General features: G+C 36.7%; 3 protein-coding genes across 7 annotated transcripts; 2 read left to right on the forward strand and 1 right to left on the reverse strand.

The window, feature by feature from the left end:
- The first annotated feature begins 17671 nt into the window (after positions 1 to 17671).
- LOC127803318 (UPF0481 protein At3g47200-like) lies at positions 17672 to 20733 on the forward strand. The gene is made up of 2 exons (XM_052339444.1): positions 17672 to 17900; positions 18252 to 20733. The coding sequence occupies exon 2, from the start codon at positions 18282 to 18284 to the stop codon at positions 19578 to 19580; it is 1299 nt and encodes a 432-aa protein (XP_052195404.1). The 5' UTR covers positions 17672 to 17900; positions 18252 to 18281; the 3' UTR covers positions 19581 to 20733.
- A 40618-nt stretch (positions 20734 to 61351) lies between these two features.
- On the reverse strand, positions 61352 to 121284 carry LOC127803337 (UPF0481 protein At3g47200-like). Of its 5 annotated transcripts, XR_008023499.1 has the most exons (6): positions 120950 to 121284; positions 119883 to 119978; positions 119605 to 119679; positions 119180 to 119248; positions 110335 to 110408; positions 106820 to 107672 (listed from the first exon to the last, which is right to left on the reverse strand). XR_008023499.1 is itself a non-coding variant. In XM_052339488.1 (5 exons), exon 5 carries the CDS (start codon positions 63030 to 63032, stop codon positions 61575 to 61577), a length of 1458 nt encoding a protein of 485 aa, XP_052195448.1. In that variant the 5' UTR covers positions 63033 to 63070; positions 119180 to 119231; positions 119605 to 119679; positions 119883 to 119978; positions 120950 to 121284; the 3' UTR covers positions 61352 to 61574. The 5 variants fall into 5 exon arrangements, 4 of the variants coding, with proteins under 4 accessions (XP_052195448.1, XP_052195447.1, XP_052195450.1 ...); XM_052339488.1 differs by lacking the exons at positions 106820 to 107672; positions 110335 to 110408 and adding an exon at positions 61352 to 63070 and having other exon boundaries at positions 119180 to 119231; XM_052339487.1 differs by lacking the exons at positions 106820 to 107672; positions 110335 to 110408 and adding an exon at positions 61352 to 63070.
- A 12462-nt stretch (positions 121285 to 133746) lies between these two features.
- On the forward strand, positions 133747 to 136142 carry LOC127803017 (uncharacterized). The gene is made up of 2 exons (XM_052339002.1): positions 133747 to 133953; positions 135676 to 136142. Exons 1-2 carry the CDS (start codon positions 133938 to 133940, stop codon positions 136005 to 136007), a joined length of 348 nt encoding a protein of 115 aa, XP_052194962.1. The 5' UTR covers positions 133747 to 133937; the 3' UTR covers positions 136008 to 136142.
- Positions 136143 to 144179: the final 8037 nt, after the last annotated feature.

The following is a 144179-nucleotide window of genomic DNA, read 5'->3' on the forward strand; positions in this document are numbered from 1 at the left end:
TATAAGAAGCTCTTGCCTCAAGGGAAGGCCAAGGTCAATTCCAATGTAGGGGACTACAGGTCCGAATGGTTCTACAATTCCTACTCTTCCCTCCAAGACCTTAATAATTCCAGCTTCATTCTTGTATCGAGTAAGTAGTTTTTCAGCTCGCACTTGCAGTAAAAATTTATTTGTTATCATTTCTTATTTATGAGTGTCTTTTCAATTTCGCAGACGTCCCTGGTGGGAAGCCTGAGCTAACCATCTCCGAGGCGCAAGATCTTCAAAAAGCTTCAGAAGTGAAGATTGACAAAGACGACTGCGAGTTCTGCGATTCCCTGCTTCGCGACTACCAGCTTGCTCCCCCTCTCGACATCAAGGATATCAGGAAGGAGGATATTGGAGTTCGAGGCCAAAGGGAGATAAGGTCGACCTTTGATGAGGTTGACTTTAACGGGAGTCCAGTCAGGGAGAGTAGTGCTCGCAGAGAAGTCATGGTCAAGGCCTTGCCAACGTCATTGGAAGCGATAAAGCTCTAACTCGAAAGACTCGGCACTTCTACGATCTTGAGCTTACCTGAGACCATCCGCCCATCCTCTTCTCTTACCAAAGTCCAAAGGGCGGGAACTCACACTAAGGCATCCAGCAAGAGTCGCGACATTGTCACTCTGCCTGGTCCTGACCCCACATCGACTGCCACGGCTTCTTCAGATCATGTTCCCACATGCGCCTCCTCGCAGCGTGTGGTGGCCACAGTAGCAACGAGTCGCGGTAAGTCCATGGTTCGTGAAGAGGCTCCTGGTGCTAGGAGCAAAAGAAAAGCTCCCCCAACTTCACAGGCCATTCAGCAGGCTCAGGAAAATAGAAGGAAGAAGACAAACACTTCTGAAGAACTGAGCGCTTTTGAGGTCGCGGCTGGTGGGACATACTTTGCCCCCCTTCTCGACAGCTTGGATAGGGTCCTTGATAACTATACCAAGGCTCTAGACAGGAAGGACGTATCGAGTGATGCGCTTTGCGATTATGTCGCTCACCAATCTCTTTGCAAGGTTCTTCACTCACTTTCGTACTTCTTGTCTTATCCCTTTCAGATGCACTGACCTTTCAAAGCCTATAGGCTTCCTTGGGCGTCTTCAAGTAGAAAGAAGAAAGATCTCAAGCCGTCAAGGAAAAAGGGTAGCTCGAGGCTGTAGTCAAGGTGCTAGCAAGGACAAGAAAAACACTGAAGGAGAATCTGGCTTTCGTGACAAGTGAGTCCAAGAACACTACAAAAAAATTGATTTTTTGCGGCAATTTTGAAACCGTCGCAAAAAAAGTTTTTGTGGTCGTTTTTTTTAAATTTTGCGGCAGTTTCGTAAAACCGCTGCAAAATTTAGTAAAACATGTTTTCTGAGGCAATTTTCAAAAAATCGTCGCTAAATTTAAAAAATAATTAAATAATAAAAAATTAAATTCTGTTTCATAGCAATTTTTTAGAAACCGCAGCTAAATTCAAAAAAAATAATTTAAAATTAAAACTAAATTAACATTTGCGGCGATTTTCAAAAACCGTTACAAAATTAAAAAAAATATATATTTAGCGACGGTTGCTAAATTCTAAAAAAATTAAATAATTTATAATTAAAATTAAATTAACATTTGCGACAGTTTTTGAAAACCGCCTCAAAATTTAAAAAAAATTAAATTTAGCGGCGGTTTTTGGAAAACCGTCGCTAAATTTAAAAAAAATTAAATAATTCAAAATTAAAAATAAAATAATATTTATGACAGTTTTCAAAAACCACCGCAAAATTCATTAAAAAATTAAATTTAGCGGCGGTTTTTGAAAATCGTCGCTAAATTAAAAAAAAATAATTAAAAATTAAAATTAAATAAAAATCTTAAATATTAAAATTGATTATTTTCATTAAAAAAATTAAATTTTGCTTAAGAAAATAATTAAAAATTAAATAAATATAAAATCTTAAAAATAAATTTAAAATTGCATTTAAATTAATAGAAAAATTCATTAAAAATATAATTTAAAAAATAAAAATAAATTTAACAAAATTTTAATATATAAAATTTTAAAATTTTTTAAAAAATATGTAAAATCTCTTTTTTATTTTTAATCAATTAATTTATTTAATTTAACTCAATTAATTTATTCTATTATTCTTTTAAAAAATAATCAATTAATAAATATTTTTAATATATATTAAAAAATATAAAATATAATTCTAAAAATTAGTTATTAGATTAGTATATAATATATATATATATATGTGCATATATGTTAAGGGGTTCTTCTCAGATCAGGCGATTCACGTGCATGCGTGCGCACAAGGGGTCTTGGGTTCGAAACTTGGGGAGAACACGCTGGTATTTAATTTCCAGCATCGCCACGTGGCGTGCGCACAAGCGGCCACGTGGCGCGCAAGGGCTGGGCAGCTAGGGCGGGCCGGGCTGGCTTGTGCGGGCAAAAAAAAAAAAAAAATTTACTTTTAGCGACGGTTTCAAAACCGTCACTAAAATTAACAATTTAATTTTTTGTATTAATTTTACCGGAAGTTTTGAAACCGCTACTAAAATTGAATTTTTTTTAAAAAAAAAATTTAGCGGCGGTTTCAAAACCGTTGTTAAATATTATAGAAACTGCCGCTAAATCACTTATTTAACGACAGTTTTTAAAACCGCCACAAAATTTAAAATTAGCGGCAATTATTCCAGCAGTTGCTGAAAACCGTCGCTAAATGCTGATTTTTTTGTAGTGGAAGTACCAGAACATGGTTGAGGGCTTAGAACACCGAGTAAGAGAGGCCGAGAGAGCTAAGAAGGAGGTCAAAGATGAGTTGTCCCATAAGAAGCGAATATATGATTCGGCCTTCTCCCAAGTGACTTCGAAGTTGAATAAAGCCGAGGCGAAGCTGGCTACAATGCGAGGTGATTTGGAGTAGGCCCGGCAGTGAGCTGAAGCGACAGAAAAGGAGGTCGAGTAGTTGAAGGTCGACGTCGAGGTTCGGGTCGCGAAGGAACGCGAGGAGGTCGAGTCTGACATCTGCAGTGTGTTTGTTTTCAATTTGTGGAAAACACATCTAGATCTTGACTTTTCCTGCTTTGGCGAGGAAGCGGTGGAGGCGATGAAGAAATTTGTTGCTAATGCTGCGAGCTCCAGAGTCACTGCCACCTCGTCCGAGCCCTATCAGATCGTAGTCGACCTTTCTACTGAGGATACTGACAATCCTGCTCCCCAAGATTCAGTAGCTCTAAGCTCAATTTCTCTAGGCCATTAGACTTTCTTCTTTTTCTTGCTTTATTCTTGTACTTGGATTTTGGAAGCAATACACTTCTCTCATTCAATCGAATTTTTGTTTCTTTGTCATTTGCTGCAAACTAAAAGCCAAACACAAAGATCGCGCATAAGCCTAACTCTAGTTAATTCAAGGACACTTTTAGCTCGCAAGTGATAAATCTCAAAACTTAAACAACTTTGGATAATACATTAAGTAATATTTCATTAGTTCGAGCTGTATGTCCAGTAGGTTATGATCATGAGATCAAATCTAAGCTAACATACGATAGTTAAATTAGATCGCATTTCGCCATCAAGCTATACGTCTAGGTAAATCGTAATTTGATCCTAGCTAACGTACCATGACTTTGGGGGCTTAGCGAGGTCAAGATGAACACCCAGGTAGGTCGCAATCCATGACTTCTATCAAGATGAGAGGACCTCAGCTAGTAAACCACGACTCATAAGTTTTTAGCCAAGGTGGTGGCTTAACAGGCGCTAAACCATGACACTGCGACCAAGATGAATGGGCTCTGGTTCACGGACTACGGCCTAGGGTAAAGGTTGAAATGAATGCACAGATAAACCACAAACCATGAAGCGTAGGCCAAGTTAAATGGGCCCCAGCTCGCATATCCTAGCCTTTTTGACCCTGAATTAGAATTACTTCTTGCCACTTAACATTTAATGAAAAGTGGAAATAGTAAGTGTTAACAACAATAAATTCAATTCATTAACAGAGTAATGTCAGCATAAATAGAATATCAGTCAAACATTATGCAAAGAAAAGATGTTGCTTATTGGAATAGCTTCATTCCAAGCTCATGGGAGAATAGCTTCATTCATATCTGTCAGGTGATATGCTCCGTTGCCTAGGTTTTCTTTGATAATATAAAGGCCTTCCCAATTTGGACCTAGTGCCCCGTCGATGGCCTTCCGAGCTCCTGAAAGAATAAGGCGCAGCATGAGGTCATCGACATTATAACACCAAACTCGAACTTTTCGATTGTAATACCTCGTGATCAGCTATTGATAGATAGGCACCCTTATGCGAGCTAATTCGCTTGTTTCATCGAGTAGATCAAGGTTTGCAGCCAGTAACTGCTCATTGTGCTCAAGGTTGAAGGTGGATCTTCATTGATTGATCACCTCATTCTCCGCAGGGATCATTGCCTCAGATCCATAGACCATAGAGAAAGGAGTTTCTCCCATGGTGGTCCGAGCTATCGTTCGGTATACCCAAAGTATTGTTTGTAGTTCGTCCACCCAGGCTCCTTTCCTGTCTTCTAGCTTTTTCTTCAAGTTTTGATTAATTATCTTGTTAACAGTCTCGACTTGACCATTAGCCTGGGGATGATCCACGATTGAGAAACTCTTCTGGATCCCCAAGGATTCGCAGAACTAGACAAACTGCTCGTTGGTGAATTGGGTTCCGTTGTCTGTGACTATCTGTTGGGGAACTCCGAATTTGCAAATGATGTTACTTCAAACGAAATTCTCTACCTTTGTCGTGGATATTAGTGCGAGCTCCTTTGCTTCCGCCCATTTGGTGAAGTAATCGACTACTACTATAGCATGCTTGCATCCACCGCGAGCTGTTGGGAGTGGGCCAATCAAATCCATGCCCCAAATGGCGAAGGGTCACGGGCTGCTCTTCTGCTGCAAATAGGCTGGTGGAGCTCTTAGGATATTCGTGAACCTTTGGCATGTGTCACATCTCTTTACTAGGTTCATAGTATCCTGCTTCATTATAGGCCAATAGAAGCCCTGGCGAAGTGCCTTTTGAGCCAAGGATAGCCCCCTAGCGTGGTTTCCACAGTGACCTGTATGAATTTCTTTAAGTACGATCTGGAAATTAGGGTCATCAAGGCATCTTAACAATGGGGTAGTGAACCCCCTTTTGTAAAGCATATCATCATAAAAGACAGTATCTGGACGCCCGAGCTCGCACATGTCGTGCCTCTATTCTGTCGCCTGGTAATTTTTCCTCCTGTAGATAATTGATTATGGGTTTCATCCATGACCTTGGGGCCATCGTGATCGCTAAAAATTTCCCTCGACCCTCTATGCTTGGTGCTGCTAGAAGTTCCACTGGTATGGTTCCTAAGGAGTCTGCATCTCAAGCTGAAGCTAAGCGAGCTAGAGCGTCGGCGTGAGAATTTTGGTTCCTTGGCACCTGGCTTACCTCGCATGCCTCAAAGATGCGCATTAAATCCTGAACTCTTTGGAGGTAAGCCGCCATCTTCAAGCCTTTTTCCTAATACTCACCTCGTATTTGACATACTACGAGTTGAGAATCATTTAAGACTATTAGCCATTTTGCCTTCATTTCTTTTGCCAGGCACAACCAAGCCAACTGTGCCTCATACTCTATTTCATTATTGGTCACTTTAAACCCAAACCTCAACACAAATGGAATCTTGTGCCCCTCTAGGCTTATCAGGAGCACCCCAGCCCCAGTTTCATGCTCGTTGGAAGATCCGTTCACATATAACTCCCAGATCGGACTCTTTGAAGACTCAGGCTCTTCTTCTGCTGGCCTCGTGAACTCGACAATGAAGTCTACTAGCACCTATCCTTTTATAGCCGACCTCGGTTTATATTCTATGTCGAATTGAGCGAGCTCGATGGCCCACTTGAGTAACTAGCTTGATGAGTTGGGCTTCTACAAGACTTGTTTTAGCAGATATTTTGTCAACACATCAATCCGATGGGCTTGGAAGTAAGGGCGCAGCATCCTCGATGCCACCACTAAGCAGTAGGCGAGCTTTTCCATTGGGGTATATTTGGTTTCTACATTTAACAATCTGTGACTTACATAATATACTGGATATTGTACCCTGTCTTCTTCTCGTACTAGTGTGGCACTGATAGTGTATTGAGACACTCCTAAGTAGGTGATTAGCTTCTCTCTTTCTTTTGGCTTGGACATGAGGGGGGCTCTCCCCATATATTCTTTCAGCTGCTAAAAAGCGACCTCGTATTCTTCCGTCCACTGGAAATTTTTGGCCTGCTTCAACATATTAGAGAATGGAATACATTTATTGAAGGCCTTGGAGACAAACCTGCTGAGGGCGGCGATCTAGCCATTAAGGCTCTGCACCTCTTTTATCTTAGTTGGAGACCTCATGACAAGTAGAGCTTGGATCTTTTTTGCGTTTGCCTCGATCCCCCTCTCGTTCACCATGAAGCCCCAGAACTTCCCAGAAGCTATGCCAAATGTGCACTTGAGTCGATTCAACTTCATCTGATATTTCCTCAAGATCTGAAACATTTCTTCTAGGTCACGAACATGGTCGTCAACTTGCTGGGACTTCACCAGCATATCATCCACATAGACCTCCATGGTCCTCTCAATTAGATCCTTGAACATCATGTTAACCAGGCACTGGTAGGTCGCTCCAGCGTTCTTTAGCCCAAAAGGCATCACCTTTTAGCAGTATAACCCTTGATTGGTGATAAACGAGGTGTGTTCCTCGTCTTTTGGTTTCATAGGAATTTGGTTGTACCCTGAGTAGGCGTCCATGAAACTAAGAAATTGGTGACCAACCATTACATCCACGAGCTGGTCTATTCTAGGTAGAGGAAAACTGTCTTTTGGGCACGCTTTATTCAAATCGATGAAATCCACACAGGTCCTCCACTTCTCGTTCTTCTTTTTTACCATGACCGGATTAGCTACCCAGATAGGGTAATGGGCTTCTCTGATGAACCTGTTCGCCAGCAGTTTGTCTACTTCTTCTTTCAGGGCTGCATAACGTTCTGCAGTCATAGGCCTTCTCTTTTGACGGACTGGCTTATGATCAGAGTCTATGTTGAGTCGGTGTATCATCACATCCAGGTTTATCCCCACCATGTCTTCGTGGTTCCAAGCAAAAACATATAGGTTCGCTTTGAGAAAGTCAGTTAGTTGAGTCTTTACCTCAGGAACAAGGTCCTTACCCAGCTTGAGACATATCTCGGCATCCGTGTTACTAACCACAACATCTTCCAGTTCGCCTACAAGGCCTACGGCTCGGTCACAATTCACCTCGCGTGGATCTAGGTTGTGACTGACTCCTTTCTCACTCACACCTCGCGAGTCACCTTATGAGACAATGTTGACTTTCTTTCCTTTGAATTCCATTTTCAATGCCTCTTCGTAACAACATCTCACGGAATATTACTCACTTCTCATGCATCCAGTCCCGTTCAGAGCTGGGAATTTGGCGGTCAATGCTTTAGTTGAGATGACCAGGTTCAAGTCGTTCATAACGGGTCTCCCCATGATGACGTTATACGCCGAAGGGCAATCGATGATCAAGAAGTTTGTCATCGCAGTAGCTTGGCAGTCTGAGTCCCCAATTATAAGTGAGAGTCACCGCATCTCTAGTAAATCCATCAAGTGGCTCTAGGGATGCCTTTAGTTGGTCCGACCCTAGGCCTATTTGGTCGAAGCATCCTCTATACATTACATTCACCGAGCTGCCCGTGTCAATCATAATCCTCCGTACTTTAACGTTTCCAATTCAAGCTCGGACCACAAGGGCGTCGTTGGAGGGCCAGTGCACATTCCTTGTGTCTTCTTCTGAAAAAAACGATGCCGCTGAGGGTTGTTCTGGCTTTCTTTGACGGCATTCCTTGTTTTCCACCCCCGGCAAGTAGGAGGTGACTGGCCACCCATACATAATGTTCGTGTGACTTGTTAAAGGTTCCTTCAATATGAGGCCCACCATGAATAGTAAAGATAGTTCTTACTGCAGGTTCCTACTCAAGAGCTTGGCGAGGTTCGGGTTGGATCGGATGCTGGGGCTGTTGATCCCTTGGCCGTACCACATAATCACGCAAGCGACCTTTCCTGATCAGTTCTTCAATCGCATCTTTCAATGCCCAACACTCAGAGGTGTTATGTCCTGCCTTGGTGTGGTAAACACAGAACTTGTCTTTGTTCCTGTACCTATTAGGGATTCGTATGGTATTAGGCCTCCCAAAATTTTCCTTTCCCTTCTCGGCAACGAAAATCCTATCTTGCGTGTTAGATAGAACACTATAGTGTTCACAGCGACCTTGGTGTGGAGGTCGCTCACTTTTCTGTTCATTCCTTACTTTTTTAGCGACCTAATGGATTTTAGCCCTGACCTCCTTTATCATGGTCGCCTGTGCCTTGCTTTTTGCTCTGGTTATTGCTCTCATCTCCATCCTTTTGATTGCTAGGCTTCTTTGAGCCAAAGGTTTCCTCCCATCTGATTTCTTTCGCAACTCGCTCATAGAACTCACCTAGGTCCCTTACGGGGGACTTATAGATGCTCTCATAAAGCTTCCATCTTTTCGAAGTCCTGCGGATATCACAGTCAGAATACTCTTGTAATACCTGAGACTTGTGTAAACCATGATTATTTAATAAATAAGGAATGTTTCAAGAAATAGCAAAAATTCGGGGCTAAAACCTCTACTTTAAGGAAAATTGGGTAAAAATGTTGTAACATCCCATATCGAGTGATAGGAAGGACCGGAACAACTTACCCTGATGGGCCTATACGAACTTCCCAGGGGGCTCACCTATCCTTGGATTACCCCAAGTTAAGCACGCTTAACTTGGGAGTTCTTTGCCAACATTCAGCCCAAAAGGTATCCAGCTGGTATTGTTTCCTTTCTTACACTATCCTCGATATATACTAACTTTTCTGGGCTCTCGAGGTATTACAAATGTAATTTCTCCAAATATCATAAAAACGTTTAAAGAGACGTTAAATGGCGAAATGAACCCCTTTTAAGGAGTTCAAGGATTAAAATAAGAGGTTATGCAGACGGTTAAAAGCTCAAAACTTGGGGGGGCAAAGTGCAAAAATACCAAACTTTGGGCCAAAGTGCAAATTGTTGAAAACCTTCAACGAGACTCACCGAAGAAACCAAATAGATTGACCACTGGCTGGAGAAGCCATCATGAACCCTCAAGAATAGGCTTGAGGTGGCATAAGAGCTGGAAGAAAGAGATTGGCCAATTTCTCTTATAAAATCAAGTTCTTGGATAAGGATGAAGAAAACTCAAGAGATTAAGGCATGGCCGAGCAGTTTGAGGGGTAAATCTTGTTCTTAGGAAGGTGAGGAGTATTTTGAAAGTGAGAATGAGTGATTTCACTAAGAAATAAGGGAGAAAAAGGGTGGCCGGAGCTGCAAGAGCCCTCGCCAAAAACTAGGCATAGGTCACTTGAAGCAACAAGGTAAGTCCAATTTTAAGTTATAATCTTGTATAGGATCAAACGGAGAGCAAAACAGAGTTAAAACGATTGAGAAAAATGCAAAAAAATAGAGAGTTGGTTGTTGTCGCGTCGGAGGCTGCCGAAGAAGACGATCGGCACGTGCAACGCACGCACCAGATCTTCTTGCGCGTACAGGCGAGTGAGGGCCTCTTCCGACTGCGCGTGGGGGCACGTGCAAGCTCTATTTTACCTGAAATTTTCCAGAAATGTGTATTAAATTATTTTTTACAATTCCATATAAAAACATTTGACATTTGGTTTTCGAAATTATACCGTTTATGCAGAAAACGCAACAAGTCGTCGTGAATAGCACCCGAACCAGTTTACTGAAGTGAGTGGCTCCTGTTTTATGAACCCCCGCATCCCTTGCATGTCGTATCTACATTTGGGTGGCTAACATATCATTTATTTACCTTTATATTGCATTTTTATTATACTTGGACATACATCACTACATTCATGGCTAGTGGCATTGAAATGGGTTGCATCATGTACGTGGTCTAGGACCACACCCTCCCAAGTCAGGGATGGCTATGGCTTTTGATAACATGATGGACAACGGGGGTGATTACAACGCCTTGGCACCACTACCATCGGGTTACTCCATGACATTTTGGATAATACATTTGCACGCACTATAATAATGAGTTATCTCACTTGGATATTTGTACCTAATTTGTGTGTTTATATCCTTGGAACATTCAACGTTCCAGGTGCAGCAGATGTTTCAGGTACCATCGGCTCAAACAAGGACAAAGGGAAAGCAATAATTTAACGTTATTTTAGTAGTTTTTGTAAAAATGACTATTTTAAATTAAGCTCCTAAATATCGCCTTGTTTTATTATGAACTCCTAGTTGGGTGTTGGTGAAATCAAATCCTTAAGAGAAGAATCAAGAAAAATAAATATGGTAATTTGCAAATAAGTGGTGTATGTGTGATTCATGTTTAATTTTCCAAAAGAAACGTTATTAAATTCCAAATCTCTTTTAAGTCATCTAAAAAATGAATAATAGTAATTTAAACCAAGTAAGAATTTCTTTACCATTTTTATAAAAAATTATTGGCCTTGAGGAAGATCATGTCCATAAAGGTATAAAGGAAATAAGGGGGATTAATTTATGAGTAGAGTCACATATTCCAAATGATTCTTGTGAACATCAAAGACCAATGGCTTATGTTTTGGTACAATGGGTATTCCATGATTAAACTCTAGTTATATATTCATGTGAACTTGAGTTGTCCTCATTATAAAAGAAGATTCTCTATGAAAAATTAATTTGGGTATTTGAACGTATCTTATGGAATCCAAAGTACATAACTATAATGAATTTTGAAAGATTTCCAATTTGAGAATACGAGTGGAGCAAATAATTACTAATTTGAAATAAAAAATGGATTTTTCAAAAAAGAAATTTTAATGCCTGCTTTATTTTAATTTTTCGAACTTTATTCATTAGAATCTCGGGGCGTTACACCTCTCGTCTGAGGGACTCTCGACATTATTGACCTCGCGCCTAAACCTTTCTATGTATTCCTTCAAAGATTCACTAGATCGCTGGAAAATTGTAGTGAGGTGACATGTTGAAGCGAGCTGCTTTCGGAGCAACCTATATTGGTTGATGAACCTTCTCTGGCATTCCTCCCAACTACAGATACTACCGGGTGGGGGGGGGGGGGGGAAGACCCCTTAACCACATCTGATGTAACACCTCGCTTTTCTAAATACACAACAGCGTGAAATATAAGAAGACATCACCTACGGGCATTATGAAAACCCTTACCAATGGAAGCATTGGATCGAACCTGCAAGCTTAACCAAAGCTAAATAAAGAGGTTTCCACTAGATTTCCTTTACAAGCACAAGAAATGCATACGACCTTCAATACTCCATAAAACATAACACATCACAGCAGGTGTAATTGTAGGACACCCTCACACACCCTTTACAACCTTCAGTATCCTAGTTGTTATTTACAATACATCACTTAGGTTACAAAGGTACATAATGAAACCAAAAGTCCTAAGCTAGTCGAGTATTACTTCATCACCCACACTTGAAATGGAACCTGAAACACTTAGCACTTCCAATATACCTGGAATGTGGAACGTTCCAAGGGCATCAACCCAAGTTAGATATTACATCTAAGTGAGTGAATCAGAAAAAGAAAGTACATATGTTCAAATCAATAATGCCATTATGAAATCCACCCCTATGGTAGCAATGCCAAGGTGTTGCAATCACCCTTGCGGTCATCATAGTCACTCATTGACTAACTGTAAGAGCATGAGTTCTTCCATGATGTCCCAACAACTAGCCACAATCACCAACATGTACATGATGTATGACAAAGTAGAAGGAATATGCATAACCAAGGGAAAGTATGACATGTGAGCCAAAAAGGCATGATATGCAAGCCAACATCCACACACAAGTGAAGCAACAAATGCTCAAAGTGTCACAAAACATACAGGAATCACTCACCTTGATTGATTACCTTAGGAAGCATAGTTTACAATGAGCGGGATGGGTTTTCTTGCAGTTTTTCTTACTACTTAGCATAAATTTCAAGAAAGACCCAAAAACTCCATCGAGTCTCATTCTCTCTCGAATTTCGTAGCGTTTCCTCTCTCAAACTCCCTTCATTTTCCTTCTTACTTGATACCCAAAATGAATAACCCCATAGCCCTTATTTATAGGAAACTCCAGCGAACCAAATCGCGCCACGTGTCACGTCATTATGAGATTTCAAATCCTATCTCCTAAGTGGCTAATGAATGCTTGCCACATGTCCTTAGGGATAAGGTTTGGAGACTTTTGCAAATTTGGAGACTAAGTAAGCTTTTCTTGGCCAATCATGCGATGCCACCTCAGGGGGTCATTATGAGCCATCATGTGACCTTATCTTATCTTCCAAGTGGCCAATGGTTGATTACCATGTGTCCTTGAGTATAAGGTTTGAGACTTTGAAGGCTAAGTAATCTTAGAGGCTTAGCAAAAGACTGGGAGAAGACTTGGGGAACACTTTGAGAAGACTTGGACTTGGACTTTAAAACGACCCAAAACTACATTTGATTTGAGTTTGAAATCTAAGATATTTTGAAGAGATATTTTAAGGTTTCAACAAACGACGCTTTAGCCCGAACTTTTCACGTAACTACACTTAGACCTTTTGCAACTTTGTCCCTAGGACATTTTTAATTGTACTTTTTGGTCCCCAAAAAATGGACTCATTACGCCAATACCCCAAGGTTTTTGGTAAATTACACTTTTACCCAAACTTCAATATTTACGATTTTGCCACCGATTCAAAAACTAAATTTTTCCCTCAAGGCTTCCACAATTCCTTGAAATGACCTATTTTCTTAAGTATTTGAACTTGAAAATCTCGAGTACTCTCTCAAATTTGAGTATAAAAATCCGGGTATTACATCTGAGGTATGTCCCCCAGGGTCGCGGGGAATACTCGGCATTTAGCTAGCGAGCTTGAGGTCTGCAAGTCCATTTGGACATTAAAGGCATCCAGATGGTCGTAGGGGTCATTGTCTCCATTATACTGAGAGATGTTCGGGACCTTAAATCTGCGGGGTTGAGGCTCCTGTTCTACTTCTCTTGAGAATGGGGTCCTTTCATCACGGTCTCCCTTCCGATCGTGAGCTCCATGTCGTGCCTCTAATTGTTGAATCCTTTACAATAGCTCATCCATAGTTGGATTTTGGTCCAAAGATCATCCAGTGGGAGACCGGCTTTCCCATCTGCTACCTCAATCTAGCGAATATTGAGCTCTTGGCTGACGTTGTCTCCTATTCCATGGCGAGCAACAATGAGTGGCACAATCTGGGCCGCCCCTGGCTGAGCTCTTCCCTGGGCGTGGATCTCCATGTTGTCAACTTCCTTCATGATCCTCGACACGGCGATCTTCGTAACAATTTGCTCTCATTCTCGAATTTGTGGGGCGTGCCTCCAGCCCTTTTCCCTAATATCTTCGTTCTTCCGATCTCCCGGACCGTGAGTTTGAGAAATATGCAAATCTAGCTCATTGTGAAGTTCTTCTACCTTCTCTTTCATCTGGAACAGGCCTTTCATCTTGAGGCTGTAGGATACCTCTGGGTGGTGCGACCTCCACCCGATTCTGGATGACCTGGATTTGTGCTTGGGCCAACGTCCTTACCGTATCTGCGAGCTGCCTGATTGTATTCTCTAGCGCCTCTTGACGTTACTTTCAGGCCGGAACCTCCTTTGTCGCTAGAACAGGGGTCACAAACTGATAGGGAACTCGTGAGGGGATTCTTGAGGTGGTTTCAACTAATGGGGGAACGAAAGCAATTGCAGCGGTCACGACTGTGCCCCCTATAGGTGGGATTTCTAATAGTCGACTAGTATGATCTTCGGGTTGATTGACCACCACTTCAGAACTTCTCGTGCGTCTCCCCCTTGCCATTAACGTTGATCAGAATGGGCCCTCTTTCTAGCGTTAAAATGTCGACGTTTAGAATTGGTCGATCAAGATTCGTCAGCCCATACTGATCTAACAATCACAAATACGAGGGGAAGAAAATGATAGGACCGTTAACAAACAATACGCAAGAGTTTTTACGTGGTTCGACCAAAATGATGCGTAGTCCACGACTGTTCTTTGATCTGATTTTGGCAGAGTAACAGTATGTATTCTTTTTTTTTATCATGTTTGTAAAATGGCTTTTTATCCCCTATTTTACTCAAAATTCAAAGTTGTGGAGTCACATCGTGAGGGACAATGTGGCCTTATTATCTTCATAAAATAAGAAATATAAGTTCTGCACCATATGGGGTCTGGCTTTCCACGGATTAGAACAGGTAGACATCAGATCCGGTTATTCTGCTTCGTGATCTTCTTTACAATCTGATCAGGTTGACTAGCGAGTTAGAGCCATCGCCAGGAGCTCGTTTGCTATCGTAATCAGAGTTTGCGCTTTAACAATTATGCTACCTCACAGGGATATCTTCGGTCTTGGGTTCATTGGACTCCGAGAGGCTGTCTTATCATTGGACCATTCTTGGCCCAAAGTAGTCCTGTTAATAGCTTAAGGCGGTTCAAGAAATGCCCATAACAACAGTAAATGATCAAATTGAAAAGGTAATGTTTTTTCAAATCATAAGGTCTCTGACCTAATTGGCACACACATGAATAAATAAATAGCATTACTTAATTCATAAATACCTTCCTTCATTATGGTTTTGATGCTAAAGTCATAATTGAAAAGGTAATGTTTTTTTAAAAAAAATATATAAAAGAATTACTTTTTAGTATAAATTATTTTAATAAATATATAATATTAGTAACCAATTTTGAAGAGGACAAAAAAAAAAAAAAAAAGAAGTGGTAGCTTATGAATAAAAATGACTACTATTTTTTTATAATAATTATTTTTTTTTGGGAGAAATTCACACAAATCACTATCATATGCTTCTAAAATAGATAATATTTCATAGCAAACATAGTTAAAATTTTATTAACATCAAATCTCGTAGGTGCATACAACATGCCTTGCCATCAACTACTTAGAAACGAATAATTTATGTCATGCCCGCATTCGAATCTGGACCATCTCGGCCTAATCTCGATCTATCTCTCATGGCCTAATCCAATCTCGGCCTGATCTCGACCCGATCTCATGGTCTATATATAAGAGTGTGTGTATGTGTATACATATATGTGCGGGGAGAGAGAGAGGGGGGAAAAGGAAGGGCATTTTTGAATATTTAAATTTTTTTAGTTAAAGATTGCGTGTGTGATGTTATGGTTGTGTGTGAAAAAAATAAAAAAGGAATAATTTTAATAATTAGGAGGTTGTAAATGCAAATAACCATAAGACGACTGTAAAAAGAAAAAATAAAATATTATACATCACAATGTGTGTGCAAAGTAATTTTTTGGGCTACAAATAGAAACGCTAATCCGACAAGGCATTGGAATTCAAAACGCTTTCAACACGTGTCCCCCATTTAATGAAATGTGATAGACCAACCCCTTCGGGCAAAGGAATGATTGCGCCACCCATACCGCACTCATTAACAGTTGCTTCGATCCGCAAGCCACTCGCCTAACCTCGTCGGTCCAAGTAAAACGACTTTGCCCAACCTAGGGAGTGTACTTGGTCCTTACACCAGTTACACTTGACAGACGCTCGGCATACGCATACCTAGGGGCATGAAGACACTACAACAAATTTTGGATTAAGAGGCATTTAAAAATGCCTTAATAGATAATTCTAACTTACTTCTCTTTCGGCTCGAACCCTGAACCTTTCCTTCTCCTTACACATGCATGACCACCTATTCTGCACATCATCTTATTAATATATGTGCCTATGTTTATTTTATAGTATATCTAAATTTTATTAGAATTATTCTATTGGGGCACTTAAGATTTTTCTATTAGGGCAATTCATCAAAGTGTCTTATTAGAATTATTTTAATGGGGCATTTCAAAAATTCTTCCTTATTAGATTTATCTATTAAGACACTTATATTTGTCTATTAGGGCATTTCATTGTTGTGCCTCATTAAAATTGTTTTATTGGGACACTTTTTTAAATTGTGCCTTAAAATGATATTTTATAGGACATTTAATTATTGTGCCTCATTAAAATTATTGTATTGGAGCACTTTTTAGATTGTGCCTTAAAATGGTATTTTAGAGGACACTTTCTAAAAAATACCCTTAAAAAGATGTCTCAACAAATCATTTTTATTGTAATGAGAAGACTATCAAAATGATAATGACAACAGAGAGAAGACAAGGGGGGAAGAATCGAGCACTTCATTCCGCAAATGATAGGGAAATTACACCAACCTATCCTACTACAAGGTGTGTTTAATTGGAGTGTGTTTTTTTCATGAAATATATTACATTAATAAAAATATTAAATAAATTTTTATTTTTGTTCTCATTGAATTTTATACTTTTGAATGCATGCATGCAAGAGAAGGAAGTAATCCATAGAGGCATAAGGATCTCTATTCAACTTGAGTTTTCAATAATATCTAAACTCAAAACGTTGACAGAATATGATTATTTTATGATTCTCACTCTCTTGGTACTTACTAAACCCACTTAATTTTTTTAGATGATATAGATTCTTAATACTTCTTACATTAAGTGAGCAAACCATCATTTACTTACTGTTGTTGCCTACTATCAGAAGAACAAGACCGCAAACAAGGCTATGCAGAGGTTTGATGAGATGAATGGTCACTTGGGGTCAATCAAAGTACTTAAATTCCTATCACATTTATCATGGGATGCAAATGCAGTAAATAGCATGGGTTGTTTTGTTTTTAAATTTCTTGATTCTTGGGCTTCTTGCCTCATGGTCCAAACCAACCATTAACTGAAAGTAGTATCATCAATGGCGCACCTAAAGAAAAATCCTGTTTCCATTATGGGCTCATCCCTTGAGAAATTTCAAGTGATACTTTATCAGCTTAGCAGTCTCATCAAACTCACTTTTGAAGTGATTCAATACATCTCTAGTTTAACATTGTTATCCGACAAAGAGCATAACAAAGAAGACCTCTTGTCAACTTGTGCACATTGGGCAATTCTTAGTGTTGTAGTTTGCTACATTCAGATCATTTTGCTCATGCACAATAAATAAGTTCTCGTTTCTTTCGATTCTAACTTTTGAAAGTCCCATATATATATATATATATATATAGATATGTTGCATGGGTACGGGTATGGATACAAAATGCCAGTACAATAATTTCTCAAAAATTAAGATACGGGTATAATACGTGTCACACATATATATTAATTTTTAACAAATAAATATGAATTATGAATTTAAAATATAGTATTAGATAAGAAGAAATTTATTTAAAAAATTTAAGTCATATTTAAAAATACAACATTGAAAAAAAAAGAAATTAATTTGAAAATTTTAAGAGAGTAAATCATAAATGAGAGATAAAGAAATTGATTTGAAATTGAAAAGTTTAGAAAATGAGAGGGAGTGGAAGAGACGACGTCGTTCCTCTTAAGGCGCGCCTCAGCGCGGTTCGAACCAAAAGAAACGCGTTTCAGCGCGTTTCGAAATGTCTCAAAAACTTTTCAAAAAAAAAGTGGTTTGCAGTACGCTTTTTCGCGTTTCGGAAACCCCTACGAAACGGGACGGCACCAGTTTTGCAGTTTCGGTGTAACTTGTGAGTGTGTTTCGGTGTAAGTTACCAAGTCAATAACATTTTCCTTTTCTTGCCCTAAGCACGCTCAGGAGCACTACTCCAAGCAGAAATACATAGATCTAGAGCACTTGATATGTCCAAAGCATCGTTACAGAGAGCGGAGCAGAGATCTTCGCGCTGTTTGAACTTTGAAGATCAGTGATTCTGGGTTTTGCTTTGAGTCCTACATCATCCAAACGTTCCAGGTTCCTCTTTTGCTCTATTATCTCTGTATCTCTGCTTTTTTTTCATTACTGTAATCAGGGTGGAATTACGTATAGGGATGGGGTGCCAATTTCCATTACATCCAAAATCTTTTCATTCATATGCAATGTAAATCCCTATTTGCCTCTTAGAATGGATTCTTTATCCCTATTTGCATCGTTACAAAGTTTTTTCATAATGATTAGTGTTAAATTTATTGTAATATTTTCAATAAACCGTCTTTAAGATGTGGGTTAATCATGGATCAAAGAAACGAAAAATCCAAGTGTGGTTATTTTGTTTGGATACTTAGAAGATGTTGTGGATTTTGGTCCTGTTTTGTTTTCCTTCAGGTTGCTTAATTAAGATAGTGAAACAATAAAATGGAGAGACAGAGGAATAATAACTCATTTGAAAACAAAACTGAACAAGAAGATTTGGCACTGTTGATAGAAAGCGCAGAGCTTCCGGAAGAGTCTAGTGTGAAAGAGCATTGTATCTATAGAGTACCTCAGAAAGTTCGGCAAATAAAAGAAGCAGCATATACACCTCGTGTCGTTTCAATTGGTCCCTTTCACCATGGAGAAAAGAGATTGAAATTAATGGAACCACTTAAATTGGGCTACCTTAAGAGCTTTCTCCAAGGGACTGGGCTAACATCACAGTATTGTATTAGCAAACTCAAAGAGTGGGAACTAGGAATTCGGAACTGTTATGCTGAGAGCATTCCACTTGAAAGTGATGTTTTTCTGAAAATGATTCTAATTGATGCTGGCTTCATAATTGAGCTTTTCCTTAGATATTGTGACGTGCGCAATTGGGTAAAAAGAGACCCTTTGTTCTTAAAACCGTGGCTCGCAGAGGATGTTGCCCACGACTTGATCTTGCTTGAGAATCAGCTTCCATTCTTAGTTCTTGAAGGCTTGTTCAACCTTGCTACTGCCAATTTTGTGACTGCTGATTTGCCCACCTTTCTTCAGCTTACTTTAAACTACTTTGCGGACCTCAACCCGCAAAAACTACAACCTGATGGTGTGAGTTTGCGACATTTCACTGATTTGCTGAGGAAATTTTACTTACCACCAAGTGAAGGATTACAAGAAAGATCAGAAGTAGGCAATATATTGGACCATTTATATACTGCAAGTGAGCTAGTGGAGGCAGGATTGAGGTTCAAGGTTGATAAAACAAAAAAATGCTTACTTGAGTTACAATATCATAAGGGTGTCTTGACAATGCCACGCCTTGATGTATCTGATAGAACTGAGTTTCATTTGAGAAATATAGTTGCATTTGAGCAAGCTCATTATTCTTCTGAGACCTACATTACCGATTACTTGAAGGTGTTAGATTTCCTTGTTGATACTGATAAAGATGTGAATGTACTAGTTCACAAGGGAATTATTACTACCTTGTTGGGTGACAGCAATGAAGTGGCTACTATGATTAATCGTCTTTGCTCAAATCTTATCCAGCCAAATATGAACTTGGAATACCTCTTTATCTGTAAGCAGTTAAATGATTTCTATGACAAGCCTGTGAATAAGTGGAAGGCTGGCATGATACGTAACTACTTCGACACTCCTGTGAAAACAGCAACTTCTATTGCTGCAATGGTTTTACTTATACTCACCGCTATCCAAACTGTTTGTACTGTCATTCCACTCGTGAAGTCTAATTAGATGACTTGTACTTTCAACTTTGAATCAATATGAAATGTTAGTATGCTCACCAAAGCATAAAATACTCTTGTGCACTTTTTATTTTTATTTTTGTTAAACTGGGTCTACACACCACTATCTAATTGGATAGGCATATTCAAACTTAAGACAAGCCATTCTTGGTCCAAAACACCCACAACTTCAACCCTTTGTGGAGGAGAGCTTATAAAAGCCTTTTTTGTTCAAGGGGAACATGAAGCTCAAGGGGTTCGCCACTAACTGGTCTACAAACCAGTTGTTGGTTAATTTAATGTTTCGCACTTTTATTATGACCTTAGTGTCATTGCAAAAATTTCAAAAAATTAAGTCACTCGGTATGTGCTAGGACACACAGTTCCTTATAAGATACAAGAACTACACGATATGTATCAACCAAAAAACTATAACTTATCGAATAAATAGAACCTAGCACACTTTCTTATATTGTGTCGTTTTTGTATTCTATAGGAAATTGTGTATCATGATATATAGTGGTTGACTCGATTTTTCGAAATCTTTGCAGTGACACCAAAATTATAATGTAACTTTTCTTAAGTTCCACGTTTAGGGAATACAAAAATAACCTAGGAGTAGCTTAGTCTCCCACTTTATTTATATACTAACATGACTTGATGTGTCAAGAGGAAAGAGATGACAGTAAAGACGCAAACAGTATAGTACTGGATTATTATTATCATCTGTATAGATCAAATTTAAATTGGATGCAATCAATAATCCACATGCAAATGTTGGCAAACATGGTTGGCTAGCAGGGTGTCTCCACACCACAGTGGGTATGAGATTAATCCTTGTTCGGGTATAGAGCTGTAAACGAAAGATCCTTTCAATAAGTGCAACTGCAAGACCTTGGACTTGGGACATTACAACGAGAAAGCCTTTAGGATAAAGAGAATAAGCAAGTGTTGGAAATCTGGGTTATATTATTCACAGTTGTATAGCTCAATATATACAAAGTTATAGCGGCAACAAACTAAAGAATATTATCAGTGTCATCCTACATTCAAAATACAATCATTTAAACTAGGCTAAGGATAAGGATAGGATGTACATAATTCTAGCTGAGGGTAGTTACAGTAAACATATGAGTAACATGTGAGTAATATGTGGATAATACTTCTGTATGTGACATTAATTAGCTACTATTAAGCTAACACTACTTTAGTATAAATTGATTTGTACATGAGAGACAAAAGAGAAGGGCAATAACTTTCCTTCATTAAAATATTCAGAGTTATAATTGTGTGAAAGAACATTTTGAAAACATTTTTTTTTTTTTTTTATCAAAGCAAAACTTTAAACACACGACACATTCCTTGTAAAGATCCTTATGATGCTGCATGCCTACATCATCCTTTAGTCTTTTTTATTATAAAGTTGTATTATAGGGATCATAAATAGATTTTATGGGTGTTAAATTTGTGGTGTTATTGTCAAATTCAGGCATCTAATTATTACATGTTGATTATGTATAGTTATCATGTATTAGTTAGATGTCGTTCCGTTTTTTTTTTTCCCCTTTTTTAAGTGAATTACTATGCTAACCCTCTAAAGTAAAGTGGCAAGGCTACCAACCCCCTCCACACTTTATTTTTTTTTAATGCCTCCCTCAACACTCTTATTTTTGACAAAAAGTAACCTTTATTTTATAATTCATTGTAAATTAAGCTCTTAAAAACTAAAACAGCCTTGTATGTGTCGAAATAGTAACACAACAAGTATGATGTATAAATTGTGCCAAATAAAAAAGTAGGATTATATTTAAACTGTTTTCCTAAGCCTTTGATGTTTGGGAGAGACATTAAAATTTGATATGAAGTGTATGGGTCTAAATGATGCTATAACAAAAGACAGAAATACATGTAAGTCTAGAATTCATGTAACCAACCCCACATAGTGGGATAAAGGCTGGATATGTTGTTATTATTTTTTATGTTTGGTCAAATTTATGACACTTATGCTAGTGGTTTAACTGTTTTAATTCATATTTAGTAACTATAATTCATGATAGCTTTGTAAAGACAAAACTCCATGGGCTACATTGGTCTAAAATGGGAGTTTTGAGAGGTATGATAGCATTACATCCACTCCTTACTTTTGAGAGTTGATAGCATATTAATTGTCTCTTTTTAATACGTCTGATTACTGAAATTAACAAGTGGAGTCAGAACATTCAATTAAAGTAATGTAACATATGTATTACTTATCTATGACATTACCAATGTTTGGCTCTTGTAAATATTTTTTAAAATATTTTCTATTTTTTGTCAAACAAATTTTAAGAGTTAGAAGTTTTGGCATATTTTAATTTAATGATACAAATAATTATTTTCGTATTAAAAAAGTTTTTTGTTCACTCAAACTTTCGTTTAAGCTTATGCTCTGGATCTGTCTATTTATGCTTGGAGTAGTGCTCCTGCTTTATCATATTGAAAGATTTGGTTGCACATTCTAGCAATGACAAACCTAGCACAAAAAAAAAAAAAAAAAAGGAGGGAGACTGCTATTTAAATAAGTGTTATTTCTGTTTTTTTTTTTAATTAAAGGTTATTTTTGTCCTTTTCTTCATTCTAGGGTTGGGATTTGAGACTATTTAAGCTACTTGTATTATTGAGGGTTGGTTGATTGATATTAGAGTTTACATGCAATTGAGAGAGGTTTTTCTCCAATTTTTGTGTTGAATCCATTTCTTTACTTCAATCTGTGCCAGTCTTCAATGGAGACAAGCTTGCATTAAGCCAGCTAGAGCCCACATCAGTTGTAATTATGATTGCCATGGATGATTGTTGATACCAGTAAGTTAGTAAGAAACTGCAACATTATAAAATGCCCCCCCCCCCCCCCCCCCCCCCCCTTCTCTTTAATAAGACTATAATCTGTTATTTATTGCGTATTTAGGTGGAAATTTATGGCAACACACATGCTACAAGAAAGTGCAGGACTATAAGGTCTATCTTTTTGTGTTGTATAAATTTAAGAATGTTGTATGTTTTTTGAGATTGTGGATGCTTTCTAGTTTTGAATAAAATATTAGACATTATTTGGCACATATTGGTATTTATGAACTTGAACAAATGAACTTCAAAATTATGGAAAAACACTACTAGTATAGAAGAAAAACTCATCCTTCATGAAAAGTGATCCGAGCTTCCCTGATGCTGTAAAGAGAGTGAATGAAAGAGTATTACAGAGGAGATCAAAGGATGAACTGAGAAGAGGACCACAAAAGCCTAATGTGCGTAGAGAAAATGATCCTAATTAAAATAATTTAAGAATATGTCTAAAATGTCCTGAACATTATCATATAATAAACTATAATTAATTGAGACAAATAATTAAGATGGCCTAAGCATATATTGATAATATATTTCTTGATTTCATTATTATAATTGTTGGTTTTGCTCAAATTTAGAGTAAGAATGGATGAACTAACATGATGTTGGTTTAGCTGATAAGAGTTGAAGCACTCTTAAGTTTGAATTACACTACAAGTTGTCTCTTTTTTATAAATAGAACTGTAAATTCTCACTAAGACCAGCTTTTGGTATTTATTTTCTCTTTGTAATTTTTTATCTTCAATGATTTGTCTTATTTAGTTTTAATAAATCTTGTTTTGCTTTACAGATCTGAAATCTATCCCTTCCATAATCTTATTTTAATGCTGTAGTTGGTTGTCTCCTCTCATCATGCATTTAAGAAATTTTCCAAAATATGTTTTTTTTTCTAATTTTTTGTTTGTTTGTTTTTTTTATCTTTGCTTATGTGTGGTTAGTTTTTATTTTTGTGGTAATTTTTCAAATATGTCCACAAAAAGCAGCAAATTTATGCCTCGATCAGTTGCCACTTCCTAATTGAAATCCTTAGCTGTAAAATGTAACATAGGCGCAGGTATGTGACAAAGTTTTATCTTATGTTCAAAACAAGAAAGCATCTACATTCTTAAAAAGCATAAAAGGTTCTTGAATTTATACTGATCACAAAAGTTAGTAGGATGTGTTGCACTAAATTTCTACTCAAAACACTAGATAGATACCAACTATAGTGTTATTGTAGCCATTATAGTCTAGCAATTTCTAATTAACTTGCTGGTGTAGATGATCATCCATAGAATCTAATTTCGTGAGATCTCCCTTCTTGTCTTCTTTAACCAATAATTAAAGTTAGAGGTTTTAGCTAATAATATAGGATAATGATGATTCAGCCTCAACCCTTTTAGAAGAAGATCCTTAGGCAATTTGTGGTGTGTCCGCGCTAGTGTATCTCCATCCTTAGGCCATTTGAGTGTCTATGAGCAAAGTATAATTACTATACTTTGAAGGGGTTGTAATTTGTTTTTGCTTTTTAGATACAATGCAATTTTGGGTTGTAATTTGTTGTAGGGGTTGTCCTTTCTTTTTTTCTTTTTTTTATCATTTGCTCTCCATTAGGAAAAATTATTAGATTTTGATTTCTAATTTTTTTAAAGCCTGACCAATTCCATATATAATGAACAGTGAACAAACCTAGATATGTATTCATATGAGAAGGTGACAATTTTGACTTTAGGAACATAATTATAAAGTAATGGCATGTGCAACCAATGACATTTATTTCGGCTGGATATGAAAATGGTACACTTTTCAAAGAGAAAAACAAGTTGGTACAGTATTTAATTTCTCTTATTTATATAGTTATTTATTTTAAGACTAAACACACTCGTGCTTAAGATTATGTATGTGCGTAATTGTGCTTCATTTTAACGTTTCTACGAGCTTAACAAAATAATAGTCATTTGAATTATATTTTTTTGCAAAATAAATTTGATTTTTTTATTATTTTAACTATAGAATGGAAATATATATATATATATATATTTTGATGAGACTTGGTTTATAATGGATATATCATATATGCAATAAAACCATCAGAAGACTTGTGGCAAGCATGACCCCACTGTTTCACATGTAGTTAGAAAGCTGAGTTGCGGCTACTGATTGCTTCAGCCAATAAATGATGGTTGCTTTGAATGTGCATGCCCTTTATTGCAGGCCACAGGATCTGCCTTGATTTCTGGCAAAGTATTCATATTCTTAATTAGCAATGGCCCATGCAAATACATACCCTTTTTCTCATGGAAGGATTATATCAATATTATTATGGGATATGGAAAACTCCAAATAGCATCATTGGTTGCTAGCTAGTGAATTAAGAGGACGCCAAGCCAATGCCATCCGAATTGAACTATTATATATATGGATTGAATCAAATCAATAATATTATTGGGCATGGGATTAAACTATTATTATGGAAATTAAACAGTCTTAGACAAAAGTTTCATCTGAACTATTATATATGGAAGCAAAACCAAACATAGGCACAGGTATGTATGTGATAAAAATGTTGTTACTAACCAAAGTTGATCGCCAAGCGTTTAAGGGGAATGTTTGTGCTCAAAATATAATGCAGTTATGAAATATAGATTGAGGTGTCTATGATCCCACGAGGAAGCTTTCGATGAAGATGGTTAGTCAAATGGAAACAGTAAAGTGATAATGATCAAAATAGAAAAGCAAAGAAAAGGATTGTATGAGAATGATAGATGGAAACAATAATGATAAGACACAATTAAGGTATTGGAATCACTTATATATTTCGCTAATTTATTCCCTATTTTGATTCAAAACTATATATAACTCAATTAACAATTTCACATCCCAAATTTTCAATCAGAAGATATGTACATAAAACACAATTGAACAAATTCATGTATTTGACTTAATTAAATTCTAATAACAAAGACCCACAAGCAACTTTTGTTATTATAGATTATCCTAAAGCGGCAATATATTCTCAGACAATATTATAGTAAACGATCAAATTAAAAAAGTAATGTTTTTTCAAATCATAAGGTCTCTGGCCGGCCTAATTGGCGTACACATGAATAAATAAATAACATTACTTAATCCATAAATACCTTCCTTCATTATGGTTTATGATGCTAAAGTTAGGGGTGTGCATTCGATTATAACCGAATCGAATTGCCCCATTTTACCTAACCGAACCGAACCGACCTTATAGATATAACCGAATCGAATCGAACCGACTTGACACACTAACCGAAATAATCGAAACCGAATTAACCGATTTAAACTTTGAACTAACCGAACCAAAAACTGAACCGAACTGAATACAGTTTGTTCAATGCCCACAAATGCCTTCTTGTTTTTCCCGTTCAATTGATCGATTATTGCTTCTTTTCTCTTAAAATCAGAAAACTTCCTGTTTACTCTGTTCTCAGAATTGAATCAAACACAATTCCCACAGAAAAAGAGAAGAAAGTACACAAGAATTAACATTGTTAGGTTGTCTAGAATTTTTAACATGGCATGATCTCTAAATAAATTGTTAGATTTAGTGGGGCTGTAACAAAGGGCAAAGAATAAAATTACTTAAAGAGGAATTCTACCGAACACGTGATATGCAGAAAAAATGTGCTGCTGAAACTCTAATTCTTTATTTGATGAAGCAGCCTTTATATAGGCATTTTAATGTCATGAGCTTGCAAGTTGCAGCTTCATAGAATTCTAGGACCGGTTTGTCGTAAGCATTTTATCGAACACTTAAGGAGCAACAAAATAGAAGCCAAGCTTATATCATCCAAGTGGACTTAAAACTCCAGAAACTAATAATCTGTCACGGTATGAGCAAATTAACCATTAAACCCAGTAGAAATAGAAGCTGTATTTCAAAAAGTATCCAAATGTAGTCACAAATATTATGTATATAAATTCTGTATAGAATATTGATTTAGTTAATTTAATGTTCTTGCTTATCTGTGCATCAATTTGGTTTCAACATGTTACAGAGCGAGGAAATGAGGTGGTCGACTACATACCTGGACTTCTGCTAACCTGCTTAGCAAATATTCCAGCATTCTTCCACGGCAACAGACAAAAGGTCTTCCATATAGTTATGGAAGCTACGTCACGGGTGCGAAAGGCACAATTTCTCCTCATCACTTCCACCCACGAGATCGAATCCCACACCATCAACGTTTTTAAGGCAGCAATCCCTGTCCCCGTTCACCCCATTGGCGATGGCGATGGATGGTGGAGGGAGAGAGAAGTGATGAAGATATGAGGCAGTCGGCGGCTAGATCTATGAAGACTCCAAGAGAAAAGGGGACAAAATGGCGAGGAAGAGATAGAGCGAGAGAAGGACGAAGAGAAGTACAGACGTGGAGTGCTACGCCAACGTGTGGGCCGGGGGGTTGGGAGGCAGTTGATTCGGTTCACGGGCGCAGGGAGGTTATTTGCAACTCCGGTTCGGTTCGGTTTTTTGGTTACTTTTATTAAAATAACCGAACCGAACCGAACAACCGATTTTTAAGAAAAAAAATAATCGAACCGAACCACTCTTTTTAAAAAATCAAACCGAATTGATAGAATTTATCGGTTCGGTTCGGTCAGTTCGGTTTAACCGAACTTTTGCTCACCCCTAGCTAAAGTCATAATTGAAAAGGTATTTTTTAAAAAATATATATATAAAAGAATTAATTTTTAGTATAAATTATTTTAATAAATATATAATATTAGTAACCAATTATGAAGAGGACAAAAAAAAAATAGTGGTAGCTTACGATTAAAAATGACTATTTTTTTTTGACAATAAATATTATTTTTGGAGAAATTCACACAAATCATTGTCATGCGCTTCAAAAATAGACAATATTTCATAGTCAACATAGTTAAAATTTTATTCACATCAAATCCCATGGGTGCATGTAGCATGCCTTGCCATCGACTACTTAGAATCCTATAAATAAGAAGTGCTGTCTAATCTCACACAAGACCTTCAGCACAAAATAAAATTGTATGATTCAGCTCAAACACTACTTATCAAACACAAATAATATATATAATAAAGAGAATACAGTCCAAAGGCTAAAGACCTTACTTGGATCGGTAATAATATTATAAACATGCTATAAATTGGGATTAGGCTTCCAATTTGGGTTCGTATTGGAGGAGAAACAAAGGATTGGAGGGAAGTGGATGGGAGAGAGAGTGTTCACATGGTGATGATGACTTGGTTAGCTTTCAAGAACTTGGAATTATGGCATCCCACTTTGGATACGCACGGAGAGAAAATCCCAAATGGGAACTGATCATGGGATTGGGGTTGGGCCACTCCATGTCCCATCGTCAAGGTAACATAATAATGAATTTTCTTGAAAATCAATCCCCATTTTCTCACTCATTTGTCATTTACTTTTGTCAAATCACAGTTGTACAGTTTAAATAACGCTTTTCCAGTTATTCTTCCCTTTTTGCCCTCCCATCGCCCAATTTGAATAATAATGATTTTTCTCGGACACCAACCCCTATTTTCTCACCCATTTTTTCATTTGTTTTTGTCAAACTACGACTGTACCGTTTAAACTATACTATTCTAATTATCCTTCCCTTTTTTGTCCTTTTTCTTTCTCTCGTTAGGAATTGATGGCATTGGGCCACTCCATGTCTTATCGCTAAATTAGAATAATAATGAATTTTTCTGAAAATCAACCCCCGTTTTCTCACTCATTTTTCTATTTACTTTTGTCAAACCAAGATTATACCGTTTAAACTACGCTTTTCCAGTTGTCCTTCTCTTTTTGCCTTTTTTCTTTCCTCTTGTCATTCACATCAAAATTATTGCACTTTCACGCTAGCAGTATGCCTCAATGCCATTTCATCTCCCTAAACGAATGGGTTTTTGTTTTGGGATAAATTAATCAACACATTCGTTACAAATTTTAATTTTTTTTAATCTAGATATTTTTAAATTTTAAGATTTATTTAATCAATTTTTATAAATATTTTAAAATTTTCCATGACACCTTTTAGTCACAATATCTCGTCAACTTTGGTTCTTCAAAATTAATAATCACAATATATTCTCTTAAACTTTTCAAAATTAGTTGCTTGTTAAACAAGTCAAAGTGTAAGGAGTGTTGTAACAAACTCAAGAGATGTCTATCTAATTTTGAAAAGCTAAAAATTAAGGTAAATTTTAAAATTCAGAAGGTGTAATATCCCAAGATTTGAAAATATTAATTTATTCGGGTATTTGGAAATTTAAGAAAAAAATATTTATTTATGTTATTTTAGAAATGGTTAGTAATTATTAATTATCGCATTTGTGGTAATTATTGAGTGTTTAGTGTTTAAATAAAATAATTATTTATTTGGGGATTATTTAAGAAAATAATAAAATAAATTAAATTAGTGGAGTTTCTGGAAATTGTGGGGCGAAAGTGAAATAATAAGGAATTGGGGTTTGGGTGTGTGTGTGTAATTCACGGAAACTGTGGGGATTCAAAGGAGATCTGTGAAATTGAACTGGGATGGATTTAAAATTAATATGAGGCATATATATGTTAAAAGCAGCGTGTGGCGCGGTGGTCGCGCGCAAGGAATGCCAGCGGGGAGACGCGGGTTCGAGCCCCGCGAGTGCGCGCGCGCTGTGGAGGAATTTTGGCTAATTTTCAGCCAAAACCCTTGCCCAAAACAGCGTCGTTTTGGGCAAGGCGATGGCAGCCATGCGCAGCTGCTGGGCACGCCACGTGGCGCGCTGTGGGCCGCCCAATTTGCCTTGTGTTAAAGCAGCATTTTTGCTGCGATTTTAAGGCCGATTTCGGCCAAATTCGAAGCAGAACCAGAGGGAGAAAAATGAAAAAGAAGCAGCGCGCGCGAGGGTCAATTTTTAGAGAAAAATTGGAGATTAAACTATGTTTAATCGTGGTTTAATTAATCAGGTAAGTAATTAATTAGGTAATAATTATTCTGTACGGTTGAAATTTCATTTTGGGTCTAATTTTATTAATTTTGGGAGTTATTTTATTTTGCAGCATGTATTAATTTAGTGGTGTTTAAGCGTGGAAACGCTGTAAACAGCTAAATAGAGGCAAGCTCCCTCTACCCTTACGATTTCTTTCCATTTTGTAAACCCCTCGTCTTCCCTTAAATTGTTTCGGTATAGCGTATTAATTATATATAAATTGAGGATTTTATTAGCGTGATTTAATTTAAAATAAATATGAGACTCGTTGAGATTTTAATTGTGGTGCGCTTACATGGGATTTTAGATGGTTAATTACTTATATTACACGGTTAGATTTAATTAATATGAGCCACGGGTTTTATTAATAGTTATTAAACGCTTTACTTTGCAGTGGGAGTGCAAGAAAAAGTGGAAACAGTCGTGTGAAGGCAAGCTTCTAACCCTCTCCTCGTGTTCTTTAATTCCCGCGAGAGACTTCGTAGTTTCTCGTATTTTATCATCTCTCTTACTTTAATTCGGCATCTGGCCTTATTTGTTGAATTATTATTCATTGGGTTTAATTTAAATTAAATCCAGGACTTTTAGAGTTTATTTGTTATGAGTCTACGGGGGTTTGTATCGCCCCCCATTCCTTTGGGAATGATGCTGAACCAGCTTGGGAACTAGGTTCCTAGACGTGCGGGTTTATTTACAGTTTTTCTCGGGTTTATTTATGGTTCGATTAGAGCTATCAAGCAGTAAGGCAAGGGTCGGTTGTTGGTGACCTTGGGGTAGACTATTGTACGGCCTTGAAGTGGACCGTCGGGTGGACACTCCTTGTCACTGGCCGTTGACCGGTGCCGGGCACTGCTGACTAGCTCTACCAGTATGTGATTTTCTGCACGTTTAGATTTATTATATTACTGTCCATGATTTGATATGCACATGGGTACGAGTTGCATATTGGGATATTCATTTATTGATTATGCTTGGACACAGACATGCTAGCTTAGTCTTAATATATTTGCCTGATAGTTGATGCTATATGCAGCTTTTGAGTATTCCCAATGGGACCCGGAGGTCCAGATCTCGATGTACCCCTACCTAATCCAGATGCCCTCCCAACATTGGATTATTTATGGTGTCAGCGGAAACCAGAGTTTGCTTTTGGATGGGGAGACGAGTAAGACGAAAATGAGTACGTAGTGAGTTATATGTATTGGCTTGACGAGTTGTCTCAAGAGACGATCCACGAGATCTTTTGGGGACTATCAGAGACAAGTCTTGTTCGCCCGTGAGCACATGAAGGACATGTGGAGGCGATTGACTAAAGTAGTGATGAATGAGGGGAGCCTTCGTTCCCGTTATGATGTTTTTGCCAGGGTTGTGAGGCAATACGTTGCTATTTGAGGGTCCCTGGTAGGGCCGATACAAGATGTGCTCAAGATTGAAGCACTACCTGACGCCCAGTCAGTTCAAGCCACCATGAGAGTACCGTCACAGCCACCGGAGAGACTTATTGGACCTAGCTCTAGTGTAGCTAGTAATGATGACTTAGCGTACTTGGCAGAGGAAGCTACCTCGGTTGCCAGGGGTGATGAAGGGAGTTTTAGTTAGTATGTTTAATTAAAGGGCTGTAAAGTAAATATGTGGCTGTAAATTATGAGTGTAAGGATGGGAATTGTGTGGGAAACACCAGGTAAAATGTTTGAAGGTATTATGTAATGAGATGTATTAGGTAAATTTGTGAGCCTTGGGATCCTTAAGAATCAAATAGTTATTGCTATTAGCAAAGAGTATCCTAGTGACCTGATGTGAAGAATCGTATGCACCTGGAAAGTCACAGAGTTGACCTGCGATGGACATTTGGGTTGCGGATCGTTTTCGACGGAGTGGACCGGATACCGGATTTGTGGTGGATTTATTAGGTCCCTAACTATTGTCTATTGGCGACAGAAATAGATGTTTGGAGCTTTCCTTGGTCTCGCCAGGCGTTGTCGACGCCCGACAAAAATCTTGCGTCAATCTCATGAGAGATGAGGTCGTGGTAGTATGTGAGTTGGAGGTGTGTGATTGGATTTTACCAGGAGTGGCACGGAGAGGTCCCACCATGTGAGAATGTGCTATAGGAGTCCGATGGTAAATGGTAGACCCGTAGGTATCGAGATGTGTACATGGTGTACTGAGATGGGAAACTGAAGGTTGGGTAATGTGGTAGTTCGTGTGTAATTGATAGTTAAATTGTCTGTACATATTTGGTTGAGAGATGTGTTATGTGATGAGGTATGGCAGTAAATTGAGGTTCTGAGGGGTTTTCATTTTCTTGGAGGTTTAGGGCATCCACCCTAAGTTTAATCAAATCTGGATGGATAACTCGGAACACTAATACAAAGTCCCAAGAGAGATCTGTGATGAGAATTCACTGAAAGATTATTATGGAATTGAGGACTTGGCTTTTACAGCAGTTATGCTGTTTGGAGATTTGGCATTACTACCTGGCTAGGGTGTAGGTGTTTAGTTCTCACAGGTGGAGCGGAGTTCAGGTGACGCCGCGATTGGCGTGGTAAATGTCTAAGGCTGTGAGGTTCTGTAATAAATATGATTAAGCAAATATGGTAATAGACGTTTTGCACTGCCGTAGAACATTGGTGATAAAGTGAATTAGGAATAAGAAAATTCCCTCTAAGATTATTGTTGTGGGAGATACCCAGGTGTATAGCCAAGGCCGAAATTGGATACAGGTTTAAGTAACTGTTGGGTTTTGCTGCAACGATAGTAGTTGCTATGAGTACGCGCGGTGCTAATCACGGACCACATGCCCTAGGGTCAATCATTGATCGAGTAAGGAGATGAGACTCTTTTGGGTGTTAGTCAAGTGGTACATTGACGAAAGCATGAGGTGGCCTGTTATGCCAGTCAAAAGAATGCTTAACTCATATCTTTAAGTCACTTCTCCCCAAAAGCAAGATCTATGAGATGCCTCGTGGACTAGAACAGTTACTGATATGGTGAGGTGCTTTTAGTCGAGTTGACTACGGAGCAGGTAACACCGGTACTAAAGATCGAGTCCTAGCTACCGTATAAAGTCTTGAGGAGGTCACGGTTAATAATTAATAATTAAGACGAGGTACGGCCCAATTAGCTATTGGGAGTTAAGATCAGTAGCAAGGACAAGATTAAGGGTTGATGATTACCGAATGAGTTATAATAGGAACCCCTAATTGGATGTGTCGATTCCTTTAAGGAGGGGAGACTATCAAGTGACATTTTAGACCTCGAGATGTATTGAGTAGAGAACATCTATTTTTGATAGTCCTGGTTAAGTGACTACCTACATTTATTGACAAAACCCCGAGCATAAGCGACAAATGTGGGAGAAAGTACTGCCGAGAAAATGATGTGTATCTGGTTAAGAATCAGTTGAAAAAGTCAGACTAAAGGATATTGATGCTAAATCCTTGATTAAGTATGTTGTATCGTTTCCATGTTCCCATGGAGCGTAAGTACGTGGCAGGTTCCGGTCACGTTATTGAGTATTAGCTTCTCGACATGCAAGGAGATAGCTTTACTCCTGTCACTACCGGTTGTATCCGGAATTAGCTGCATTCGCATTGAGCCTAGTGGTGCGAGTCAGTTTATCATTAGGATTGAATATCGCTGAACTTTAAGCTTGCCTTTAGGTTGATACGTGGTCAAGATAACTTTGAGAAACAGTTGGATTATGATATTGTAATAAGCGAACCTTGTTATTTGTATGTGATATAATTGGTGACATTCCTCCAGCTAGTTAGGGTATTAGCGATTATATCGTGGCCCTAGTGAGGAGTTGGATCGGGAAGATATGCTAATGTATTAAGTCTAGTAGTAGACTCAGACTTGTGGGAACTGGAAAATGATGATATGGAATGTCCTGGAGGTGATGTTGGATAATATCACGAGCGGTGTAAGCGTATCTTGAGGACATGTACTGAGCGTGAATTTCGAGGACGAAATTCTAATAAGGAGGGGAGAATTGTAATATCCCAAGATTTGAAAATATTAATTTATTCGGATATTTGGAGATTTAAGAAAAAAATATTTATTTATGTTATTTTGGAAATGGTTAGTAATTATTAATTATCGCATTTGTGGTAATTATTGAGTGTTTAGTGTTTAAAGAAAATAATTATTTATTTGGGGATTATTTAAGAAAATAATAAAATAAATTAAATTAGTGGAGTTTCTGGAAATTGTGGGGCGAAAGTGAAATAATAAGGAATTGGGGTTTGGGTGTGTGTGTGTAATTCACGGAAACTGTGGGGGTTCAAAGGAGATATGTGAAATTGAACTGGGATGAGTTTAAAATTAATATGAGGCATATATATGTTAAAAGCAGCGTGTGGCGCGGTGGTCGCGCGCGAGGAATGCCAGCGGGGAGACGCGGGTTCGAGCCCCGCGGGTGCGCGCGCGCTGTGGAGGAATTTTGGCTGATTTTCAGCCAAAACCCTTGCCCAAAACAGCGTTGTTTTGGGCAAGGCGGTGGCAGCCATGCGCAGCTGCTGGGCGCGCCACGTGGCGCGCTGTGGGCCGCCCAATTTGCCTTGTGTTAAAGCAGCATTTTTGCTGCGATTTTAAGGCCGATTTCGGCCAAATTCGAAGCAGAACCAGAGGGAGAAAAATGAAGAAGAAGCAACGCGCGCGAGGGTCAATTTTTAGAGAAAAATTGGAGATTAAACTATGTTTAATCGTGGTTTAATTAATCAGGTAAGTAATTAATTAGGTAATAATTATTCTGTACGGTTGAAATTTTATTTTGGGTCTAATTTTATTAATTTTGGGAGTTATTTTATTTTGCAGCATGTATTAATTTAGTGGTGTTTAAGCGTGGAAACGCTGTAAACAGCTAAATAGAGGCAAACTCCCTCTACCCTTACGATTTCTTTCCATTTTGTAAACCACTCGTCTTCCCTTAAATTGTTTCGGTATCGCGTATTAATTATATATAAATTGAGGATTTTGTTAGCGTGATTTAATTTAAAATAAATATGAGACTCGTTGAGATTTTAATTGTGGTGCGCTTACATGGGATTTTAGATGGTTAATTACTTATATTACACGGTTAGATTTAATTAATGTGAGCCATGGGTTTTATTAATAGTTATTAAACGCTTTACTTTGCAGTGGGAGTGCAAGAAAAAGTGGAAACAGTCGTGTGAAGGCAAGCTTCTAACCCTCTCCTCGTGTTCTTTAATTCCCGGGAGAGACTTCGTAGTTTCTCGTATTTTATCATCTCTCTTACTTTAATTCGGCACTTGGCCTTATTTGTTGAATTATTATTCATTGGGTTTAATTTAAATTAAATCCAGGACTTTTAGAGTTTATTTGTTATGAGTCTACGGGGGTTTGTATCGCCTCCCATTCCTTTGGGAATGATGCTGAATCAGCTTGGGAACTAGGTTCCTAGACGTGCGGGTTTATTTACAGTTTTTCTCGGGTTTATTTATGGTTCGGTTAGAGCTATCAAGCAGTAAGGCAGGGGTCGGTTGTTGGTGACCTTGAGGTAGACTATTGTACGGCCTTGAAGTGGACCATCGGGTGGACACTCCTTGTCACTAGCCGTTGACCGGTACTAGGCAATGCTGACTAGCTCTACCAGTATGTGATTTTCTGCACGTTTAGATTTATTATATTACTGTCCATGATTTGATATGCACATGGGTACGGGTTGCATATTGGGATATTTATTTATTGATTATGCTTGGACACAGACATGCTAGCTTGGTTAGGTTGCATCTAGCACGGGCATATGCATCGCATGTAGTTTACTATGTGGGCGGAGCATGGCCTGATGCCTGGATGTATGGGCGCCGGTGTATCACGTTGATGCTCACTACGCCATTGCATTTCTATGTGCATTGCATGGATACTGGTAGTATTTAGTTCTCGAACGGTAGTACCGTTCCGAGGGAGCCTATGGCTAGGTTGTCGGGAGTACCGACGGGGACGGGTGACGGGAGTACCGGCCCGGGATTGTGCACGCAGGTTTGTGGAGATATTTGTTGCCTTTCAGGGCAGCGGCAGGTTGGTATGGGACTTGGGTGCCGTGTGTCTTGTGTGGGCCCCAAGGACCGATATGTGCTTTTATTATGCTCCACTATTGTGTTGTAGCGTCTCATGGCTTGTGTGTACATGGGGGTTTATTTGGGAAGAGTTTTCTTGTTATGTTCAACCTTCAGCCTTTCTTTTCTTCATACTTGCTGAGTCTCTCGACTCACTTTGCTTTCCATCATTCCAAGTAGTGCTAGCATGGGTCCGAGCAAGGGAGTTAGCGGCAGAGTCGGTATGGTGTACAGGCAGTCCCGTCAATCCCTATCAACTCTGATATCTGAGTAGGGTTTACCCTATTATTTTGTACTGTGCCAGGTCTTTTCTCGAGTCTTGTGTATGCCGGCACAGGAGTTTGTGTTTATTTATTTATCTTGTGACCGCTATGTTAGCGGGGTACCCGTAGAGCATGCATGTCTTGAGCTTTGCTTCCGCTGTTCTTATTTTTGTGTATGCATGCCGGGGTGGTTTTTGGTCGCGTGTCTCATTCTTTCTCCTCCCGTAGGCGCTCTCGTTCGGGTAGTCCTGGTGGTTGGGATATCCGAGCGGGGGTGCTTACAAAAGGTGTGAACGCCAAATCACTCAAGTAAGTTCACTAATTTACCTTTTTTAAAATTATAATAATTAAATTTATGTAGATTACAGATTCTTTGATAAAAATTGTACTTTGAGGAGGTGTTTGTTAATCAAACCCATGCAAAACATTACGAACTGGTGCTATGAGGTCGAAAAGTCAAGATATGGGATACATTTCGAACTTCTATCATTTTTAATGTGTTTATTAAGTTTATTTGACAATCTTTGAAAAAAACATTAATGACCTTTTATCTTAATTTTTCAATATATGCTTATCTCTTTTCTCTTTAAGATAATCATATCTTGATCTTTATAGATAAAAAAGAAAAATATTTGTATCTTCTAATATATTTTAAAAAATTTAATAAATAATTTAATAAAAATTTTGAAATATTTTTTATTTTTACTTTATTTTTTTTATATTTTAATTTAAAATATATTTTAATATCCCTTACCTTACCCATTTTAACATATGCGAGTATCCAATTTGCGATTTGAAAGCGTCAAGTGATGGCTGCTGCATTGAATTCAATAGAGGGAGGCTGAGTCATTATTGCAGCAGCCCATGGGATTTCTTTATTTATTGTCAAACTTTAATCATCTCATCACATGCTTTATTTTTTTTGACCTATTTAGCGGCGGTCAGGATTACTTAACACATGCATGGTATAAGTGAGTTTTGCTTTGTTCACACTTCAACTTCAATTGACTTATTTAAAAATTTAAGGATTATTCAAAAATACAACATTGAAAAAAAAAGAAATTAATTTGAAAATTTTAAGAGAGTAAATCATAAAGGAGAGAGAAAGAAATTGATTTGAAATTGAAAACTTTAGAAAATGAGAGGGAGAGGAAGAAATTGAAATTTTGAAAATGAAACAGTCACTAGTGTTAGAACTGGTTGCGGTGTGCGAAAACGCGCAGTACGAAACGCGTTTCACATGCTAAGTCATTTATTTAATTTAAATCTCGTTCAGCAGAATGGCCACAAATAGGGTCATAAACATTTGCCTTTTCTTGCACTAAACACACTCTGGAGCACTACTCCAAGCAGAAATACGCAGATCTAGAGCACTTGATATGTCCAAAGCATCGTTACAGAGAGCGGAGCAGAGATCTGCACGTTGTTCGAACTTAATTTGAAGATCAATACATTTTGGGTTTTGCTTTGAGTCCTACATCATCCAAACCTTCCAGCTAGGTTCCTCTTTTGCTCTTGTATCTCTCCTATTTTTTTGGCTCTATTATCTTTGTACGCGTTTTCGCATTTCCAAAAGGCATGTTCGCCTCACTCATATGCTATGTCATTTATTTAATTTAAGGGCATCAAAAGAATGGATGTCATTCACACAGAAGGAGTTATGGGTTTATTGACTTCAGGGTTGATGGATCCTCTTGAAGTCAGTTATGGAACCAATTATAGACACCGATGGTCAATTAGTTGGACCCTATGCATGTGCTGTCGCTGCTTGACTTTTCTTGTCTGGAAAAATGCTACCTTTTATATATAAAAGAATCTTTTACTAAAGATATATGGTATTAACATTTACTATAATTGACAATGTTGAAGAAATAGGAAAGTTCATATCACAGAAATGGCCATGTTGGAAGTCTATTAGCTTATAATTTGATCTGGACCAAATGGTTAGATAATGCTTCAAATGATCAAATGATCGCAAAAGGCAAAAGCTAAAACTCTGAATGAAGTATATTTTCAAATTTATTGAGAATAAATAGGATAAAAGAACTTAATCTGGTCTGGGTAAAAGAAAAATATCAAAATATTTCTAAAGAAAAGAGAAAGATAATCATTACAAGTATAGTTTGAGAAAGAAACGATCACCAAAACCTATCAATTAAGCCCTGACTCTAAGATAATTTCTATCTATTAAACCCTCAAACTCAAGACAATTTCTAAGATTTAAGAGGCATATAAATTCAAACATAATACGAAGAATCAGGGATAGATATTTTAAGTCTAAACTTTCATAAACTCAAGTCAAGATAAATCATACTCATTTAGTAATAAAATCACACACACAAACACACCTATATATATATATATAAAATTAGTTAATTTATGTACACACCTAATTATATACACACAAACACACCTATATAAAATTACTTAATTTATAATTACTTAAAATGTAGATATTTAAAAAGAATTTATTTATTTGTATTATGTTTTTAATTTTTTATTTTATTTATTATTTATTATAATAAAAAAATTTAATTAAAATAATAAATAAAATAAAAAAACACGTTCTTGCAGTCGGGGAACGCTGGGTTCCTCGACTGCTTGCAATCTGGGAACTCAAGAATCCCCGACGGCCAGTAGTCATGGAACCCAATGTTCCCCGACTGCCGGTAGTCTAGGAGCGCCCATGGCCGCGACCATGAGTTGTGTGTGAAGAGCAATTTATTGGACTACCGATATAATTTCCCTTAATTTAAATCTCCTTCAGCAAAATGGCCACAAATAGGGTTATAAACTGATTTGAGTCCAAACATTATTAATTAGAGTTTTGGATCAATCTTGCTTTGCTTGAGCATCTAAATGGCTAACTGTGAATCATTGGTGAGTTCAAGTTTTGGAGAGCAGTTTCGGTTAGTTGATCTGAAACTTCCCAGATTGAACGACGAGGAAATCAAAATCCAAGTGAAGCAAACCCATGCAAAACATTACGAACTGGTGCTATGTCAACCACTTTTAATGGGGTAAATTAGATATAGTTCTCTCTTCTGTTTTTGATTCCTACTGCTAATATAGTTTTTCTTGGTAGACAATGTTTAAGCATTGTTGTAAATCATTGTTAAAGTCTATGGATGATTTTAATTATTAAAGGAGAAGTGATAAGTGTCTTTTATATACTTATTTTGGTCTATAAACTTAGCATTTATACATTTAATGAGCATGATTTCTACTTGATTTGGTTACATATATGGTTATATAGATGTGGAGCATGTGTTGAAAATAATTGGAGCACAAAGTGATGATGATGTCCCATTTTTGGAGCTAAAATGGCAATAAAGGCAAGGTCAAAAGTCCATTCGGGGTCGAGGATGATGATGTCGCAAAGCACCGGAAGAATGGCATCATTAGTGAAGCGTTGGAAATTAAAGAGAAATGGCTCATGGTGCTGTCACGCAAAGCATTGCGTAGTAGGGTCGTGGTAAGAATTATTTTCTGTGGCTCACGGACTTATCACGAAAAGCATTCCGTGATAAAGCCGTGGTTAAAGAAGTATTATGTGGCTCACGACTTTACCGTGGAAAGTATTATGTGGTAAGCCCGTGACAAGATTTTCATTCTGTGGCTCACGACCTTACCGCGGAAAGCATTTCGTGGTAAGGCCGCGTAAGGCTTTAGGTTTCGCGGAAAGGCCGTTTTGAGCCCGTTTCTTTTCAAATCAAGTGGAGATGGGCTCTCTCAAGGGCAGGACTTTGGAGACCTAAAAAGCACTATATAAGGAAGGATTCTTGAGAGATTTAAGAGCTTTTTGGAGAGGGAGAAGACGGCAAGTCGGGGAAGAAGAATGAGATTTTCTTGAAGAACTTCAGTTTTTGTTGTATTTTTCTGTTCTTTCTTCTCTCCAACATCATGAACTCCGTTTTTATTATTCTTTCATTGGTTGAAACTATGTTAGGTTAAGTACTCTATGGCTAGGGTGATTGATGAAACCTAGTTTAATGATGGGTTAGTTAAAAGTAGTTGGGTTTTATTATATTCTTGTCTTTTGGGTTGATCGTTTGTTATGCACTAATTCCGTTTTGATGCTTGGCTGCCATTAGAACGTGTTTGTGATTTATATTGTTTTCGAGAGATTTAATATAGATTAGCACTTGATAATAAACGACATAAGGTTCAATAATAGGTAGAGATATCGTTATGCCTTGTGAAACCTTATTTTGATGATCATTGTGGATAAATGCAGTTTGCATATTTGCAGATTAATTAGAGATAATTAATCTCATATGTAAGCATAGATTCGATTGACCATTGAGAGATGCTTTTGATTAACTTAGGATCATCGATTTTCAGCTCAAAGCTAGAATTATAAAACCCGATCACTGAAAGATTAAATTAATTAAAGAACTACGGTGGATTCATAAACTCTAGTGTATTGGATTTCTACATTTAAAACCTAAAGAATTATTTTGTGTTTTTCATTTAGTGAGTTGGTTTTAGTTAATATAAAACTTCCATTGAGTATTCTTCTAATTGTGTGTGACTTATTAAAGTTAATAGTGGTTAAAGTAGGGATCGAAAGCTAATTCTCATGGGAACGATACTTTATTCATCATTATATTACTTGTTACGATTCTGTTCACTTGTGAGAAAGAATATGCGAACAAGAAGTATTAATATTAATTCCATTATAGTTACAAAATATTATAAAAACCTTTTTAAATGTGTAAATTAGAGCTAGTTCTCACAAATACTTTCAATAGATGAGTACCAATTCATTTTGGTCAGTTCACAGCTGCTATTTTGCCACTCAATAAAAGGAAAACGGTTCATACACAACCACCTCAATGAAGTATTGGGCTTCAATTTCTCTCTTTTTTGGGCAAAAGCTTACACAATCAAATAACTTGTAGTTTGTAAAACTCTCTCTCTCTCTCTCTCTCACAGACACTCGGATACACATTTTTTTCACTTTCAATGAACTTTTCTAACTTAGAAAATTCTGACTTTCAAATGCATTCATGCAGAACAAAGTATTCGAAAATGGGACTGAGTGAGAGACCAATAATCTTTTAGAGCTTAACTCAACATTTTCAGAGCTGGATACATTGGTAGGTGGTCGATGTTTCAGCACCTGCACTATAATATCTCGATAATTTGGGAATAATTAACGATTATTAATTTAATCTGGAGCAGCTGATAATGATTAATTGAAATTGGGAGCGGTTGGTAATTAATAATTATTGTATTTGTGGTGACTATCGATTATTTGAGAGTTTAAAGAAATTATTAAATTATTTAGAATTTGGGAAAGAGGCAATTAATTATTAAAAATCTTGGGAGTATTTATGGAAATAGTAAAATAAATTAATTTAGTGGCTTTTCGAAAATTTGGGTATAAGTAGGATTCCCAGAAGTTTCGGGGTATTAGTGTAATTAAAGTGTGTGCAAGTGTCAATTCTCGGAAGTTCAGGGGTACTGGTGCAAAATCTGGAAAGTGGCTGGAAGTCACCTTAAATTTAATTAAGGATGCTTAATGGTTGAAGGAGCCAGCCAGCCTAGCTGGTCATGTGCGCGAGGGACCAGCCAGGCGGTCGCAAGTTCGAGCTGAGGGAGGCGCGCACGCTGGAGGGAATTTTAGCTGATTTTTCAGCCAAAACCTTGCCCAAAATGGTGTTGTTTTGGGTAAGGCGGTAGGTGAATTGGGGCTGCCATGCAGTAGCCGCTGGTGGTCCCCTTTCCTTGCCTTTTTAAGCTGCAATTTGCAGCAAAAATTTGAGAGCAATCAGGTATTTTTCAGCCAAAACCTTGCCCAAAATGGCGTTGTTTTGGGTAAGGCGGTAGGTGAATTGGGGCTACCATGCAGTAGCCGCTGGTGGTCCCCTTTCCTTGCCTTTTTAAGCTGCAATTTACAGCAAAAATTGGAGAGCAATCAGGCATTTTTGAGCAGCAGCCAAAGAAGGAAAATAAAAGAAAAGAAGAAGGCGTGCCAGTGGGAAATTTGGGGAAAAATTTGAGATTAAACTTGGTTTAATCTAAGTTTAATTAGCCAGGTAAGTAGAGAAATATGTATTAATCATTCTGTAAGGTTGGAATTTAATTTTGGGCTCGATTTTGTTAATTTTGGGAGTTTATCTTAATTTGCAACATATATTAATTTTGTGGCGTTCAAGCGTAAAAACGCTATAATCTGCTAAAACGAGGCAAGCTCCCTTTTACCTTTGCAATCTCTTTCCATTTTATGAACCCCACACCTTCCCTTAATTCATTTCGGTTTTGTGTATTAATTAGTCGAATCGTGAATTTTATTGGCATGAATTAATTTAAATTAAATATGAGACTCGTTGGGGTTTTATTTGTTGTGTCTACAGGGTATTGTATACCGGCCCTATTCTTTTTCGGAATGATGCTAAACCCAACTTGGGGACTAGGTTCTTAGAGGTACTGGTTTATTTATAGATTTCTCAGGTGTGGGTCAGTCAGAGCTATCGAGCAGTGGGGCAGGGGTCAGTTGTTTGGTGACGTTGGAGTAGACTATTGCACGGCCCTAGGGTGGACCATCAAGTGGACACTTCTAGTCACTAACCATTGACTGGTGCTAGACACTGTTGACTAGCTCTGCCATTATGTGATTTACTGCATGATTCAATATGTTGTATTATTGTTCATGATTTGATATGCACATGGGTACGAGATGCATGTTGGGGTATTCATTTATTAAGTATGCTTGGACACAGACATTCTAACGTGGTTAGTTTGCATCTGGCGCTGACATATGCATCGCGCGTGGTTTACTATGTGGGCGGAGCATGGCTTGATGCCTGGATGTATGGGCGCCGGTGTATCATGTTGATGCTCACTACGCCATTACATTTTTATGTGCATTAATGCATGGTTACTGACAGTTCATTGGTCTCGGACGGGAGGATCGTTCCGAGTGAGCTTACGGCTTGGCTATTCTACAGCTCGGGTGTCGGGAAGATCGACACGAGCATTCGAGTGACGGGAGCACCGACCTGAGATAGTGTGCACAAGTTCATTGGAGATATATGTTGCCTTTCAGGGCAACAGCAGGTTGGTATGGGACTTGGGTGCCATGTGTCTTGTGTGGGCTCCAAGGACGGATAAGTGTTTTTATTTATGCTTTTATACGGTGTTGGGCGTCTCATGGCTTGTGTATGCTTAGGGGTTGGTATTCCGGGGAGAGTTTATTAGATATGTTCAGCCTTCTGCCTTCCTTTCCTTATGCTTACTGAGTCTCTCGACTCACTTTGCTTTCCATCATTTTAGGTAGTGGCAGCGTGGATCAAGGGTAAGAGAGTCAACATCTAGCGGCAGAGTCGGTATGGTGTATAGGCAGTTCCGTCAGTCCCCGTCAACTCTAATGTTTGAGAGGGATTGACTCTCTATTATTTTTGACTGTGCCAGGTCATGTCTCGTGTCTCATGTAGATCGGCACAGGAGTCTGTATTCATTTATTTATTGTTTGACTGCTGTGTTAGTGGAGCACTCGTAATGTATGCATGTGTATAGCTTAGCTTTTGCTGTTTTAATTTTTGTGTATGCATGTCAGGGTAGTTTTTTTCTTGTGTTTCATTCTTTCTCCTTCAGTAAGTGCTCCCGTTCTGGTAGTCCGGGTGGTTGGAATATTCGGGCGGGGGTGCTTACACATACTCTTTTGGTGCGTACTCCAAACAAATTTTTTGCTTTTTATTTTTCCGACAATATTCTATATACATGTGCATTCATTGCTTTATGTATCATAATTATGTTTTTACAAACTTACAATTGCACACTCAGTACAATGACTTTATTTAATTGAATCTACCTGAAGTTTAAATAGAAAATGTATCCATTTAAACTATTTTTATAAGTATCCATATCAGTATTTGTCTATAACATGAGTCATGTGATATTGAATCTAAATTCGACTTTTACATACTTATAAATGTCTACTTATACATGGCACAATGAATTTAATTAATTGAATCTACTCGATGTTTAAATGGAAGATTTATCCACTTATACTATTTTTATGGAGAAATATGCACATCACATTGAAAATTATTTAAAATTTTCTTGTTAGATATGATAATTTAAATAATCTATATTCTCAGGAATATGAGAAGAATATGTTTTGTTAAACTGAGTTAACTTCTAAATTTTTTGGATGATAGCAAGGGATAAATTATAAAATTATGAATTTATATTTGATTCATTGTTGGTGAATTTTAAAGTTTACCAAAGCAGCTTGATTTATACGATTTTTGTAATAAACACTTCATACTAACCATCTTAATGATGATCTAGGTAATATTAAATAGTTTATTTATGATTAACTTCAACAAAACACGATGAAAAATTATCAAATCAGAATTCATATTTAGAATCAATCATGATTTTTCATTTTATATTCTTATAATTTTTGTATGAAAAATGCATTTTGAAATATAAAAACATCTTAAATTAAAATACATAAATAGGTTAAGAATATTGATATCTATAGTTTGGCTTGTTATAAGTACAATCATAAAATTTTATTTGCTTGTGTAAATATTTTACTTTTCACCACCAATATACCAAATAATAATTCATAAATTATATCTACTTCGATTATGTTATTTTATCACTTATAGTTTTAAAAGATGTGTTGCAATTCATTGATAATAGTTCCAGACTTGAAATAATTACACAATCAAATAACTATTTATAGAATGTTATTCATTTATATTGATCGAGCTATTTTATTATAAGATAATATTGTGTTGACATTGCATATCAAACATCAAATTTGACATAAAATTTTATTTTATTTTTCTAGTTTTCATTTAACTTTTATTTTTTTTTTATTTTGAAATGTATATATGCAGGAGAGGGAAGTACCCAATAGAAGGATTGTGTTAAGGGGCTCTAAGCTAGAGGAGTTTTCAACCATATTTGAGCTTAGAACGTTGGCAAGAAATGATTATTTCATGATTCCCACTCTTCAGGTACTTACTAGACCCACTTAACCTTTTTTAGATGATATAGATTCTAAACACTTGCTATAGTGTGCAAACCATCATTTACTTGTGGTTGTTGTTTATTGTCAAATGGACAAGACTACAGACAATGCTGTGTAAAGGTTTGATAAGATTAATCTTCACATGGTGTCAATAGATATACTCGAATATCTAGGGCCCTTATCATTGGATGCAAATGTAATAAATACCATGGCTTGTTTTGTTTTCAAGTTTTTAGAGTCCTTGGGATTCTTGTTGAATGGTCCTAACCAACCAATAACTGAATTAGCCTTATCAATGGAAGCTTTAAAAGAAAACCCTATTTCTCTTATGGGCTCCCCACTTGAAAAATTTCAAGTACCACTTGATCAACTTAACAATATCATTAAGGTCACATCAAAAGTGATTGAATGCATCTCTAAATTAACATTGTTGTTGGACACATAACACAACAAAGAAAACCTCTTATCAACTTTTGCACATTGGGCAATTCTAAGTTTGGTAACTTGCTACATCCAAATCAATTTGCTAATGCACAATGGGTAAGTTCTTGTTTCTTTCAATTCCAACTTTCTAAAGTCCCATATATAAGTGTGTTTAGCATGAAAAAATATAGGATGGTTAAAACAAGCTAATTGGACAGCTTAATCTACTAGTTCCATTGTGATTTCCCCTTTAATATTTTGATTTGAGTGTATTACTTTCTAATCTATTTATTTATTTGTTACCCCATAGAAAAAAAAAATGAAAACTAGAAAAATCACAGAGAATATATAATTAGCAAAGCCAGACATATTATTAGAAGAAGACTTTATTAGTTTGGTGTTTCAGTATCCCTATTCCTTATATATTATATTGTACTAGAATTTCTCATATTCTCTTGCAATCAACTTTATAAAAATCACACATTATTCCCTATGCCTATTTATACTTTTTGTTTCATAATATAATTATTATATACTAATTTTAGGCACTTGAATGTCATATTATTTTTCAACCTTGTATTCAGATATGATATATCTCTCAACTAACTTTCATCTCAAAAAGTAAAACATTTAAGGGTTCGCTCTAATACTAAAACCTTATTTTGATTCCTTAGTAATAGAGATGCTCTTAATTTAGTCTTCAAACCACCTTCATTTGTTATCCTCATTTACCTAAAGCATCCAACGTTTCAGTAAGGGCCAAGACCAACGATAGGTCTTTTGTCAGTGCAAAAACTTTCACGAAAGATGGGGACACAATTCTCCTAATTGCGTGTTAAGGCCCGCTCCCGGATCTCTCGCTAGCATAGGAAATCTAAGAGAAGGTCCATTCAAAATAGATATAGATACACATATCACTCAAAATTTGCCAAAAATTCTTTTCATTCCCATATTTGCTCACTATCAATAGGAGCCAAAATAAATATTATACATCATTCTTTACATTACAAACTCAAGTTTACAACCCATACACTTTCATAATAAAAGGGGCATCAAGACTTTAAGTACAAAATTAACCCTTTAATCATGCCTTCAACTACACCCATGGATCTTTGAGGCCGGAATATCTATGTACACATCTATTCAGAACTCACCCCAAACAAATATCTTCCACTTTCCTAGAATGACAAAAGAAGCAAGGGTGAGCCACAAGGCTCAGCAAACATATAGAAAAAATGAAGCATCAATAGGTCCATAAATGAAGGCATGAACAACTCGGAGCAAAAAAAAAATCATTACCTGACATATAACACTAACTGGGTTCATGCCTTCTACACTTAACAACAATAACCTCACAAAAATATCATTTCGTATTTTTGTTTATCAAAACATATTTTTCCAAGGTGAGCCATAAGACTCGACAAGTGTATCAAAAACATCAAAAAATTGATATGACCAGACTTCCTTGAACATCATTCATATCATGCCATATATGGACACACACTAGTCCCAAAAGCATAGATGACACATAATCCATGCCATGTAGGTATATCACACGTTACCCAGCCATAACATTAATGAATGGTTGCACACATATGGTCCTTGGGGCCTACATAAGAAAATGCACATAATGGCGCTCAATACCCTATATACCAACCTGTTGTAGCCAAGGGTAGGCTACCAAAACAAGAATGTGAGCCCAAGGCTCTCATCTCACATCCATCACCATCGTCCGTCCAGTCGCCCCAGTCCGATACCCCCAGCCTTCGGCTAGTACACGGCCCCCGGTCTAGTACCCTCGGCCCTTGGCTAGTACACGATCCTCGGGTCCAGTACCCCCAGCCCTCGGCTAGTACATGATTCCCGATCCAGTACCCCCAGCCCTTGGCTAGTACACGGTTCCTAGTCTAGTACCCCTAGCCCTCAGCTAATACACGATCCTCGGTCTAGTACCCCCCACATGCAATGCAACACATAAAACAATACAATGGCTCTTGTAGCATTAACGTGATGGTAAGGCCCCACAAGCCAAGTATCAGGCCATGCTATGCTCACATAGGAATTCACACATAATTATTCTAATGCATATGGTTGCCTAACATACACAAGTTAGCACTCACAGGCCAACTGTGTCATGCCAATGATCACGCTTCCATCACATACAAAGCATGACCCCTCAATGAATGCAACCCATGATCCGATATCACAATGTGAGGCAATATAGAAACACAATGTCATGCAACACAACCACAAACAATGCTATGATTAATGGCATTCACACATCCTCACTTTGATTTCCCATTAAAGCTCTTGGCTCTTCCACACAATTCACATTGAATAGGTTTCACCACATCAATTAAGGGCAATTATTCATATAACGATAGCCATGCAACACACGCGTTACCATGGACATGCTAACTAAGAACATTTCTTATTAACTTCCCAAATGATTATCATGCTTCCATATGCAACTCATCTACGCTATTATCACATGAATCCCATGTACATACGTATAGGTTTCTTTAACCACATCCTATCATCTTAGAGGATTGAGGGATATCAAAGGAAGCATTTATAAACAATTTACTTTAACAATCTTACTTGATTTGGTTTAAGAAAAGTCTTAACCAACTCAAATAATAACCAAAATATATGATATTATATATCAAATCGAAGATCTCGAAGTCTAGGTTATGAAGCTTCGAACGGATAGTAATTTTGACTTTTACATCAAAAGTTATAGCCAAAATAGAAAAGCATACATAGTGTAGTCAAGTTGTGGCCAAGTCGACTTGAGGTCAAATCTAAGTCGACTTGGCGCGAGTCGAATCGCCCAAAATTGAATCGACTCAGCCCAAGTCGACTTGTTCAGGAGTTGACTTGACCTCCTGGACAAGTCGACTTAGCCAAAAATGGGGAAAAATGGTAAAAAATGAACACCAAACACCCAAAAACTCCCATTCTAGCTTCCTAACCCACAAATGCCATTCCATGAATAAAATATGGGATGAAATATACCCCATAGAGACTTTCAGAGAGACCCAAAACCATCTCGAATAGAAAACCCACAAGTTAAGAAATTAAAACAACATTTACCATTAAAGGTGAGAAGCCATTTTACCAAATATGATTCCAACTTCATGGAAAAGATAACATTTTGCATCAAATGAAGAAATGAGAGAAAAAGAAACTCGCACAAAATAAAATTTAAGTGCAAGTAAAACTTGCCTTTTGAAACTTAGATCGAAGAGAAGAAACAACCTCTTCCTCCAAGTTGCAAATCCCTTCACCTTTGAAGATTTAATTCATTTAAGCATAATGGAAGAAGAAGAAGATGGAAAAAGAAGAATGAGAAGAGGAAGAAAGTCACGAGAGAGGGAGAGATTAGGAATGAGGAAGGGAGAATTAGACCAGGCATGGAAATGTGAGGGAGAGGGAGTGGTCTGCCAACCATTCTCCCCTTTGCTTTTACCATTTTGCCCTCCACATCACACACACACACACACACACACACAAATATCTCTAGTCCATTATGGTCATTTGTTTCATTTCTATTTCTTTTCTTTTTTCTTTATTTAACCCAATTATGCAAATTTCCTTTTTACCCTCACCTTTATTCATAAAGCATGCCCATTTTTGACAATTGACACAATTGTCATTTTCATTTAATTTAAAACACAATTTACAATTGAGCTCAAGCCCAAATCAATAATTCAACACATACTTGGCCCAATGGGCCAACTTTATAACTTCATTTAATACATCAAAATTTTACATGGGCCTAACAAATTTTCAAAGCCCAATCCATATCATTCCCATTTATTTCATTACTCATTAATACATACCACTTCAAACACATGGGTCAAAGCCCATTTCAATGGTCAAATTCCAAGTGGCCCATTTCCATCCTAGGTCCTAATCAATATCAATCCTAATTAATTAAAACACAACTCACTAATACATAGGCTTAGGCCCAAATGGGTAACCCAATCCATTAATTTAACACATAATTTATTTACACATAAAATATTTCTCACGTTTAATTCAATAGGGGAAAAATTCACAATGCTCATAAATAAAATATTGATAACTTCTAGACCCACCAACGGGTCATTACATTGCGTCACTTGTGAGCTAACTTCTCTCTCATCTAGTTTTTGCTAAAACATGCAGAAAATATTTAAAAAATGTAGTAATAGTTAAAATAGTTTGTAAAGTGAGATGTTATAAGAATTATGTTTGAAAAATACATTATTAAGGTCATTGACCCTAGAAGGGTCTTGGTTTCGTCAGTACTATAGAATTGTTACTTTTATTCAAATTAAGAATAAACATGTATAGAGAGAAAACAAAAGGTTAAGATAAGGTAATTTCATACAAAATCATCGTAATGTAATAAGGCTTCTGATTTCTATTTTCTATTTTTGATTTTTTAACTAACTCAATTTCTCTTAATTTCTTTAAATAAATAATGCTTGTTTTTCTTTACAAGGAAGTTGCAACCACCCAATCATTAGTTTAAATTCAATCGAGTTTTGTCAAATTATATTACATTATATATTCTAAGAATTATTATTAATTGATTTTTGTAGAGGAGATGGAGGGTCATTCGCAACACATTGCATTTTTTGAAGATGTTTTTGGCAAGAAAAAGAAATTATCTGACACTCCTGCTGAGATGTCAAAGTTGATGAAGAGCTTCATATACTCTAAAGATGGTTGTCATTCATTCATTGATGGTTCTACTATGTCCCAAGTAAGAAATTATTTTCTTTTGTACATTAGAAAGCTAAAGACCTAAACACATAGTCACGCACAAGCCCTCAAATATATGCACATACACTCACCACTAACACCTAACCATTGGGGCCAATTCAATGAACAAGCCTCAATCATGCATGCATATTGTGCTTTTAATTGTGCTCGAAATTGGATAGCAACTGTAAATCAATTGGTCACAAAGTTCTTCTTGCAAGAAGAGAGTCTGGTGTTCAAGGCCTCTCATTGACAAATGAGGGTGTCAAAGTGCTCTCCACATAAAACTAAAGTTGTGGGTGCTTTGAGAGCAAGACCCCTGAAACAGGGATGGCTCACCCCAAGTTTGATAAGAAGAGAAAAAGTTAAATGCTCTCCTTCCAGCCTCCAAATCAACATTTATTTAATTTATATGTTTGGCAATAAAAAAATGAAACCTGAAATAAACATCCCATTTTAACCTTGATTCCATAAAAGAATGAATGGGCATTCCCACCTGGCCATTCCATTTCCCTTTGAATGGGCTTTATCTTTTTTGTCCCCAGCCTACAAAAAGTCTCAAGTTATTTTTGTTAAATAAAAGCTAACTCTCCTAAATAAATAAATAAATAATTCTAGTCATGTATTTCTAAATGTGGGGTATTTTAATAATTTACTACTAATTCTAATTAATTCTATTTCAGGCTTCCTTCCTGTACCAAACAATGGAAAGTCATTCCTTCTTAGATCTACCAAATTGTGGAATGACATGACCATACCATTCCATTCCACTTGCACTCGCACTTGCACTCTCGTTCTATGATTTTTATGTTCGTCCCTTTACACACACAATGGCCACTCAAGAGGGGGGGGGGGGTGAATTGAGTGATTAAAATTAATTAAATCAAATTCTTCCCTTTTAAAAATCTTGAGATTTTCTTATAAACAAAATATCCTTGTTATAAATATATATGTTGTTTGAAAATGATAGCAATATAAATACACAAATAACCACAATAATCGACACAAGAAATATAGTGGTTCGGTGTCTCCAACACCTACTCTACTCTCTCAAGGTTAACCCGACACTTGAGGTTCCACTAAAACCACACCTAGGTTTTCAACAAGCTCACCTAGGGAACTTTTACACAACACCGAGGTTTTCCCCTTAACTCACCCCGGAAACTAATACAACAAAACACACCTAGATTACTTGGGTTGTAGGAGGCCACTCACAATCCACAATAAATACAAATAATCAATCCTATGTCCAACACACTTGGACTAAAATGGATACCAATATAAGAACAATATACAAGGCAAATATGCAAATACAATGATACAATTTTTACCAACTTAGAGAGAATATCTTCTTCTCCTTTGCCTTGGGCTCCAATGGATGTATCTTTGAGCTTGAGCATTGGATTGCTTTGAAATGAATGCTTGAGAGCTTTGAAGTGCTTTAGGATGATAGATCTTGATTGTGCATTAGCCTTCTCCAAAAATCTCACCTTGATATTTATACTAGAGCTTCCAACGGATCTGTAACGGCTAGGAAAAATTCGACCGTTGGAGCCGAGAGTCGACTTCTCTAAAACAAGAGTCGACTCCTATTTGAAGTAGGAGTCGACTCTAGTTATACAAGAGTCGACTTCTTTAATGCTAGAGTCGACTCTTCGAAAAACACCATGCTGCTAGGTCGACTCTGCATCAACTGCTCTCGGCTGGGTCGCCTCTTACTTTGCAAGAGTCGACTCCAGCTGAAGGGGAGTCGACTCTAGATATATAAGAGTCAACTTTTAGGCTAGATTTTATAGAAAATGGATTTTAAACATATAGCAATTGTTTGAAGGCATAATCCATATAACATGAATACAGTACAAGTAAATGTCCTCATTTTATTTTATTTATATTTTACCTTCCATTTACTTTAATACATAAATGTAAATAACAAAGTACCTCCCATTTGGATTCAATAAAAATATCTAAAAAATCAAAATCCAAATAGATAAGAAAGTAGATTTTGAGTTTTAGTACAAAATCGGAATTTAGCGATTTTACCACCCCCAAAATAGATATCTTCTATTTCTTAAAAAATTCGTTAAAAATCATTTTAACACTATTGAATATTAGATATGAAAATACCGGGAATTAGTTTTTCAAAATGAAAACATTTTCTAATATGTTCCCTTATAGCTTGCTAATATTCCAGACTTAGAAAAATATCATTACTTGGTTCATTTTGATATACAAAATAGTATAATACTTAAGACATATCAAAAATACATTAGAGGTTTTAAATATACCAAAAATGGTTTTACTAAAATTATATTTTGTTAATCATCAAAACACACAATAGATTGATTGGAGCAATTTGGCTCAACATTTTATTTAATGTATCATACAAGCATTTTGTGACGATCTGGGAATTTCCTCAATTATAACTACAATTAATTAATATCCCAAACACATGGATTGGGGTCTTACCCCAAATAATACAACAGCGGAAGCCAATTGAATATGAAACACACCACTCAGGGGCTTAATCATACATAACAACAACCAACCAAACCAAACAAGCCACAATAACCGAGCCCCTAATCACAACTCGCACTTCAAGGATCTTTAAAGTTGGGATTGCCCTATACACACTACTATCTACTACTGACACGCCAAACGAGCTAGCCACGGCATCAGCTCCCACACTTGGAATAATGGTAAAACAAGATAAGCCACAAGACTCAGCAAGCATAACAAAAGAATATAGGTAAGGCTAGGCATAAATCTCCCACACTAGAGTGTATCCCACTAAATGCAGGTAAGACAAACCAAAACCAGAAATAACTATACTCGACATATACCTCGCTAAACAAAGATAAACCAGGAATAAACCACAATCAAAGTACACCTCGCAACATAACAATGACTATGTTGGGAGTACATCCCTCACCCAGAATACACCCGCATAAAGTGCAATGCAGCATATGAACGTGCCATGTCATACCGTGCAATAGAGAATCCAGTACTCCGCATAAACATAACAATACACATAACAGTTCTTGGGACCCACATAGGAAATGCACATCTTGGCTCCTAAGTCCCGACATACAAACCTGCCACAGGCTGGCATAAAGCCCATGAGCCCGAGGCTCCCACAACATGATCCACAAGAGCCTGAAGCTCCTATCATAATCACATATCGGAGTTCCCGAGTCATAACCATCTGGAGCCCAAATCACACTCATACCTATCAAGGGTCAACTCTATATCATGATCCAGAATCACATACCAAAGTTCCTAAATCATAGCTATCTGGAGCCTAACTCCCACTCATAGCTATCGAGGGTCAACTCCATATCACATTTCATATTGAACAGTAACCATGCAATGCAACAGATAATAGATGCAATGGCTTCTGCAAGATTAACGTGATGGTAAGGCTCCCATAAACCAAACATCAGGCCATGCTATGCCCACATAAGAACCCACACAAGCACAATGCTCTAAATGCACATGCTCACCTACTGTACCCAAGTCGGCACTCAATAGGCCAATTGGGTTATGCCAATATGCACACTTCCCCGTATATATAAAGCATAATGCCTAATGAATGTAAACCCAAACCCATGCATTGTAATGTCATGCAATATGTCATATAATGGCAGAGCTAGTTGATAGTGACCAAGTACCAGTCGACAATCCGTGACTAGGAACAACTAGTCAACAGTCGCCCTCGGCTTGAAGACGGTTCACTCTAATGTCACCAAACAGTCAACACGTTACCTCACCGGACGACAGGTCACGCCACCTGTTATTACCACTCACGCCCACAAAATAAAACTATAACCACATCATGATATGCACAACACCAATAATGGGTGTTCGACGATACTAGCTTGCCCGACCCGTCTATAGTCTATCATAACAGCTGATAACCAGCACTCATACATCCAGCCATAAACTGCCACGATCCAACGGTCGACGGTTAGTAGCTCTGTATCCCATACCCTACAACTCACATAAGCAAATCTCGAGACTCTTGGTTACAACAACTCACCCCGTAGGGTACCCACAACCACAACTGACTCACTAAGAACCTAGTCCCAACCAGGTTCGACATCATTCCCAAGAAAGTAGGGACGACACAATACCCTGTAAGCACTTTCTGAATTAAATCTCAGAAGTCTCCTATTTAATTTAATTAAATTTAATTTATACAACAGATACCCACAACGCACGTAAATAATTCCTAAAACCAAATCAGGCTAAGGAAGGAAACGGAATCCACAAATCGAAGGAGATTCACAAAGGAAGTAAGGAGCTTGCCTTTAATTAGATGATTTCAGCATTTATACACCCACACACTGCTAAATTATTACACGTTGCAAAATAAGATATAATCTCCAAAATTAACGAATTCGCACCTAAAATTAAATTTCAAACCATACAAATTTATTCACATAATTTACTACACTTACCTATTTACTTAAATCCCAATTAACCTGAATTTTCCATGATTTTTATTATATTTTCCCCCCAATTTCAGCCCCGATGCGCTGCTTTTTCCTCACTGTAACTTCTCCCTTCAAATTGTTGTTAAATTCAACAAATTTCACGCTGAAATTGGGTTAAAAAGAGAGCAAGAGAAAGGCCGCCAGAAGCTGCCACATGGCAGCCAGCCTAAATTCCTTCCAGCATGAGTCCAATCCCGCATTTGGCCCTTGGGTCCCTTGCGCGCGTGCCGCCCGTGCTGCTTGCCGTCCTCAACCATTATATGCACCCACTTAATTATAAAGTAATCTCACACAGCTTCCGATTATTACACTTAAACCCCACAACTACAAAAAATTTCCACATACACCCCACTTATTAATAACTCCTACAATCCAAATTTTCCAACAATTAATTACCCACCTCTTTAATACAAAATAAATTAATATTTTCTTTAAACACACAAATATTTAACAATCATCTTAAGTACAATAATTATTATTTTCACTAAATATTCAATAATCACTGCAAATACTATAATTAATAATTACTAACCATTTTTTATTTAAATTAATAATTATTAATTATTCTCAAATTATTGAAATATTACACATTTAATGCATACTATATATCTCACACTACTCTAATTTGTGCTTCAAGGTCAAAGTAGTAGGATCTGCTAAACTTAGATGTTATACCTAGGATTTACAAAAACAATGATATGGGAGTAAGAAAATATTAATTCGTCCCAATGGGGTATATTATATTGACTTCCATTATTTTAAATTATGACAAACAATGTTAATTGTTTTTGTTTGATTACATTTTCATCCTCTTATGGATGATAGATCTTTTGCCATAAACTAATGAAGTGCATAAATCTATAGTTAAAGGTGGTGGTTCTACAGTTATAAACTATTAAGAAAAGAGAAGTGACGGTGTTGCTCCCAAAAAGAAAAGAAAAACAAAAGAGAGAACTGACGGTGGATTCAATTTATTTGACTGAGTAATATTTGATATAATGCTTTAACAAAAACTTAATGAAAAATTTATATTAATTTGAGATTTTCCTTTTTAAAACAGGTTGATTTGGAGATGTTAAAGGGGAAAGCTGTCATATTCTTTATTTCGGACCTAGATATAGACACTAAGAAGTTGACACATCTTCAAAGTATACATAAGAAAATAAAAGAAGAAGATTACTATAAGATTGTGTGGGTTCCATTTGTGTTAAAATGGACAGAAGATATGAGATAGAAATTCAAAAATTAAAATCAAAGATGCTATGGTACATAGTGTGCTATGATTCACCAATTCTTGGTGTCTGGTACATTAAAGGATGATCGTCTTTTTCAGAGGCATACCTTCATTTTGTTATAATTGATCTGCAACATGGAAACCAGTACTCAAGTCCAGATCCAAATTGTTTCAGCATTAATCTTCGGTTGAAAGAAGCAGAAAACTTCCCTTTCAAATGCTTACACATTGGTAAGTAGTAAGTTGGTAATGTCATTACGCGTTCTTGAAAGGCACTTTATTCAGTTAGCTGTTATTTATTTATTTAGCCTTTTAGTGCATCAAAATTCCAAAAAAAGCCTTTTGGTACATCAGCTATATGACTTATTGAAGTTTGTTTATGGGGGAAAAACACAAGACATCACATTATTTTATGCACTCATTTTTTTTTTTTTTTTTTACTATTAGCTAGATAAATAAAGCTACATTTTTTAACTGAGGACACTAAAAAATGAGAAGTCTAACCTAGGATCTCAATTCTTTGAGATTCATTTTACATTTATAGATAATTATAAATTAATTCAATAATTATAGATTCTTTTACTTGCATATGGTAAAGGGAATCTCTAACAAAGAAAAAGGAAAGTGTTATTATAATTTTTTTTTTTGAAAAAAACTCACGAAATAATATTTGATATTAGGACTAACTTGTCCAAAATCTAGGAAAAACTTATTTAACTTAATGAAACTTAATTCTAAACCTGCTAATGGTCTCTAGTTTAGCTTAGTTTGTCGAATAGTTCTGAAGCTATTGTTTTCCAAGTGTAACCAGGGAATATGAATAAATTTAAAAGGGTCGCTGTTGATGTTAAGATATTTTTTTTATGGTGTTATATTTCCAGATACCTATGCATATAAATGTCGTTTCATGTTAGTTCCATTTTTATTTGTGTGACTAATTTAATAATATGATGAAGAGGATGTGACAAATTTTAAAATGTGACAAATAAGTTGTGTTAGATCGGGAGGTACTATGGCACACACTAAGAGGGAGGATGAATTGGTTATTTTAGAAAAACTTAATTGAACTTGAAAAACTTTTTGATACAAATTGAGGTTTTAGGATTTAAAATGTAGAACATATGAAATGACAAATGTAAAGCTCAATGAATGTAAAGCAAGAATGATAAATGACATAAAAGATTTATAGTGGTTCGGCTTAAATCAAGCTTAATCCACTACCTTAGCTTCCACTAAGGATTTTGCAAATAATCCACTAAAACCTCCTACTTAGCCAAGTAGACCCTCTAATCCAAGACTAGGAAATTACAAGCCTCTTACTTATACAAGCAAGCTGTCTAGCACCTAGTTAGGAATTTCAACCCCTTGCTTCAACGAGCAAGTCCTCTAGCACATCAAGTTAGGAAAATAAAAGTGATACAAATGAAAGTGAGAAGCTAAGAGTTAACACTCTTAGTTACAAGTTCTCTCACAATGTAAACTAGGCTTAAGAATAGATTTACAATGAAAGAACGAAGCCTTGCATAGAAAAATATAACAATGAAAGTACAGTAAAGCTCAAATAAACTGATTTGTAATCTCTAGATTAACTCGTTTCGGTCCATTAGGCTTCTCTTGATCATCATTGAGTTGTATAAATAGGCATCCCAAAAGCTTTGCCCGAAACTATCCGTTTGTGACCGTTGGGATTTGAAAAACTAGCCATTTGAAGCTTTATGCGAAAAGAGATAGTCGACAGAAGACAATGGATAGTCGACAGAGAAGAAGGCATAATCGACTATTATCCAACAAAAACTACTGATAGTCGACAAATACATTCACATAGTCGACAGATTCAAATATACAAAGGAATTTTACAACATCATGCACATACATAGTCGACAGAGGAATTTACGTAGTCGACAGATCTTACATAATAGTCGACCGAACATAATATAGTCGCCAGAAGCCATACATAGTCGACAGAACATGCAAGCATAGTCAACTATCCTCAGGCATATAGTCAACTATTCATAGGCATAGTCGATAAAGCATATACACAGTCGACTATTCACTTAAAAAAACTGAACACTTAACTGATAACAAGTAAAAGAACACTTGATTTATATTTTACCTTCCATTTACTTTAATACATAAATGTAAATAAGAAAGTACCTCCTATTTGGATTCAATAAAAATATCCAAAAAATCAAAATCCATAAGCATAAGAAAGTAGAATTTTGGCTTTAGTACAAATTGTGTTTAACAATTTTACCACTCCCAAAATACATACCTTCTATTTCTTGAAAAAATCAATAAAAATCGTTTTAACAACAATGAATACTAGCTATCAAAATACTGGGAGATAGTTTTCTAAAAAAAAATATTTTCATATATGTCTCCTTATAAGGTGCTAACCTTCCTGACTTAGAAAAATATGTGTAATACCCCAAGAGTCTAGAGAAGTTAGTATATATCGAGGATAGTATAAGGAATGAAATAACACCAGCTGGATATCTTTTGGGCTAAATGTAGGCAAAGAACTCCGGGGTTAAGCGTGCTTGAGCTGGGGAAGCTCAAGGATAGGTGACCCCTTGGGAAGTTCGCGTAGGCCCATCAGGGTAAGTTGTTCCGGTCCTTCTTATCGCTCGATACGGGATGTTACAAGTGGTATAAGAGCTGACCCTTGGAGAAGGAGGTCCAATGAGAGCGAAGAGTGGCGCTAGGGCGCGAGGCCTAATCAAGGAGCAACTCTTGGCAAGCTTCTAGGATGGCAACCTCCAAAGAGAAGAAGATCTAGGACCAGTTGTAAGCTCGCATGATGAGGACGTCATGTGCTCAAGGGGAGGAGAATGTAATACCCCAAGAGCCTAGAGAAGTTAGTATATATCGAGGATAGTATAAGGAAGAAAACAACACCAGTTGGATACCTTTTGGACTGAATGTAAGCAAAGAACTCCGGGGTTAAGTGTGCTTGAACTGGGGAAGCTCAAGGATGGGTGACCCCTGGGAAGTTCGTGTAGACCCATTAGGTAAGTTGTTCCGGTCATTCTTATCGCTCGATACGGGATGTTAAAATATAACTTTGAAATCTCGATACTTAAAATTCATTTGATTTTCATTTTCACAAAATAATACTTGATATTGAAATTAATTTATGTTGAAAACCAAAACCTTGATTCATGAATAAAATATTATTTTTTATCATCAAAACAAAGTATGCAGAAGTAAAACAAGTTGTTTTCTCCTAGGAGGAGTTATTTTTCATTCTATGTTGCCAAGTCTTCAATTGCTTTGTCTAGAACGACATGAAGAGGATGTGAATCAAAAGAAGCCTTCAAGTGGGTTCTAAGGTTTGGTTACCAGGAGTAGATCAAGAGGTAGCTTAAATCCTAAACAGGTGAATGTCAATCCAACAGAGTCCACCAGCAAGGCATCTCATCTGAATCATTTAAGAAGTGGTAATGTGCCAAACGGCTTGTAACCAAGTGGTATTAAAGTCATCCTCACGTATGTGAGTTTCGTGTTCGAATCTAGAGTAATAATTAAAGAAATTGTAAGACTATATTGTGTTTTTTTCTTCTTTTTTTTTTAGTTAATAAGACCACAATATGTTATTTATTGTGTATTTAGGTGGAAATTTATAATAAGATAGTACAACAATATATAGCTATCTTTTTGTGTCATATAAATTTAAGAATGTTATATGTTTTCTAAGATTGTGGATGTTTTCTTGATTTGAATAAAACATTAGATCTTATTTGGCACATATTGATATCTATGTTTGCTTTTAAAGCTAAAGTAGTTCAATTAAGAAGTAGCAACAGAGGCATAAAAATGATTTATTGTCAGTATTCTTTTAAAACTACAAGTGGAATTTGCTGCCATTGGGTCATGTTAGGAAAATTACCACAAAAAAAAAAAAAAAAGCCCATAAAGACGTAGAGTCAATAACCATGCATAATATTGGTATCTTTGTTTGCTTATAAAGTCGTTTCATAGAATTTCTAAGATATTATCACCCTCATGTCTCAAGAATTTTTCCCATCACAAGTATTTGTAACTTCCAATACTAACTTAGTAAGAAATCACAACTTATTCAAATTTAGAGTTGTACCCTAAAAGTATAAAAAGAAGCAGCAACTACTCTTAAAGAAGATAATAATTAACAGCATGTACATAAAGAAAATAAAAAAAATCAAACCAATCAAATTAGTTCCTTCATCATGAGATGCAGTCAGCTCATTCTCCATGGATCGGCCCAAACACTCAACTAACTATGCCAATTGTCAACTGTATTCATTATCTTGTCTCTACTAGTCACACATAATCACAAAATGGCTATTGGTCATATAAAATTCGAAATGGCCACTGGTCATGAAGAACAATAGGTTATGGCAGCAGATCTGTCATCCATACAAGAATAAATTAATGGAAGTCAATATATTTATCCCATTTAGATGATATATTTTCTTAGCCCAACATCATTTTTTTAAGATCCTAGGTATAACAACAAAGTTTAATGGATCCTACTAAAACTTTGACTTGGAAGCACAAACTAAATTAGTATGAGATAGCATGGGATAAATGTAGTAATTACTTTGTACCCTTTTTATTTTTAAAAAAAAAAATATTTAGTTACAACTTTATGTTCAAATATGAAAAACATAATTAGGATGACCTCAATAATACTCCACTAAGGTGTTGTATGACTATGGATTTAACAAGATGGTGGTTTTGAATGGGTACCAGATGATTTTGGTTTGCTTAGTAATTTGAAAATATGCACATATTTGTTATGAAATTATGAACTTACCCATGGAATTTTAGTAACAATGAACCCATGCCCCACATTCCATTTAAGAAGTAAATCAATAGAAGGAGAAGAGGGGTTAGAGTTTCAAACAGAAAGAAGGGTACTAAAGGAGGACCGATTTTTGTAAATTATGTTCGTAAGTTGTAGAGCTTGAATTGATAACAAACGGTAAGTTTTCAATCTTCAATCATGTTGTGTTTCCTGTATTAATTGGGTATTGTAAGTTTGATTGTATATTGTTTATTTGGAATAACTTATTTGGTATGAAGAATGGCTTAAACAATGTAAATTTGGTGGTATGCCTTGAAAATGAATTTGTGAAATGGCATGAAACTACTATGTTTTCGATGACTAACATGGAATGACCAAGTTATTTTTGAAGCATAGAAAAAAATGTTACTAAGTAGATGAGTTTTAGTTAATCTAAATTTTTGTTATTGGTTTTGTGTTTAGTAAAGGTAGGAATTTTTCTTCAGTTATCAATGTAAATCACTAAAATTTGTATTACTATTTTGTTTTTCTAATCACAACTTATTTAAGAAGTCTTGCATTAAAAACAACTGACTACTAGATTCATTTTAGAAATACTAAAGAGTATTGCAGTTCATATAAAAATTCAATTTATGACTGTTGATTAATCTTTACTCATTCTTATTATAAGATGATGATAGTTAACTAGGCAATATCCAACTTTTATGCCTCACTTGACATGCTCCTTTACAGAAAAGTCATTTTAGCTTAATGTAGAGATCAAGCATAAATTTACTATACCTTTTGTTAAAAAAAAAAAGAAGCAAGTATGGGTGGAAAGAATAAAAATTTTGGCTCTATGGTTAAAAAAAAACACTCGTAGCCATAAGGTAGCCGAAAGGGGGAATATAGCATTACTCTTATTTATATTTATGGTAAAAACAAAGTAGGAACTTTTACATCATGAGAATAGGATAATATCAAACTCCAACCACAGGATCACACATTCATTTAACGCTGATTTAGGATACAAAAATAACAATTAAGTTCACATAATCACTCACAACAGGACTGGCTTTTTATTCCACATTAAGCATATGCAAGACTCAATTAAAACATAAAATCCACATCTTCATAATAAAATTGTTGTTATGAACCTTTAGGGTGAATGGCTAACCAGGTCTGTATAAACGTAAGAGTAAGACCCAACGCTGCAGCCAGCAAGGCAATGATGGTCCATGGCGAGCGGAAGTACGTATTATAGGCATCGTCCATCCAACGCAAGATTTTGATCCTGCCCTGCTTGGATTTAATATAGTCTTCAATTTGGCCTATAATGTCGGCATTTCTCTGCGGCGGGGGCTCCAACACAACGTCCATCTTATTAAACAGATCAGCCACTTCCTTATCGCTAGCAAGTTCGTTGCGGAGTACGCCAGCAGACCTGAGCACCTTCACGTCCTCCGGCTGCTCAATAAGAGAGCTGAGGAACACTACGTATGAGCTGATCTCCATGTTGTTGCGAAAGTCTGGACACATCTCGTATGCTATCAGGTTCAGGAAAATGAGGCCTGTTGAGCCATCCACCGTGAGCTCAGGAAGTTGTAGTTGTCCAGCAACGAAGTTTGGGTGGAAAGACGTGTTGTTTGGATGTTTCTTCACTCGAATCCCTTCTGCCTTGAGCTCCCGTATGTTCCCAATCCTATATTTTCTTGGGTGCAGGGATTTTGGCTGGTCCTTGTGGCCTTGGTCACAATCACCACTATTTCCCAGGATGGCCCTGCGGAGATGGTCGAGAACATGAACTGGGTCGTCTTTGTCTTGGACTGTTACCTTGTGCTCTTGCGATCGCGAGCGCGACACTTCCCCACCCGTGCTTGTAGTCTCCTGCTTTCCTGGTCTCGATGGCAGCGTAATACGGTGAATTTGAAGGAAATTGTCCATGCATTTCTTCAGTTTGGCTTCGTCCTTGCTTAAGAGCTTGAGCACTTGGAAGGGAATTTGGTTCTCCAAGAGGAGCAGATCCTGGTGTACCCGTACCAGCTGGTCAACGCTAACCCGCAACACTTGTTCTGGATCAGAATCAGAATCGTTAGATTTGTCCAACACTTGGAGTACCGAACATCCATCCACAAACAAAATCCACGACTTGATATCTTTGAAGTCTCCGTTAGCGAGATCGATATCATCTGTGGCTATCCCGAATGGTGAAAGTAGCGTTATTAGTTCTTCCTGTCTGTATCTCCAGCAGCCTGGCGAGAATAGCGACATTAGTTCTTCCAAATGATCAAACATCTTTTTGCATAAATCAAGGGCGTTTTGATTGGTATCTTCAAGAAACATTGATGTCCACATAAGCTTTTGTGCGTCTCCTAGCCCTGCGTTAGTTTGAAGATGAAGGATTGGACCAATTTCAATTAGCTTGGGCAAGTAGTATGTTTTGAACTCGGCGCGTCCCCCCATGTAACCGGGAAGCCGTTGTATCTTAGGCCTCGAAACTTTATCATCTTTCACCAATCTTTGTTTCGACTCTTGAAATACTTCATATTTGTGTTTGAACCAGCCGCATTTTTCCAAAGGGTGAACTCCTTCTTCCTCAAGCGTCATTCTTCAATGCAGAGGGGTAGCTGGGTTTCCAAGACTCCCTGGGGAAGAAAAGGAACTGAGCCAGTGAGAACGTTTAGTGGTCTCTATTTATAACCATTGCCAACCCTAGGTAAAAGGATCAAAGACTGACTTAGGAAGAAAGATATCAAAGATTGGCTTACAGGGAAGAAAGGGATCAAAGACTGGCATGGGAGGTCTCATGGTCTCTATTTATAACTTGATTAGAAATAATTTGCGTGTTATTAGTTTTTGGAAAATTATATTATTTGCTTAGACTTCAGAAAATAGAAAATCATTTGATCTTTCGCAAATCATTAAAAATCTGAAAATTTTAGCAAAAATTGAAAATCTACTATAAAGTTTGAATTTTGTGCTTATATACTTTCAAAAATACAAAGCAAGATTACTTGACTAGATTTATCACTTTATCATTATAGCCAAAAACTAGAAAAAAAATGATTTCTCATCTCATAATTTGGCTAAACTCTTAGAAAGCAATTTCCGCTTGGTTTTTGTTCTATGAAATTTTTTATTTATTTACAGATAATTAGAAAGCAATTTCTCTCAAAAAATGTCAAATTTTATTGTATGTCACAAACTAGCTAGCTAGGTGTACATACAAATAGATCCTTATTAGAAAATTCAAACTCATACCTAAAAATATCTGTGAAAATTTATGTCAATTTTTCTGAATCATGTGCCATGAATTTAGGGGGACCTTTCACTTAACCCATATATACCAAATTGGTTTCTAACTTGTTTGTTATGTGTGTTCAAATCTAATCAATTGTTTATCATCATAATAAAAAATGGGGAGATTGTTGAACCCCATGATAAATTAATATATTAATTTTGATGATTACAAACAATTAATTATGATGAGACAGAAAATTATGAAACTTTGTGCTGATCAAGATTTGAAGATATTGAAAAATCACGTTAGCAGCACCTAGGCTTACAAAATCAATGTAAGAGATTATTAAGTGTTTTAATGAACGAATTATTCCTTGATTTTTTTTTTTTTATAGTAATTAGTAGACATGTAAAGGAACCTCTATACAAAGTCTCATGAATTCTGGAGTTCATTTGGTATATTTTTTGGAATGAAATTCGTTTAACGTGATTTTGATCCTAAAGCTAATTAAGCAGTCAATGAAAATTGTATAATAAAGTGTTGTAAGTGATGAAGTTTTGATATGAAAATTTTATGGTAGGTATGTATGTAATACGTAAAAGTTTGATCCTATGCATTTTCATGATTTTTTGATGACCACCCTATTAGAATTGTGGTTATATTGAGATAAGTTCCTTAATGATAAGATAAATATTATGAATTTGAATTTGTTTCGAATTCATTAACATTTGAATTTTAACAATATAATGGGATAAGTAATTGGGATAAGATTCAAATTCCTAAATAGATATACCTATTTATATCTGTGTGATACCTATAAATAGGCATAAAGCCTAATGAAAAAAATACACGACAATCAGAATCAGTTTCTGATCGCTCATATACTGTCTTCGGTATCACCATTCGTGCCTTGGGCGGACAAGGGATAGATATATAAGAAAACTTTTATAGTTTTTCTCCATTGAGGTTGTTAGGCAAATCAGATTCGATTATTCTACTACGATCCAGGTATTTTATATACCATTTGCTATTTATTCAAAAATTCTACAATGGTATCAGAGCTTTTGTTTATTTGTTTACACTATTGTGATTGACCATTTATATTCATGAGTTTTTTGTAACTTGTGACATTTTACATGTTAAATTATTTTCTACGTGAAATTAGTAACTCGTGATTATTTTTGTGTTATTTTCTGTCTGCCCATTGCAAACCAAACGTGACAGAGGCAGTCACTGGTGACCATGTTTGTCATGGCTGCTCGGCTTGCTACTCCTCGATTCAGCCTCACGATGGTTGAGGCATCCACGCAGGCAACTATGTTTGCACTATAAGAAAAATCGATTTTAGTGACGGAAAAATTCGTCACTAAAAACAGAAAATCCGTCACTAAATTTTTAGTGATGGGTTTAGTGACGGGGTAAAAATCCGTCACAAAAAAGGGCGTCATTAAATTTTAGTGACAGGGTTGAGCAATCTCGTCACAGATTTGTGACGGGACATCTTTCCCGTCATAGATCATTTTAAATAATAAAAAAAATAAAAATAAAATATTAAAATTAATTTTAAAATAAAATAAAATAAATATTTATCTAATTTATAATATTAATTCTAAATATTTGAATTGAAATTTTATTTCTTCTTTTTATTGTTTTATTTTAGATAAAAATCTTAAAATCTATTAGTGTGCTCTACATATTTTATAAAAACAAAATAATATTTTTCTTAAATACTATTTTAATTTTTAGTATTTAATTACCTGCATATTTGAATTAAAATAATTATCTAATTTATTTCATATGTTAGTTTTAAATATTTGAATTGAAATTTTATTTATTATTTTTAATGTTTTATGTCAAATAGAATTTTTTGTATTTTTTAATGTGTATATTTTATTTATAACAATAAAAGTAAACTGTATTACATTTAAAAGTAAACTATTAAAAATTACAGTATTACATCAACATTTCCTATGTATTTTATTTAAAATTACAGTATTATATTTTAATTAAAAGTAATTTTTTTCCAATTAAAAATAAAAAAAAACACAAATAACCATTAAACTAAACTAATACAAAATAACTATAAGTAAACTAAAACAAAATAACTACAACTAAACTAACACAAAATAATCATTAAACTAAACTAACACAAAATAACTAAAACTAAACAGCACAAAATAATTAAAACTAAAAAACACAAAATAATTACTTCATTGACAGAAAGAATGGCGGCAATGGCACCGGAGCAGTAACAATACCGGTGGGAGACAGCAACTGCAGAAAAATCAAGAGAACCAAGGGGGAATAGAGAAATGGCATCGGAATAGGGGGAAGGGGGCGAGAAGGAGTGAGAACCAGAGAGGGGAAGGGAGAGAATGGCTATTTGGAAGGGGGGTTTTAAACTTAAATTAGTGACGGGCGTGCCAGTCCCGTCACTGATCAGTGACGGGCATTGCAGGCCCGTCACTGCATGTAATCATTGATCAGTGATGGTCATGACAGTCCCGTCACTGCCTGCAATCACTGATCAGTGATAGGCAATGCACGCCCGTCACTGATCAGTAACGGGCATGGCAGTCTCGTCACTGCCTGCAATCACTGATCAGTGACGGGCAATGCACGCCCGTCATTGATCAGTGACGGGCATGGCAGTCCCGTCACTGATCAGTGACGGGCATTGCAGTTCCGTCACTAAATTTCGTGCCATGTTTTTTGTGATAGATTTTCGTCATTAAACCTGTCACAAATTAGTGACGGGTGGGCCCCTGTCACAAATCCCGTCGCTAAATTATGATTTTCTTGTAGTGTTGTCACAGTTGCTGGGTTTGCTGCTCATTGGTCTACTCCATGGGTTTTTTGTGAAAACTCCAGTATGATGGATGGTCGCGTATGTCGTAGTTCGTGGGCGATGTTGTGGTGTCGAAGGCAGAGAGGTGTGAAGCAAGGATTGTCCTCGTGGTGGTTGAAGTTGTCCCCGATGGCTGCGTTCGTCACGACGGGTGGCTGAGGCCAACCGTATGTTGGGTTTCTTAGATCCAAACGCCGCGAAAATTTAAAAATTATTTGGATCAACCAAACTCTTTGGCTAATCTTGAAACCCAAAATGAACTGATCTAGTTTGCAAATATATAATCTCTTTAAGAATACAAACATATGGATGAATCTTTGTGCCATGAGGTGTTACCCACCCTCTATAAGTGATCCACATCAAAGAGAAGCTTCAATCGATATCTATGAGCTCGCCCCTTTGATCTCCTTGCATCAAGTATGTAAGATCTAATCCAACACTTAGAGATATGGTTAGTTTTTCTCAAAAACCAACTTTCTCTCTCTAAACAGCCAAAGGGGTTATGAAGCAAAATGGAGAGCCATTATCAAACCCTAGTCAAACTAGGTATTTATAGAAAGCCCAAGCATGTTATAAACATGTTGGGCTAAGGCCCAACCCATTTATGGGTTTTTTCACCTTGTTTTACTTTTGCTCATTTTGTTAACATCTCATGGATTTTTCCGTGAGTGCTAGCTCGCCCCAAAAATTCACGAATTCTTTCAGGCCCCAAAAACATTTTTCGGTCCCACTAATATTTCATGAAACTCTTCTTTGTTTGTGTGTGACCTTATAGGTTCACTATGAAGATGATAAAGCGCAATTTATAGAATCCTACTCCTAATAAAACTCTTCGATTATGATCCTTAATTTATTTCATCTCATGACAAAAATTATTATCTTGCCCTTAGACCAAGATTCACGTCTAGCAACGTATCTGGCCCCCATATCATAATGAAATGCAAATGGCACTTCTAATGAACCTTTCTGTGACAAGTTTCAGTACTATTCGATCCCTCTATCATAATGCCCCAGTATAGTCTAGAAGTATGGTAAAATGTCAAACTTCTAATAACCAACATTATGTATACGAATGTTAAGTCCACAACTCATATAGTCGAATTAATAACTCTTATTAATTCTCAACTATCTGTGTTGGCCAACGACTTCTCAAGTTGTAGCTTCATCATTCACATAGGGCATATACCTTTTAAATCTTATTAAGGTCGATAGATTCCATTTTGCATACTCACCTACCTTCGTATAATTCAAATCATAATCAATAACCACCCTATTAGGGACCCATCTTATTGGACCTCGTACACTGGCATCAAAGCATAACACTCCTCATACAAGATAACTGTGGTACCTCAGGAAAAGAGATTGCTAGCACATGTCACCACATAGAACTCTCAATTGACATTTAGTAAGAATTATCATATGGGTGTTTTCAAGTTAGGTCATTTAATGAATTCATTCACTGATGAGCACCTACACACTTGCATTAGTATCACCACACAAGTAGTCAACGAGATCAACTACCCTCCTTACGAGCATGCATAGTGTGTACTAATCTTGACGGTACTATAGAGTCCCCACTCTATAATCCTATGACCAGGAATAGTTAAAGAATGAAGCATCAGTTATTCGATCTCATTAGTATGATCTCATCATAACTCGATTGACATTGCTACACTCTTTGGGACTCATCTAAATAGTAAAATATAAAGATGAACGTACTGCCACGTATTACAAGAGAAATACTGATATTAATCAAAATATGTTCAAGATTAATTAGAAATGTAGCTAACTCATAACTTTTATGATTGACTCCCAGGTTACAACTCTATCACCGTAGTGGTCGCGTATGTCACAGCCAGTGGGAGAACCATCGTCAGAGGCTAAAATCAGCCATGGTCATGGGTGGTCGTGGCCGAGGTCGATGACGCCATGGCCACAACCCTTTATTTTCTACCATGGTCGACGTTTCAAGCTTGGTGCTTGACATGGGTTGGGTCGATTGCATCGTCATGGGTTCGTTGTGTCGAACCGCTTCAAGCATTTTTTCTTGCCGTGGCCGCTTTTCTCTCGGTCGTGGGCCGATCGATTTTACCATAGCCATGGCGACGATTTGCCATGGTTGTGACCTCTTTTTATTGTCAATAGGTAGCCTCTATGGTTGCCATTAGAGGCGGCGATGAAAGAAGAATAAGGAGAAAAGGCGGCTGGCGACGATGAGAGGCGAAGATGATGGAAAGGCGGCAGACGGCGAGGCAAGGTAGAGGAGAAAAAAGGCAATGACAGCACTGGTTCATACCTAGCAAACCCTATGTGTTGGGGAAGAACCCAATTGAGTGTTGGACTGACCCACTGGGTCAGATCTGATCTTTTGGCCCGCTTTATTTAAAGATCCAAATGAGTTCTGGTTAGTGGATTTGTTTTAATTCCAATTGGGCTTGGGCTTGGACATATACTCGGGCCATTTGTTTTATTAACAAATTGGATTAGTTTTTAATTTAAAATCATTTGGGCTTAATTTTGTGTTGGGCCATCTTGTGGGTTTTTTATTTAATTATTTGTTTACAGTTTTGGGCCATGAATTAATAATTTTAATTTTGAGCCTAAATTAAATAATAAATCCAATTTTGAGATTAAAAAAAAATCAGAATTATTTTATGAAGATTTAATTCTGGAATATTAATTTGTTGTAATTAGTAAAATTGTTTTCATGACTTTTATTATGTGTTTTAATATTGTCATGATATTTGTTTGATTTATTCTTTTTTATCATAAATTAATAAGTTTAATTTTGAGTCTAAAATTATAAATAGATGTGATGTGGCATTTTTGCTAACTTAATTAATTATCTATTGTCTGCAAATATTTAGATTTATTTGCTTATTGATAATTAATTTCGGTTTAGTACCGATCTTGGGGTTTGTGTGGGTCCTAATATATTGTTGGATATTGTGGATTAATTCTACATAAACAATTGAGTCATAATATTTTAGTTGTGCATTAAGGGTGATGACTTTGAAGCTTGGCGATCTGTTGATCCCGAAATGCATAGCTAAATGTTTGATTTAATTGTTTGCTTTCAACATATGCATTGAATGTCTTTTGTTGTCCCTAATTCAGTGATCAATGGCCGCCAGTTCAGTTGTTAGAAGCATGACCAGGATAGATAAATTTGATGGGTCAAATTGCTCCACATGGGAGAAGTAGATTCAGTATCTACTTTAGATGGAGAAAGTCTGGGACATTTTGGAGACTTCACATCCCGTGTCGCAAGGGAAAAATGTTTCCTTGGCAACATAGCGGGCCTATGACAAATGGCTTGAGAGAGATCGTTATGCTTGTCTTGCAATGCTTGTTAGCATGCAGGCTGATCTCATGGGCTAGTTTGAGTCATGCCAGACTACCATGGAAATGTGACAAAAGTTGAAGATCACTTTTGGTCAGACATCTACAACAAAGCTTCGTGCTTTACAATTAAAATTTCAACAATATGTCAAAGACCCAAGGCATAGTATGGGTGAGCATTTGAGAGTGATGGGTGACTGCTACGCTACCCTGCACATTTATTTATCAAAATTACAACCAAATTTATCATACGTTAATCCTTTTATTAAAGCAGGTGTAGGGCGATTATACTTGCCAGTGTACGAGTGTGCGTGTAGTACAATTTTAAATTTATATTTTGGTGAGTCTGAGTCGATTCACAGGGAGATTATTTATGGATAAAAATTAAGATCACAAAATATTTGATTTTAAGAGGTAATTAAGATGATCTAAAGACAATAATTAAAGCTAAACTAATACTGAATTTAAGTAGCTTGGGTCAAGACAATTTTAGTGCCAAAACCAATTAATTCCCGATTTTATAGAAAAGATCAGTAATATTCATCTAATTTAAGTTTTGCAGATCTATTAGTAAATTTAGTTCAAGATAATGATAATTCTTGTTTAAGCAATATTCATACATGGCATGGAAATTTTAAGTTAAGCAATTACCATAAGTTGAACTATATTCCACAAACAGAATTTATAGATATAGATTAATCATTTAGGCTTGGGTATGAAAACATTTCCAGATTTAACAATCTCCATACGTGGCATGAAAATTCTAAGTTAGGCTTATGCTTCAATCTAAACTTAAAGATACACTATACGCACACTGCTCAAATTGAATCAGATTAATATTACATATTTTAAGCACAGCTTTCTTTGGGAATCATTGGCGTTGGACATTGTCCTTGCCTTAACTCAATAATGGATTTAACTACTCATCTTCATTTTAAAATAAATTGGCAGGAATTTAAATGACAGGAATTAAAAGACAGTATTTAAAAGACTATTTTTTAACTGACCATATAGGCGGTATATAATGAAAAGACAATAATTGAAAGACTATTTTTTAACTGACCATATAGGCGGTATATAATGAAAAGACAATAATTGAAAGACTATTTTTTTAATCGACCATATAGGCAGTATATAGTAAAAAGACAATATGAATAACATAATACAACTATATGGAAACAAAAGTTGAAGATTTGAGAGAGAAATTCTAAGAACAAAACTATATAGAAACTAAAGTTGAAAATTTGAGAGAGAAATCCTAATAATACAACTATACTTTCATTATAAGAAAATCCAATCCTTACAAATGCACCCTAAGTGCTCTATTTATAGGCTAGAAAATGTAATGGAAACTATTCAATTATATAATTTAATAATACAAAATATCTAATTAATGATGTAAGCGATGATATAATTCCAACTCATGATGTAAGCAATGATGTCAGCAATTTGAGCTTTTCATATTTTTGGGCTTGGGCTTTCCTTGTGTTGGGCTTGGGCTTGGGCTTGGGCCTTCCTTGTGTTGGGCTTGGGCTTGCAATCCATATATTATATATATTATATTATATATATATTTTTTATATTTTATATATATTTTTATATTAATATTTTTAAACTTGCATGCAATCACAAAATGCATAATAATATTCAATTTAAACCATTTTAAGATCAAAATAAGGGTGAAATTATAATAAAAATTTTACAAAATTGATCGCTAATCAATGGGTTCATTTATCAGAGATCTTTAGAGTGCGAGAGTAGCGCTTACTGATGAGCAGCAACTTTTAGGGGTGATCAGATCCTTGCCTGACCTTGAGTGGTCTCAGATGAAGCTCCTTATGACACACAGTGAAAATATCAAAACTTTTGATGATATTTCATGTCACTTGGAGCTTGAGGCGGAGCGCGTTGAAGCGAACTGTGCAACGTCTTTTGTAGCCAAGGTCGATAGACGTGAGGGATTCAGGCTCAAACACAAGAGACAAGGATCGAAGGCATTGGGGCCTACACCTAAGATTGGCAAGAGCAAGAAGGCTAAAAGAGGAACACGTGGAAAGAAAGACTTGTCCAAATTGAAATGCTATAATTATAAGAAGAAGGGTCATTTCGCTCGGGATTGTCCAGAGCCGAAGAAAGTACATTTTTCTTCTTATTCCCCTTTGATTCATGTTTGCTCGCATGTATTAGTTGCATACTCACGTCCTGAGTGGATTGTGGATACAGGAGCAACACGACACATAAGTCTTGAGAAAAAGGGTTTGTGGATTACCACCGGGTGCCAACGGGAACTCAGTACGTCATACTTGGGAATGACACACAAGAAGAAGTTCTTGGAGTTGGTTCGTTCCAGCTCAAGATGAAGAATGACAAGATTCTACTCCTGAAGGACATTACGTATGCTCTTGGAGTCCGGTGTAATCTATTATCAGTAGCATGTTTATTAGGATAAGGTTATTCCTTTCTTTTCTGTGATACTGGCGTGAACATCTATTTGGATGATACATTCTTTAGTGGTGGTTTCTTAGTAGATGATTTTTTCAAACTTAATTTGGATTATGTTTATGATAACCATTCTATTGCTTTAGTTTCTTCTACTACTTCTATCGTAAATGTTGATTGTGATTTATGGCACAAAAGACTTGGTTATGTGAGCCAAGAAAGGATGGTAAGGTTGGTGAGAGAAGGTCTATTAGGATCTCTCAGTAAAGTGAGACTCACTCTGTGTGAGCCTTGCTTAGCCGGTAAGGCCAAGAGGAAACCTTTTGGTAAGGCTTCCTGTGCATCATATCTTTTGGAGTTAGTTCACTCCCACAAATGCGGTCCTATGAATGTGAGGGCACATCATAGTGCATCATACTTTATTACCTTCATAGACTATTATTCACGTTTCGGTTACGTGTATCTAATTTCTCACAAGTCAGAAGCTTTAGATTGCTTCAAACGCTTTGTGCATGAGGTTGAAAATCAAATGGATAAGAGCTTAAAAACTCTTTGAACCGATAAAGACTGTAACATCCCGCTCGAGCGATAGGAAGGACTGGAACAACTTACCCTGATGGGTTTACATGAACTTTCCAAGGGGTCACCCATCCTTGAGCTTTCCCAACTCAAGCACGCTTAACCCGGGAGTTCTTTGCTTACATTTAGCCCAAAAGGTATCCACCTGGTGTTGTTACTGTCATTTCTTATCCTCGATATGTACTACCATTCTCTAGGCTCTTGAGGTATTATAGAGGCCGTGAATATCTTTCTGATCAATTTAGAAGTCTATGTGAGGAGAAAGGTATAGTTCGACACCTAACCATTCTTGGTACTCTGCAACAAAATGGTGTTACAGAACATCAGAATAGGACTTTGTTGGAAATGGTTAGATCGATGTTGGCGTAGGCGAATCTCCCGATTAGTTTCTGGGGAGATGCGTTGTTGACTGCAGCCTACATTCTTAACCATGTTCCAAGCAATTCCGTGCCTTCTACCCCTTATGAGTTATGGACTGGTAAAAGTCCAAACTTGGATCACTTGCGGCCTTGGGGATCAGTTGGATATGTTCATAGCACGTCCCATAAGTATGGAAAACTTGGACCAAGAGCTAGCAAGAAGGTGTTCATTCGGTATCCTACGAGTTCAAAAGAATACGTCGTGTATGGTGAACATCCTAGTGGGGGTTTGACTGAGATAGAATCTCGAGATGTAGAGTTTCTTGAGGATGAGTTCCCAAGAATTAGTGAGGTTGATAAGGACTCCCAATTGTATGAGTTACAAGAGGAAATTCCTTTTGTCAGTGGGAGAATTCCTGCAGTTAGTGGAAGTGAACCCATAGACAATACTTCGGAGACTCAAGTAATTCGACGCAGCCAGCGTGGGCTTATCCCTCGTCGTCATTTCGATGATATTGAGGGAAGGGTATTTATGTATGTCATGTCAGATGATAGTGAGCTAACTTCTTATGAAGAAGTCTTAACCTCCCCAAATCGAGATCAATGGTTGGTCTTTATGAAAGAGGAAATGGACTCAATGGATAAGAACAAGGTGTGGGAACTTGTTGATCTTCCTCCAAATAGAAAGGCGAGTGGTAATAGTGGGTCTTGAAAATCAAACGCCGAGCTAATGGATCGATCGACAAGTACAAAGCCTTCTTGGTCACGAAGGGCTACACCCAAATGGAGGGTGTGGATTTCTTAGAGACATTTTCTCTTGTGGTGAGATTTGACTCTATTTGCGTGATTCTAGCCATCGTCGCTCAGTTAGATCTTGAGCTACATCAGATGGATGTCAAGACAACATTTCTCAATGGAGAACTAGACGAGGAGATATATATGGATCAACCCATCATTTTTGCTACTGAAGGGCAAGAGGGCAAAGTGTGCCATCTCAAATTATCCATATATGGTCTCAAGCAGTCGTTTAGACAATGGTATCTACGGTTTCATGAAGCCGTCATCTGCATTGGTTTGACCATGATGGAGGAAGACCATTGTGTGTATATCCAACGGACAAAAGATGGGTTCTTGATTTTGTCCTTATATGTAGATGACATCTTATTGGTTGGAAACAACTTGGAGATGATCAACACCATTAAGAAATGGCTATCCTCTGTGTTTAAGATGAAGGATTTAGGGGAAACGAGTTATATCCTCGAAGTTAAGATCTCGAGGGATCGCTCAAGGAGGCTTTTGAGTTTGTCTCAAGAGACTTACCTTCGTATGATCCTTGAATGGTTTAATATGGATAACTCAAAGCCTGTTGATACTCCAGTTGATAAGGGTTGCACCTTAAGTACTAGTCAGTGCCCTAAAATAGAGGAAGAAAGGAACCTAATGGAAAAGAAACCATACGTTACTGTTGTTGTGAGTCTCATGTACCTTATGAAGTGTACTTATCCTGATATCTGCTTCGCCATTGGGCTAGTAAACAGATACCAAAGTAATCCTGGTGAGAAACATTAGAAAGTTGTTAAAGAGAATCATAAGGTATCTATGTGGTACTTATGATTATGCCCTAGCTTTCCAAGATGGAGGTATGAAAGTACGTGGTTACACTGATGCTGATTTTGGCGGAGATATAGATGATAGTGTCTCCACATCAGCATATGTTTTCACTCTTGGTGGAGGCTCTATTTCTTGGCAAAGCAAGAAGCAAGATTGTGTTGCTCAGTCGACCATGGAAGCAAAGTATGTGGCTAGCTCAGAAGTTAGAAGACATGCATCTTGTCTTAGTGTTTTCCTTCGAGAACTCAGGGTAACAGCTTAGGCTGATGAACCTATCGAAATTCGTATTGACAACACGGTTGCGATGCAGTTCGCACATGACCCCAAATTCCATGACAGAGGAAGGCACATAAGAAAAAGATATCACTGCATTATAAGATTGATCAGGGACAAGGAAGTGATTTTGAATTATATTCCTAGCGCTAAAATGTTGGCTGACCCCTTGACAAAGCCACTTAGTAGGAATGTATTTGAATCACATGTGAAGCGTATGAGATTACGTAGAATTTGAGTTCTACATTTGATCACTGTTTATGACATTCATATTGATGGATATTTGTTATCTTCTTTCTGTTTTCATTATATGACATTGTGTTGTTGATATAAAAACATGGAAATAATTGCACATGTTCGTGAATGTCACCAGGCTTGGATAGGTCCTCTCACGCGGACGATCGCCCTGACACCTATGTGGTGTACAGGAGTTGACAACTTACTCTTAGACTTATGTGGTCAGTGTAAGTGTCTTGATACATGAGGGGTATTCAAGGTTGTTATTGTCGCCTTAGTACGACTAAGATGAGACTTATTTGAAGAAGTTAAATATGGATATTCTTTGAATTCCATATAAAGCTTGAGAATAGCAGGATGTGAGTACTCATGAGTTGAGTGACTCAGGCTAGTGCCTATATGGTGACTAGGTCGACATCTGTACGGTGTTTTGAGTGTGACATCCCTAATTAATAGGAGCTCCACTGTAACATGCATATCATACAGCATGCGCTTATATGACCGTTACAGGGAAGTGACAAGATTGTTCTCTCTCTGTCACTGCGTGGGACCCTATTCACACATGCCTTCTGACATAAAATTGTTTAATGAAATTGAGGTTCAATTACACTACTTTAGCATGTCACCTAAATGGCAAGCAAGAAAGCAGCTAGGCGGGCCATGATTGGGCAAGTGGTTGAACTAAGGGATGGATTGATTCGAATTTTGGGATAGATAATTTATACCACATCATGTAAGTTTTGGAACTTATAGTTTGGACAATTATGTGATGATCACGAGTGCAAGAAGTTCAATTGATGATCAAATGTTGTTCAGAGCTACTTTTGAGAGATTAGAAGCATTTGATAGATGTGTTATTTATTATCTAAGGCATAGATGACATTGCCTTCGTTTATTTCTTTTTGCAGCAGTACTATGTTGGCATTGGTGATTGTTTGATATAGTACTCTTATCATTGTCATCAAGGTCACACTCCTTGACGTCTTGTATGAGAAGATGAGTTGAGCATTATCCCATGTACTCGAGTGGGAGATTGTTAGAATTGCAGTTACATTGAGATATGTTCCTTAATGATAAGATAAATGTTATGAATTTGAATTTGTTTCAAATTCATTAACATTTGAATTTTAACAATATAATGGAATAAGTAATTGGAATTTGAATTAAGATTCAAATTCCTAAAGAATGCTCATCTATATCTGTGTGATACCTATAAATAGGCATATAGTCTAATAAAAAAAATACACGACAATCAAAATCAGTTTCTGATCGCTTATATACTATCTTCAGCATCACCATTCATGCCTTTGGCGGACAAGGGGTGGACGTATAAGAAAGCTTTTATAGTTTTTTTCCATTGAGGTTGTTGGACAAATCAAATTTTGATTATTCCGCTATGATCCAAGTATTTTACATACCGTTTACTACTTATTCAAAAGTTCTATAGTAGAAACATCACTTTGAATTTTTTTTTAAAAATCTAAATAGAATGGAGCCATGTTTTTTGTTAAATAAATTTTAGATGCTTTAATATTTTCGGGAGTCTTACATAAGGCCTAGTGGAAATTAGCAGCAGAAGATGTGTTGGTTGTTGTCTTGTCGAGCTCATTGGTACAACATTTGGTGTTCCTTCTTGCATCCTAGCACAGATGATGTGCCGGTTGTTGTCTTGTCAAGCCCATTGGTACAACATTTGGTGTTCCTTCTTGCATCCTAGCTAGTTATTTTCGTTGTCATTTTCATCATTTGTACCATCTGATTTTTGAGTCCAGCAACTTTGTTCATGACAATGTCTTATGCAAGGACAATTTGTCTAGTTTTCGAATCCGTCACGTTTGCATGAGGAGGTGATGGTGGATTAGGAGCTCATTCTCCATACTTTTAGGCTATATATGTCGGCTGTAACATTCCTCGGAATTTTCTTTTCTAGATAGTAACTTAGAAATAATGAACTAGTCTAAGGAAAACTCCAAAGAATTAATTTTTGAGAGTTCGTTAGGAAGAATTTAAATACGAAAATAACTTTTCTGGTGTCTAGACAATATTTCTTTATTATTATGCATCATATTCATGACATTACATATTCTATTACTTGGCTTTTATGCTAGAAAAAGATTACACTTTGGCATATGTGCTCATGTGATTGTACTGGAAACTAGTGATGATCAGGCTACTTTCTTACATGGATACGGATTTGGAATGACAAACTATTCCTTTTCCAAGAGTGTGTTGTGCCTTCGGCTAGAGTTCTTAGTACACAATGCGACTTTTACTAAGTGTGCCAAATGTGTTTTGTGATTAAATCTTACACTATAGCATATGTATGGAATGATATAAATTGATAAGCATTCTCATTAGTTTATATGATTTGTGATGTTGCATGAAATTGTTTGCATTTTTGTGAAACCTATGTTAGTTATTTAGATATAAATCTCACGTATTTTTCAATCTATTACTAATTCTCAGGAATGCAGATTAAGGATAAAGGTAAAGAGAAGGTGGATGAGTAGTTGATATAAGTATGATAGTCTGACTACTTTGAGTTTTGTAATAGATTAGTATAGTTAGAAATGTGACAGTTTCTACTTATTTTGTATACTATGTTTAATGACTACATGAACTTATAAAAATTATAAATTTTGGTTATGATGTAGTTTTATATCTTAGCTTTAATTTGGTATAGCTAGATTTGGTAAATTTTGGAATGTGCTTGCTTGCTGAAAAAACTTTATGTAAACTAAGTGGCCAGAATTCAAATAAACTTACCTGTATTGAATTTGAGGTCTAGAAAACTTTGAAAAACAAGGAAAACTATAACATCTAGGATTTTTACAAGAGTGATATCTTTTAAAGAAGAATATGATGGATTCAGGATTAAAGAAGAAACAGGTAGATTTCGGGCAAAATATGACATGTTTTGGAGATTTCGGGCAAAAGCGTAATTTCTCAAAAATAATTGGAGGCCATTTTGAAGTCAAGAATGGTATCCAAAAGTGTAAAAAAGGATTGTTAGAATCCCTAGAAATAGAAGAATAGCATTTTAAGGGCCAAAATGAGATTTCCAAAAGTTTCAAAGGGTAAAAGTGCAATGTATGAAAACTATGGGCTTAAACGAGGAAAACCAACACTTAGCAATAATGAGCAATCATGAAGTTAGTAAAATATCAGCCATTGGCTAATCCCAAATGGCCAAGTGTCCCCCTAGTTATCAAAATTTGATTGGTTGAAAGCCTTTATAAATTAAGCTTTGGGAAGTAAAGTTAAGGCATTTGGGATTGAAATCGGGCCAAAATTTTGAGGGTTTGAGAGGTCTCCAAGAGAGAGTTGAGGGAGGTGAGTCTATTCTTGAGAGAGAGAGAGAGAGAGAGTAAATCTGCAAGAAAGATGGAGGAAATTGGTGAAGAAACGAAAGAGTTATGGGTTTAGGCGGGAAATCTGCACATCATCAGAATCTGGGCCTGAATTGTCGAAAAACAGTGAGTTAACTTTCGTTTAATTTTATAATCTTGTAGAGGGAAGAAAGAGGGAAGTGTAGGAAAAAGCGAAGGTCAAATCGGAGTTAAAACGAAAGAGAAAAGCCCGATAAATCGAGATGTAGCGCACCTGCACTAGAGAAGAAACGGCGCGTGTAACACACATGCCGCTGCTAGCCGAGAGTGGGGGCGCATGGGTCTCCTTCTAGGGGCGCGTGAGAAAGTGTGTGGGGTCCTTATTACCTGAAATTTTTACCAGTTGTTCCTCTTTTTATTCCCTACAAGCCTATGCAAAAATATTTAACTTTGGTTTTATGAAATCTTACGTTTATGCAGAACAGCCTAACCGACGCTCGTGAACAGTACTGGGTGAGGTAAACTTGGCGGGTGACTCCTCCTCTTTGAACTCTTGTATCTTTTACATGTTGTACCTTCATTCGAGTGGTTTGCATATCATTTAATACCGTTGGTTCACATTTTTATACACATGGACATGCATCACTACATTCATGGCTAGTGGCATTGAAATGGTTGCATCATGTACGTGGTCTTGGACCACACCATCCCAAGTTAGGGAATGACTATGATTTTATTATTACATGATGGCCAGAGAGCGTAATTGCAACGCCCTTGTGTCACTACTATCGTGTTACTTCACGACATACTGCATAATGCATTTGCACGCACTTCCAATACTGAGTTATCAACTTAGATATCGCTATCTAACTTGGGTGTTTCATACCCCTAGAACATTCAACGTTCCAAGTGCAGCAAGTGTTTCAGGTACTCAGGAGCAAGCAAAGGCAAAGAGGAAACAGTTCCCTAATATTTCTCCTATTTTGTTACGTTCAAAAAAATCAAGTTATTGTAATCAAACTACTAAATGACCATTTAAATCTACTATCAATTTCTATTCGAATGTTTTGTAAGATTAACTATATGGAAATACAAAGAATTGAAGCATGGTGAGCTTTTAAGCCAATCTTATGGTATATTTATTTTCCGTTTCGAATTCCAAAGAAAAACAATATACACAGACCTATTTGTGTTGACTACTATTTTGTCCTTAATTTTGGAAGTTTATATTTACGACAATATCATGTACTTATTACCTCATTTATTCAAGTTCTTTAAAGAATAACCTTGAAATCACCACCTATGAAAGACTCATGATTTATAAGGTTATACATGGGACACTCACATGTTAACCACCTAATACATAAACACGTTTTCTCAGCAAGTAAAACCCTTTTCCCTGATGTCATTCTGACTACTTGAACACGTAAAACATGGAATCACAAGAAAGACCAAGGCTCATGCTACAATGTTTTCTTCTTAAAGGTTACAAGTTTATATCTCATATTTATCTAATACCTACCTAACATGTTTCTCTAGACTTGAGGTTTAAGGACATTTAAATACCATAAGGAAATGGGATAAACGTTAACGAGTTAATTAACACCTCTTATATTTAAATTTTGAAACTAATGCGTTGAAATCGATCTTAGGATTTACGGGGCGTTACAAAAACTCTATCCAATTTTATTTTTAAAATGTTCCTACTTGTTAGCGAGTATTTCAGCCATGTTGAATGAATTTTAGAGGTCATTTGAGAGGCTAAATAAATTGGAAAAGTCTTGGCTGCAAATTTAAACTGAAAAGGAATAGTCTGCATAGATTGTGAAATAAAGTGATGTAAATATTAGTGTTTTAATCCAAAATTTTTGGGTTGAGGAATTAACATGTGGAGGCCTGATTATATGAAATTTGGGAATTTTTAAAGGTTGGGAACATCACTTTAAAAATTTGGAAAAGTTTGGACAGAATTGAGCTCCATTTTTCTGTAAAAATGGTATTTTAAATGAATTAAGTTTTAGGGTCTTTACATTTGGAATCAGAACATGGTTAGGACATGTGGATAAGCTAAGATAAGATAGAATTATAAGATGAGGTAGGACCAGATCAATATCTTCCTATATTCGATGATGATATAATTTAATGATTATTACATTCGTTTATCTTACAAATTGCTTGACTTATATGTTGAAAATAAATGATTCAGTATATAGGGCCACAAATATATTTTTAAATGTGTAATGTTATCTTAAAGTTGAGCCAATTAAAAGTGATCTATAAAGTTTATTTTTGGGCTATTGGGTATTAAACTATCATGGAATTAATGTGTAGAGACATAAGTTATATTTCTAAATTGATGAGGGGTCAATTTGGAAATATTAGAAGTTGTTAACTGCTTTTAGCAGTTATATATAAGGGTTATGGTCCTTAATTGATAGTGAAGTTTTTCTCTCTGCATCCCCATCAACAGAGAAATTATATAGAAACTACGAATCAATTGGAAAATCAAAAGACCTGTTTTGATCAATCATTATAATTGATACAAGTACGCTTCCGTTTATTGTTTATTTTATTTTTCGTGATTTGACATGAATGTTCTTAAAATATTGGATAATAATTTTACAAGTGGTATCAGAGCGGATTTCATGTTGAATCATTAAGAATCCTATTATTTATGATCCATGATTTACTTTTAATATTATGATATTTGAATTCTTTATGGATTCAATTTTTACATTCAATTACGGCGCAGTCAAAGGACTGCGCTGGTAAGGAACAGCCACAGCCATCTGGCCGCGACATTAAGAAAATCAAAGCTGCGACCGAAGCCCCCTCCGACGATTTGGTTTTATTAGCCCGGACCGAAGCTGTACCGGAAACTATCTTCGATCCGATTTCTTTTAGCACTAAAAATCCTATTTTGACTTGAGAGTCGATGATGTGATCTTGCTTTTGATCTTTCGAGCTTCGAGATACTCCCTTCGATTGATTCGGCTAATTACAACTAACAATCTGCTATATAGGGCCTTGAATTTACTCATTCTAATGGCACAAATTATGGACATTCGCTTCTTTTATTTATTTCAAAAATGGGGTTTTACAACCATCGTTCTCATGATCCTCCCTTTCAAGACATTGCCGGCACGACCCCCCCTCCAGCAACATCTCTTTCCTTTACGAAACCGTCGGAACAAGCTACAACCACCGCCATACAAAGGTCCTCCAAAGCTCTCATAATCCTATCCCACTATCTCACACAAAAATGAGCAAGAGAAGAAAAAGAAAGGCAAATAATGTGATCAGAAATAACTTCTTCGTTACTCGCTAATCACACCCTTCCACGTGTCCCCGTAATTAATTTTCCTATGAATCCACGCAAAGCCAATACGCAGCACCTAACACAACGTCGCCTTAGGATGTTCCATGCTAACCTACTTCCCACACGTAGCCAACCCCTGGTCGCCATACCCCTTGGGCAATAATGAAACTAGCCTTGTCAGACGTCATTCAATCGCTTCGAATAACCAGACGACACAATGATAGTTCAATAGGGCCGGCAAAGCCCATGGCCAAACCAAGTCCCCTCTACCCGACTTTGAATGAGAATTTTCCTCCTGCACAAACAATTCTGATCTCAAGCTGAATAAAATCTCTTTAGGCAGACTTAGCCCAATACTCTAAAAATACCGAACTGGACCACCCACACAGCCTCTCGACCTTCAAAGCTGGAACCCCACGCCTTATTAACAAAAGAGTGACAACCATCGCCAGCATAAACAGAAATGCCATCGGCAGTCCCCAAAGGTACCAACACTAAGGAATGCTAACCCAACACCTAGACTACTCATCTGCTCAACAAATTGCTTGGCAAAGACAAGGAAAGAAATACATGAGCAAGCGAAACAAGAGAGCCAACAAGACAAGCATTCATTAGAATAGGAAATATTATTGGAGTTAACATGGAGAAAGGCCACAGGACGGCTCTGCAGAAACAAAAATAAAAGAAAAAGAAAAACAATCGCCAACGCAGCCATTGGAGCCTGGTTGCCCGCATCCAGGTTCCCAGGTCAGCCATCTCTCCCTCTTCTAGGTAGATAGCAGGGTAACAAATCCAGCAGCGGGTGAGTCGTGCGAACATCAGCTAAGGTCGCCAAGTATCCCTCCAAGTAGGAGGTGGTAGCTGTGCGTGCCAGCCCCTCCAGCTCGGCTGGAGCCTAGGCAATTTGCCTCTCCAGCTCAGCTCAAACCTGAGCAACCTCCTCCTCTAGAGAGAAGGCATGAGCCTCTGCCGTTGCCGTGTCCACGCGAGCCTTCTCCAATCGGTTAAAGTATTTGACAAGCATATCACCAAGGCGAGACCTCGCTGCCTCAGCCTCCACCGTCCGTTTCTATAAGTCGGTCGCAACCCTAGCCACCTCCTCTCCTTCTCTCTCCCAGGCCTTTGCCTCAAGAAGCCTCACCTCCTCGTAATAAGAAGGTCCGTCCTAGACCTCGGAATATAGAGCACGACACTCTACAGCAACCAAAAGAGCATCCCCCTCCAGCCACTGAAAAGCATCCCGACGATTTCCAAAAATAAGAAGGTCTGTGGATGGAGGCAGGTCTGCACGAACCCCTGACGTCTTGGCCTCCCCATGATCCCTCGATCGTTTACGGCCGCACGTGGTGGATAAACCCTCCAGCGGCTCGGCAAGGGGGGCGAGGAGCTCAACCCAGACGTAATTGGAATAGCACTCAAAGAAGAAAAAGACTCCTTGGAAGCCTCCCTTGTAGCCCCTTCGTTTTGAGTAAACACCAATCGTGTTCGTATTATAAAAGGGTGTGCCTGGGAAAATATGAGCATTGGTACAAAGAAAGCCATTAGCATTGCTATTTATAGCCCCGTCGAGCGAGCAACCGAACAGGCATAGCATTGCCAGAAGTTCAAAAGATGCCCCCAAACGCACAACTCGATAAGCATTAATGACCCAGGCGAGGCGACAAGCCGCCATTTTGCTTATGGTTTTCCACCTCCCGAGGCACGGCGCCCCGAAGGCAAGCCACATGTCGAATAAAGGCCACTTTCACCTCTGAAACCTCCAATTCGCAGCCAATCTCACACCATCGCCTAAAGCTTGAAACGACAGACCTTGTCTATGAAAATATCACAACCCCGAGCTAGTTTAATCACGAGTCGCACTCTTGGTTGCGTTTCCTCGGCCAAACCAAGTACACATATAATATTCTAATATTTTAAGAATAATAATAACAATTAGTTTTTATATTTAAAATATTTTTTGACATTCATTAAATATTATAATTGAGAAAATTATTGGGCTTAGAATTAGTGGGCTAAGTTGAAAAAAGAAAGGCTAAATAAATGGGGTTAGAGCTAGTGGGCTAAGTTGAAAAAAATGAAAGGTTAAGTAAATGGGCTTAGAGTTAGTAGACTAAGAAAGTAGGCTTAAAATTAATTAATTAAATAAAAGAATAATCTATTTAAAAAAAGATTTAGTAAAAAATAATTAAGGTGACAAAATAATTAAAGATAGTGGGTGAAATAATTGATAAATATGGGAGACAAAGTAGGGTGTGGAGAAATAATTAAACATTATGGGTGAGATTTAGTAAAAAATAATTAAAAAAAAGATAAAATAATTAAAGATAATGGGTGAAATAATTGAGAAATGTGGGAGATAAAGTAAGGTGTGGACAAATAATCAAAGATAATGAGTGAAATAATTAAGAAATGTGGGAGACAAAGTAGAGTGAACAAATAATTAAAGATTATGTGTGAAATTTAGTGGAAAATAATTAAAAAATGTGACAAAATAATTAAAAATAATGGGTAAAATAATTGAGAAATATGAGAGACAAAGTAGGGTGTGGACAAATAATTAAAGATTATGGGTGAGATTTAGTAAAAAATAATTAAGAAAAAATGTCACAAATTAATTAAAGATAGTGGGTCACTACAATTATGCTAAGCTTAATTCAACCTTCTATAAATAGAGAGAACTTTAAAGGTTTGAGGACTTAAATTAGAAAGATAAAGGTTGTAACAAAGAAAAATTTGAGAGTGAGAGGGAGATTTGAAAAAGAGAAAGAAAAAAATAGAAAAAAAATATAGAGAAAAATATCAAAAATTCCTAGAAAAATCCTATAGGTTGAATTTAGTAGTTCGTGTGAAAATTTGTGGTAGAAGGCATTGTTGAATACACAAATCGAGACTTCGTCGCAATATAGAAGAATATCAAATCGCTCCGCGGGAAGTTGAGTTATCTTCAAAAATTTCTTCAAAAATTTCAGAAATATGAAAATGATATTTTAAAATTTTTTATGATAAAATTGGAAGAGAAATGTATGATTGGTATTTATTATGGATTTTTTAGGCAATAGATGCTTGAAAATCAAAGAAAAAATGAGAAATAAATAGAACATGGATTCTAAAAATTATGAGAAAATTTTTGAGGTTTAGGAATATTGTTTTAGGAATTATTGTGAAGAGAAATTGAGAAAATTTTATGAGAAATTATTTATTTCATAATCTTGAGGAAATAATAGAAGGAAATGGAAGAAATTAGGAAAATTTAAGAAAATTAGAAATTTGATTTTCTTAAGTAATAATGATACGCAGAGTACGTCAAGATTCATAATTGAATACGATTGGAAGTCCGATGCAAATTTTGAAGCAAAATTACGCTAAGGGCAAAATTATCTTTTTACAAGGTAAGTGGTACTTCCCACTGGATTTAGTTTTATGAAAATGCTTTGTTTGTAAGTTGTTTGATCCCAAAATCTGATTTTATGTAAATGATTTTATCATGTTGTCATGCCTTGATATAAGTATGTCATGTAGATTGCATTTACATGTTTTAATTTATGAAATATGCATATGAGCATGATGAGATTCACGGTCATACGTTGCATGGCTTTAGAATTAGGTATTAGCGTTGTTGTTTTGCCAAGGGTACACCCATACACCCCGGTCTAACAAAGAGACTGTAAAAATGGCGGGTAATCTTAAGGTGTAGTCGACCCAAACATGAGAGTTATGATATTATATACATTGCAAACATACATGAGCATTAAATGTTATGTTCCCCTTACTTAGATGATTTATTATCTAACTTGGACTTTGCCCCTGAAATATTCAAAAGTTTCAAATGGAGATTGTAGTAGAAACGAGGATGAATGAGGCATGAAATGACACTTAGCAAAGTGCATGATGAGTTGAATGTATGTTATGTAGCACATGTTATACCCGAGAAATTTGGATTAATTAAGAATAAGCAATTTATTAGAAAAATGGGATTTCAGAGAAGATTGGTATCTGAATAGGCCGAAAAATTGACCGAATCGATTGCAGGGAGTGCGCTGTAGCCAAGATGCCAATGAAAAATTATGCGGTATTAACGAGCGTCCCGAGATAGGATTTATAGCCCTAAAAGAAATCGAATCAGGAACGGTTTTCGGTACAACTAAAATGCAGCTGCCAATTAAGGCTGCAATACCGAATTGTTATAGACGATTTTCGGGAAGTCAACGGAAGCTTGATGGGGCTTCGATTTTTCATAAGAAACAACCCTTCAGTGGTTTCAGGAAGAAACAAAGAAGTTTAGGGCCAAAACGAATATTCGGGCCGAAGTGTAATTTCTTAAATTTACCGAAGGGAGGTCGAAATGATATTTTTTTGGAATCTTCAGGGATGCAATGAAAAGTATAGAACTTATGGTCGCAATGGCAGTATTGGGAAGCTCAAGGGCTTCAAGGAAAGGACCAAAAGTTCAAAATGAGAAAAGATAGGGGTCAAAGTGCAATTTTCAAAAGTTGGAGATGGAGCAAATCTGCCATGGCCGACCAAGCTTCCTCCACCACCTCCCATCACCGTATTCAGTGGTGAGAGACTCAAGCAAAGTGGCCTAGGATGCTCTTGGGTCGAGCTTAGGTCGACATTGGCCAAGATGATGACCAATTTTGCATGATTTTCGGTCGTTTTGTGGCTGAAATTCCAATACATTAAATCTGTGTTTGGTGGCATTTTTGGACTAATCTGGGGCAGGTAGAAGCCTCAGGGAGGTTGGATTGATCAACCATGGGCATTTGGAGGCTCGGGGCTGCCTATAAATAGAGATTTTTGAATTTGCCGAATAAAGTGAAAAATTAAACTCTCAAATCCGAGAGTTTGGGCAAAAATTGAGAGCATCGGATATGGGGCTTTTGTTGCCCATATCCTAAGCTCCATTTCTGTGCAATTTGAGCCATTTTGGTTGAGAGATGAGTGAGATTCGAAGGCTCGTCGGAAAAACGAGCTTTGCCGGAAAACGTGCTTGAGTAGTCTAAAAATGGCTCCATTTGTGGGATTTTTTGGTGTCATCTTGTAGAGGGCGAAAAGACGAAGCCATAGGTTGAAACGGGGGGTCAATCGGAGGTCGGATGAAGGAGATATGGTCATTAAACCAAAATACGTCGGAGCTGGCCAGAATTTGGAGGTTGAAGACAACTGGCGTGTGCAGCACTCTCTCTAGCTGGACCCCACGAGTGGGCGTGCGTGAGCTAACTTGTTTGGCGAGTGAGGGCACGTCCAGACTCCAAAAATTCTGAAAAACATTGCTAAATTCCTCTAAAATCGAGATCTAGGTCCTGTAAAAAAATATCTGGATTTGGAGTTCTCGGTGTCTCGATTCTAGCACCAAAGAGCCTCGTTTTGCATGAAAACGCACCATCCGGGTAAGTCCAATATTTTTCTTTTGAAATTCATAGTATATTATGAATTGTTGTGGAGTTGAATTTGAGAAAACAGTCTCGATGGTATTTATTGGGATTTTTAGAAGGAAAAATAGAAAAAAATTAAAGAAAAATGAAATAAATTGAGTTTTGAGATATTTAGTGATAAAATATCATTTTTATGATTGAGGTGATCGAGATGATATGATTGGTGCAACTTTTGAGAGTGGGCACTAGAATCGAGGTCAGGCATGCATATCGAGGCGATGCAAGCTTTTTGAGGAAATGCAAGTTTATCTAAAAAAGGTGAGTTTTCCTATCCTATCTATGGATTTATAAGTGGTATTCTCGCAAGAACTTATATTCATGATATGTTTATATATATGCATGTTGTTAGGAATGCAATATTCATTTAGTCATATTGCATAAAAAGTCGTGATAATTGCATGATGTGATGTTATTGGCATATTGATGTTTGTGCATGGGAATGGGATGTCGCCTCAGAGTGTAGCCGTAATTCCCCTAGGGCAATGATGGAATAACGTTAGGCTTATCTTGCAGAGGTTCGAGATATGCCTAAGATTCCGTGCCGGGCTAGTGGGCTTGGGAAGTTACATTAAGCGCAAATGTCGTTCATATTATTGCATCATGCATCTATATATATGTTTTGAACTCTCACTAGAAGTTTCATCTTCTAATGGGTTATGCCCCTGGAACATTCAACGTTCCAGTTGAGACTTGCAGCTTAGGTAAGGAACAAGTTGAGATGAGACGGCACGTGGTGGCGTGGCCGATAGATTCAGCGAGTTGACTCGGATATGTTTTAGCTTATGCTTTATTGATGATTAGCCTTGTTAGAATATTTTGGAATCTCCATGTATTTATGTATTTCAATGTTGCGGATATGATGTTAATGTAGGGTACGGATTCTTATGTGATTATAAAGTGAAATTGATTATGTACCATATCAGGTTTCGATTTTTAGCTTCCGCATTTATGATGATTACCTGTCTTACCTTATTGATTCTTATTTAGTATGCTGGGAAGGTAAAACGGAATTGTCGGGAAACGGTTTATATTTAAAAAAAATATATTCTTGAAATTCCTAAGTTATTTAACGCTCGGAAAAGCGGGGCGTTATAGCCCATGTATTTAAATTCTGCTACTTTGAATTCTGAACGTTTTGAGAAATGAAGATATATAGTCTCATTTATAGTTAGTGATGATGTATAATATTATTTATGCTTAGTGAGAATGTAAGAATTGATTTATGATTAATATTAAGATGTTAGGTTCGATTCTAGCTTCTGCATTTAATATTTGTGATGATTCTCTTTCGAGATAAATGTATAAAAATTTTGGGATGAATAAGAGCAATGATATGATTTAGTTTTAGTAGTATTGAAAAAAAATTTATTATCCTAGAATTATCCTAAGTTATAGCATGCTTAGAAAACGGGGCGTTACAACCTAGACAAAAACGCCGAAGTAAGCACAGTAAATAGAACGTCTTGCTAGAATCTCACTCCACTCCACTTGGAGCTTCGCCCACCAGTTTACCTCTCACACACGGGACTTTCTACGCCACCTCAGCATCTCGTTCCCCTGGTCGCTTCCCTTAGAAACCCTAGTCTTTCTCGGCTATGTCCTCTTGAGCTCGGATACTCGCTTCACGACCACCTGACCTGGGGGGCTATAGACCGTGTCATCCCACAATGGGCCTAGCCGATACTCGCTCTAGCAGCGACCCAACCGCCTTGCTCACCCCGGCCCAGCGCCACGATGATCATCATCGTCCCCCCTGTACTCTAACGCCTCCTTGTATTTAATGTGGATCCCATCCGCCCCATGTAGCATTTATTGCAGGTCTCGTCGGCAGCACACCAAAGGGAAGAGCACAGCCTGCAGTGGATCAGTCCCATCTTCTCTATCACGCCTACAAACAACATGCTACAGACACTTAAGTGGATCCTTTCCACTCCCTCCATAAGATGCAACCTTCTCATGAGGCCCAAGTATGTGATGTTCCTACCTCTGGCTCACCTACAATCTCCCTTACTGACTTGAGCGTTAGAGTCCTTGCAGGTGACGGCACCCTCCCCCCCATTCTCGCCTAACCACTTGTAACACCCGGTGTTATCAGTGTTAAGAGAATGAGAAAGGAAGTGAGAAAATTTTCAAAAATACCCTTGAGGAGGTGATGATCCTTGAGATTGAGGGTGCCCTATGAGAGGGGTATTTTGGTAATTTGAACAGTGAAATCCAATGAAGGATATTTTGATAAATTGGAAATAATTCCTATGTGGAATTAGGTGAGCAAGTGAAAAAAAAATCCTAAATTGGTATTTATGTGGAGATATGAGATTAATAATTCATAAAATGAGAAATTTTGATAATTTGGAGTGATTCCATAAAGGAATTTAATTATGAAAAATAGGAAAAATGGTGATATTAAATTATTTGAGGAGAATAATTAATTTTTCCTAAAATGGTGAATTAATGTGGTAATGCCACATGGAGGGGATTTAAAGAAATGCAAAAAGAAATGATATTGGTCATTCTTGCATTAATGAGAGACATGATTATATGGATTAAAGAAAATCCAAAAAGGAAATGTGAAATTAGTCACCATTAATGCTTGAAATTATGGTGAATTAAATAAATCTAAAGGAAAACGGGAAAATGGTCTCCCATTAATGCTTTGGAAAATATGAGATTTATTTAAAGGAGAAAGAAATGATTTATATCATTCATTCTTGATGTGTGAAAATTGTCTCCATTTAATAAATGTTGAGAAATTAATAAATCCAATGGTTGGGATTAATCTTTTAATGGGATGGTGATCCAATGGTGGTGAATGAAAGCTTGTGGTTGGCATGGATTGCCAACTCCTTAAGAGTGTGCTTTCTATTAAGGGTGAAGATTCAATCTTTTAAATTGTATGGATGAGATTAAAGCCTCCAAAGCACATGGATTGTGCTTGTTATGGAAGGCTAGGATTTGCTCTCCAAAAGAGAAAATAATGGAGGATGGAGATGAAGTCTTGGATTTAAAATATCAAGACTAGGAAATTAATCCCAAAAGAAAAGAAAGAAAATGGAAGAAGTATATAAGGGGAAATAGAGCTTTATGCTCAAATTTTTCCCATTTCAAGAGAGTAAAGGTTGAAATCTTCCCATGGAAAGAAAGAGAGAAGAAGAGATGAGAGGAAAGGAAGAAAGAAGAGAGATAGGAAGAAGTCTCTCATGGAAGAAATAAATGAAGAGAAGAAGAAAAAGAAGAATATAAGTATTTTCCTTAGGCTTGTTTAAGTTTCTTCCATTTCTTTATTTGGTAGCTTAGCTTCTTTAAATTTTTGTTTTAAGAAGCTCTTAAGGAGAAGAGTGGGAATTAAAGCTAAGTGATTCTTGAAGCTTCAAAGAAAAGAAGAGGTTCTTGAGGAAGAACAAAGGTTGAAGGCAATGAAGCAAGGAGATTTTAAATATTCAAAGAGTTAAAGGTTCAAGAATGAGGTAAGGGATGGCCCCATGTCAAGGAGGCCTTGCATTGCATTGTAAGTAGGTTGCATAAACTTTTATGTATCTCTTTGCATGCTTTATTTGTTCATGAGACCTATGGCCATGGGCGTGTGAAAGAAATGGTAGGTTGATGCCTCAAACCATGTTGAGTTGTAAGGATGGAATAACCTAACCATGCTAGCATGCATTTGCCATTACATAGACTTGTTATGCTTGTATTTATTTTGCATATGCACCCTTACTGAGCTTTTGAGCTCATGAAGTTTTATCCTCCCCTTGTAGATTGTTCTTATGTTAAAAGAGAGAAGAAAAAGTTGCAAGCTTGTGGTTGGAAGCTCATGGTGTTTATTTATTTTTGTTGTAAATTTATGGCTTATGGAAGCCTATGTTGTTGTGTTGATTTAGGAGATGTAAAATTAATTTGATTGTTAATGACTTGTTAAAACCTAAGATCATGTGTGTATTTCATCTCTTGGGAGTATTTGATTTTATTTTAAGATGAGATGTTGGCTTATGGCATATTGAAGCCTAAGTTGTGGTGTAAGTCTCATTGTTGGGTGTGTTGTGAGAAACAACTAAAAAGTAAAATAAAAGGATTTTGTTGGAAAAATAGAGTCAAAATGGGATGAAAGTGAAGTAGTTTAATTATTCTAAATTTCTAGAAAGATTGGGTTTTAAAAGCCCAAGAAAAAAAAAAGAAAAAAGAAAAGGGAGTGAAGGAGCAGTAGGGGGCTGCCAGCAACAGCAGCAGGCCTCAGGGTGGCCAGGCGCGCGCAGGCAGGCGGGCGGGCGCGCGACCAGGCGTGCGAACGGGTGCGCGGCCGCACAGGTAACACCCAGTGGGGCCCCGGGCGCGTTGTGGGCCCCGCCGGCCAATTTTTTTTTAAAAAAAATGGAATTTTTGAAAATTTTAGGGGCATTTCTTAATTGAATTTGGGCCCCGAAAGAATTTTCAAAATAAAGGGATTTTTCGGGCATTTTGGAGAATAATACCGAAATTTTGGAAAATTAAAAATGATGAGTTTTTCCTCCAAAATTGGTGATCCATCAATGGATTGATTTAAATGGTGATTTTTATGGAGCCCGGTAAAATTCTTAGTTGGAAAAGAATTTAAAATAATTGAGAAAATGGCGTTTGGGCGTCTGAATGAGATTTTCTTTTCAGCCAATGCGGTGTGGTTAAAGCCCAAATTTCGCTAGTGAATCCTTGGGATGAGGGAAGGGAAGTACGAGCCTAGTTCCCACCTAGGGCGTTTCATCTTGAAACATGGTCTGCCTTTCACTTAAGGCTGGGCAGGTGGACAATTTGGGTAATTGTTCACAAGTAACACCTGTAAGTGGGAGCGGGACGTTACAGTTTGATATCAGAGCGTGGTTGGAGCATCAAGTGGAGGATGCTTGGAAAAATGTGGTCGAAGGTTGATCGGAAGGCCTTGGGATTAGGACCACAAGTGAGCGAAGACCCTAGGGGTTGGGTCGAGACGTTGAGGTCTATGGTGATGGAAATGGAATGCTTGGATATTCTTGCTATGGGAACAGGGAAAATATCATGGTTTGAGATGATATACCGTAAGAGTTATACGGGTTGAGCAAAGAAGAGTCAAATGCCCAAGTGTGGGTATAGGTATCGAGAACTCGAATGTGGAAATTTGGAGGTTCATGAGGCATTCTAAGGATAAGAGTTCCTTGTGATTGAAGTGTTGAGGCTTGTGTGGGGACACAAAGCCGAGTCATGATAAGAATCATGATGGGACAAGGAGAGCCAAAGTACATCTAATTCGGGAAGGGATTAGCGGAGCACCCCTATGTTGGGGGAGATGATCAAACAGGTATGAGGAAATGGAGTGGTTTCCATAGGTGATGTGCTAAGGGTTGTGTGATTGAATTAGGGTGAGCTAAGGTTGAAATTAGCTCGAAGCCCAAAGAAAGAAGTCGTCAACAAGTTGTGTGACGAGCTCCGAGAAGGGAGTAAGCTAAAGTTGCTCATAGATAAGCTCTGGGTGGAGCGAGCATGTGAAGCATATGCCAGTTATGGCCAGGGAAGGCATGACGTTGGTAGTTCGTAGAAAGACTTCGAGGGGAGTCGGGTGTGCGTTGTACATGAGGGATGCATATGGTGCCATGTGATTGTATCGTTATGACAATCTTGGAGGGGACATGCCTAGGGTATGAGTGGACCCTAGTTGATTTCATGATGAAATGGGATATATCCTAAGAAAGGATAGGTATGTGGCAAATGGACCCTAGTGGGTGTTTGTATGAGATGGGAATCCCAAGTGAGTCGAACTGGAATCTAAGGGGATCCAGATTTGGGATAAAGGAGTTGGGCATGCATAGATATGCACGTGGGAGCCATGGGATCGAAAGTCCTAGTTAGGAAAGGCTAAGTGATTATTCCTGTGAATGATGGATGAGGGGCCAATTTAAACTCTCATTAACGCTTGGAGTCAGGTGGGACGCCTAAAGTCAAGAGATGAGAGGTGAATAGACCCTCATTATGATGCTTGGGGTCAAGATGATGCCTAAGGTTATGGGACCCTTGATGGGAGACGCGGAGGTCACCCAATGAAGGGTATGAGCGATGTGTGGGCCGAGGGTAGTGAATTGTGGCAACAGGACATCCGTGGGCTATGTGCACACAAGAAATGCCAACTTTAGATGCCAAGTGGGCAGGGGCGTGGTGAGCAATGTAGAGGCCCCGAAATCTTAGTTTCAAGTCATGGAAGCCTGAGCGAGGTGTGCGGGAAGGCCAGGCTGAGCATAGTGACTGAATGCATACATGAGTGTGCAAGGAGAGATGAGAGGTCTCAATTTACCTAGAGGGTAATGGTGGGTACTCTATGGTTATGGGTATTTGAGCCTAAGGTAGGCTCAGCATGTCGGTTGTGGATTGAGAGATCTAGGATGAGCTGGGTGGCAAAAAGAATCATGATGGATTTGGATCCATTGTCATGGAAAGTTGGAGCTTACAAATGTTGAGTGAGAGCCATGAGGTATGATCTTGTGGGATAAGATCATGAGGCCTCAAGATGTGAAATGGTTTGAGAGTCTTGAAGCGGTAAGAGATGTGAAGTCATGAGGAGTAGGGCTTATGGTATGAGCTTGAGGTTATCAAGGCAAGGATAACCAAGTAAGATGGCTTTGGTAAAATAATGGTGGAACCATCGTAGCTCGAGAAGGCTTTAAGTAGCCTTGATGCTAAGGGTGCAAGGCTCGATGTGACGGATCTGATGCTATGGACCGTGTGGCAGAGGACTAATGAGTTGGCTCGCGTTGAGGGGAAGTAGCCCATGCGCCTGAGCAATTTAGTGAACTGCAGGTGACGATCAGATGTCGAAGGGCTAGAGCAGCACCTTAGAAAAATTTGGTCAGGTGAAATCGAGAATCTCCTATAAGGGATAAGACATTTGGAGTAGTCCTAAGGAGAAATCGTGGAATACGGTAATGATCTGATAGATTTGTTGTCGAGTAGGACGCCCGGTAAGAATAATGGCTACGAGCGTGGTGTAGTAGTCATACCGGGTTCGATATCAAAGGTGTGACTGGAAGGTGAAAGTCACGATACGGGGTGCGAAGCAGATCAGAGTGGAACCTGAGCTATGCTGTAGGAAACTATTGTTGGACCAGTGTAAGGGAGCAACACGGTAATAATGATTGGGTGTTGACTCTCTGAAGCATAGGGCAACACGATGGGGAACCAGTGTTGGGCTAGTGTATGGGAGTGACACGATGATGGTGACCAGGTGTTGGCGCGCCTAAAGCACAGGGCAACATAGTGACTATGCAGATGGTCAGGAACTGAAGATCTATGAGATGTTTGAGAAAGCAACCCGGGGAAAAGAAACGGGTCTAGTGTGGGAATAATGCTACAGTTGATGCCTATCAGTGACGGGTCTAATGCTAGGGACCACTGGATGCAGACGGTTAGTCCACAGGAGGGACTGCAGCCCTCTACGTGGAGTAACCCGTCTGTAGTGGAAACGATTAGATGCCGAAGACCTGGGATATGCTGTAGGTTATGCCTGAGCCAGACCTAAAATTCCGTAAGGGTTGAAGTATAGTGATAGTGCTTTGGTGTCAAGGCAGCAACAAGGTTTGTGAACTGATTGGGTGATATCTTGTGGTGTGATAACAAGAGGTGTGGCGATGCTCCTTGCTAAAGGATGCTAACGCAGTTGTGGTTAAATTTGATCGAAGTTGATCGGGAAAATTGGGAAGATAGACCCAATGTGATCTTGCTGTAATGCATGAAGATGGGATTGATTGGTAGAGTCGGTAAATGGCTCCAGGATGTAAGGTAAATGCCATGGAGGGCGAGACTTACGAGTTGAAAGCCAACCATTAGATGGGAATATTGAAGCGCGTGAAGGCTTCGAGTAAAGGGATCTCTAATCCTGTGATGTGAGTTGTGGTAGGCTGAACGCGTGGCTAAGACACGGTTTGAAATTCGTGAAGGCGCGCAATTACACAGTTTGGTGTTAGTCCTGGTCGTGTCAATGTGAAATGAGGAAGTATCCTCATGGGGCACTGGAGGGGTTTCCAGTTGATGACACATGATCAGTTGCCAGGTGGTAGCACCTGATGGCAATAATGGGAGCGTGAGGCTTGAGGACTGTGAAGTAAAGCCTTGTGGGTGCCGTGTATGCGTTTAGTATAAAGGTTTAGCGGGTCTTGGTGGTTAGAACAGGCAGATTTGACAAAAGAGATCCAAGGTGATAAAAGATGGTTGGTCAGGACAGAGTTGTGCCACTTAAAGGAGTGTGGCTTCGGAGTGAGAGCTATCAATGGTAGTTGAAAAGTGGTCAGAGTAGAACTTGAGATGTTCTCCTAAGAGAAGTTGAGCATGAGGCAATAGTGTGGGATGAAAGTCTTATTGCACTACAACTTTATCAGGAGAGATCACCGGGAAAGGCCAACGTAATGGCGAGTGCCTGAGTCGGAAGGTGAGTCCTATGGCATCAAGTGGAAGTGTGAATTCCACATGAGTGGCAGGGGTGATTTCCAATGGGTGGAGTTTAAATCGAAGCGGTAGTCGATGATTGCAAGAGTAGTGCCTGGAGTCAGGTTGTGTTGGTTATGAGCCGGGCGATGCAGCTAGAGCTAAACGAGTTTGTTAGATGGAAGATGATGGCGAATTTGAGATATCGCCAATGGGTAAAGAGAGCTCGAAGGAAGAGCTTATGGAAGAGATTGGTTTCCAGGAATAGTGTTGATGTGATGAAATCACCTAATGGCTGTGAGTGATACAGCTAGAGGGATGCCTTAGTATGTGGGCAATTGATGAGAATTAACCTCGTGTCAAAGGTTAATGGATGTGAAAGGAAATCGGTTAGTGAAACTGTTATGGTGTTAGAGCCATGTGGTTGCCCACAGAGTGGCGTGAGCTGGCTGTAGCAAAGTGTATAAGAAGTCCGAGAGAAGCCATAGTCTCTCAGGGATTTAGCTAGCTGCTATAAGTATAGAAAGTGATATGAGAAAGGCGACCTAAGAGTGGGGTCGTGCTGGTGGCAGTGACCAGTGAGATTCAAAGAGCAACAAGTCTTTTGAGATGACATGGTGGTGTCATTGTTGCTGTCAGGGAAAAGAGGTTGTTAGGAGGTCAAAGGTAACCATGGTGCATGGTAGCACCTTGAAGCCGAGTGAGAATAGCCATGAAGACTGGTGCTTGTGAAATTTGAGATGCAACGACCGTGAGGGGAAATTCGTTGTTGTCATGGTGTTGTCCTTACTGAGGAGGACAAGGGGAACCATTACGCATGGTTTAAATCAGGTGTCTAATGTGAATTGAGAATGAACTTGATTTAGGATGGCTGAAAGTTTCGTGTCTCTAGGGTAAGAGGCTCTGTTGAGAAATGGTGAGATTTGAGAAGTCCCAATGAAATTGGAGCTGGACGAGTAAATTTGGTTAGAAGACCGCTACAAGAGTAGGGGTGTAACCATGATAGCTTATTGTGATGTGGACCAAAGGCACGAGTCATCCTACAGGTGCGATGTATAAGTGATTGTGCTGATGGTAATAAGCCAATCACTTGTGCCACGCACCATGGGTGATGACAAGGGCCGATTAATGGTTCTGCGACCTTAAGCACAATGGTAGGATCCTGGACTCGTGGTAGGGTAAATAGCCAAGGTAAGGCCTAACATGGGGACATGATTGTAAAAGCTGAAATGGGGTGAAGAATTGAAGAGGGGTTGCTCAGTGAAGAGTTCCCTTGTATGGGTAAGAGACCCCTACTAGCGTGTGATATCGGCTAGTAAGTATCTTTCTGTGCTTAATGCGAAGAACTCCTGGTTGGGAGAAGGTTGTGGCCGGAGCATGATTAAGCCCGAGGTGAGATTGTAATGGTGTGTGCATCGCCAAGCTCGAGTTGGACTCGGGTAATGCACGTATGGTTGAAATGTGTAATTACCTGACATGGTGTTAGGTATGTCAATTTTGCGTAATCGTATCGATAAATGAGGGTCAGCTGGTCAAGGTAAAAGACCATGTATGAAATGATCGAAGTTGGCAAGGTGGGCCAAATGGGTGCTTCCCAGGTAGTGCTAGCATGGTAAGTTGATCGGTAATGAGAGGTTGCCATGTGGATCAACTCAAGCTATGCAGGCGTGTGATTAATGGCGGTATGCCATGGTGGAATTGGTGTCTGAGTGTCTTATGGGCACTAGAAATGACATTGCGGTGAATTATCAGTGCTAAAACGTTGCTGGTTGGACCAGCGTAAAATCGTGGCCATGTGTGATTGACAGTGAGAAACGTTGCCATGTGTGATCGACGTAAAATCGTGATAGACTGATCAACGATGCAATGTTAGCGTATGTGGTTTCGACTGATGGGAAAATGGAAAGTTGACAGCAAAGTGATGCTTCGAGGAAGAGAAAAATCCATCTATAGATGGATAGAATTGTAGTAAACGAGACCAATGACCAGAGGTGCGGTTTGGCGAGAGGCTAAAGCGGTGTTCGATTATTAAATGTCCCCGAGAGTTGGGGGACCAAAAGCCTAAGCTAGACCTCGAGGTAGGTGTAACCCAAGGTAAATGTGAGGAATGGATAGGCTATGAGATTCTCGAGCAGGAGAATTTGGCAAGTAGCCCGAGAATGTGATTGTCTTGGGTAGGAGAATATGGTAAAGTGAATTTCAAGGACAAAATTCTTTTAAGGGGGGTGGAATGTAACACCCGATGTTACCAATGTTAAGAGAATGAGAAAGGAAGTGAGAAAATTTCCAAAAATACCCTTGAGGAGGTGATGATCCTTGAGATTGAGGGTGCCCTATGAGAGGGGTATTTTGATAAATTGGAAATAATTCCTATGTGGAATTAGGTGAGCAAGTGAATAAAAATCCCAAATTGGTATTTATGTGGAGATATGGGAATAATAATTCATGAAATGAGAAATTTTGGTAATTTGGAGTAATTCCATAAAGGAATTTAATTATGGAAATAGGGAAAATGGTGATATTAAATTATTTGAGGAGAATAATTAATTTTCCCTAAAATGGTGAATTAATGTGGTAATGCCACATGGAGGGGATTTAAAGAAATGCAAAAAGAAATGATATTGATCATTCTTGCATTAATGAGAGACATGATTATATGGATTAAAGAAAATCCAAAAAAAAAGTGAAATTAGTCACCATTAATGTTTGAAATTATGGTGAATTAAATAAATCTAAAGGAAAATGGGAAAATGGTCTCCCATTAATGCTTTGAAAAATATGAGATTTATTTAAAGGAGAAAGAAATTATTTATGTCATTCATTCTTGATGTGTGAAAATTGTCTCCTTTTAGTAAATGTTGAGAAATTAATAAATCCAATGGTTGGGATTAATCTTTTAATGGGATGGTGATCCAATGGTGGTGGATGAAAGCTTGTGGTTGGCATGGATTGCCAACTCCTTAAGAGTATGCTTTCTATTAAGGGTGAAGATTCAATCTTTTAAATTGGATGGATGAGATTAAAGCCTCCAAAGCACATGGATTGTGCTTGTTATGGAAGGCTAGGATTTGCTCTCCAAAAGAGAAAATAATGGAGGGTGGAGATGAAGTCTTGCATTTAAAATATCAAGACTAGGAAATTAATCCCAAAAGAAAAGAAAGGAAAGGGAAGAAATATATAAGGGGAAAGAGAGCTTTATGCTCAAATTTTTCCCATCTCAACAGAGTAAAGGTTGAAATCTTCCCATGGAAAGAAAGAGAGAAGAAGAGATGAGAGGAAATGAAAAAAGAAGAGAGATAGGAAGAAGTCTCTCATTGAAGAAATAAATGAAGAGAAGAAGAAAAAGAAGAATGTAATTATTTTCCTTAGGCTTGTTTAAGTTTCTTCCATTTCTTTATTTGGTAGCTTAGCTTCTTTAAATTTTTGTTTTAAGAAGCTCTTAAGGAGAAGAGTGGGAATTGAAGCTAAGTGATTCTTGAAGCTTCAAAGAAAAGAAGAGGTGCTTGAGGAAGAACAAAGGTTGAAGGCAATGAAGCAAGGAGATTTTAAATATTCAAAGAGTTAAAGGTTCAAGAATGAGGTAAGGGATGGCCCCATGTCGAGGAGGCCTTGCATTGCATTGTAAGTAGGTTACATAAACTTTTATGTATCTTTTTGCATGCTTTATTTGTTCATGAGACCTATGGCCATGGGGGTGGGAAAGAAATAGTAGGTTGATGCCTCAAACAATGTTGGGTTGTGAGGATGGAATAACCTAACCATGCTAGCATGCATTTGCCATTACATAGACTTGTTATGCTTGTATTTACTTTGCATATGCACCCTTACTGAGCTTTTGAGCTCATGAGGTTTTATCCTCCCCTTGTAGGTTGTTCTTATGTCAAAAGAGAGAAGAAAAAGTTGCAAGCTTGTGGTTGGAAGCTCATGGTGTTTATTTATTTTTGTTGTAAATTTAAGGCTTATGGAAGCTTATGTTGTTGTGTTGATTTAGGAGATGTAAAATTAATTTGATTGTTAATGGCTTGTTAAAGCGTGTATTTCATCTATTAGGAGTATTTGATTTTATTTTAAGATGAGATGTTGGCTTATGGCATGTTGAAGCCTAAGTTGTGGTGTAAGTCTTATTGTTGGGTGTGTTGTGAGAAGCAACCAAGAAGTAAAATAAAAGGATTTTGTTGGAAAAATAGAGTCAAAATGGGATGAAAGTGAAGTGTTTTAATTATTCTAAATTTCTGAAAAAATTGGGTTTTAAAGGCCCAAGAAAAAAAAAGAAAAAAGAAAAGGGAGTGAATGAGCAGTAGGGGGTTGCCAGCAGCAATAGCAGGCCTTAGGGCGGCCAGGCGAGCGCAGACGGGTGCGCGCACGCGCGGGAGGGGGGCCGCGCGCTCGGCCTGGAGCGCATGCAGGTGCGCGGCCGCACGGGGCTTGCGCGGCCAGTAAGGCCCTGCGCGGGTCTTGGGTGTGCCGTTGGCCTCGCCGGCCAATTTTTTTTTAAAAAAGATGAAATTTTGGAAAAATTTAGGGGCATTTCTTAATTGAATTTGGACCCCGGAGGAATTTTCAAAATAAAGGGATTTTTCGGGCATTTTGGAGAATAATGCCAAAATTTTTGAAAATTAAAAATGATGAGTTTTTCCTCCAAAATTGGTGATCCATCAATGGATTGATTTAAATGGTGATTTTTATGGAGCCCGGTAAAATTCTTGGTCGGAAAAGAATTTAAAATATTTGAGAAAAATGGCGTTTGGGCGTCTGAATGAGATTTTCTTTTTAGCCAATGCGGTGTGGTTAAAGCCCAAATTCCGCCAGTGAATCCTGGGGATGAGGGAAGGGAAGGACGAGTCTAGTTCCCACCTCAGGCATTTTATCTTGAAACATGGTCTACCCTTCACCTAAGGCTGGGCAGGTGGACAATTTGGGTAATTGTTCACGAGTAACTCCCATAAGTGGGAGCGGAGCATTACACCACTGCCGGAGCAAGAGCCCCGACACCTCAAGCATCTACAGATTTTGGGTCGAACGGAACATCACCCATGGCCACAAGCCACAGTCATACACTAGCAAGACAACATAACACCCCACGTAGTCACTGGTTTGCCACATACAACATGTCAACACCCCACGCAGCTCTAGCCTCTAGGGTACCCATGAACACAAAACATACAAATAATATTGGGGGTCACCCATGAACACAGAACATACAAATAGTACTGCGAGAGAGAGAGAGAGAGAGAGAGAGAGGGAGAGAGAGAGAAAGCAACGTACCACGACAGCACAAGCACTCTGACGAATCATCGATTAAGGATGCCGGAAGGAAGAGAAAATGAGGTTGCCGATTGGATTTTGTGGAGGTTGCAGTGTGAGGTGGCTGTGAGAGTTAATGATTGTTTAAAGTGGCATAAACCTTCTGCTAGGTGGTGCAAGTGTAATGTTGATATGGCCACTTTCAAATAGGATAACAGCACAGGTTTTTGAATGGTTTTTCGAGGGGATCAAGGGAATTTTCTTGCAGCCAGATCAATGTTGATAGTTGGGGTGCTTAGTCCAAAAGAGGTTGAGGCTATGGATTTGGTGGAAGCTCTATCGTGGGTTCATGAGCTTGGCTTTCAAAGAGTTGTTTTTGAGGTTGACTCCACGGCAGTAGTAGATGCATTGGCTTTCTCTTGGCAGGATTTATCAAAGTTTGGATCACTTTTACATCAGTGCAAGAGTATTCTGGCCATTTATCCTTTTATTGTGTTAATTTTGCTTGGAGACAAGCAAACGAGATAGCTCAAGCCTTAGTAAGAGCTTCACGTTTATATGCTAGTCCGTTTGTGTGGTATGAACCACCAACTTTTATTATTTCTTTGTTGAGCAAAATTTGTAATGTGCTTGATAATTAATATATGATGGATCTGTTTCTTCAAAAAATATATATATTTTTTATTTTATTTATTTAAATTGTTCGAACGGTTCAGTCCAAAATCGAATCGCCACTTGAATAAACCGCAAACCATGCAATCTTATCAAAGCATTTTAAACCGCTAAGCTTAAAAAATTGATCGATATGGTCTGATCCGATTCAATTCGATCAATTTTTATGGTACACTGATTGTTTTAAACACCCTTAGGCAGTGGAGAAAGTTTGGACAGACAATGAATTTAGCAAAAACAGTCCATGGATCGAGAACCAACTGATTCACATATGACTATTTAATGTTTGCTTCCAGCTCATCCTCACAGGCTGGCTTGGCTTGTATGATTAAGAGGTCTTTGCCATGCCTACTGGCTCGGGTAACTAACTTGAGAAATTATTAATCTTATTAATCCAAGCCGTGCCTAATCATGTCATGTCATCTTGTGTCCTTTTCGGAGAGTTTTTCTGCAACACAGAAGTATTAATTGTACTATGTAATAATATTTTTACGTGAAGGAAAAAATAGAAAATTAATTATATTAATAATCAATAAATTTTACATCTCATTACTGTTTAATTATTAAATTTTAAAATATTATTTATTAATCACTAATATTTTAAATATATTACTATTTAATCACTTAACTTTAAAATAATAGCCATTAATTACTAATATTTCAAATATATTAATATAACAGCTATTATAGTTATAGATTTAAAATTAATGAGTAACAACCAATATTTTATTTTTTATGATTAAAAATTAGTTATTAAATAATAATAATTTTAAAATATTAATGATTAATATGTAATTAACATATAATGACTAAGTAATAATAATTTTTAAAATATTAATGACTAATAAATAATATTTTAAAATTCAATAATTAAACTTCAATAATTATTAATGTAATTAAACTGATAAATAGACATGCTTGAATGCGCGAAAGAGTTGCATTCTACACAAATCTTTTACATTAGTCTTAATATTTAATGATAAAATGTTGGATAATGTTACACGGCCAATTTGGCTAACAACTTGGTTGACAATGGTGTTCTAATGACAAATTTACCCTCTACTTTAATTACAAATTTACTCTCAAATCAGCTAAAAAAATTGAAATCTCGCGCAAGACCTTCTTAACCTCTTTTTTGTCCTTTGAAACTCATTAGTTTTTTTAGAATATCAAAAGGGAGTTGATTTTTTAATAACATAATATCACGCATAATGAATAGCGAATTAAAATTTGTGATCCTTGTATTGTCTTTCTTGGGGTCTACACAATTATCCATGAACTTGATGAAAAAACAACTATTGAGAAACATCATCTCTGCAAACTTCTCATCTTTGTCTTTAAAAGTTTTTACTACATCTCAGTATAGTAGTTTTTAACTTTAACCAAAGACATTTTCATCTCTTTATACAATTCCTCCGATAGTTTTCTACATTCACAGGCATATTGTTCTCTAAATTGAATTTTGAAATCTTCTATTCGTTTTAGCCTATCATTTCCATGGTGGTAAAAGTCAATTGCAACTATCTTGGGATAGTAACAATTGTTACTAGACTCCACGTTGCGAAGTATGGCTAGAATTTTCTGGATTTTTAGTTTGCCTGAAACTAGATATTGAGAACAATTAAGAAACTAAATATCAATTTGATGAAACAATTATCTGATTTAAGAAACCAGAATTTAGGAAACTAAATATGTGATATGCCAACACCCCCTTTCAAATTGGAGCTTAAAGATTTCAAATGCCCAATTTGGATAACAAGGTATGAAATTGCTCGTGTCCCATAGCCTTGGTAAAGATATCAACTAATTGAAACTTAATAGAAATGTGTCTAGAATTGATGTTAACTAAAAGCTTTTCTAGTATAAAATGACAATCTATTTTGATGTGCTTGGTGTGTTCATGAAAAATTAAGTTACTTTTGATATAGAGAGCCAGCTTGTTATCATAAAACAAATGGATCGACGTGGAGAGTCACATGGTCAAATCAGGAAGCAAACTTCAAACTTCAAAACCAAACTAATTTGCAAATAATAGAAGAAAGAATTGATATTTGGTTTCAATAAACGAGTAGGAAACGATGAGCTTTTTTTGATTTTCAAGAAATTGCAGAATCAATGAAAAAAAGAACAAAGTTATGATAGAGCGATAAGTAGTGGGAAAACTCGCCCAATCTATATCGCAAAAAATAGTACCTTGCATGGGGTAGATTAAAAACAATGAAGTCACTGCATCACACATCAAAAAAGGACTACATAGGCTTTGGTGTGAACTGATTCAAAAGCTGAATCGAGTATGACATATCTTGGTGAGCTATAGTGAAGTAAATAAGATAGCCAAGTAGACATTGATATTACTCGATATCTAAATTAGGAGTACGAATATCACGAGATAAATGATGTTGTTAAGAGAAAAAGTAGAAAGTTGGTGGCAGCTAAGGATGCCGATTTTCTCACAAAATATCTAGACAATATTTTCATTTACACAGAAAAATATCTTCCGAAAAGTGAGCCACTTCAAGATCCAAAAAATAATGCAAGGGTCCAAGGTCGTTGAACTTGAACCTTTGGTGTGAGCAATTCTTAAGTTCAACCACCATCATGGCATGATCACCAGCCATGATCATATTAGAATGTAAATGGTAACAGCAAAAAAAAAAAAAAGTACATTGTACTCAAGTCAAGGAGGAATTATCAGACTTGGATTGAATAAAATCGAAATTAATAAGAGCTATAGAAAATTTATCAAACCACTAAAGTGAAGCAAGTTCCAAACCATACATGTATTTTCGTAAACAACATAATCTTGCATCAGTACTGAAAGAAAACCTAGAGGTGATATCATATAGACCTCATCACCAAGATTCCCATGAAAAAAAGCATCATTAACATCCAACTAGTCTACCTCCTAGTTTTTAGTTATAGAAACAAATAATAAACAATGAACTATGGTTAATTTTCAATGGAAGCAAAAGTTTTGGTGTACCCTTCACCTTATGTGTTATCATTTGGCCACTAATTGAGCCTTACCAGCATTCAATGCTCTAATTATCTTGAAGTTTAATCTTACAAACCCATTTGCACCAAATGGGTTTCTTGCTAAGAGGTAGATCCTCAAGCATCAACTTTGGTTTACTTCAAGAGCTACAATTTCAGTTGCCATAGCATCTCTTCACTTGGTAATCTTAACAACTTGTGAATATACCGGAGGTTCAGTATGTGTAAACAATGCCTAGAAACCATGGCTTGAAATAATGCTCGAAAATCATATCCTGAAATAATGCCTTGAAACGATGTCTTGAAACTTTTGGATTACTGAAAACACTTTATTTCCCCAAAAAATTCTCAACAAAGAGAAGTTAGAAGGTCTGCGAGGATCTTTATAAGACACATGTCAAATGCCTAAGCGGTGAGACGATCATTGGCTCACGTTAGCCGCAAACATGAGGACCTTGGCTACAAACTCTGGCCGAAAAACATGTTTGCTACAAACTACATACCCTTGGTTGCAGACTTTGTTGCCAAAATTATGTTTGTTGCAAACCTCATAGACTTGGAAGCAGACTTTGTTGCCAAAGTTATGTTTGCCCCAAACATTATAGGCTTGGCCTCAAACATTCTAGACTTGGCTACGACTTTCAAGACATTATTTTGGGAAGTGATTTCCGGACATTGTTTCAAGACATGGTTTAAGGACAAAGTTTCAAGACGTCGTTTCGAGATACTATTTTAGAACGTTTTAGGACACTATTTTAGGAGGTTTTAGGATATGGACTCAAGACAATGTTTTAGGATGTTGTTTCAAGACGAGATTTTAGGACACTATTTTCGAGCATTGTTTCAAGATGTAGTATTCGAGCATTGTTTTAGGATGTAATTTCCGGGCATTATTTCAAAACCTAGTTTTAGGACGTGGTTTCTGAACATTGTTTCAAGATAAAGTTTCTGGGTATTGTTTCTAGTCGCTCAATCGATTCTAAATACCAAGTTTCATCTCCATCTACCTATCTTACATTATAAATCTCAATTGTTGTATTTTGTCCACAACAAAAATATTAATAAAATTATTCATAATTTCATAAAAATATTATTTAACATAAAATTATCAAATTTTACATCATTATTATAATCATATCAATTTATCATTAATAGAATGTGTTGATAAAAATTATTTTTTGTAACTTAAAAATAAAATGTGTATGTGTTAATAAAATTACATATATTTGTTCATTATCAAGTTGATATTTGTTGATATTTTTATTGTACATCAATTTGTTAAGTTTTTTAAAATAAAAATTTGATAAATTTAAACCCAAGCGTCAAACTTGAGCTTGAGGCAAGCCCCGACTTGGGCTCAGCTCGAGCTCGCACATGGCTTCCAAGTTTGACCCAAGCTTGAGCTTGACTTGAACTTTGTTGAGTTGAGCCGAGCTAATGGAAGCTTGACACGACTCGACGTGGCACATTTGCAATACTACCCCTAAATATCTATATATAAACTAACTCAAATGGTGAGAAAATAATGTGAAAATTCATCGACTATCTTGATATGGTTAGATATCTTCCTGGGCTTGGGGCTGGTTGGTAAAGTAGAGATGTCTTATGATTCACATGAAGACGTGATTAAATTGAAGAGTTTTGAGGAGCTACAACTTTCTTTGCTCTCAATGCTCTGAAACCATCTAAACAAATTGATATTTAAAAATAAATTCTCCTTTTATGTGTTATTTTGACCATAAGAGGTTTATATACATTACAAAAGATCTCTAATTTATGGGATTTACAAGGAGACAAATATGACTCTAGAAAATTGAATATTGAGAATAATTAAAAAATTAAATAGTTGATGAGATAATTACTAAACTCGAGTTTAGAAAACTAAATAAATAAATATGTGAACTTGTAGATTTTCCATGTTGATAGCTCGATTCCACCATGGCCAATCCTTAGGACTTTAATCTAGGACTGAGATCCAATGCAAATAATGTTCTTAATTAAAATTCATACTTCTGGACTCTTTTATTTAACTCAGAAAAAAGTTTGTTAGGTGATTATGGTTGGTGTGATTCAAATTTGGATTAGATTCTTTATAGAAAATGGAAATTAGGGTGAAGAGGCAAAATATGCTACATCGATTTTTCTTAAGTTTGATCCCCGTTATTGATCTCAACCACCAAATTTTCCTAGACTCAACCCATCAATACCTAACCCCCCCACCCAAAACAATCAATCAACCCCTAAAGAAAGAAAGAGGACGTCACCACCTCAAATAACCAATGAATCATCAGATTAAGCTGGGACAACCGTGAATGCATAGCGCCCATGACTTTCTCAGGCATCTTAGAAAAAACCAGAAACTCTTAGGGTTTGTTTGGCTATGTGTTTGAAGAGCTTATAAGCTACACCAGCAACTTATAAGCTAGACAACTTTTCTTCTATAAGTATTTGACAACACTTAAGAGTTTATAAGCTTAATAGCTTATAAGCTCGTCACACAGAGTCTTGAAAAAGTTGGTACCCCCAGCTTTTCCAAATAAACTGTTGGCAACTTATTTGAGTTGTTTGTAAAATGATAAACTTACCCTCATAAATTTAAGTTATTTACAACTATACCCATTTTCTTCTTCACCTTCAACCCAAATCTCCATCGTCGCCATCCAACTCTGCTCGTCGTTGCCACCGCAGCAACTTTGACCGTCTGTCGCCTCTAACTCGTCCGTCATTGTCGTCGTCGCTGTCACCGTCACCTCCAACCTTCTTCGTTGTCGTCTGCATTTGCCATTGGCTGTTTCCTCCTCTTTCGTCGTCAATCGCTTCCTCCTCTACCGTCGACTGCATCTTTCGTTGTCAATTCTTTCGTCATCGCTTGCACTGTCGACTTCTTACTCCACCATTGACTAATTTCTCCTCCGTCTGCACCATGAAGACCCATGTATATACGGGTCAGTATGTATCGGTATATATGTATATATATGTAAGGTATATATTTAACAAATATATATCATATTAATAATCTTTAATAATTATATATAATTTATCAAATAAAATTTTATCATTAAACATTAATTTATAATTAAATTTTATTAAAATAAGTATTTTTATTTCTTTTATTTATATTTTTTAACATGTCTATTTTCGTCTTTTTATCAAATTATGTTAGCTTACGAACTCTTTCAATTTAAATACAGAATTTTTAACTGATAGCTTATAAGTACATCTATTTAAACATATTATTAACTTATATGCTACACATCTTAAAAGCTTTATATCACTTATAAGTTAACCAACTTATAAACTACAAAAAAAAATAAGTTTAACCAAACTGGCCTTTAAAAAAAGCTAAGACTCTTCTAAGGTCTAGTAGTGGTGTGGGGCGGGGGGAGAAAGAAAGAGAGAGAGAGAGAGAGCCAAAGTGATGTTTCACATTAGTTTATGACGACGTTGAATGAATTGTAAAAATTGACAAAATTTAATCATAAAGAAAAATTTAAAATTTTAATGCCTCAATAATTAAAAGTTTGAGTTCCTAAATGTTGTCTAACTAAACGTTGCTTACCATTTTCGATTGATGATGTGTTCATATATGTTCGTTCATCAATATCCATGGCATGCTAGCAAAGTAACTTTTTCATTACTATACAAAATTAAGCATGTTACATTTTTTTTAATAACCTATGTATTCGAGTTTTGCTTAATTAATTTTAGAGGAAAGCAGACTTCTCCCCTGATTGTCCTCCTAATAAATTCATATGTGCTTACATCCTATACAAATATAGAGCTAGACATTCAGAATAATCTGTGGAACTTCTCTTTCAGAAAGTCACTCACACTGAATTAAACCCTGATACTTCAAGTGCAATGTAAAACTCGAAAATTTAAAGGGGTTTAAGTAAAAAAAATTTATAAGACGAAGTGTGATTTTTCAAAGTTTTGGGCCAAAATGAAATTTTTCAAAATGATGAGGCCAAGTGAAGTCTTGATTTCAGAAAACCTGTAACAAGTCATTGGCCATACTAGCATCAAATCGTCAGCCAGGGTTTGGCTAAACTCATCATGTCTTGAAGAAGACCATCAGGGTATGGCTAAGCTCGTCGGAACCAAAGATTTAAACGACCATTTGGCTGGATTTTCAAACTAGGGATACGTAAAAAGACCGGCACAACGATTGAGATCTGGGTGTGTGCGTGTGTTGGGGGGGTGTGCAAACAAATCTGAGCGAGAGAAAGAGGAGTCGGCGGCGTAGGACGGTCGGTGGCCCCGTGGCCGAGGGCTACAGTTTTTAAATGTGATGCCACAGCTCAAAGAGCCCAGATCTGCTGTCCCAAAAACATGTCCCCTTTGCTGTCCACCCAATCAAATGTTGCCACATCACCCATTTTCAAATAGTAATTTTTTTAAAAAAATTATAAAATCAAACCAAAAAATTATAAATGACATATATATATTGATTATATATATGTTATTATTTAATTTTATAATTTTTTAGTTTGATTTTATAACTTTTTAAAAAAATTACTATTTGAAAATGGGTGATGTGGCAGCATTTGATTGGGTGGGACAACAAAGGGGACATGCTTTTTGTAACGTCCCGTTTTTCGGGCGAGTTATTTCTTGGGACAATCCTGGGACAATAAATTTTTTGAACTCATACTAGACCACGTCATTCCTCAAAAGTCCCAGAATTTCCCTATATTAATTTATTCTCGAAAGAGAGAATCATCATATACATACCTCAATTGCAGAAGCTAGAATTGAACCTGATATCTTATCTTAATCATAAATCAATTAATGCATCATCATTCCTCAACGTTAAACATAAATCAAATCTTACATCATCGTTTCTTAAATTAAATTCCCAATACAAGGCTTATTCTTCAATAACTTAAAACATAACACAAATCCTCACTAACATTAACCCTAACTAGGGTTACACATCTACATCGTTATTCCTTATAACGTTTAGATTTCAAAAGTAGCAGAACTTAAATATATGGGCTACATAACGTACATTCATCTCATCGTTTATTTCATCATGCACTTAGAAAGTGCCATTTCATGCCTCATTCATCCTCGTTCCTGCTACAATCTCCATCTAGAACGTTTGAATATTCCAGGGGCAGAAGCCCAATTAGATGATGAACCATCTAAGTAAGAGTATAAAAATCATTTCGTGCATGAATGCAAAATGTCTTTTCCTTTCATTTCGGTTTGAGCCGACCGTTCCTTATGCTACTCTCCATTTTTACAGCCTCCTTCCCAGGCCGAGATGTATGGGTGCACCCTTGGAAAAGCAGCGGCCCCGACCCGTACTCTCAAACCCTTATGCGGATGCATGATCAATAATTTCATCGTGAACAAATGCACATTTCATCATCAATACGTGTAAATGCAATCTACATGACATATTCATATCAAGACATGACAACATGATAAACCGTTTACATAAAATTGGATTTTAGAAAAAAAAAACAACTTACAAATCGAGTCTTTTCGTAAAACTACATTCAGTTGAGAAATATCACTTACAAGAAAGCATTTTCCATAAATTCAAATTCATTTGGGTAGTACTACTTACCTCATACGCATCTCATAACATCTCGATTCTCGTGTCAGGCTTTTGACGTACTCAATTCGAATCATCAACATACCCTGGCCATCATATTCATTTAATAACATCAATATTCCATTCTTCATAATTTTCTCATAACTTATCCTTTATTTCTTCCTATTTTCCTCAATAATTCCTTAAACATTTTCCCCACTAAATAATTTCTGATTAAATAATTTCTAAATAAATAATTCTTAAATACATAATTCCTTAATTAATTCCTAAATAATCCAAACTAATCATTCCCCAAGCATATCCTCGAATATATCTCTATAATAATTCATAAAATAATTATCCTAATTTACTGAAATTTTCTAGAGAATTTTTACTTACCGTAACTTAGTCTCTCGGGCTACCTCGGTATGCGCGTCATGACCTCGAAAGGCGCGTCATGACCTCGATTGCCGCGCAAATTCTCGATTCTCGCTCACTACCTTGATTCTTGTACATTACCTCGCTTCTCGTGCATTTATCTCGATTTTTGTACGACATCTTAATTTTCGCGCATCGCCTCAATTTTCGTGCACTGCCTCAAAATGCGTGCCCGAACCATTTTTCTAGCCAAAAGCTCCGAGATCTCATTATATCTTCATTTCCTATTTTCCAGGATTTTCAAAAGCTTCCTCATATTTTTTCCTTATTTTTCTTATTTTCTTCCTTTTCTTTTCTTTTCTTTTCTTTCTTTTTCTTTTCTTTTTTATTTTCTTTTCTCCTTTCCCTATTCATCTTCTTCCTGCAATTCCCGTGCCTCCCCTGCAACTCTTCATCTTCCTCTTCTTCTTCTTTCTTTTCTTTCTTTCCTTTCTTTTTCTTCTTCTTCTTCTTCTTCTTCACCACCTTCCCCTAAACCTGCACCCACGCACGCCTATGTGCGCTCGGCCCAGCTCCTGCGCGCACGCCCGCGCGCGCCCATGTGCGCACAGGGCTGCCTCACGGCTGCCATCCTCTCGCGCGCGCTGCCTCGCCGACCCTTGCGACCTTCCTTGTTGTGCCTCGCAACCTCGCTGCTGGCTGCCTCGCTCGACACTACCGCGGCCATGGCCGCACATGGAGCTTGCAGCTATGGTCGCTTGCGGCTTCAACGACACTCACAAGCCATCTCCCTCGAACTCTCATCCTCTCTCTTGAGCTATCTCTCTCTTCCTTCCCTTCTTCGGCCATGCTCGGCCATGGCCGAATCGGCCATTGTTGCAACTCTCTGTTTCGGTCAATCTCTGCAACTTCCTCTCTCCTTCATTTCCACTTTGATTTCTTTACATAGCTTGGGCGCCACTCCATTTCTCGACATTCTTCTCAAAACTTTCAGTCCCAATCCCACATGTCGAACTTGACCCATCAAGCGTACAGACCGATTCCTTGGAGCTTTTCCACGCATGCATCAGCTCCCCCCCCCCCCCCAATTGCCATCACGCGAGCATGCCTATATATATAATATGTATTTTATGTGTATTATATACTAATATAATTATGAAAATGCTTATTTAATCCCTATATTTCCACTTTATCACACTTAGGAATTTCTCTAATTTGAAATACACCCCTAACGCTCAAATTAAATTGCATCACGACGCTTTAAACACAAATTAATAACTTTGATAATTACTTGATAAGGCTGATTTTGCCCTCGGGTCCTCACCGGGTCCTTGATTCATCTCGCAACCACTAAAGGGTTGATCGCTATGGAAAACCGAAGCCTCCCTAGGATTCCGTTGAATTCCCGGACGTCCCTTATGAAAATTCGGTATTTCAGCCTGATCCGAAGCTGCATTTTTACTGTACCGAAAATTGTCTTAATTTTGATTTCTTTTAATTCAATAAAGCCTATCTCGGAACGCTCATCGAAGACATGCTATTTTCTTTAGCCAATTACACTTCGGGGCATTCCCTCCAGTTGATTCGGCATTTATAACTGTAATAAATTACACTTAAGCCCTTGTTCATTTGATAATTTCTCCTATGACCCAAGCTCAAATTACTCTTAAGCCCCTTAGAAAATTTGGGATTTTACACTTTTAGGACAGCAGATCTGGGCTCCAGCTCGAGAGCTACAGTTTTTGTTTGTGCCTTCATTTTGAACTGGCCTTATATCTGAATTAAAATTTCTTATCAAATGCTGAAGTTAATTTGTATTTGGTACTGATATCTATGTAACTATTTTCCTCAATAACTATGTTGATTTATCATTCTAGCATGTTTTGTCTCGTCACTTCTGCTTTTTATTTCTATGTTTATTTGTTTTAATTTAATTGACATTGTTATGGATTTTAATTTATTTGGTGTTATTTATTTATTAGTTATTTTGGTTTGCAGTAACGTAGTTATAGGATACAGCAATTTAACCTTTAATATTTTGCATGATGATTTTATTGTGGCAAGGAACTTTTGATAAATTGGAACTATACACTCTTATTGAAAAAGTTGACTTTCCTGTGTCTTATTTGGAGTTTTATGCGATAGATAGGTCCATTATTACTCCTCTGATAGTCTTGTTGCATTTGTGTCTTCTTGCTTGTGGGATGGATAGAACCATTTCTCCATAAGCACTTCACTTCATTATGGTGTTCTCTGTTTAATTAACTTGTTATTTGTCAAAAAAGAATAATGTAGGATAAAGCATAGAGTTGTGGTAGCATGTGCATGTGTGCCATTTCTATTCTTACTATACTCAGCAGCCATGCCTAGTTCATTGGTTCCATGCATAGATTTCATTCATTTGTTGTAATATAGGGATTTGGCCCCTACAAACTAATATAAAGTGTTTACGTGTGCTTGTCATCTTTTGTCTCTGTGCACCATGCTCATAACCTTTGTATGGGAGGTTTTAAGATTTGAATTATTTAATTGTTTATTGTTGTTATCATAATTATTTGATTGGTTATTGTAGGTGTTGGAATTGCATTTGAATTATTTGATTGGTTATTGTTGTTAGCATAATTATTTGATTGGTTATTACAGGTGCTAGAATTGCATTTGAATTATTTGATTGGTTATTGTTGTTAGCATAATTACTTGATTGGTTAATAGATTTGAATCATTTAACAATAGGTACCAAACCACAGAAACTAAACCGCAAAAACTGACCAGCACTAGGTTCTGCCAAAATGCGAAAACCATACCAAACCGCACCGCAAAATGCAGTGCGGTTTGGTGTTGTTTTCCTCACCAAAATAGATCGCGCAGTCTAATTTTAAGGAAAACTGCAAGTACGATTTGGCGTGTTGGTTCGATCAAAAATCGATCAAACCAAACCGTGCACACCCCTATATTTCAAACTAAGATCTATCCCATCGTGATCGAAATGAGGCAAGAAAAGTGTCAAGAAAACCAAAAAAAAAAATCAAGCCAGGCAATGGCCGATGACGACTGGATCGTCGAGGAAGACTATCGAAAAATGGCGCGTCATGAACGTGCCATGTGCGTGGCTAAGGGCACGGAGGCACGCATGAGGAAAGGGAAAATAGAAGAAAAAAAAAATAGGAAAAAGAAAGGGAAGGGAAGGGGAAAAAAAAGGAAAGGAAGACAAAAATAAAAATAAAGAGAAAAAATAATAATAATAATAATAATAATATAGAATAAATAAGAAAAATAGAGAAAATAGAAAAAAAAATTCTAAAAAATTATAGAATATTAGGAAATTAAGTTCTATTGATTTTCTCGAAATTTTGGTCTGAAAAAATATTTGAGCACGTGTTTTGAGACCAAGGCACGCATATCTAGAAAACTCAAAAAGCTATAATCAATGTGAATGGTCGTACCAAAATCCTTCTAAGGTCTCATTTTTACGTTAAAGATGCATAAGTCTTTACCGAGGCTTGGCTATATTTTTCTTGCATCATGTTAACCCCTTATGCATATATGACATGTGGTCTCAAAAAACGTGTAATTTTCAACTCAGCATGATGATTTACATCTTCATACCTGTGAAATGTCCTGATTGGTCATTATGGGGTGGGGATTTGACCTAGGGGCATGGGTACCACGTCACCCCACGGGTGTTTGTCAGAATGTCCATAGAAATATCTCGTGTTGGGGATGAATTTATCCAAAGATATTTGTCGGGATAATTACTTGGGGTTTTGTGTCAAGGTTGACGAGTTGTCAAAGATTGCCCTAGGTCGACAGTTGCATCATGTCACCTGTACCATGCATTCACAAAGTTTTTTTCTTTATACCCTCACTTAGGACATTCATCTTCTAATCTAGACCATATCCTTAAAATATTCAATGGGTTAATTAAGCAATGGGAAGGCCAAGGATATAGCCAAGTTTTAATGTGTATTTTGTGAAGAATTGCACTCTACCTTATTAGAGCCCTACCATCTCATTTTTAGGATGTCGAGAAAGATCAGATGGCTTGTACAATAATTTTGTAATTAGAAGTTACGGTACCCTCTCAAGATTCGATATTGTACCAGAACTATTTATGATTGACTGATGTGATTCCCATAAATTATGATTTATGAAGCAAGTCATATACCCTTTGTCTGTCAGCTGGAAAAAGCAGGCTGTTACATGCAACTCCAAGTGTCTTACTGCTACGCCATGCCCGTGGGAATGCTTATATGTTTCATGGAAATTATAAATTTAGACAAGATAGCCCATTTAACCAACTCCATGTTCAGGTATCATTTCCAAAACAGAGTATTAATCATGACCAATGACCATTTTCTTACCAAATCTATGGATCCAAAACCAAATCGATTCACATATTGTTGTTTATTTTAAATCCATCCAGCGCAATACCAATACATTGGGAATTTATAAGCCCCTTTCTTCCATGGATATTCATCTTCACTAGCATTTAAGGCATTGAATATTTTGTATTTTTGAAAATAACTTCAATGCAATATTTTGAAAGATTTTCTCCAATGGCTACGTACAATCTATATATGGGTGGATGTATGGTAGAGTGGAGTTAAATTTGTTCTGGAGTAAGTAGTTTATGTTTATTGTGTTCCTCCCCTCCTTAAAATTTTTTGAATTCTTAAAAGTGGATATGTTACCTACAGACTTCACCATTGGGTTGGACTTGCTAGAATTGCTAGATATCAAATAAATGAATGCCTCATATTGTTAATCAATTAACATGCTACTAGCATGGGTGCTTAAAGTTCCAGTCACAATATTATTTGTTGGGTTTAAACACAAGTTTGACCTACAAACTTTGACACCTCCTCGGCCTTTGCCCCTACCATAGCCATCAGAGGAATTCCACTACCTAGCGAGCTCATGGTATTGATCCCGATTACCCAACCTTTGGGCAGTGATAATATATTGGTCAAGTGGACTACTTGGTCTAGCCGTAATTTGGTTGACTATTAAGAGTTTATATACAACACTAAATATCTCTAATTTATGAGAATTTACAAGAGACGAAAATACAATTTAGAAATTAAATATTAAGAACAATTTAAAAATTATTGTTGCATTGTTGTCTCGAGTATAGCAGATAGAAGCAATTTTAGTATGCGTCTAAAATGGGGTTATAGTCGGTGGCCTTACGTACTTAGATAATTTAGATTTAAGTTGGGAGAGTAAACCGTTAATTCTAATGCCCAATTAGTCTAGGCTGAGATCTAGTCCAAAGGGTTTTCTCCACTAAAATAAGTATTTTCTAACTCTCTTTGTTTAACCTAGAATCGAGAAAAGTTTGTTGGGTGACTGTCATTCAAATTTGGATTAGGTTCTTTACAGAAGTGGAAATTAGGGTGAAGAGACAAAATATGCAACACTAATCTTTCTTGGGTTCGATCCCCATTATTGAGTTCAACTAGCAAATTTTTATTGAGCTCAACTAGCAAATTTTCCAAAACTTCACTCATCAATCCCCTCAAATAATCAACAGCCCAAGAAAAAAAAAAAACAAAGTTAGCACGTTAAACCAAAGAATCGTCGGATTAAGCTGAGACAACCATGAATGCATGGCACTCACGTCTTTCCCAGACATATCTTAGCAAAAACCAGAAGCTCACAAAAATCCAAGACCCTTCTAAAATCTCAAAGTCGTGTAGGGGTAAGGGTAGGGGGAGGGGGAGAGAGAGATGATGATGTTTCCACATTAGCCTATGAGTTATTGAATGAACGGTAAAATTGACAGAATTTGACTATAAATCTATAGCTAAAGTAAAATTAAACACTTTGATGCCTCAATAATCAAGAATTGAGTTTAGAGATACTGTCGAGCTAAATGTTGCTTACTATTTTCAGTTGATGATGTGCCCAACAAACCATCACTCTGGTGGAGCAATACCTGTTGCATTTCCGTTACTACACAAATTAAGCATGTTACATCTTTAATGTATAGTTCATATTGAAGTTTTATGGAAACTATAAATTTAAGCCGTGTTTGTTAAGTATTGATTGAAAAATATGAAATATTAAAAATACTTCAAATAAAAGTATTTCTTATTGTGCTTGTTAAATATTTCTAACAAGCTTTTAGAAAAGAAAATAACAGAACTTCTTATTTTAAACTTTTGAAATAAATTTATCTCTTTTCTTTTGAAATGAGTTATTTTGAATTTTTAAAATAAATTGGATTTTAAAAATAAAAAGAAAAGAAGAAAGAAAGGGAAGAAAAAAAAAACGAAAGGAAGAAGAAAATAGAAAGAAAGAGAAAAGAAATAATAATATAGAATAAATAAGAAAAAAAATGAAAAAATAGAAAAAAAATTCAGAAAAATTCTAAAAAATTATGGACTATTAGGAAATTATGTTTTTTGATTTTCTCGAAATATTGGTCAGAAAAAATATTTGAGCACGTGTTTCGAGATCAATGCACGCATACCAAGGAAGCTCAAAAAGCTATAATCAAAGTGAGACGTCTTACCAAAATCCTTCTGAGGTTTCGTTTTTGCATAAGTCTTTAATGAGGCTTGGCTATGTTTTTCTTACATCATGTTAACCTGTTATGCATATTTGACATGTGATCTCGAAAAATGTGCAATTTTCAACTCGATCTGTGTCATGTCCTGATTGGTCATTATGGGGTGGGGATTTGACCTAGGGGCATGGGGACATCGTCACCCCATGGGTGTTTGTCGGAATGTCCATAGAAGTATCTCGTGCTGGGAATGAATTTCTTCAAAGGTGTTTGCCAGGATGACTACTTGGGGTTTTGTGCTGAGGTTGACGTGTTGTCAAAGATTGCCCTAGGTTGTCAGTTGCATCATGTCACCTATACCATGCATTCACAAAGTTTTTTTCTTCATACCCTCACTTAAAAGATTCAACTTCTAATCTGAACCACATCCCTAAAATATTCAACATTCAGGTGAATTGAGCAATGGGAAGGGGCCAAGGATATAGCCAAGTTTTAATGTGTATTTTGTGAAGAATTGCCTTCACCTTATTAGAGCCTTACCATCGTCATCTTTAGGATGTCGAGAAAGATCAGATGGCTTGTACGATAATTTTGTAATTAGAAGTTACGGTAGCCTCTTAAGATTTGATATTGTACCCGAACTATTTATGATTTACTGATGTGATTCCTATAAATTATGATTTATGAAGCAAGTCATATACCCTTTGTCTATCAGCTGGAAATGATGATTGTTATAGTTCGTGAGAAGTATATATATAGGTAGATGAATGGTAGAGTGGAGTTAAATTTGCTCCGGAGTAAGTAGTTTATGTTTATTGTGTTCCTCCCCTCATTGCAATTTTTTTAATTCTTAAAAGTGGATATGTTACCTACAGACTTCACCATTGGGTTGGACTTGCTAGAATTGCTAGATATTAATTGAATGAATGCCTCATATTGTTCATCAATTAACATGCTACTAGCATAGGTGCTTAAAGTTCCAGTCACAATATTATTTGTTGGGTTTACACAAGTTTGACCTACAAACTTTGACACCTCCTCTGCCTTTGCCCCTACCATAAGCGAGCTCATGGTATTGATCCCGATTGCCCAACCTTTGGGCAGTAATCATATATTGGTCAAGTGGACTACTTGGTCTAGTCGTATTTTAGTTTACTATTAAGAGTTTATATACAACACTAAACATCTCTAATTTATGAGAATTTACAAGAGACAAATATACAATTTGGAAATTAAACATTGAGAACAATTTAAAAATTATTGTTGCATTGTTGTCTCGAGTATAGAAGATAGAAGCAATTTTTGTATGCGTCTAACATGGGGTTATAGGCGGTGGCCTTATGTAATTAGATAATTTAGATTTAAGTTGGGAGGGTAAACCGTTAATTCTAATGCCCAGTTAGTCTAGGCTGAGATCCAATCCAAAGGGTTTTCTCCACTAAAATAAGTATTTTCTAACTCTCTTTGTTTGACCTAGAATCAAGAAATGTTTGTTGGGTGACTGTCATTCAAATTTAGATTAGGTTCTTTACAGAAATGAAAATTAGGGTGAAAAGACAAAATATGCAACGCTGATCTTTCTTGGGTTCGATCCCCATTATTGAGCTCAACTAGCAAATTTTTCAAGACTCCACTCATCAATCCCCTCAAATAATCAACAACCCAAGAAAGAAAGACAATGTTAGCACGTTAAACCAATGAATCGTCGGATTAAGCTGGGACAACCATGAATGCATGGCACCCACGCCTTTCCCAAGCATCCTAGCAAAAACTAGAAACTCACAAAAATCCAAGACCCTTCTAAAATCTCAAAGCCGTGTGGGGGAGAGAGATGGTGATGTTTCCACATTAGCCTATAAATTATTGAATGAACGGTAAAAATTGACAAGATTTGACAATAAATATATAGCTAAAGTAAAATTAAAAATTTTAATGCCTCAATAATCAATAATTGAGTTTAAAGATACTGTCGAGCTAAACGTTGCTTACCATTTTCAATTGATGATGTGTCCAACAAACCATCACTCTGGTGGAGCCGTACCTGTTGCATTTCCAATTCTGCACAAATTAAGCATGTTACATCTTTAATGTGTAGTCCATACTAAAGTTTTATGGAAACTATAAAATTAAGCCGTGTTTGTTAAGAATTAAATTTAAGCTGTGTTTGAAGTTTCATGCATCTTTAATGTGTTTGTTAAAAATTTAAAGTTAAAAATTAATTGCTATTTTTTTATTTTTTATTTTAATTGTTAATTGTTAATTTTTAATTCTTAATTTTTAAATTTTAATTCTTAATTCTTACTTTTTAATTTTTTAAAATTAAAAATTAAAAATGGGGGGGACCCCACAATGCAATGGGGCGCGTCCCCCCACGCATCTCGGGCCGATATATAGATCTGGTTCATGTTACTCACCAATTTCCGGTGCTCCTCTTGAGTCCATCTGTCCTAATAGTACTTCACCATCTAGTTCCTTCGATATAGAGTCGTCTGCAAAAATATATGACATTTACGGTGTATTTATGTTATTGCTTTTTATGAAGCATCATTCACAATATCCAGAAGAAAATGCCAAGACAGAATAATAATAATAATAATAATAATAATAATAATAATAATAATAAAAAAATCCTTGTTCATTTTTTCTCGAGACTTTAGATGGTCTTATGGAGAGGAGTGATAATAAACAGAACCTGGGACGGCATCATTCGTCTGAGAGTCTCCAACAATATCAGTCTCCCCTTCTTCTTCTTTCTTCATTTTGCTAACTGAGAGTCCGATACTGCGGTCTGAAAGCAGAATACACAACCAAAAATCAACTGTAGAAATAATGCATCTAACATTTTCTTATTCCCTGTGTTAAAAAACCTGAGAACAACCACTGGGCGAAGACCAAGATCAATACCAAGAACAAGAAAAACAACAAGAACGAAAAGAAAATAAATACAACCCGAACACAACACACGCACACAAGAGACAAGTCATATGTGTTAGAATTTTTCCATTATGTGTGCAATATTAATTGAATCTTGTTTTTGAAAAAAGTCAATTGAGGTATAACTTAACAGCTGGAGGTCCAAATAGATTATATACTATCATAATTGGACAGGGACTTGGTGCACTTTGATAGACTTAGACCATTTGTATATATATGATTTGTAGAATAAGTGTAGACCTAATAAGATTTTGTGATGAGTAAAATCCTATTGACTTTATATATATATGGCTAGATTCACTTTTCTTTCTGATTAATCTATTACATCATTTTTTTTTCATTAATAAAAGGTTAAGACATAATAGCACAAAAGAAGAGGAAGATCTAATCTGGTGCAGTGCATTTGTGCTGGTCATTTCAATCAAGCTTTTCCATCTACACTTATGAATTATAAAGGTAATCTTCTATTGAATAATATCAGTATTTTATATGATATGTACATTTAATATATATATATTGTGGAGCATTTATTTATAACGCGTGGTATCAGAGCACACACATATTCATATTGGACCTGACTACACATACTGTCAGTTTTCAATACATATATTGTAAATCTTTTCTATGCAATCTCCATGAATTGAAGACTACTTCGCCTCTGCAACTAAACATATATATATATATATATGCAAGTCATATATATATCTGCCATATCCCATTTTTCTTCTCTAAGCTCTCTGCAACTAAACAAGTATATACATATATACATATATTCTACAATCTGTTCGCTGTTACGGATATAAGAGAGAGAGAGAGAGATGATACCGCTAGGTCGATGGCGATGAACGGAGAAGGGAGAAGGCGGTGGCAGCGACGGCCGTGGCGTCGCTCGTCGTCCCCGATGGCGCGCGTCGCTGGTTTCTGTTTTCACCGTGTTCGCTGGGTTCGCCATGGCTGATCGATTCAAGCTTTCGCCCGTCGCCGGAAGCCATAGTCGCAGCCACCGTCTTCTGCCTGCTCTGGTCGCGCTCTCGCCGTCCGTCGATTAATGCCATGGCCGATCGAATGAGTTGCTTTTCTCGGCCATGGTGTTGGTTCGCAGTGGGCCGATTGAAGATGAGGATGGTGGCGGCGGCGGCGGAGCACAGAGAAGAAATGAAGGGGAATCCTAGCTAAGGGAGGAAGAAGATACGTTTTTATAAGAGGGGTGTTGAGTTAGCAAAATCTGGGTCGGATCTGAGCCGTCTGACCCGATCCGTTGAGATCCATTAGAGGATCTGGATCAGCAGATCCAGGCCAATAATTTTCTCTTGGGCTTGGGCTTGGGCAATTCCTTTTGTCAAGTGGGCCAATTTTAATTCTTGGACCTATTTTGTTATGGGCTCTAGTTTTATTATTTGGACCTGTTTCATTAACTTAGCATGTCTATTGGGCTGAAATATATATATTTTATGGATTTTATTTATTCAATTATTTAAACTATATTTTTGGTCATAAATTAAAACTTTATTTTTTAGCCTAAAATTAATAATTAAATGATAAATCCATTATTAAAAAAAGGGAAAATTTAAGATTTTAAATTTTAAATTTCTCTTAATTATTTTGGGATATTTGTTGTCTGAATTGAGGTGCATAATTTTATGTCCAAATATGTTAATTGTGTATTTTAATTTAGAAGACATAATGTAAATGTGAAAATACATTGTTTCTTGAAACTTTTATCCCAAAGGAGATTGTTTCTAAATTACTTGTTTTTCATATTTGAAAATTTAACTTGTATATTATATTTTTTGCTCATAGGTGATTCTATAATATGCACTTTAAATTCTTGTAAGAATAATGCCATTAAGGTTTAGGCTTATTCTTGTTTATCCTTTTCCCTTGATTTATTTACTTGAGAATTTAAGTTGTATATTATATTTTCTACCCAAAAGTGATTTTATGATGCACATCTTAAGTTCTTGTGAGAATAATGTCATAAAGATCTTAGGCTTATTCTTGTTTTTCTTTTGCCTATATTTAGTTGCGATATTTCTTTTATTGTAGGTGTTGGAATTGCATTTGAATTATTTTATTGGTTATTGCAAGTGCTAGAATTGCAATTGAATTATTTGATTGGGTATTGTTGTTAGCATAATTACTTGATTGGTTATTACAGGTGCTGGAATTGCATTTGAATTATTTGATTGGTTAGTGTTGTTAGCATAATTATTTGATTGGTTAATAGATTTCAATCATTTAACAATAGGTACCAAACCATGCACACCTCTATTTCAAATCGAGACCTATTCCTTTGTGATCGGAATAAGGAGGCAAGAAAGGTGTCGAGAAAGCCAAAAAAAAAAAAAAAAATCAAGCCAGGCAATGACCGACGACGACTGCATCGTCGGGGAATACGATTGAAAAATGGCACGTCATGCATGCACCATGCATGTGGCTAAGGGGCGTGAGAGGCATGCAAGAGGAAAGGGAAAATAGAAAGGAAAAAAAAAAAGAAAATGAGAAAGAAAGGGAAGGGAAGGGAAAAAAAGAAAGGAAGAAGAAAATAGAAAGAGAGAGAAAAAAAATAATAATATAGAATAAATAAGAAAAAAATATGAAAAAATAGAGAAAATAGAAAAAAAAATTAAAAAATTATGGAATATTAAGAAATTAAGTTTTATTGATTTTCTCGAAATTTTGGTCAGAAAAAATATTTGAGCACGTGTTTCGAGATCAATGTATGTATACCGAAAAAGCTCTAAAACCAATCAAAATGAGTCGTCCTACCAAAATCCTTCTAAGGTCTCATTTTTGCATAAGCCTTTAATGAGGCTTGGCTATGTTTTTCTTGCATCATGTTAACCCCCTTATGCATATTTGACACGTGATCTCGAAAAATGTGCAATTTTCAACTCGATCTGTGTCATGTTCTGATTGATCATTGTGGGGTGGGGATTTGACCTAGGGGCATGGCAGGATTTATCAAAGTTTGGATCACTTTTACATCAGTGCAAGAGTATTCTGGCCATTTGTCCTTTTTATTGTGTTAATTTTGTTTGGAGACAAGCAAACGAGATAGCTCAAACCTTAGCAAGAGCTTCACGTTTATATGCTAGTCCGTTTGTGTGGTATGAACCATCAACTTTTATTATTTCTTTGTTGAGCAAAATTTGTAATGAGCTTGATCATTAATATATGATGGATCTGTTTCTTCAAAATATATATATATATATATTATTTTATTTTATTTATTTAAATTGTTCAAGCGGTTCAATCCAAAATCGAACCGCCACTTGAATAAACCGCAAACCATACAATCTTATCAAACCATTTTAAACCGCTAAGCTTAAAAAATTGATCGATTTGGTCCGATCCAATTCAATTCGATCAATTTTCATGATACACTGATTGTTTTAAACACCCTTAGGCAATGGAGAAAGTCTGGGCAGATAGTGAATTTAGCAGAAACAGTCCATGGATCGAGAACCAACTGATTCACATATGACTGTTTAATGTTTGCTTCCAGCTCATCCTCACAGGCTGGCTTGGCTTGTATGATTAAGAGGTCTTTGCCATGCCTACTGGCTCGGGTAATAAACTTGAGAAATTATTAATCCAAGTCGTGCGTAATCATGTCATGTCATCTTGTGTCCTTTTCGGAGAGTTTTCCTGCAACACAGAAGTATTAATTGTACTGTGTAATAATATTTTTACGTGAAGGAAAAAATAGAAAATTAATTATATTAATAATCAATAAATTTTACATTTCATTACTGTTTAATTATTAAATTTTAAAATATTATTTATTAATCACTAATATTTTAAATATATTACTATTTAATTACTTAACTTTAAAATAATAGCCATTAATTACTAATATTTCAAATATATTAATATAACAGCTATTATAGTTATAGATTTAAAATTAATGAGTAACAGCTAATATTTTATTTTTTATGATTAAAAATTAGTGATTAAATAATAATAATTTTAAAATATTAATGATTAATACATAATTAACATATAATGACTAAGTAATAATAATTTTTAAAATATTAATGATTAATAAATAATATTTAAAATTTAATAATTAAACTTCAATAATTATTAATGTAATTAAACTGACAAATAGACATGCTTGAATGTGCGGAAGAGTTGCGTTCTACACAAATCTTTTACATTATTCTTAATATTTAATGATAAAATGTTGGATAATGTTACACGGCCAATTTGGCCGATAACTTGGTTGACAATGGTGCTCTAATGACAAATTTACCCTCTACTTTAATTACAAATTTACCCTCAAATCAGCTAAAAAAATTGAAATCTCGCGCAAGACCTCCTTCTTCATCACCTTCTCTCTCTCTTTGTACCTGCCCAGCGTCTATTTCTTCCTCACCCACTCTCTCTCTTTTCGGCGTCATTCTGTACACTGGCGGCGACATCAAGAGGTCTGCCGAGCTCGGCAAGATGTTCGACATCTCTATCGCCGACCCCACCCAACATACGCTCAAGCCCTCATGCCCCTCCACCTCTTTTTCTCATCACAACAGCGGATCCATCAGATCCGGCTCCAACTCCGCCCAAGTGCGTGACCGACGATTGCCCCTCCTCCACCACCTACCGTTCGGCATCCCTTGGATCTCGTCTCCTTCGTCTTTGTCGTCTTCATCATCGTCGCCTACCTTCATGGCTAGAGTTAGTTTCTAGGCTGGTTCTGTTTCACCGCCCGCTAATGGTGGTGCCAGGTAGTTTTGTTTCACCCATTTCCCTTTATCTTTGATATTTCTTAGGTACTAATACCCTTGTGATTTGTTGCGTTGGTTGCCTGTATTTGATCTTCCTTATGCCCGCTAATAGTGGTTTTCTTATGCAGCGTTTCATCTTTCTCGCATTGTTCTTTGATGGGGAAATTCTTAGGATTACCTGGCTCCTCGTTTTCGGTCATATTTCAAATGGGTTTGACAAATTAACATACTTATAGCTTTTAACTATTTGATTCTGGACCTCATAGGCTGATTAATTTTACATCCGATTTCAGTTTACTATCTTTTCCCTATTTGTTTTTGGGTTTATATTGGATTTTCAACTGTTCTATGCGTAGTTGTTTTCTGTATTTTGACTTGCTCAAAGCAAGGCCGTTGCTGGGAGAGAACATATCCAATTTGTGGAAGTTGTTGATTGATACAATTTTGACTCATTTCATACTGATACAATTTCTTGCATGATTAGTATTTGTGTGTGAGTTTACATTCTTAGATGTGCAGATCCATTTGGTATTGATTTGCTTGAATAGAAAATTGAACTTGTAGATTTAATTTTTCATCAATTACATATTTACATTGCTGGAAAAACAACTGTGGTTGTTGCCGTGGTCACATGTACAAAGTTTTTTGTTGTTTGAGTGTCCTGTTCATGACTATTTGTGCCATGCTTATGCAATTGAACATCAATTTCTATAAGTTTCTTTTCTTCTTGTTGATTTATTTCTACTTGTTGATTTACATATCTGTATCTGTCTTTGTTTTCCAATCGCACAAATTTTTTCCCTGTAGCTATGTGCAAAGCCCTGTTTTCTTAGTTCTCTATTGTATATATTGCATTTTGAGGAATTTCATTTCACAAATAAAATGCACATTTTTTTTTATCTCTTAGTTCTTTTTCTTTAGTCTTTGTTCTACTTGATACTTTGCATTGGAATATCAGAATGCAACCCATAACCTTTATCTTTTCTTTTTTTTTTTTTTAAAGAAAAAGAAGTGCAAGTAGCTCAAAGAAACTAGTGTCAAATAGACCCTAAGAGTGACCTTACAAGAAGCATGTCATATATCTAATAATTGAGTTCATTTTTGTAATTTAGGTCAAGTATGAATATTCATATGTGCACTGATGAACAAAGAACCAATTCTTTCTTTTCATTTGTAAGGGATGGATGGGGGTTGGGGAGAAGGGATGACTTTGCTCGACAGTGTTGCAAATTCAAAATATTTTATGTACTTGCATTTACGTGTAATAGAAATGTTTGCTTTGCAGGTTATACACTCAGCCATAGCAAATGCAATACAAAATCATGGGTTTGATCCGGATCGTGGCATATCAGGTGGTATAGCTGCCTGATCAAGTATTTGTAGTAGAGGGCAAAAACCTTGTACATCAAGTAGAGGCTATTGTGATTTAAAGAGACTTGAGTGGAAACTAATACTGAAATCATTTCAATTTAGATGTATTTAATTAAGAGAATAGTTCTAGATTTGATACATGTTATACACCATTTTTTTATTGTATTAGTTTAACTGGTCAGTTAGAATGATTAATCAACCTGGTCTAGAATAATTTTCCAAGCAAGAAAATCATATTGATTGTTTATGTAGATGTTTCTAGCTATTAACTAATTTTGATGGTTGTGTCTTAGTTAATGTTAAAACATGAACATAATTTTTGATAATTTGGACAATATAAGTCAATAGATGTGTCAATTGAGAAACATCTTTAAAATTTCATGTGTTGCAGAAGAATGCAATGCAATGGTTGGAGGCTCCTTTTCTAGGGCCTTGGTTTCTGCTGCCAGCAACAATAAGGGAGACAAGATTTCAGACTAACTCTATAATGTTCTAAACAGAATGTCCAAAAGAAAAAAAATGGTCTAATTTTCAACGAAGGGAACATATGGAGTTGAGTGATATATGAACAAGAAATTTTCAACAAATGCTCTCATTTAATCACTGAAATCTCCACGTTCAAGTATTGAATTTGCCTCCACTTAGTTCCAAAGATAAATTGAAAGTTCACCAAATATTATCATTTGTGATCAGACTTTTCACATCGCAAATTAAGTGTGTGAATTGCATTTGTCAATACGTGCAAACATAAATCTGTCATTTGAAATGAAATCTTTGTTTTGGTAAGTATAAAATTGTAAAATCTCATGTAGAGTAGTGACCTTAAATTCAACATCTCAGAAAGCCCTGCTAATGAGTAAAAGCAGTATCACATTGGCGTCGGTTACAGCAACTCAGCAACAATTTGCAGCTATAATTTTTGCAAAACACGAAACTGATAGCAGTAACTATGATAGATCCTCTCATGTTCATTGTCTTCGAATTTATACATAAAATTCAAGCATGGTTAAGAGAAAAATTGAAACCCAGAAATTTTTTAATGGGGCGTTTGTTAAAATGAGTAAGATAAGGTGGTATCAAGATAAGAATGGAATGCTTTCCGGACCAAGATATAGAATGGTCAAGATAAAGGCGGGAAGCATTCCAAAATTTCTATCAGACTGTTTGTTAAATTTTTTAAAATCCACTGGTGACTGTACTTTTTCTTTCCATGTGTTTGTTAATACATATAATAAATACCGAGATAAATGTTTTTTTACCAAAATATCCCTATTACCAAATTTATGATTAAAATAGTATTTTATGATTAATATGAATTGTCAAAAAAATTAAGATTAAAATTAAAAATAATATTTTATTTTCTAAATTCATGTTCAAAAATAAATTTAAAAAGAGTTGAAAAGTATAAATCATAATTGTTAGAATTACAATAATTTCACTTAGATAATTAAAAATGCCAAAACATATTTTCATAATAGATAATAAAATATAAAATTAAATAAAATAATTTAAAAATGGATGAAAGGAATTATATTAGTTAATAAAATATATATAGAGAGAGAAATTTAAATTTTAAAAATCGATGAAATGAATAATGTCATTTAAATTTTAAAAATTGTCAAAACATATAATAATTTAAAAATATATTAAATAATATTAATTATAAGAGTTAAATAAATAAGTTTTTTTAATAAATCTTTAAAATGCATTAAATGACATTAGCTATCTTACAAGGGGCAGATAAGTAATTGAGCCTTATCTTCAAATAGCCAGATAAATTTATTTCAGGAGGAAGGTCAGATAAATTTATCTTAAAAAGGGGGAGAAAAGATGTCATATGAGGCATTTTCGAGAAACGGTTAGATAAGCTTAACAAACACATTGAAAAGACCAAACATCTAGAATACTTCTCATATCTGACATTTTCCCCCTCTTATCTTGATTAACAAACACCCATAAACATAAAATACAATCACAGCATTTTCTGCCATTTCTTTATACAACTTAGTTGCTTTAGTTTCAACCTTTGCTCTAACTTCATCTCTAACCAAAGTTGTTCAGCATGACTTAGAACCCCAATCCTGCCAAATGCCTTTCCCTGATCACCCATTCCATCACCTGTAAAAGGTTGTAGGTAGATAGTAAACCTCAGACACAATCAAATGCTTATTCTTGTTTCTTCATCCTACTGACGTGAACTTATTCGTTATTAGAATGCTATTTCATGCTCAAATTATGCTTACTAAAACAACTGTGAACATACAATATTTAAACATAAATCTAATATAAAGATCATACTTAACGGATTGGCAGTGGCAATGAAATTAGTCGATGCATTTCGGTACATTATAGCCTACGGTATTAATTCAATGGAGCAGTTGAAAAAAAATTGGATAGATAAGTTCAACATTCCTTGCATTTACCTAATTGTGCAATTGGCACAATTCTTTTCAGCACATTTACAAACAGGTGGTGAACTTTGTGTAGCTATGGAAGAGAAGAGAAAATCTTTTCACCTCGAGTGCGCGTTTGTTCAGTCGAAGCTTTCTTAAACGGTTGATGGCGTGAAAGATGTTACCTGTGTGGACGGGAAAGTCGTCGCCCATCCAGCTCTAGAATGCAGCCCCAACAGGTTCTCCCTTGGGGAGCCTCTATATCCTCCAACATAAGCTCTTGGTCTCTTTTTCTTTCTCGTGACTAGAAACTAGACGCTTGTTCTCAAACAACTGATGAGGCATCGGGTTATAGGAGGAGGATAAACACAAATGAATTTGGTTGGGAGAAGAAGAGAGGTCAAGTGTTGGACATTTTGGGCCAAAGAAGCTCCTACGAACACAGAAGGGCAACTGCTTTCAAGCTTGACCATTACCAAACTCAATCATATGACTGTCGTCTTCACAAAGCGGATCAATCAGCAATGTGTTCCAGTACGAGGAGGATTGGATCGACTCAGCCTCAAGAGAGAGAAGGAGAGACTGAGGCTGGGAGGTGGAGGGGATGTTGCCAGAGCGCTGGAGGGGACGCCAGAGGATTGCCGCTGCTGCAGGAGGGGACGCTGAAAATCTCAGAGATCGAGGAGGCATCAGATTTTTGGGCAGGTGGATGGGTTCTTGCTTTAGTGCGGGCGAGTGAGGTGAAGGAAGAAGCTCAAATTTTTGGAGAAAGAGAGAGAGAGATAGAGAGGGGATTGGGAGAGGAAGAAGCACAGGAAGACGTTGTGGAGAAAGAGAGAGAAAAAGAAGGTGAGGAGGAAGCTCTGATTTGGGAGGGGGGGGAATACGTGGGTCTCTCAATTTGGGCAGCGATTCAAAATAATTGGGCAGAGAATTGGCCTTCAATTTCTTGCGAGAATTTGGTTAAAATCTCGCAACTAATTAGATTGTCAACTGCATTGTCAGCCAAATTAGCCATATAGCATTATCCTAAAATGTTAGGTGTGGGCAATGGCATACTAGCCTCGAAAAGGTGACGTGGGGCTCGACTGGACAATGTGCCCCTACTCGCAAGAAAGACAAACTGCAACGTGCCATGTGGCACGATCACCGTCTCGGGCAAGCGATCTTAGCCGTTGCAATAAATTCAAGAGCCATTTGCTAGTTGACTTCTGATCCATTCACCCAACTTTCTATTATCAATCTGGATGGATAATGCTAGATGGCCAATTTGGCCAACAATTTTGTTGACAATCCTAGTTAAAATTACATATCTATCATCTTTCTAAATTACAAATTTACCCTTAATTTTTCAACTCAAAATTAATACCTCGCCCAGCTTCATCTTCCTCACCTACTCTCAGAATTATCTCGTAAAATCTTTTTCAATATTTGAAATAATACTTTTTTCTAGTTGAGGAGTTAGGGATTTCCTTTACTTTATGCAACTTATAGAATTAATATATAGTAATCTGACCTATGTCCTTACACCTACATGTTAGAAGAAAAATAAAAGATTTCAGTAAACAAGAATAATTTCCCTAACCTACTACGTTTTAGTAATCTGAATAGGGTGTTTGTGTGTATAATAATGTTACTAACCAATCATAATGCGTTTGGAGGAAGACTCTGTATAGATGTATATTGTATCTAAGGAAGCTTGTTTCTCCACTTTACCCAGATGATTAATCAGAACAACCGAAGGCTTTTTATAGATCCAACGTCCTTTGAAGTACCAGAGACCTGCAATTGGTGAGTCGTAGCAAACTATGTACCATGACATCTGGGATTTTAAATTTTCAAATTTCTTCCTTAGCTCTTGTGTCCATTTCCACACAACTCGAATCCAAACAATCTTGTAATAATTTTTTGTTTTTATTTTCTCATAAATTTTTAAAAGTTTTGAAATGTCTTTCCTGGATATATCTAGATCTGAAATAAGCAGCAAAACAGTTTTTTCCTGTAGGACCTCAATTTCAACCTGTTTGCACACAAAATAAAAAATATTAGGGTAGTCAACAGAGAGAATAAGTTGTTTCCAAAATTAATTACATTAGTTGAAGTCTTAAAATCTCCCGTTAATACCAATGTTGACTAAATATCTTTCAAAAAGAGATAAATTACGTGCATTTCATTTTTAATTAACACTGTAGATTCATAATTGTATGGTATGACTGATTTTTGGCTTTATATGATTTGATTACAACTATGACTTTAAACATAAAACCACAAAGCCCCTGCTTGTAGGTTCTGTGTAAAATCTCATAATCGCAGTTAAAGTAAAAAAAAAATTATAACTGCCTTTACTTATTAAAAAAAAAATTAGAAAAAAAAATAACCTCAGCCATAATAGATGTGTCAATTACTGATTGGTGACCATCTTTGGCATATATGAGTCTCTTCATAATCTTCAAGATGTCAATAAGAGCATAAGATGATTCATTTTTATTTTCAAAAATATCATCAAACAATGCATTGGATTGAATATGAACCTCCATCTCCTCTACATGGATTAATTAATAATAACTTTGAGAATATATATTGTAAAATATAGAGTACCGTTATATACTTACTTCAATAAGTTTAAATTAATGATAGTAGTTAAAAAAATTTAAAATTGAAGACTATGAATTCAAATTTTTTAAAATATATAAAAAAAAAGTTGATATACTTACCTATTTGTGGTTTGCAAATTGTGTAGTGGTGCTTGAGGTGGTTAAGGATTTGACTAAGATTGGAAATTAGGTGGGAGAGTTCTAATGCCACTTCCCTGGGTAGGTGAGAATTCAACACTGAAAGGAACAAGAACTCACCCATTGCCTACGATCAAATTAATTTGAATATAGCCAGCTACTGCACTTACAATTGCCCAATATACACCCATTGAATAAATGATATACACCCATTGAATAAATATCATTAGTTTAACTTCAAAACTTAATTCTTAACCGGCTAATAAATTTCAAAGGGTCAAATTAATGAAACAGCAAAATAACTAAAACTGAACCATCCACACCTATACAAAAAGATTAAGATTGAAACAGCAATTAATGAAGATTATCAAAATCAATTGAGTGAACATGAACGGTGCGTAGCAACTTGGCTGTTTAAAAAGTTAAGCCGATCCAAACAAGCTCTAATTCCAATTAGAAGAATTGGCTAGCCACATGATCAAGGAAGCTTTGATTTGGATATTGCTTTCACATTGTAATTAATTAGTTGAATAAATCATTTGCAACTATGTTAAACAATTAATGGTGAGCGATATGTTTGAATATGATTTGGAATGATTTTCAAGTTGTATTATTTTATGTTGAAAATAAACTCATTGAATAAAAAATTACCCCAAATAATTGTTAATTTTATAATGCATATGTGACACCCTAATAACCATTTCCAAATAATTGTATTAAAATTTGTTTTTCAATTACAACTGGTTTAAGATAAAGTCAATGAGACTGTCTTGCATTGAACACGCCCAAATCTAAATACTATCTAGAAATATTAAAGAGTATAACAGTTCAGACAGAAATTCAGTTTGTAATATTTTCATAAGATGATTAGTGATGACAGCTGACTAGTCCATACTCATCTTTAGATCAATTTTATCTAAAAATATTATCCATCATTAGACGCGTTGGAATCTTTGATAAATACTACTGCACATTGCCAATTAGGCCAGTTGGCTCAGTTGGTCAGTAAGGGTCCAGTTAAAGCTTTGCACTTCGGCCTTCAGGTTTAGGTGTCGAGTTCAAGTCCCCTCTGACGCAAAAACAACGATCCCACTTGGTGGGCAACCCTCTTCAGGGAGATCCCCTGGCGCCCAGGGGCTAGTTAATTAGTCTCTTCGCTGAGTCCAAGTGACACATATAGGTAGATAAGAATTCAACACTGAAAAGAACAAGAACTCACCCATTGTCTACGATCAAAGTGATTTGAATATAGCCAGCTACCGTACTTACAATTGCCCAGTATACAGCCATTGAGACAACATCTTCTTTGTTGTACTCTGTGTCCGATAATAATGTTAATTCACAGATGTACTGAATTAGTTCAAATGTGATCAAGTGGTTGTTGAAATTTCTGTATAGGAGTCCCAGCAATAGAAACAGGGTTTTCCTTCAAGGCTGCCATTGATGAGGTTATATTAATGGATGATTTGTTCGGACCAAGAAGCAACAACTTCAACAAATTTTATAACTAAATCCTCCATGATGAGTAGTGCCTTTGTATCCCATGATGAGAGTGATACGGAATGCAGTATATAGATTGGCATTTGGTCAATAATCTGATCAAATATTTTCTCGTCTTTGTCTGCGGCATTGCCCATCTGCGAGAATGCACAATAGTTACTCCTTAAAAAAATGATGACTCTGGACTACATGTAAGAGGTGTAGAGAATATAAATTAGTTTAAATGGGTGCATGTGTGCAAATTAAAGAGCAATTATCACAGCACATTTATATAAAAGATAAAAAAAATAATTTAAGTGGATCTAATTTGATTTGATTTGATTTAATTATTAACTAATGTGGGTAGCAATAATTAAACATAGTATTATTTGGTCATAGAAACTTTGATAACATATCAAAAACTGGTTATGCCAAAAATTAAAGTTAACGAGAAAAGATGTGACGAGAAAAGGCCTAAGATAAAATGTATACTTGTAGTTGTACAAATAACACTACTTTTAATTAAATTCATATATATAGTATCAATATGTTTAGTGAAGGAAGAGGCATATAATTATGGGCGCGTAAATTAGACTGATAATTATGTATTGATCAAAAGGAAGAACATAACCATGTTAGTAAAAGCAAAAAAGTATTTTTAAATATTAGAAAAAATAGCTTCTCTGGGGACGATTATGATGAAACAAAAGTCTTTTCTTATTAATTTTTTTGGGTGGTTGAAGCCAAGACAAAATAAATATCTGTTTGGTATTACCACTTGTTGGGTCTGCACATGTGAACCATCATTAGTCTTCATCCAACATATATTAAATGACCTTGACTTCATATTTAAAATTAAATACCCCTTCCCTTCCAATAAGTCTTTCATTTAATTAACTGAGCCGATCGAGAAAAAACCTGCAAGCCAGCCATGTGCATTCTTAACAACTGGTAATATAAAACAGAAAAAATATTCACCCAAATTATTAAAAGCCATGTGAATTCCAATAAGTTTCAGTTGATTGATCTGAAACTCCCAGCGTTGTCTGACCAGAACATTAAAAGCCAAGTGCAGCGACCGGCCGCTGTCAAGAGCTCGAGCTTCGTCATGGTTCCCTCTCCAGGTTTCCATCTCTACCTTTCTCCAATTTTTGTATATATATTCTGTTTCTGGCTCTGTTTTTGATCTCTATATGCAGAATCTAGGCGCGTTTTCGTCTATCCACGTCTCTAATTGGAAGAGAATGTTTATAGGGCTCGAAGAAAAACGATCTCTATATGCAGAATCTAGGCACATTTTCATGTATGTACGATTCAGCGATAGTTTTCGCATATTGGTTAATGGGTATATGGCGATTTGTGGATTTTGGCTTCTCCGTATGTGGCTCGGACGAAATTTTGTGATCGATTTGTGTTCTGTGGGTAAAATGACAAAGTTCGCACGCAGATTAGGTTACACGGAAAATATTTCTATTTTTACACGTGATAATCTAAGTTGTTGTTGATCTGAACGGTGCATGTCCTGGAAAATAGATGGAGTATACTTGAGGATACAAATTTTGAAAACACGCTTAGATTCTGCATATATATAGAGATAAAAAATGATGTAGGAATGATCTTCTATGCAGCATATATATAGCGCGTTTTCATGTATATATATAATCTGGGGGTTCATCTCCAAATATATATGTCTCTGGCTCTCTGCTGGCTTGGCGATTCATCTTTTGATTAATTAGTTGAAAGAACTCTTCCAGTCTAAGGTTGATCAAGAAAACGTTTACTTCAATCTTAATTCATGCATCATTCGTACATCATTAACACTAATCTTCGTAAGCACTCTCACATGAATTTGTTGCGATCCAGATTACAAGTAGGCATTGCTTAACCAAATCACTAAAACTTTGAAGTTCATAATATCAGACCAACTTAGATTTTGGACTCTGTGATAATGCGACACCGTAGTGGAGGATAATTTTCAGTATGAGTATTTTATATCCATTTATAACAATCTGTTGGGCTATTGAGGATAATTGTCACATTGTCGGAGGCATTTCATAATTGTCAATTTTTTCCCATTTCGTTTTTCAATTCTGATTTGTGTTATTTGATTCTGGTTGAATTCTGTTCCTTCACTAACTTCATCTGACTATTATTTCATATGTCAACTCTAGATTTTTGGAGTAAGCTAATTTTTTAATTATATGTAAAAACGGGACTAGAAGTTTAGCTTATGGTATCTATCCGTTGCTGGGGTATGGAATTATACGAGGAATGCATATTTGTCTACTTCATAGATTTCTGTAAATGTCCAAGTTGCTTCCACAAGTATCGATTTCTTTTTATGATACAGACCACTTGTTTTTTGTTTTTGTTTTTGGTCAATGAGAAGAAGATCTGTTTTTTTTTTTTTAATTTCTTTTTCATCTAAGAGTTAAAGTTTCCAGGAAAATAAAAATAATAACACTACAATCAATCATAGTGGTTAATTAATTATTGGACTAAGTCTCGTACTGTACCATACCATAGTTCTTTTTCTTCCATTCAAATTAATTATATATATAATAATTACATTACATGCTGTGTGGGTACAACTGCCTTAATTTGTTTCTATTCTTCCATTCAAATTAATTGCTTCTCCTTGATAAGGAATAAATATATATAGCTTAGTTTGCCAAACAGTTCTGAATTTTTTAAGTGTATCTGCTAGGGAATAAATAAATTTGAAAGGATCGAAGTCAACTTATAAACGCTGTTAATGTTAGGATTATATATATTTTACAGTATTGTTTTTATATTGAACTTAAATTTTAGCATGTGACTTAAAAGAGTTGCTTTCTAAATTGTAGGAATACCACCTCGAAGTTCTTCGCCACCAAGTCTTGAAAAGCTGTATCCACAACCACATAAAGAGGATGTGAATCGACGAATATCAGCTAAAGGTTCTTCGCCACCAAGTCTTGAAAAGCTGTATCCACAACCACACAAAGAGGATGTGAATCGAGGAATATCACCTCCAAGTTCTTCGCCACCAAGTATTGAAAAGCTGTATCCACAACCACATAAAGAGGATATGAATCGAAAGAAGCCTTCCAGTGGGTTCCAAGGTTTGCTTGAGAGTTGGCTTAAATCCTGGACAGGCGAAACTCAATCCAGCACATGCAGAGCCAGCAAGTGGTAATGTGCCAAACGGCTTGTAACTGAGTGGTATTAAAGTCGTCCTCAGGAATGCGAGTTTCGTGTAATAATTATATTGTGTTTTTTGAGATTGTAACCTTTCTTGATTTGAATAAAATATTAGACCTTATTTGGCATATATTGATATCTATGTTTGCTTTTAAATTAAGCTGAAGTAGTTCAATTAAAAAGTAGCAACGGAGGCGTAAAAATGATTTATGGTCAGTATTCTTTAAAACTATTAGTGGAATTTGCCACCAATTGTAGTCATGTTAGGAAAATTACCACAAAAATGAAAAAAAAAAAAAAAAAAAACCATAAAGACGTAAGAGTCAATAACCATGCATGCACATATTGGTATCCATGTTTGCTTATAAAGCCTTTTCATAGGATTTCTAAGATATTATCACCCTCATGTCTTAAGAATTTGTAACTTCCAATACTAACTTAGCAAGAAACCACAACTTATTCAAATTTAGAGTTGTGCCCTAAAAGTATAAAAAAACAAGCAACAACTACTCTTAAAGAAGATAATAATTAACAGCATGTACATAAAGGAAATTAAAAAAAAAATCAAACCAATTAGATTAGTCTATCAAGGCCCCCTCCCAGATTTACCCGCTAGCATGAGAAGTTCGAGAGAAGGTGCATTCAAAATGAATACAAATGCAAAAAATTTCCAAAATAACCCATTCTTCATTTCATATTAGCTACAAGCCAAAATAAAAGGTTACATCATTCTCTACATACATTGGGCCTGCCACCCACACAATTTCAAAATAAAAGAGCAATAAACTAATTACAAAATTAATCTTCTACATCGCCCTCAAAACAACACCCCTGGATCTTGAGGCTGGGACATCTATGTACTCAACCTAATTCTGGGCTCTAGCCCCACTGGACTCACCCTTAGTAATTTCTTTTCCCTTACCTGAAATGACATGAGTAAGCAAGGTGAGCCATAAGACTCAGCAAGTATATATTTTCAACAAATGAATGAACAAAATTAAGGCATGGATAGTCCAAAGTAGAGTACACCCGACTCCCTGATTATAAATAAGAATCACTTATTAAATCCTCATCATTAATATCACCTCCATGCCATCATCATTATGCATCTCATGCAATATTTCATTTCTCAGGAATACATAGATTTTCACGCATCACATTGGTCGTCAAGGCCTTTCATTCACATGCATGAATGTATATGTATATATAAAAATCAACCAGCCACTCATTTGGTTTAAGCATTGCCTATGGGCTTATGGCCACCTTAACCTGCGTCAGGCACTCCTTTAGGATATTCTTTTTTCACCTTGCAGAACATAGTCACCACGCAAAATAATAGGCGTGTAAATAATAGTAATCATGTTATGCATCACACATGAAATCCCATGATCATGCCAACCATGTACGTGTCATGAAAATTTCTCAACATAATTCAAGAAATATGGAAAAATAATCTTGTGAATTCTATATTATGGCATGAAATCAAATTTCAATTTGGATAACATCCCAGAGAGTTACTCCCCAATTACCAGAACATCAGACTATAAATAAAAAATTTAATTTTGAATTGGTAGTTCACGACCCTCTATCAAGAACAACTCTAGTCCAAATAACTCAAATTATATACCAAATCAAAGCCTATCGAGTCTAGTTTACAACACATTAAACGGTTTGCAAATTGGACATTTACACAAAAAGTTATCCTTGAAAGAGTATAACGTGAGCAATCTGACCGAAGGCTGAAACGACTAAGTAACTTCGGTCGATCGAAATTCAACTTCGGTAGATTGAAATTCAACTTTGGTCTATCAAAGTTGGGCAAAATGCGGATTTTCAAGCTTTAGTAAACTAAAATCTAACTTAGGTCGATCGAAGTTGGGCAGAATGCCGATTCTTAAGTTTCAATTGACCAAAATTCAATTTAGGTCAACCGAAGATGGACAAAAAGCTAACCCCATGATCTTAGGTAGACCGAACCCTCGATCGAAGATATCCACAAGTTGCTAGACGACTTAGGTAGACTGAAGCAACAACTTTAATTGACTGAAGTTACAATTTTAGTCAACCGAAGTTACAACTTCAGTCAACTGATGGAAACTTGAATGAAAATGGGATGAAACAAACCCCACAGAGACTTTTAATGAGACTCAATGACATCTCAAGTAAGAAAATCCTTAAAATTCCAGAAAATTGCAGGAAAACCCATTAACTATCAAAAAGGGTTTTCAACGTTACAATAAGAACAAACCCATGATCATACCCACAAAAGAGCCATTTAAGCCATCCTTCAGAAAAGATAGGTATTGGAGGCTTGCTTGAAAGAGAAGGAGGATGAAACTTTCACTTGAAGAGAAATCAAAGAAGAAGAAATTGCATTAACAAAAATAGGAGAATGGAACTTACCTTTGAAGCTCAAATCAAAGAAGAAGAAGCACCCTTTTAGAGCTAGAAGTCCACCATTTTGAAGCTCCAACACAAGAACAATGGAAGAAGAAAAAAATGGAGGAGAAATGAGGAGAAGAAGAAGATGTTGGGAGAGGGGTAGAGATGAAGTGAAGAGGAAGAATCAAGATAGGAATAGAGAGAGGGCATGGCATTCTCGTATGCCCCCAATTGCTTTTGTAATACCCCGAGTTTTTAAACTCTAATATGAGGTAACACCTGAAGTTATTAGGTTCTAATACTTAGGGAAATAGGTCATTTCAAAGGATTATGGAAGCCTTAAGACAAATGTTCAATTTTTGAACCAGTGACGAAATCGTAAATATTGAAGTTTGAGTAAAAGTGTAATTTATCTAAAATCTTGGGGTATTGGCGTAATAAGTTCATTTTTTGGAGACTAAAAAGTGCAATTAAAAATAGCCTAGGGACCACGTTGCAAGGGGTCTACGTGCAGTTACCTGAAAAGTTTGGGCCAAAGTGTCGTTTCTTAAAACTTTAAAATATCTCATCAAAATATCTTTGCTTTTCTTACCCTCCAAGTTGCATAGCCTCTAAGTGAGACACATGGCAATCAACCATTGGCCACTTGGAAGATAAGATAAGGTCACATGATGGCTCATAATGACCCATTGAGATGGCATCGCGTGATTGGCCAAGAAAAGCTTACTTAGTCTTAAAGTTTGCAAAAGTCTCCAAACCTTATCCCTAAGAACATGTGGCAAGCATTCATTGGCCACTTAGGAGATAGGATTTGAAGTCTCATGATGACTCGACACGTGACGCTATTTGGTTCGCCGGAGTTTCTTATAAATAAGGGCTTTGGGGTTATTCATTTTGGACATTCTTCAAGAAGGGAAAGAAAGGAACTTTGGAGAGGGGAAACGCTACAAAAATAGAGGAAAGGTTCTACCAAAATCGGGGGAGAAAATTGAAGAGGAAACGAGGCTTGTTGGAAAGTTTGTGTCTCTACTATAAAGCATGCCAAAAGTCAGCGAAACTGCAAGGTAAGTCTAGTTTCTTTTTATAATCTAATAGAGGGTTGAATAAGGGTGACATAAGTTCAAACAGGGGTCAAAATAGAGGTAAAATGAGGAAGTTATGGCTGAAAACCCAAAAAAATGTGGAGCTGTGCGATTTTTAAAGGCGGCGCGTGCAGCTCATGCGCCGGTAAAGGGCTGCGTGTGAGGGCACATCAACCACCTTCTGGCATCATGTGAGGGTGCATGAGACCTCCTCTTGACCTATAAATTTTTAGTGTTGACCCTCTTTTAATTCCCTACAACCTTATGTAAAAGTATTTTGAGTTTGGTTTACAAAATCTTGTGATATTTGCATAAAACTATTCCCGAATACTATGAACAGTGCACTGACAAGCCCAAACTAGCAAGGTGATGTTTCTTGCATCCTTTTGCTACATCCCGATTATTTTGGCTTCATTGGGTGGGGGTGTTGACTTGCATATCATGCCTTTGTGGCTTACATGTCATATTTTCCCTTGTATATGCATATTCCTCTTGCTTTGTCATATATCATGTTCGTGTTGGTGACTGTGGCTAGTTGTTGGAATATCATAGAAGATCTCGTGCTCTTACGGTGAGCCAAGAGTGACTATGATGACCGTAGGGGTGATTGCAACACCCTGGCATTGCTACCACAATGTGGACTTCATAGTAGCATTATTGCATTTGCATGCACATATCTTTCCTTTCTAATTCACTCACTTAGATGTAATATCTAAGATGGGTTGATACCCCTGGAATGTTCCACATTTCAGGTATATTAGAAGTATCAGGTGTTTCAGGTTCCAGTTCAAAACGTGGGCAAGGAGGTGGAGCTTCATTAGCTTTGGGTTTTGATTTATTATATACTCGTGAGAATGTACAACAATGATGTATTATAATAGTAGTTAGGGTACTCAAGTTTGTAATAAGTATAAGGGTGCCTAATGAGGGGAATAACTGTAACATCCCGCATCGAGTGATAAGAAGGTCCGGAATAACTTACCCTGATGGGCCTACGCGAACTTCCCAGGGGGGTCACCCATCCTTGGATTTCCCTAGGTCAAGCACGCTTAACCTTGGAGTTCTTTCCCTGCATTCAACCCAAAAGATATCCAGCTGGTGTTGTGTCCTTCCTTACTTATCCTCGATATATACTAACTTCTCTAGGCTCTCGGGGTATTACATTCTCCCCCCCTTAAGCACATGACATCCTCGTCATGCGACCTTACAACTGGTCCCAGGCCTTCTCCCATTTGGGGGCTGCCATCCTAGAAGCCTGCCAGAAGTCGCTCCTTGTACAGGCCCTCGAGCCTTGGCGCCACTCCCCGCCCTCATCGGATTGCTTTCACCAAGGGTCGGATCTGATAGCACCTGTAACATCCCGGATCGAGCGATAAGAAGGTCCAGAACAACTTACCCTGATGGGCCTACGCAAACTTCCTAGGGGGGTCACCCATCCTTGGATTTCCCTAGGTCAAGTACGCTTAACCTTGGAGTTCTTTGCCTGCATTCAGCGCAAAAGATATCCAGCTGGTGTTGTTTCATTCCTTACTTATCCTCGATATATACTAACTTCTCTAGGCTCTCGGGGTATTACAATAACCATCACCTCGAATGCTTAATTACAATAATACCCCAGAAAAGGTAACCATGGGTTCTGTGCCCCGTGTCCAAAAGGAGATAATCCATTGACACCATCCTACTCGAATCCAAAAGGGACACGTGGCGGGCACATATCACCACGCTAGCTGGCCTGTTACTCGGCAAGGACTCTCCTAGCTTCTTGGGATTGATTGTCCCGTCGAGGATCACGGAGGTAGGTATAATACCCTTGATAAGTCATGATAAAATTATCGATTAAGGGAAAAATGGTATATGAAAATTTTCAAAATTTCCCTTGAACCAAAGAGAAGACACATAATGTATAGGATGCCTTAGGAGTGGCAAAATGGTAATATTGAGTCCCATCCCATAGAAAGATAAATTATTTTTGGAGAAATTATTTATATTGGAGAATTAAATTTTGGAAGAATTTAATTCTTGATTAAGTGTATGGATAATTAGGAAATTTAATTAGAAGCCAAGTATGGTTAGATTTGTGACACTTGGCAAAATATTATGGAATGAGATTTAATTAAATTTGGGAATAAGGATTTATTTGATTAAGAGAAATTGGTGACACTTGGCATGATCTTGTGAAGCAAGAGTGGTGTTTAAAGAAATGCAAAAAGAAAATAAATTAGTCTCTCAAGCATTAAATGAGAGCCATGATAGAGAGAATTAAAAGAAAATCCATATTAAAAAGAAATTAGTTATGCATTTATGTGGAAAAATGGTAGATTTAAATAAATGCTAAAGTAAATGGATTATGTCTTTCAAGAGTCTTTAAATTTAAATCAAAAAGAAATTATTTTAGTCTCCATTAAATGCTTGAAAAGTTGTGGATTTAAATTAAATGAAAAATTGGGAAATTAGTCAATCTTGAAATTAGTCATTATTTAATTATTTGGAAAATAGGAGAATTATGGGAAATTGGGATTGATCCAAGGGATGAGATTTAGTCTCCAAAGAAAGATCAATGGATGAGATTCAAGGAGACAAAGTCTCTTGGATTTGTGTTTTCTTTGAGTCTACAGAAGTGTTCTCCTAAAATCAATGGCTAGGATTAAATTTGGGAGAAGCACAAGGATTGTGCTAGTGGTTAAAGATGGAGATTTAGTCTCTTGAATTAAGAAGAAATCTATGGCTAGGATGCAATATTGAGATTTGGCATGGATTGAGAAGAAAAGTTCTATAAATAGGGAGTGGGGAAATTGGTTCAAGGTTTCCCCACATGTGAAGAAGCAAGAAGAACTAAGGTTAAGAGAAGGAAGAGAAAGGCTAGCAAGAGCTAAGCCTATTTCCCTCTCTTAAAGTAGTTTTTAATGCTTGTGTATAAGAGCTAAGGTTGTATTTTATTTTTCTTTTAAGGTGATTAAAGTCTAAGAGAGAGTCTTGGCTTGTGGAAGTGTTGAAGCTTCAAAGAAAACAAGGTAAGGGATAACCCCAAGTGGTGGGGTTTTTGCTTGTATTTGTACATGTTTTGAATGAGTTACGTGTAATGGTCTTTTGCATGTTTTGTGTTCTAGTGGACCTATGGCCATAAGGAGGACTAGTGATGAGAGAGGGGTTGGTTGGTGCCTTAACCTAAGTGGTTATGAGGGCATGGAGGACTACGCATAATATGCATTGCATTTGGATTACATGTTTATATTCTCATGTTACATTTACATTTGCATAGCACTCTTACTGAGCTTTGGCTCATAAGGTCCTTTGACCTCTATGTAGGTGGAAAATCATGCAAAGGAAAAGGAGTTTGGCAAGGTTGAAGGTATTGAAGCAAGGGAGAAATGCATGTGAAGTTGTATGTATTTGTGATTTAGTGGTTAATGTTGTATTTATTTTGTTAAATATGTAATGAATGCTTAATGTGGGTGAAAGATGGCAAAGTTGAATGTTTTGGAAGCCATTTGTTGTGTAAAAGCATTCTGGAAATTTTGGGTTTTAAAAAAAATATATATATTTTTTTTAATAAAAAAAAGAGTGGAGGCAGTGTGCTGGGGCGCCAGGGCGCGCGGTCAGGCACGCCTAGGCGTGGCCGTGCGCATTGCAGGCGGCCAGTGAGCCAGCTGCTAGGCCATGCGCGCGTGCGGCTGGGCGGCCCGCGCGCTGGGGGCGCGGCTGGCTGCTATTGCCGCCCCCCCCTTGCTGCTATGTTGTTTTTAATTATTTTAAATTTTGTTTCTGTTTAATTAATTATTTTTGATATTTTGAGAAATTATGAAATAAAATGTATGTTAAATAAATAAATAAAGGAGTATTTTAGCCTTTAAATTAATTATTAAATTAATATGAATTTGAGGCAAATGTGGGAAAAATTTCTATATTTTGGGGAATTAAATAATGGAGTATTTTCCTTAAATTTTGAAATTGGATGAGGATGCGTTGATGTTGTATTTCAAAATTAATTTCCTAAGGGTTGGAAAATTATGGTATTTTGAAATAATTAAAGTGAAAGTCAATGGAGATTGATAAGGAAAAGTTTATTAAATTTTTCCAAAGAAATATTAATCCAATTTTTTTTTAAGGAAATGAAGGTGAGATAAATGGGTTAATTGTTGGGGCAAAGAAAGATTATTTTTTTCTTATAATTAAGGCTTTATGCCATAATTGATATGAGGTATGGGAGTTAGTTTATTTCTTTCGATCCTGGGAGGTCACCCTTAGCTCTTCATTAAGAGCTTGAGAAGGGGTGGCATTTCTCGAGGTTTCGGGTTTTATTTTCGTGGGGTCGTCTCGTTATTTCTCGAATCCTTGAGTGGAGCGAAGAGAGGGCAAAGCCTAGTTCCCACCTAGGCCGTTTCTCATTGAAACGTAGCCATCTCTTCATCTTTGCCCTAGCGTGTGAATAGTAAGCTGGCTATTAGTGAGTAACACCGGTAGGTGGGAGCGGGGCATTACAGTTTGGTATCAGAGCGCGGTTGGAGCATCAAGTGGAAGATGCTTGGAGAAATGTGGTCGAAGGTTGATATGAAGGCCTTGGAAGTAGGACCATAAGTGACCGAGGACCCTAGGGGTTGGGTCGAGACATTGAGGTCTATGGTGATGGAAATGGTGTGCTCGGGTATTCCTGCTATAGGAAGGGAAAAATATCATGGTTTGAGATGATATACCGTAAGAGAGAT

The sequence above is a fragment of the Diospyros lotus genome, chromosome 6 (assembly GCF_014633365.1).
Source record: "Diospyros lotus cultivar Yz01 chromosome 6, ASM1463336v1, whole genome shotgun sequence".
NCBI lineage: Eukaryota > Viridiplantae > Streptophyta > Magnoliopsida > Ericales > Ebenaceae > Diospyros > Diospyros lotus.

Excerpts from the sequence above, each read along its gene's own strand:
- LOC127803318 (XM_052339444.1), top strand. The coding sequence starts at position 18,282 with ATGGAGAGACAGAGGAATAATAACTCATTTGAAAACAAAACTGAACAA.
- LOC127803337 (XM_052339488.1), bottom strand. The coding sequence starts at position 63,032 with ATGACGCTTGAGGAAGAAGGAGTTCACCCTTTGGAAAAATGCGGCTGG.